Here is a 144179-nt window from a genome sequence, read left to right as displayed (position 1 = left end):
ACCCCTTACACTAGACTACTGCCATAACCCCTTACACTAGACTACTGCAACACCGTTCCCCCTGCCATAACCCCTCACACTAGACTACTGCCATAACCCCTCACTGTAGACAACTGCAACACCGTTCCCCCTGCCATAACCCCTCACACTAGACTACTGCCATAACCCCTTACACTAGACTACTGCCATAACCCCTCACACTAGACTACTGCCATAACCCCTTACACTAGACTACTGCAACACCGTTCCCCCTGCCATAACCCCTTACACTAGACTACTGCCATAACCCCTTACACTAGACTACTGCCATAACCCCTTACACTAGACTACTGCAACACCGTTCCCCCTGCCATAACCCCTCACACTAGACTACTGCCATAACCCCTCACTGTAGACAACTGCAACACCGTTCCCCCTGCCATAACCCCTCACACTAGACTACTGCCATAACCCCTTACACTAGACTACTGCCATAACCCCTTACACTAGACTACTGCCATACCGTTCCCCCTGCCATAACCCCTTACACTAGACTACTGCAATAACCCCTCACTGTAGACTACTGCCATAACCCCTTACACTAGACTACTGCCATAACACCTTACACTAGACTACTGCAACACCGTTCCCCCTGCCATAACCCCTTATACTAGACTACTGCCATAACCCCTTACACTAGACTACTGCCATAACCCCTTACACTAGACTACTGCAACACCGTTCCCCCTGCCATAACCCCTCACACTAGACTACTGCCATAACCCCTCACACTAGACTACTGCCATAACCCCTTACACTAGACTACTGCCATAACCCCTCACTGTATACAACTGCAACACCGTTCCCCCTGCCATAACCCCTTACACTAGACTACTGCCATAACCCCTTACACTAGACTACTGCAATAACACCTTACACTAGACTACTGCAACACCATTTCCCCTGCCATAACCCCTCACTGTAGACTACTGCAACACCGTTCCCCCTGCCATAACCCCTCACACTAGACTACTGCCATAACCCCTTACACTAGACTACTGCCATACCGTTCCCCCTGCCATAACCCCTCACACTAGACTACTGCCATAACCCCTCACACTAGACTACTGCCATAACCCCTCACACTAGACTACTGCAATACCGTTCCCCCTGCCATAACCCCTCACACTAGACTACTGCAACACCGTTCCCCCTGCCATAACCCCTCACACTAGACTACTGCCATAACCCCTCACACTAGACTACTGCCATAACCCCTCACACTAGACTACTGCAATACCGTTCCCCCTGCCAAAACCCCTTACACTAGACTACTGCAACACCATTTCCCCTGCCATAACCCCTCACTGTAGACTACTGCCATAATCCCTCACACTAGACTACTGCAATACCGTTCCCCCTGCCATAACCCCTCACTGTAGACTACTGCCATAATCCCTCACACTAGACTACTGCAACACCATTTCCCCTGCCATAACCCCTCACTGTAGACTACTGCAACACCGTTCCCCCTGCCATAACCCCTCACTGTAGACTACTGCCATAATCCCTCACACTAGACTACTGCAATACCGTTCCCCCTGCCATAACCCCTCACTGTAGACTACTGCCATAATCCCTCACACTAGACTACTGCAACACCGTTCCCCCTGCTATAACCCCTCACTGTAGACTACTGCCATAATCCCTCACACTAGACTACTGCAACACCGTTCCCCCTGCCATAACCCCTCACACTAGACTACTGCCATAATCCCTCACACTAGACTACTGCAACACCGTTCCCCCTGCCATAACCCCTCACACTAGACTACTGCAACACCGTTCCCCCTGCCATAACCCCTTACACTAGACTACTGCCATAACCCCTTACACTAGACTACTGCCATAACCCCTTACACTAGACTACTGCAACACCGTTCCCCCTGCCATAACCCCTCACACTAGACTACTGCCATAACCCCTCACTGTAGACAACTGCAACACCGTTCCCCCTGCCATAACCCCTTACACTAGACTACTGCCATAACCCCTTACACTAGACTACTGCCATAACCCCTTACACTAGACTACTGCCATACCGTTCCCCCTGCCATAACCCCTTACACTAGACTACTGCCATAACCCCTTACACTAGACTACTGCCATAACCCCTCACTGTAGACTACTGCCATAACCCCTTACACTAGACTACTGCCATAACCCCTTACACTAGACTACTGCAATAACCCCTCACTGTAGACTACTGCCATAACCCCTTACACTAGACTACTGCCATAACCCCTTACACTAGACTACTGCAACACCGTTCCCCCTGCCATAACCCCTTATACTAGACTACTGCCATAACCCCTTACACTAGACTACTGCCATAACCCCTTACACTAGACTACTGCAACACCGTTCCCCCTGCCATAACCCCTCACACTAGACTACTGCCATAACCCCTCACACTAGACTACTGCAATACCGTTCCCCCTGCCATAACCCCTCACTGTAGACTACTGCCATAATCCCTCACACTAGACTACTGCAACACCATTTCCCCTGCCATAACCCCTCACTGTAGACTACTGCAACACCGTTCCCCCTGCCATAACCCCTCACTGTAGACTACTGCCATAATCCCTCACACTAGACTACTGCAATACCGTTCCCCCTGCCATAACCCCTCACTGTAGACTACTGCCATAATCCCTCACACTAGACTACTGCAACACCGTTCCCCCTGCTATAACCCCTCACTGTAGACTACTGCCATAATCCCTCACACTAGACTACTGCAACACCGTTCCCCCTGCCATAACCCCTCACACTAGACTACTGCCATAATCCCTCACACTAGACTACTGCAACACCGTTCCCCCTGCCATAACCCCTCACACTAGACTACTGCAACACCGTTCCCCCTGCCATAACCCCTTACACTAGACTACTGCCATAACCCCTTACACTAGACTACTGCCATAACCCCTTACACTAGACTACTGCAACACCGTTCCCCCTGCCATAACCCCTCACACTAGACTACTGCCATAACCCCTCACTGTAGACAACTGCAACACCGTTCCCCCTGCCATAACCCCTCACACTAGACTACTGCCATAACCCCTTACACTAGACTACTGCCATAACCCCTTACACTAGACTACTGCCATACCGTTCCCCCTGCCATAACCCCTTACACTAGACTACTGCCATAACCCCTTACACTAGACTACTGCCATAACCCCTTACACTAGACTACTGCCATAACCCCTCACTGTAGACTACTGCCATAACCCCTTACACTAGACTACTGCCATAACCCCTTACACTAGACTACTGCAATAACCCCTCACTGTAGACTACTGCCATAACCCCTTACACTAGACTACTGCCATAACCCCTTACACTAGACTACTGCAACACCGTTCCCCCTGCCATAACCCCTTATACTAGACTACTGCCATAACCCCTTACACTAGACTACTGCCATAACCCCTTACACTAGACTACTGCAACACCGTTCCCCCTGCCATAACCCCTCACACTAGACTACTGCCATAACCCCTCACACTAGACTACTGCCATAACCCCTTACACTAGACTACTGCCATAACCCCTCACTGTAGACAACTGCAACACCGTTCCCCCTGCCATAACCCCTTACACTAGACTACTGCCATAACCCCTTACACTAGACTACTGCAATAACCCCTTACACTAGACTACTGCAACACCATTTCCCCTGCCATAACCCCTCACTGTAGACTACTGCAACACCGTTCCCCCTGCCATAACCCCTCACACTAGACTACTGCCATAACCCCTTACACTAGACTACTGCCATACCGTTCCCCCTGCCATAACCCCTCACACTAGACTACTACCATAACCCCTCACACTAGACTACTGCCATAACCCCTCACACTAGACTACTGCAATACCGTTCCCCCTGCCATAACCCCTCACACTAGACTACTGCCATAACCCCTCACACTAGACTACTGCCATAACCCCTTACACTAGACTACTGCCATAACCCCTCACTGTAGACAACTGCAACACCGTTCCCCCTGCCATAACCCCTTACACTAGACTACTGCAATAACCCCTTACACTAGACTACTGCAACACCATTTCCCCTGCCATAACCCCTCACTGTAGACTACTGCAACACCGTTCCCCCTGCCATAACCCCTCACACTAGACTACTGCCATAACCCCTTACACTAGACTACTACCATAACCCCTCACACTAGACTACTGCCATAACCCCTTACACTAGACTACTGCCATAACCCCTCACTGTAGACAACTGCAACACCGTTCCCCCTGCCATAACCCCTCACACTAGACTACTGCCATAACCCCTCACACTAGACTACTGCCATAACCCCTTACACTAGACTACTGCCATAACCCCTCACTGTAGACAACTGCAACACCGTTCCCCCTGCCATAACCCCTTACACTAGACTACTGCCATAACCCCTTACACTAGACTACTGCAATAACCCCTTACACTAGACTACTGCAACACCATTTCCCCTGCCATAACCCCTCACTGTAGACTACTGCAACACCGTTCCCCCTGCCATAACCCCTCACACTAGACTACTGCCATAACCCCTTACACTAGACTACTGCCATACCGTTCCCCCTGCCATAACCCCTCACACTAGACTACTGCCATAACCCCTCACACTAGACTACTGCCATAACCCCTCACACTAGACTACTGCAATACCGTTCCCCCTGCCATAACCCCTCACACTAGACTACTGCAACACCGTTCCCCCTGCCATAACCCCTCACACTAGACTACTGCCATAACCCCTCACACTAGACTACTGCCATAACCCCTCACACTAGACTACTGCAATACCGTTCCCCCTGCCAAAACCCCTTACACTAGACTACTGCAACACCATTTCCCCTGCCATAACCCCTCACTGTAGACTACTGCCATAATCCCTCACACTAGACTACTGCAATACCGTTCCCCCTGCCATAACCCCTCACTGTAGACTACTGCCATAATCCCTCACACTAGACTACTGCAACACCATTTCCCCTGCCATAACCCCTCACTGTAGACTACTGCAACACCGTTCCCCCTGCTATAACCCCTCACTGTAGACTACTGCAACACCGTTCCCCCTGCCATAACCCCTTACACTAGACTACTGCCATAACCCCTCACTGTAGACTACTGCAACACCGTTCCCCCTGCCATAACCCCTCACACTAGACTACTGCAACACCGTTCCCGCTGCCATAACCCCTCACACTAGACTACTGCAACACTATTCCCCCTGCCATAACCTCTCACACTATTTTGCCAATTGGCCTGGACCCTTTTACTGCCTTACCGGAGCCCTGCCAATCCAACACGACTGGTCTGCCGACGTAACCATCCGAGGGGGCTACAACAGACTTCTTCCGTAGCGACATCCCCCCTAAGGCCTTTCTGCTAGCCCCGGCCCGCTAGCTGTCTGAATCGCCGTGTCTCCAGCTCGCCTAGCCTCCTACTGGTCCCTATGATCACTCGGCTACGCATGCCTCTCCCTAATGTCAATATGTCTTGTCCATTGCTGTTTGGTTAGTGATTATTGTCTTATTTCACTGTAGAGACTACAGCCCTGCTCAATATGCCTTAGCTAGCCCTTTTGTTTCACCTCCCACACATGAGGTGACCTCATCTGGTCTAAATGATGTCTCTAGAGACAAAACCTCTCTCATCGTCACTCAATGCCTAGGTTTACCTCCACTGTATTCACATCCTACCATACCCTTGTCTGTACATTATGCCTTGAATCTAGTCTTCCGTGCCCAGAAACCTGTTCCTTTTACTCTGTTCTGAACGCACTAGACAACCAGTTCTTATAGCCTTTAGCCGTACCCTTATCATACTCCTCCTCTGTTCCTCTGGAGATGTAGAGGTTAATCCAGACCCTGCAGCGCCTAGCTCCACTCCCATTCCCCAGGCGCTCTCATTTGTTGATTTCTCTAACCATAAAAGCCTTGGTTTCATGCATGTTAACATTAGAAGCCTCCTCCCTAAGTTTGTTTTACTCACTGCTTTAGCACACTCTGCCAACCTGGATGTCCTAGCCGTGTCTGAATTGTGGCTTAGGAAGGCCACCAAAAATCCTGAAATTTCCATCCCTAACTATAACATTTTCCGACAAGATAGAACTGCCAAAGGGGGCGGAGTTGCAATCTACTGCAGAGACAGCCTGCAGAGTTCTGTCATACTATCCAGGTCTGTGCCCAAACAATTCGAGCTTCTACTTCTAAAAATCCACCTTTCCAGAAACAAGTCTCTCACCGTTGCCGCTTGTTATAGACCACCTTCTGCCCCCAGCTGTGCCCTGGACACCATATGTGAATTGATTTCCCCACATCTATCTTGAGAGCTCGTAATGTTAGGTGACCTAAACTGGGACATGCTTAACACCCCGGCCGTCCTACAATCTAAATTAGGTGCTCCCAATCTCACACAAATGATCAATGAACTTACCAGGTACAACCACAAATCTGTAAACCCGGGCACCCTCATAGATATATTCCTGACCAATCTGCCCTCTAAATACACTTCTGCTGTTTTGAACCAGGATCTCAGTGATCACTTCCTCATTGCCTGCGTCCGTAATGGGTCTGCGGTCAAACGACCACCCCTCATCACTGTCAAACGCTCCCTAAAACACTTCAGCGAGCAGGCCTTTCTAATCGACCTGGCCCGGGTATCCTGGAAGGATATTGACCTCATTCCGTAAGTAGAGGATACCTGGTTATTCTTTAAAAAGTGCTTTCCTCACCATCTTAAATAAGCATGCCCCATTCAAAAAATGTAGAACCAGGAACAGATATAGCCCTTGGTTCACTCCAGACCTGACTGCCCTTGACCAGCACAAAAACATCCTGTGGCGTACTGCATTAGCATCAAATAGCCCCTGCGATATGCAACTTTTCAGGGAAGTTAGGAACCAATATACACAGGCAGTTAGGAAAGCAAAGACGAGCTTTTTCAAACATAAATTTGCATCCTGTAGCACAAACTCCCAAATATTCTGCACTGAGCCTAGGAAACACTGTCACCACTGATAAATGCGCGATAATTGATAATTTCAATAAGCATTTTTCTAAGGCTGGCCATGCTTTCCACCTGGCTACCCCTACCCCGGTCAACAGCCCTGCACCCCCCACAGCAACTTGCCCACACCTCCCCCATTTCTCCTTCACCCAAATCCAGATAGCTCATGTTCTGAAAGAGCTGCAAAATCTGGACCCCTACAAATCAGCTGGGCTAGACAATCTGGACCCTCTCTTTCTAAAATTATCCGCCGCAATTGTTGCAACCCCTATTACCAGCCTGTTCAATCTCTCTTTCGTATCGTCTGAGATCCCCAAAGATTGGAAAACTGCCGCGGTCATCGCCCTCTTCAAAGGGGAGACACTCTAGACCCAAATGGCTACAGACATATATCTATTCTACCCTGCCTTTCTAAGGCCTTCGAAAGCCAAGTTAACAAGCAGATCACTGACCATTTCGAATCCCACTGTACCTTCTCCGCTATGCAATCTGGTTTCCGAGCTGGTCACGGGTGCACATGCAAAGAGGACTCGTTCCACAAAATAGGTGAAGGGAACTGGAAAAAGAGTTCAGTCCTCATTCAAAGGCAAGAGCACTGTGAACAGAGTTCTTTAGCTTTTCTTTTTTACCCCAGAGTTCACTTTGAAGAGGACTATATGTGAAAACACCCTTAAACTCCTTAGCTTATGAATTGCTTCATGTATTATTTGAATGGTTTGTACTGTACTATGTACTAGGGCTGCAGTGTATACTTGCCTCTTTCTTTTTTACTCATGTTTCTTCTTTTTTTGCATCGGTTTATTGGATAGAGATGCTTCCCATTGTGTAGCAGCAGCTCCTCTTCCTTGGAAACATCACTTAGCCGCCGGCAATCTCATTAGCTTGACTGTACCGATGGGTGTCTGTGACCGTGTCCTCAGGTGGCTGTTGTTTGGAGGCTGAGCGAGCTAGTTATTAAAAGGATATAATATTGAAATGAACATTGTTTCATCTGCTATTTCCCTCAGTGCTTGAATTGGGACGGTGCACACTGGTACAAAGTGCCGGCAACTCAAATGTTCCATTTTGAATACCAGAACCTATATTGGCACTAAAATATAAAAGCTATGATTCATCCATTCGGTACAGGCCACAGCGGAGAGTTGTTGTTCTTGTCGTTTCACTCGGGAGACACACAAATAGTGTCATAGAGGGATCAGAGCCTCAACAGTTGACTCTGTGATCTAAAGTGATCCGTCTTATCTGAAGGGGATGGGCAACGACAGCCATAGACTTTTATCGGTGTCAACCTCCACCGGTCTACTTTGTGAAGACAGCAGACCGGCCTATTGCCAAAGGCAAGAAATCATTTTATCACCAAAAGCACAGTGAGGAAACGATGGCTACAAGGGTGGCTAAGAGGTTTACAACAAGCTGACACATACCCCGTAGTTTGGTGGCTTTGTTTTCGTATTTCCTGTCTTGTGAATGCAGCGCCTGCTATTGGTGGGAGGGATGGCTAGGTGCCAAAGCCTGTCAGGACCCTGGCAGAGTGATATTATAAATTCTTCACACTTCAAGAGTTTAGCTACTTTATCTGACATGTAATGGCCATTTGGTCACTTGACAGGCGTATAAGAGGGTAGAAGTTCACCCCAGCGCTTGATTTTCATATGCCCCCTATGAAAGTTCACGACAATTGCTTTGTGGCTAAAGGAATGACGTAGAAGCTGTTCAACTGCAAAAAAACGAATTGCTTTTTGTTTTGAGAGTGGGTGGCACCCGCCTGACAGAAGCCGCAATGCCAGAAGGCGCAGATAATTGAAACACTTGTTTGCGTTGGAGGAGTGCGAGGGCCCTTGCAGTTTGTCTGTGTGGCATATGTTTATACAGTTTTGATGTGCTTTCTTGATCATTGCAGGGTACTGAATACAGCATGTGGTAATGAATGCCAGCTAACAACGAAAGCATTTCACATCTTGTCAGGCATTTTCCCTGTATACAGTATGTATATAGTGCTATTTCTATTTTATTTAACTAGTCCTGCATGTTGGCGCTCAAAGCCTAAAATTGTCACTGTACCCTGCAATCACACCTGCAGATAATAATGTACCCTGTACATGTGACTATTAAACAATCCGAATCTGAATCTGTGGTGTAATGTAGCTACAGTTGATGTCGGAAGTTTACATACACTCGTTTTTCAACCACTCCACAAATTTCTTGTTAACAAACTATATAGTTTTGGCAAGTCGGTTAGGACATCTACTTTGTGCATAACACAAGTCATTTTTCCAACAATTGTTTACAGACAGATTATTTCAATTATAATTCAGTGTATCACAATTCCAGTGGGTCAGAAGTTTACATACACTAAGTTGACTGTGCCTTTAAACAGCTTGGAAAATTCCAGAAAATTATGTCATGGTTTAGAAGCTTCTGATAGACTAATTGACATCATTTGAGTCAATTGGAGGTGTACCTGTGGATGTATTTTAAGGCCTACCTTCAAACTCAGTGCCTCTTTGCTTGACATCATGGGAAAATCAAAATAAATCAGCCAAGACCTCAGAAAAAAATTGTAGACCTCCACAAGTCTGGTTCATCCTTGGGAGCAATTTCCAAACGCCTGAAGCTACCACGTTCATCTGTACAAACAACAGTACGCAAGTATGAACACCATTAGACCACGCAGCCGTCATACCGCTCAGGAAGGAGACGCGTTCTGTCTCCTAGAGATGAACGTACTTTGGTGCGAAAAGTGCAAATCAATCCCAGAACAACAGCAAAGGACCTTGAGAAGATGCTGGAGGAAACAGGTACAAAGTATCTATATCCACAGTAAAACGAGTCCTATATCGACATAACCTGAAAGGCCGCTCAGCAAGGAAGAAGCCACTGCTCCAAAACCGCCATAAAAAAGCCAGACTACTGTTTGCAACTGCACATGGGGACGAAGATCGTACTTTTTGGAGAAATGTCCTCTGGTCTGATGAAACACAAAATAACTATTTATCCATAATGACCATCATTATGTTTGGAGGAAAAAGGGGAGGCTTGTAAGCCGAAGAACCACATCCCAACCGTGAAGCACGGGGGTGGCAGCATCATGTTGTGGGGGTGCTTTGCTGCAGGAGGGACTGGTGCACTTCACAAAATAGATGGCATCATGAGGCAGGAAAATTATGTGGATATATTGAAGCAACATCTCAAGACATTAGTCAGGAAGTTAAAGCTTGGTCGCAAATGGGTCTTCCAAATGGACAATGACCCCAAGCATACTTCCAAAGTTGTGGCAAAATGGCTTAAGGACAACAACGTCAAGGTATTGGAGAGGCCATCACAAAGCTCTGACCTCAATCCTATAGAAAATGTGTGGGCAGAACTGATAAAGCGTGTGCGAGCAAGTAGGCCTACAAACCTGACTCAGTTACACCAGCTCTGTCAGGAGGAATGGGCCAAAATTCACCCCTTATTGTGGGAAACTTGTGGAAGGCTATCCGAAACGTTTGACCCATGTTAAACAATTTAAAGGCAATGCTACCAAATACTAATTGAGTGTATGTAAACTTCTGACCCACTGGGAATGTGATGAAAGAAATAAAAGCTGAAATAAATCATTCTCTCTGCTGTTATTCTGACATTTCACATTCTTAAAATAAAGTGGTGATCCTAAGACAGGGAATCTTTTCTGCGATTAAATGTCAGGAATTGTGAAAAACTGAGTTTAAATATATTTGGCTAAGGTGTATGTAAACTTCCGATTTCAACTGTTCAACAACTTTGATTGCAGACTTGGTAATATGCAGCTGTCTGGAACCCAAAGACAAAAATAGACTAGAATTCTTGGGGTAACACTTTATGACGTTTTCCATAAGCCTTTATCTGTTGACCAAATAAGTAAAGTTTGTCTTATACTTTCCCAGATATTTGTACTAGAGCAAGCAGTGTCAAGTAGAATACCCATCTGTCATGACCACGTACCTTTACCACAGCTGCTATTACTTTGACCTTTACCTCAGGGGTTGTCCCAAGTTTTGCTAAGTGTCTAGCTAACATAATTATTAGGCAACACTGCAGGGTCTGCATGAGCTCATTTGATTGCTCTTTTGCTGCTTTCCCCATCACTTCAAAGCTATCTGTAACAGGGGGATTTTAAAAAGTCTATTCTCTCAGACAGAGGAAAAAGGAGTAGCCGAGCAGCTTATGAAGCAGTAATTATGTTCAATGTGCAAGTGCTATTAAACTCATACAGTATAAATGACTAACATGTACTGAGCCATTTCATCCTCTGCCCTGAGCAGGCAAACAGGAAGAGATAAGGATCTAGCTGGATAGGTTGTATGTTAACAGTAAGGTGACCTCTGGAAATTGTGCGGTATGTATCTTTCATTTACATTTACAATGAAACACGCTTCAGTTCATTCATATGGTAAGGGGAAAGGGGGATACCTAGTCAGTTGTACAACTGAATGCATTCAACTGAAATGTGTCTTCCGCATTTAACCCAACCCCTCTGAATCAGAGAGGTGCATCGACATCAATCGACGTCTTCAGCGCCCGGGGAACAGTGGGTTAACTGCCTTGCTCAGGGGCAGAACAACAGATTTTGTCCTTGTCAGCTCGGGGATTCAATCCAGCAACCTTTCCACCCAATGCTCTAACCATCAGGATACCGTAGCTACTGTATATATTTTGTAGAGAGTGAACAAGATTGGTAGCTTCTTAAAACTTCTGGTTTTCCCAGTAAATGATGAAATGGAGATGAAACGTGTCACGAGAGCTTCCTGCCTTGGAAATGTGCTTCACACAGCATTGAGTGGATTGCATGATATTGGAGATCAATTGTAAGTGTTAGCAACCACCCCCCCAACCTCACTCTCTCTCTCTCTTTCTCTCTCTCGCTCTCTCTCTCGCTCTCGCCTTCCCTCCCGCCTGAGAACTCCAGCTGATCTTTAAGTTGCTGTATGTGCTCAAAGAGAAATGACAACCTGCTAATCCGTCAAGTGATTTGCCCTGAATGGCACGCCGCTCTCTGTGGGCTACCGACATTTCCTCCATCTTGTCTCCTGGGCACACCGTGCCTCTGCATGCACCTCTGCCAAATGCTACGTGTGTGTGTGTCTGTGACTCTGCTGATCTTTGCTCAATCACTGCTTTTTATTTGTGTGCCTTGCTGTTTTATTGAAAGATGCGTGTGCCTGCGTACGCATATGCGCATGTATGCATCAGTCAGTGTGCCCGCGTGTTTGCTTGCTTGCATGTATGTGTGCGTGTGTGTTTGTGGATCTGCCCATTGCTATATGGCTCCCTGCCTAAACTCTAATGCTGTTATATTTCTGCTAGAGCGAGGGTGACAGAATGAAGTTATATCGTCTGTCAGTTAGTGTTTTGATGAATAATAGAAGTGTCTTAGTGCTGTGGCGAATGAGAAATGTGTTTGGGTCAGTGTTGCTGTGCTGAGGGTGAGTTGTGTTTCCTGTCAGCAGCTGTTTGTGCCAGTGCTATTCCGGCCCGAGTCGGAAGTTCTGTAGAGGTTGCTTTCAGCACAGACTCTCTGCTTTGAGACACATTGCTGCATATTCAGATGTGTGCGTTTGTGTCTGTGGCTTAGGGTTGTGTGTGTGTGTGTGTGTGTGTGTGTGTGTGTGTGTGTGTGTGTGTGTGTGTGTGTGTGTGTGTGTGTGTGTGTGTGTGTGTGTGTGTGTGTGTGTGTGTGTGTGTGTGTGTGTGTGTGTGTGTGTGTGTGTGTGTGTGTGTGTGTGTGTGTGTGTGTGTGTGTGTTGGGGAAAGAGGTGTGAAATTGAACAGATGTTTCCCCTCCACCACCTGACATCCACTCCCATCCTCCCATCACATCATAATGCTTAGCTACTGCTGTGGTTTCATGGACCAGCAACTGCAGGCAGGAAGTTATGGGAGTCTGTTGGAGTCTTGTGGGGCTCGCTCCTGGTGTTCTGGACTTCATCTATTTGTGTAATTAAACCAGCAAAGCGTTGAGCGTTCCACAGAATCAAAGTTTATCTGCAGTAGAGGTAGGATTTGATATAGATGAAAGAAAAACACATTTTGATCTTGAGTGACACGTTTTTCTGAGAGTGCCGTTGCATTTTTGCTTTCATTAATATCAATCCATTTTTTCATCCCCTGTTTTTCTCTCGCTCTCTTCTCCCAGCTCTTTTTCATCCCACCCAAATGCTTTTCCTCACCAGCATGTCACCTGTGTTCTTTTGTTTATTATTCAGGACGTCATGGGAAACTCTGTATTCAAAGGCGAGGTTTAGACACCTTTGTTTTGTCACTCACTGTCAAGCTGCTAAGTGTAGTTCCCCCAAAGGCATATTCTTCTAGCTCTTATTGGTTCTGTAACTCATATGAAAGGGTGCCTGTGACCACCTGTCAACCTCTCAAGTGTCAATAGAGATTAGAATGGGCAGATGCCAGCCCTTAGAAGCTGGGCTGTATTGATATGGACGAGCTACAGAGGCAAGCGCTTTGTTGCTCGTCCTCTGTGGTTGTCGATGTGATCATGACTAGAGCCCAGTCAATCGAGAGAACAGCCCAAAGAGTTGCCGTACTATACTGTAAACAGAGAGCCATACCAGAACACCACCGAACAACCACGCATTGATTACTATAGTTAATCGTGTTCTACAGGAAAGCCGCTCAGTGTACGTTCCACAGCCGCATCAGCCTTCGGGAGAGGAATTGATGTGCAAACATGTTTTGAATGTGCCTGTCTCTCATTGTGAGGCTGAGCAGCTCTCTGCACAGGGGTGCCTTGTCTGGCCTTACAACGCCCAGTGCACTGGAGCTAATTCAACATTTAACTGACCGCTGTTTCCCCCCTATCACTGGGAGGAGGCCACTCACTGCACGAACGATTATCAAAAGACGTGTTCTTTCTCCATACATTTGGAGACCGGCGGGCTGCTATACCCAAAGCAAAGGATGCTAATGCTAATTGTGAGTCATCTGCAGTTCTGCTTCACACCAGCCCCGAGGACATGTGAGAGATTGGCCCTGAAGAAAGCGTCTCCCCTTGTCATCCTTGCGCAGAGTGATAACACTTGAGCCCTATTTCTCACCAGCCTCTTTTCACTGGCACACATTAAGTTGTTTTACCTGCAGCGTCGTTTTCCTCACGGCAGTGGAAGAGAAATGATACACAGACCTCGAACAAAATGAAAGACATCTCTCACACCCCGTGACTGACAGCAACAAACCCATTTAAATGCATTGGAAATATGCAGGGCGATTGTGGTCACTCGAATCCATTGGTTTCTTTCTCCACGCCGGGGTTACCACCTCAGATGCACAAAGAGGGCCAGTGTTTTGAACAAACAAGATTTCATGCTTGGAGCTGGTCGCCTTCTCTGTTAATGCTTTAATCTGTGCAAAATAACAAAATAAAATACAGCTGTCTTCCTGCATTGTTTGCTTTAAAAGTGGCAGCAAACAACAACCGCTAATGTGATTGAAGTATAGTCTGGCTAGAACGAAGATGGGGGAAGAAAAAGTCAAATTCAGAAAAGGCTTCTGAGTTATTCATGTTGTTGTCTGAGTGGGTGGAATTCTTCCATCTTAACAGTGACTTCCCCTTAAGTCAAATCTTATGGGGATTTTAGATGGCCCGTGGTGAGGGAAGACATCGATAGCGTTGCTGTGTTTTCAGGGTCCAGAGGGTACAGCTATAAGATAATAACAATCTCGAGGAGGGAGAGGAAGGGATTCACTTGAGAAGGATGAGTCAAGAAGACAAAAAGGCTTTATCAAGCCAACAGAGAACATTACACTTTATCGCGAGGCAGCTGGGGCTGTTAAAGAATGTAATATACATACATTAAGTAAATTAACTTCGAGGCCAGTCTGGGCAATGACAAATGTGTTAACAAACCTAATGATAGCAAGTGTTTGGACGGTAGCTTCTCAGTGATAATGAATAGTAGATTTGCTCATCTTCGCCAGTCATGTATTCAGTCAGTCATCCAGCCTGTAATGTAGGTGATTTTACTTCTACTGTGTGATTGGCTCAGAACACTTAACTTGATTAATCAACACTTTAGCCTGAACTCAGTGGCAGTGGTGATGAAAATAACCACTAGAAGGTTCCTACACACCCAGACTCAGTAGCACCTAGCTATCTACAGTGCCTTCGGAAAGTATTCAGACCCCTTGACTTTCTCCATATTTTGTTACGTTACAGCCTTATTCTAAAATTGATGAAATCGTTTTTTTCCCCCATCGTCAATCAACACACAATACCCCGTAATGACAAAGCAAAAATAGTTAAAAAAAAATAATATTACACTTACATAAGTATTCAGAACCTTTACTCAGTACTTTGTTGAAACACGTTTGGCAGCGATTACAGCATTGAGTCTTCTTGGGTATCACGCTACAAGATTGGCACAACCTGTATTTTGTGAGTTTCTCCCATTCTTCTCTGCAGATCCTCTCAAGCTCTGTCAGGTTGGATGGGGGGCGTCGCTGCATCTCTATTTTCAGGTCTCTCCAGAGATGTTCAATCGGGTTCTGGCTCTGGCTGGGCCAAAACAAGGACATTCAGAGACCTGTCCCGAAGCCACTCCTGCCTTTTCTTGGCTGTGTGCTTAGGGTCATTGTCCTGTTGGAAGGTGAACCTTCACCCCAGTCTGAGGTTCTCAGCGCTCTGGAGCAGGTTTTCATCAAGGATCTCTCTGTACTTTGCTCCTCTCATCTTTGCCTCAATCCTGACTCGATCCTGATCCTGAAAAACATCCCCACAGCATGATGCTGCCATCACCATGCTTCACCATAGGGATGCTGCCAGGTTTCCTCCAGACGTGACGCTTGGCATTCAGGCCAAGGAGTTCAATCTTGGTTATCATCAGACCAGAGAATCTTGTTTCTCATGGTTTGAGAGTCTTTAGGTGCCTTTTGGCAAACTCCAAGCAGGCTGTCATGTGCCTTTTACTGAGGAGTGTCTTCTGTCTGGCCACACTATCATAAAGTCCTGAATGGTGGAGTGCTGCAGCGATGGTTGTCCTTCTGGATAGTTCTCCCATCTTCATAGAGGATATCTAGAGCTCTGCCAGAGTGACCATCTGGTTCTTGGTCACATCCCTGACCAAGGCCCTTCCCCCCCAATTGCTCAGTTTGGCCGGGCGGCCAGCTCTAGGAAGAGTCTTGGTGGTTCCAAACTTCTTCCATTTAAGAATGATGGAGGCCACTGTATTCTTGGGGACCTTCAATGCTGCAGAAATGTTTTGGTACCCTTCCCCAGATCTGTACCTCGACTCAGTCCTGTCTCAAAGTTCTATGGACAATTCTTTCGACCTCATGGTTAGGTTTTTGCTCTGACATGCACTGTCAACTGTGGGGCCTTATATAGACAGGTGTGTGTGCCTTTCCAAATCATGTCCAATCAATTTAATTTACCACAATTTACCAATCAAGTTGTAGAAAAATCTCAAGCATGATCAATGGATACAGGATGCACTTGAGCACAATTTCGAGTCTCATAGCAAAGGGTCTGAATACTTATGTTAATGTATTTCTGTTTTAGTTTTTTTATGCATTTGCAAAACATTATAAAAACCTGTTTTTACTTTGTCATTATGGGGGTATTGTGTGTAGATTGATAAGGAAATAATACATTTTAGAATAAGGCTGTAACATAACAAAATGTGGAAAAGGGGAAGGGGTCTGAATACTTTCGAATGCACTGTAGTACTGTTAGTGGCAATGCAGTATATTGCCAGATTGAGACACGCAAACCAGAAAAGACCCGAACATTTGCTATAATGGTCTGTAATTACATTTGGAGTAGCATACATGTAGTATGCGAAGTAGGGAATGAGCTGTATGGTATCTGCTCTATAAACTGTGGTTGCCAGATGTGAATGAGGGAGGTAAGAGGTTTTAGGGAAGTGGGTGGGGATGTGAAGTCCATCAAAAGCCTTACCCAGAATGCAAAGAGAAGAATACTTAAATCTTTCTCAGACTGTAACATAAGCGGCTAAATGTAACACAATCACAGTTAGACATTTTGTTTCCATTTGTTGGAAAAACACAAAATATGCAAGTATAGGGAAACCATCTAATTTTGATGTAAATAATTATCCCTATGTCTGGGTCATGAGATGAGTGACAGACCTATAGACCACACAGCTCTGGGAAGCTTCTAGGAAGTGTCCTTGGGCACATCTGGGGCCCTTTCATTCATTTTGGAGACCTACACCACTTAATTCCCCTCCTACATGCTGAATGACATCAATGTAAACATGCCTGCTTCTCCACCCACATCTTGCAAGGCAAAGGGTTGCCTGTGGAACTCAGAGATGCTGAGATGAGCCTCAACGTGCTAAACACTTTTTTTGTTTGTTAGTTTTTTAGCCATTTGATTTGTGGCCAAGGAATATGATATGCAAATCCTTGTGAATAAAATCATGACACTGATGAAAATTCATAATATAACCTCCAGTGGGAGTTTTCACCACATTATCAGGTAGAATAATTCCTTATCATTATTTTTTTAATTATCTGAATAATCTAAAATAATTATGTTTTTGTAAATGCAATGTGTATTGACAAAGCCACAACTATTTCCTTTCCTGTACACCCACTCATCGCTTGTTGAATTACCATTTTCCAAGCCATTCCCCATCCAAGTCCTGCATGAGGGCGGCAGGTAAGCTAGTAGTTTGTGTTGGCCAGTAACCGAAAGTTTGCTGGTTCGAATACCTGAGCTGACAAGGTGAAAAATCTGTTGATGTGCCCTTGAGCAAGGCATTTAACCCTAATTTGCTCTGGAGGTGCTATACTACCCTGGCTGACCTGTAAAACAACAAATTTCACTGCACCTTTCCGGTGTGTGACAATACAACATATTATTGTATTTATATATTTTTTGTGTATCTCTCTCAGGCCTGGCAAACGCTCTCTGTGATGGCTTTATCAAACATGGCTACGCCGCTGGATGCTTCATTAGCCTGTGGCCTGAATGCTGAAGCCGTCCAGCTGCCACCACGGCGCAGGCTAGTAGGCTGGGTAATCAGCTCTGGATGCCTCGCCTCAGAGGACCCAGCCACTCGCTGGCTGGCGCCTCATACACAACAGTCTCCCATTAATAATGCAGCACGGGAGAGGGGCTGACAGCAGCCTTTGCAGCCTCTCAAACTAGTTCAAACGCAAGCACTGGCAACATGGAGAATAGGTGCCGGTGTCAGACACCTCGAAGAAGGTACGCCAGGATAATAGCAAGCCTCTCCTTCTCTCTCCTGGTAGAAACATTTCTCTTTGTAATTACTTTAGAAACAAGTAAAGTTAAAGGTGTGGGGGGGGGGGGGTGCGCAAGGGAGAGCGAGGCCCCCCTGGAGGATTAGGTGTCGCGTTGATGATAAATCCAATTCCCAGCGTTCTCAGGGGAAGATTAGGCTGATCAGCCTAGTGCCTGAGATCCCTGCTCCTGACTTCAATATGCACCCTGTCACGGTCTCCATTCAAAGCCCCATCACCGAAATGTAAATTGACATCAAAAAGGAACCCTTCATCGATCTAGGCACAGCACCTAGAAAAGAACGGTCGCTTCTCATATCTCTCAGATACTGATCGACGAGTGGCACCTTTGGGCTGTCTTGATGTTGGAAATGGGGCTACATTTATTCATAGTTTTTCTTATCACCTAAAGTGAATGGGGGAACAAGGCAGAGGTACAGAGGTACTAACCAATGGCAGTTTAAGGATGAGACTCTAGGCTCATAGACACGCTGCTTTGAGATGTAGTCAGCAGCAATGAAGAGATCCAATATTCCAGCCAGGACTGAACTGATCCCAGGACTGCTGACTGTAGCTGCCAGAGGAGGAAACAGGCTTGGTTCCAAATGAGATGTGATTTGTCACATTGTTATTCTCCACCCCACCACACAGCCTCCAGGTTCTCAGCTGTATTCTGCACCTGGAATATGAATTGTTATGGCACACTGGTTGTTAACTTTTTTAGAGATCTGTTCAACATGATATTTAAAAGGACTACCTATTTACCACTGAAGTTCGGCATTTTCAATAGGAGATCCAGACTTCTTTTCAAAATAAAATCAAGGTTTTGACTATAAGGGGTTAACATAATATCAGAATTCTTAGACCTGGTATCTCCCGTTAGTTTTGGTAGAGAGATGTGCCCGTTTTACTGTGTGGACAGTGTGCCAGCTATTATTGTACATACTTAATATTTGATTTTGGTCAAACGCTGCTTATTGCCTTCTCACTCTGAAAAAGTAGAGAGAACAAAATAGAAGTCACCGGTTCTAGGAGTTTTACCCTGTGAAGTCCTTGTCTCTCTGCCACAGTTTCCCCTCCTGTTGACACATAAAGCACAGTACTGCCATGGTGATTAACGGCTCTCTTTGCACTGGACTCGGCGGTAGAAGTGCTTTAAATTGCGCTCCCGAATCCATCATAGAGCTGTTTGAGAGTTCTCTGAACCTCAAGTTCACCTTCAAACGACTGTCCCTCACATCACCGTCCCACACTGTCCCTCAGAGGATCAACACACACACCCCCACAAGCTGCTCCTGTACACACTGACACCACCAAATCGCACATTCGCATTGCACACGCACACGTGCTCTCTCACACACACGCACCATCAGAACAGTCACAGCTCCTACACACACAGTCCCTCTCATCACCAACCCATGTCATGACTATTACACAGTAATTTCTCGATCCCACACACACACACACACACACAACTCTTTCATCACTGATTCAATTTTTACTTCTGAAATGCATCTTCACCTTCCCAACATACAATGTCTCGCAAATTACATAGGCTATACAAAGAACTGCCACTTATGTGATTCACCAGACACCTGTAATTCCAGGATTTTTATATTGTATCTGTGCTGAGGTACTGTGTATATATATCACATTGTCTACGGGAAGGGAAAGTATGGATTGGTGCCATTGGTTGCATAATGTGTTCTGTTACAGTACAATTCTAATTCAATTCAATGTATAGAAGCATCCTGTTGCAGCTTCGCATGCTTGAGATATCGGGAGTGCGATACCTTGGGAATATAAGGTTATATATGACTTTTTTTTCTCCAAAAATGAGTTGGTCACATATAATGGATCTTTAGATGGTTCTACATGTCTGTAAAGTTAGATTTTTGAAAAAGTACATTTTAAGTGAAGAAAAAAAAAACTAGAAAGTTCTATCTGTATAAACCCATTTGAACTGGGCGCTATAAGGCTCTATCAGCTATCCAATCACATGCCTGAACAAATACAGACGGAGCAATCAGAACACGTCTTTGCCGTCTCTAAGTATGGTCTAGGTTAGTCTAGCAAGCAATAATGGGATACAAGCAAAAAAAAACAACACTGTCAGAAATCTTAAAAGTAAATAATGGTGTCACATCGTTGTTCGGTGATGACAGTAATTCGTCTCATGATCATAATACATGTCTTAATGTATTTGATTATGTGTTCTGACTCTCTCTTGGTAGAATAGTGTTATTCTGTCATTTATGTATTCAAATAGCTACAGTTTTATTAAAAACTGAACATGTCTAATTCAGAAGTGTCAGATAGAACCTTATGGTTGAACCCAAATTGATTTACAGATGTCTCAGGGTTTTGATACTCTGCACTTTAGATGCCTTTAAGGTGAGGACCTTAATGGGTTATAAAGAAGAATTCACTAAAAAACAGTTCTGAGATCTGTGATGTGAAAACGTTGATGCTCAATTGTTCAGAAGTGTGCTTTGTGCAGATAGAACCTTATAGTCCCAAGGTCACGAGTGTAAACTGGGCCTACTTTTAACATAATAACAGACAATACTTCAACTCTTCAACCCAACATCTATAAACACTGTAATGTCTTGCAGATGTTATTGTCAATTCTTCACATTCACAAACTGCATTTCCTGCTAGCATGATTATTCCCCAACCTCTCCAAGATACATTGGTTTTAAAAGTTGCACTTCTGTAAATAATCTTTCAGATATGGTTTAGACGCATGTCTAACGCAATTCGTTACCATAGAAACAATCTCAACCTTTTCTGGATGTAACAACAGTTACCCAAAGCAATCCAAACACCAGCGGCCTGTCTCAATTGATTACTATGATGGTTCCGGTCCAGGTTCACCTTGTTGTTGATGCATATGGTGTAATGGTGTGTGCCAGAAACCTCCTGGGTTGTGTCTGTAATCTATGGTCCATGGTCACTCCACTCCAGAGCCAGAGCTAGCGAGACAATGCTGGGCGAATCCTCAGTGTCTTCTCCCTCCAAGTGCGTTTAGGTTTAAGGATTTCTCCTGAGTGAACAAGGTTCTTATAAGAGGCGACAGGAGCATGTGGCCAGCGCAAAGCGATTACCAGTTTCCCCCGTCACTTTAAAGTGATATGCTGCATGTTCCACAGTCAATTCCCAGCTACCTGTGACAGCAAGAAATTGGCAATGCTGAGGCCCACAAAATGTTTTTTTTTCACTTGAAGTGAGCGAGTGCTTCAACGCCAGCCATCAACTGAAATAAAAATCAGCAACTTCAGAGTAATTTAACTGGTTGCTCTCTCAGTAATCATCTGGGTGACTGGTAGGTTTGTCTTGAGGCAATCTGTTGTAGTGTGTTGGGTGGCAACTTGGGGCAAATCTGTCCTGAAAAACTCACTTCCTCCTTGTCTAACCTGCAGGAAGACAGATTTCCACCCAGAAAATGTTTACTGCGAGCGTCGACACCTTTGTGATTAATTATTGGCCTGATAAAAAATTGCATTTATTCCATCGTGTGTATTATTTTGTGGCAGCCATGCATTTCACTGCATTATTAATATTCTTGTGCTTTCCACTCTTTCATAGTGAGAGAAAGCATGAATTCAAGCACGGAAAACCACTTTTTCTTGCAGTCACACATCAGGACCGTCTTGGTGTAATCTCATGGAACAGTGCCACACCTACCCCTTCCTCAGACAGAAAGCAATTAATGGAATATCTGTAAGCTCGTATATACCGTGGCTGAAATGGTGGGGGTATATGATGTACAGATGGATGGATCGTTCATTACCAACAACGCTCATTATTCCTCCCAATCTATGCACCTTTCAGATTTGGAGAAGAGGCATTTCGAGGGGTGTCAGATGTGTCCTTTAAACGTCGACTGCAGAACACATTTCTTTCTAGACCACAGCCATGCTTTAGTTTAGTACAAATCTTAGCTCTCGGTTTCTCCACGTTTTCATACAAGCAATCTTTCTTTGTTCATGTCACACTGTCAAGGCTGCGATGAGTGACTTTAATCATATACACTCAAAGGAATGTCGTACTTTACAAATCATCACTTCAACTGACGATGTTTCATTTTTTACGTACCCGAGATAGGGTTTCATGTTTTTCAGTTGAAGATATAGCCTGTAACAAAACTTAAATGCTTTGAATATGGAAAGTGTATAATCATAGCACTTATAATGTAATCAGAAAGTAACCTTAACTCAGGATGTAGAACTCTGCATAAACCATGTAACCATTAGGCTAATGTACGTGTGTTAAGTTAATTCATGCACGCGCACACAATTATGGAGATATTTGGAGCGCTATAACATTTAATGTATTAATAATCCTTTATTTATTAATCAAGGTAGCTCTCTGCCTTGGACCTGAAGACCGTTGCATTAGCAGAACACAAATAAATAACACAACACTGTTGTCGGGCAGAGCAGACTACTTTGTCTTGTTGCTATTCACTAGGTAACAAACAGTCTAACCTTTTACTGCATGTTTTACTGCTGTTGTCATGACTGTGTCCAGTAAAGACATTTATCACAAATTAAACTTAGCAGACCTTCAAACTTGAGAACTGCTGTACACTTCTGTTGGGCTTTGATTGGCAGAGCCAGGACTGGCTGGCTGAGAGCAGAGAGAAACCTTGGCTATTGTTCCAAGTCCAGACTGGGAGGTGAATAGCCTTTTATTTGGAATACACTCGATGGGGGTTTGATGGTGGACAGATGATGGGCAGGATGAAACGACCACTTTTGAATGCTTTTTTTAATTATTTATTTTTACAGCTGACACAGACAGACCACACAGCAACCCCAAGGTTGAAAGTAGAGGGCACTTTAGATATTAAAGGTGCACTATGCTGGAATCGCTCTGCCATTTCCTGGTTGCTAAAATTCTAATAGTTCACCTAATTTCAGTTTGTGACAAAACAACCAAGTATTTTGTAGAGAATCATTGTACCATCTAAACCGCTGTGAAATATATATTCAATAACCATAAATGTTTTATTTTCAGCTGTTTGAAGCTGGTGTACAAAACCAAAAGTACGAAAGTTAAGACTGGGAAGCATAGAAATAACGCACATAATACTGTGTCTTAGATTTGCTTTCAGTGAAAAAGAAGGATCTATAACTAACATGTCTATGCAAATTTGATCGGGTCGCCCAAAAAGTTAGAGTTGAAGTCGGAAGTTTAAATACACCTTAGCCAAATACATTTAAACTCAGTTTTTCACAATTCCTGACACTTAATTGTAGTAAAAATTCCCTGTCTTAGGTCAGTTAGGATCACCACTTTATTTTTAAGAATGTGAAATGTCAGAATAATAGTAGAGAGAATAATTTATTTCAGCTTTTATTTCTTTCATCACATTCCTAGTGGGTCAGAAGTTTACATACACTCAATTAGTATTTGGTAGCATTGCCTTAAACAATTTAAACTTGGGTCAAACATTTTGGGTAGCCTTCCACAAGCTTCCACAAGCTCCCTATAACTGAGTCAGGTTTGTAGGATCCTTGCACACACTTTTTCAGTTCTGCCCACAAATGTTCTATAGGATTGAGTTCAGGGCTCCAATACCTTGACTTTGTTGTCCTTAAGCCATTTTGCCACAACTTTGGAAGTATTGTTGGGGTCATTGTCCATTTGGAAGACCCATTTGTGACCAAGCTTTAACGTCCTGACTGATGTCTTGACATGTTGCTTCAATATATCCACATCATTTTCCTGCCTCATGATGTCATCTATTTTGTGAAGTGCACCAGTCCCTCCTGCAGCAAAGCACCCCCACAACATGATGCTGCCAGCCACGTGCTTCACGGTTGGGATGGTGTTCTTCGGCTTGCAAGCCTCTGGCTTTTTTATGGGGGTTTTGGAGCAGTGTTTTCTTCCTTGCTGAGCGGCCTTTCAGGTTATGTCGATATAGGACTCGTTTTACTGTGGATATAGATACGTTTGTACCTGTTTCCTCCAGCATCTTCACAAGGTCCTTTGCTGTTGTTCTGGGATTGATTTGCACGTTTCACACCAAAGTACGTTAATCTCTAGGAGACAGAACGCGTCTCCTTCCTGAGCAGTATGACGGCTGCGTGGTCCCATGGTGTTTATACTTGCGTACTATTGTTTGTACAATTGAGTTTGTTAACAAGAAATTTTTGGAGTGGTTGAAAAACGAGTTTTAATGACTCCAACCTAAGTGTATGTAAACTTCCGACTTCAACTGTACATATTGCAGCGTTAGGCTTATACAATTTAAAAATAGAGCTTATCAATCAAGCTTGGAGTGTATTCATAGAAACGTCAGATGCAACTCACAACCTCTTCAGAGCCACTCAGAATGTGGAGCGGATGGTCATTGTAGTTATCAACCTCTTAACTTTCCAGACAAGTAATACTGTAAATAAGCAATTTCAACAGTATTACGATTCATACCAAGACTTGAGTGGTCTTCTTATACAAGATGACAGGTGCTTTGTCAAGTCTTGGTAATTAGAGGCCTCTGTGCCAGGGCAATCTAACCTTTAGCACTCCCTCAAGGCCACAAGCAGCAGAGAGAGCGCTATTGCAAAGGCCTCATAGGGTCCACTGAGAGGTCTGTGCTAATAGAGCCACAGCATTACAGCTAGTGATATGTAGAGTGAATACAAATCATTCACAGGAGCATACTCCAGTACCCCTGCTGTCTAGAAGCCATACCTCCTTCTTTGCTTTACATTATCTTCCTCTCAGTACAGTATTAACATGTCCTCAATAGTGTTTTCCCTATGGATCACACAGAGGGCGTTTTACAGCAAATTATTTTCTAATGTATATCATTTATTATTTACTGTGAGGGAAGAGGTTGCTTATCTCAGCTTTATCCTCAGTTATGGAGGCACAATGTGCAGAGAGAGCATCTCAGGAGGTTTAATCGAAGCAGGATGCCATTTCCATACATCCCCCTGACTAGGATTCTCAGAGGTATCATCTATCCCACAGTTGTTATGTTCAAGCAATCTTTTCTCACCTCCACAACTAGTTTAGCAAGACAGATAAACCAACAGTCACTGTGCTATAAGGATGCATCTCAAAATAATCATCTCCTAGTTGACTGATTATTCAGACAGGGATGTATGTGAACCAGGAGAGCAAGAACGGTGCATGATGGGAAATTATTCCAATGTTTTGTGGCTGTTTAGAGGCTTTGCAGTGGAAACCTGCCCAAAGACAAAGGAGAGGGTCTCAATCTTTCCAGATGCATACTGTATATGTCACACGCACACAGCTTCTTCCTCTGCAAGCTGTTCTGAGTGAATCATGTTGAGGAGAAATTACTAAGTGTTCTGGGGAAAAGGAATTCAAAGGAGGTACCAAAAAGTGAAAGGAGCATCCTCAGATAACCAGCAGCCTCCAATCTTTTTTTACTTTCTTCTCTCCGCATTTCTCCCTTTTCGTCATTGTACAACGTGTGTTCTGTTGCCACTGTGGGTTTATTTTCTTGTACAGTTAGTTATATTTGTAGCATCTAGAATAAATAGATTTCCTGCAGGTTTCACCCTGTGGGCTAGATTCGGATCCAGGGGCCATTGGTGTTTTTTTCCGTAATGATATCAATTCCTTTTAAGTCTATGAATAAAAGGATACTTTTTCTCACCCTCATCATTTTTCTTTTAAATGCTTCATTGGCACTCTGTGGATTTCATAAACAACCCTCAAAAACATCACACTTTCCTTTTGAATCAAACCAATTAATGTGTCCCTCACAATAAACGGTGTCAACACAATTTTACAAGAATAACAATGATTTGTGTTTGAACCCACTTTGCTTAATTTCGTCTTTTGCGTCGATTCAACAGTATGTCTGGAGTTCCTTGGGTCTGTAAAATTACCCAAATTTTCTAAATGGCAGACGTGTGAAATTAATTAGTAGGTTGATTATTATGTTCACTATACACCTACTGTAGCTAATTAATCACCTGGTTGTTTATGAACGTGTGAAATCATTAGTCCTCTAAAGACAGGACATTTTTATCTGGCATCCGTTGAGGGCCGTCTGCTCTGTACTGTACCTACCAAGGGCTTTTCTATTCCTCCTAGTTTCTAAACGAATGCACTATTCCCTCTAAGCCATGTCCTTGGAGATTACAGCCACCTTCCCGGAAATACTCTTAACCTGCTACCGAGAACGTATCTGGGGCGAGGAAATGCTGTAAGGGGAAAAGATATGACCTGGCTTTGATTTGCCTGCTGCTTTTTTCCACTGTGTGCTACATGCAAACAGAACGACTTGTAAAAGGAACAGCCCCCCTCACAAACTGAAGGAGAAGGGGAGTTAGCCCATGATCAGCCAACATAATTCTCCATCCTTTTAATCAAAACAGTGTTACAGTGTTTGGTCAAGTTGATCGATCGCTTGAGACAGAGCATCTGTGATTATGTAAGTGAGCTGGTTGTTTTCAGTTTTTTTACGTCCTGCCTGTAGAGCAGCTGTGCCTCCCACCACCCCCTCACACCACCTCAGCATGGTTCAGTCCAGTCCATTCTGCTTGGGGGGGGGGGGGGAGTATGAAGGGAGTACAGGGGGAGTATCTGTCTGCCAGAGCCTGGCACGTCTCCCCTCTCATTAGTCTCCCACTATGCCTCTGCTGCCTGTATTGTGAGCTGTGGGCTTCCCCTACGGTGAACCCTGCAGCATGGCCGTGGCCCAGCTCAGCTCAGCAGCACAGGCACCCGTCAAACCCAACAGACCCCTGTCATCCTGCCTGCCTCACCACCTGCCTGCTGCTCGCCAAAACAGAGGTTGCTTAGAGACAGGGAGAGAGGGAGGCAGGAGCCGCTTGCCTTCTCGGGCAGCCGCTTGTTAGTTTGAACAGGAAAAAGGTTTGGCTGGCGCCCTGCATGCGGTGGCCAGGGAGCGTTGGGGCCTGCGGAGGGTTTGTGAAGCGCGATGAGGAAACTGATGTGCTCTCACTGTAGTTCTGCTCACCTGACGGGGGGTCCAGGGTGTTTCTGATTAGCGAGCGGAGGGTTAGAAAGGGTTCCTATTGGCAGATAAAGGCGTTGGAAAAAGCTTTAATTAAGAGACATGTACAATAGCTCAGATGGCATGGCCATTGGGTACTATTAGGGTTTGCCTGTGGAGGGTGGAGTTTATTTTTTATATATTTTTTATTTCACTATGCAAGTCAGTTAAGAACAAATTCTTTTTTTTACAATGACGGCCTACACCGGCCAAACCCGGACAACACTGGACCAATTGTGCGCCACCCTATGGGACTCCCAATCACAGCCGGTTGTGATACAGCCTGTATTCGAATCAGGGTGTCTGTAGTGACGCCTCAAGCACTGAGATGCAGCATCTTACACCGCTGCGCCACTCGGGAGCCCCAAAACTCTTTTAGCAGAAGATGGTTTCGATCGATCGACCTCTGGGTTATGGGACCAGCACGCTTCCGCTGCACCACTCTGCTTCCCGAATGGGTTGTAGACATCTGTGAATAAGTGAGAGAGAACCTGGGCCCGTATGTATCAAGCGTCTCAGAGTAGCAGTGTTGATCTAGGATCAGGTTTCCTCTGTCCATATAATCTTATTCATGATTGGACAACTCTGATCCTAGATCAGTATTCTTACTCTGAGACGCTTTACAAATACGGGCCCAGTTATTAAGGTGGTAACCCTCCTAGATTTCTGATAAGCCACCTCTCCTTCGATAGGAAAGGCCAGAGTAGTGACACTACTGCATTTAAGAACCCCCTTAGAGTCATCGTGAAACAACTTCTGCTCTCCGACTAAATCACTTTCTGTTTTGAATATACTCGATATACTGTGTCGAGTGGCTGAGTTTTCAATTTGCATTTTCGGCATATGTCTGCCAGGTTATATTATGCATTATATCCATTCTCATTGATTCAGACGTCCCCTTACATTTATTCATTAAGCAGGCGCTCTAACACATAGTCGTAGACGTCATACTTATACACGGCGTAATGCTCTGACAGCATGCAACAAGCCGAGCTAAACAAGAGGATACTGATGTCCTAATTTTAGGAATCTCAAATCTCAAATATATTTTGATTTGTTTAACACTTGTTTGGTTACTACATGATTCCATATGTGTTATTTCATATTTCTGATGTCTTCACTATTATTCTACAATGTAGAAAATAGTACAAATCAAATGAGTGGGTGTGTCCAAACGTTTGACTGGTACTGTACATAGATATTTAATATTCATTTCACGCAGTTCTGGTGCATACTTGTTTTCAAATCAACCTGATTCGTAACGTGGTAAATTTCCTCTCTTTTTTTTTTTGTTCTTCCAGGTGTTACGTGGATGATAAGGTGTCCAAAGTTGCCTGGCTCAACCGATCCAACATCATCTTCGCTGGGGAGGACAAGTGGTCGCTGGACCCACGTGTGGACCTAGTGAACAAGGGCCAGCTGGAGTACAGCCTTCGCATCCAGAAAGTGGATGTGTACGACGAGGGCTCCTACACATGCTCCATCCAGACCAAACAGCAGTCCAAGACCTCTAATGTCCATCTCATTGTCCAAGGTAGGCACTAGCACAATTAACCAATCAATCAACCAATAAATCCATCAATCAATCCAAAAAGAGTGTTTATAATGCCCTTTTTACAGTGTGGACGACTAGAAACAGCTCAAACCAAGTTTTTTCACACTGGGTCATACAGCAGCAAAGTGTGTGTGCGTGTGTGCGTGTGTGCGTGTGCGTGTGTGTGTGAGATAGGTCTATAATCAGATGGTCTTCGGGGTGGGCCCCTGTGGCCCACCTCCCAGCAGTGTTTTCTCTCTTCATCTGTTGACCTTATCTCGAGTTGAGTTCCACATCCCTTATGGTCCTGGTCCCTCAGCAACTGGCCTGCCTTATCAACAACTGACACTAGACTGTTGCCCTTTGCCTCCCTCTTTAGGAACATTCATATTCAACAATAACATATTTGAACATAATATTAACTTTCTGCACTTCCCCTTTTCTCTCTCAGTAACTTTCCACACACCTAGTTCCTCTTGACCCTTCATTGACCCCTAACATATACATTCCTTATACAGTACATGTAAAGTAATAAATAAGGTCTAGTATGGAAACAAGAATACGTTTATTTCTAGCTAGAATCCAACTCCATGTACGTAGCTGCCTGTCTCAAGACTAGTCTCAGTCCACCATCGTCCTCCATCAACCAGCAGCCCACCTATAGGTCTCTGTTATCTCATTGTCTTCCATATTATCTGGACAGCTGACAGGGAGTTCTCTTTAGCTGTCAAGAACTCCTTATCAACTGTCCACACAGTATGAAAGACAAGGAGATGTCTGTCTGCTCGGCAGAATGTAGATCTGAGGCCCTCGCTGTGAGGTCTTGTTTCTTGCCGTTTCACCTGAAGCAATTTCCAGTAGTTCTTTAACTTTATCTTGTTGCTCTTGTGCTGCATATCAAACCTGAAGCTGAAATTCAAGTTAACCCATTAATGTTGATTTGTTTGTGCAATAATAGTTTGTGCAATAATTGTGTCTATATTCTGTCTAACAGCACCATTAATGGCAGCACCACCCGCCTATTGGAAATTCATCTCAGACAAATAGTGATATGATTAGGGGTGGAAGATGGATGATAACCCAAGATAGCATTTTACCACACAAAAGCTACAGGAGAACGATGTCTGTTCACGTAGCGATGAACTTAAGAGCTGATCTATTAATAGCACTGAAAGGTCAATACATGAATTGATGCTTGTGCCATGTTCTAAGTTGATCTGTTCCAGCAAATTCTTCCCTGTTACCAGAATCCCATTGGGTTCAATTAGACACTGCTTGATCATTGGTTTTTCTCATATCGTCTTCCTGTGTTTCCATTTACCTGCACATATTTCATGACTGACATTTAGAGCTAAAAATTGATTCTACATTGTTTTTCACCATTCATTATTTTTTCTCTCCAGTAGTCCTCAGTCCTAATCTTTCCACTGTTATGTGGATATGAGATAACATTAGCCTGGTCACAGATCTGTTTGTGCTGTCTTGCCAACTCCTATAGTCATTATTATAACAATGTGACAAAATGACCATATGAGTTGGCAAGACAGCCCAAACAGATCTGGGACCAGCTTACTTTGTCCTGTGGGAAAAGCATTGTATTAATTTCCTCCCCCCATGCTGAAACTATGGCGTCATATTGAAAGCATATCACATCCCACTGTGTTAGTAATAGTAGAATTCTGGTTGGCTATAGGAGAAAGTCACATCGTCATCACATCATTCAATTATCCAACACACATTTACTGCTGAATACAGAATGTTTGCACATAGCTTAGGGTGGAAATGTCTGCCAGATGAAGTGAAACTGTGTGTGGTTTCCCTTTCAACGACATAAGAGACTCCAAAAGCAGAGTAAAACAAGTTAAATGGCTAGTCACCCTTCATCTTTTATGAAAATGTTTCCAACAGCAGCAGCCAATGCCTCTACCTGCTAGTTAGCTGGCGGAGACCATGTTCATGTAACCGAAGCTGACACACTTTCTGCTAGCAGGGACACCAGTGTAATTGGAAAACAAATGAGTAAATTTGCTGTGAATAATAAAGCCATGAACTTGCAGCATGCTTAAAGGCATTGGCGCTCAAAGACAGGGTCATTGCACATGATACGAATCACAATATGGCGATTTTGCCAGCCCATTCGTTTTTGATTTGAATGAAACCCGAGCTAGACGTTGCCGCCGAGCCATTGAAAATCTGTGTGGCTATGATACTCCGACACCATTGGTTGACTTTAGTGTTTCCTTGGTATATGAGAGAGTGACAGTGTGTCATGAGCAATGTGTGTATGCTGGTCGTGTGACAAATGTTTGAGACCATTGAAATCTGTCAATAAAATGGATCCCATGATGGTCTCCTACTGCAGCAGGCAACAGTAAGCAATTTTTTTGCGCAGCAAACGGCACCGCTTTGTCAGCAGATTTTAATCAGGATTGATTTGGTCGCTTTTAAATTAATGTCAGCGTTATTCATTCTTTATTAAAAAATCTAAATCATTTAAATTAGAGCGCTAAGCAGCAACACAGGGTTCTTAGCATACAAGCACACAGATCCACCATGCAGTGAATAGATACTGCTATAAACGCCTACTTCAGAGTTCCCCAACTGATGGCCCGCAAGCCAGGTTTTCAGATGCAAAACATATATAAAATATATGCATATAGTACCAGTCAAAAGTTTGGACGCACCTACTCATTCAAAGGTTTTTCTATATTTTTACTATTTTCTACATTGTAGAATAATAGTGAAGACATCAACACTTTGAAATGACACATATGGAATCATGTAATAACCAAACAAGTGTTAAACAAATCAAACTATGTTATATTTGAGATTCTTCAAAGTAGCCACTCTTTGCCTTGATGACAGCTTTGCACACTCTTGGCATTCTCTTAACCAGCTTCACCTGAGCACTTGTTGTCTGCTTTTCCTTCACTCTGCCGTCTAACTCATCCTTAACCATCTCAGTTGGGTTGAGGTCGGATGATTGTGGAGGCCAGGTCATCTGATGCAGCACTCCATCACTCTCCTTCTTGATCAAATATCCCTTACACAGCCTGGAGGTGTGTTGGGTCATTGTCCTGTTGAAAAACAATATAGTCCCACTAAGCGCAAACCAGATGGGATAGCTTTTTTTGCCATAATATGGACTTGGTCTTCTACCAAATATGGCTATCTTCTGTATACCTTGCCACAACACTGAAAACTGATTGGCTCAAACGCATTAAGAAGGAAAGAAATTCCACAAATTAACTTTCAACAATTGAAATACATTCCAGGTGACTACCTCATGAAGCTGGTTGAGAGAATGCCAAGAATGTGCATAGGTGTCATTAAAGGAAAAGGGTGGCTACTTTGAAGAATCTCAAATATAAAATATATTTTGATTTAACACTTAACTTATTTTTTAAATATATTATTTTTAACTTTCATTGTTGGACCAAAAAGACTGTTTTAACACCAGGAAATTCGCTCCAAGTGATTTTAATTTTGGAAAACTGTTCCCAATTATTACCCCGCATAATAGAGAGACATATGTGATCGTATACAAATAATAATAAATAATAATTGACTGGATTTATATTGTGCTTAAGTTAAGTAAGTTAAGTACCTTTCTGTTCTGAATCATGGTGATGATTCCCTGTCTGTCTAGTGACCGTTCCAGCCATAGACATGGATCAGATCTGTTTCAACCTGTTTACTCAGCTTTGCATTCAGCTGAAGGGAGGGGCCAACACCGTTTCCTTGGTGCTAATTGGACCTGCCTGCCTACTTCCTGAATTCACCTCAAATAGAAAAGGAAACAGGGTTGTTAAGGAATTAATAGACCCAGCTTGATTGTTTTTCACCCGTGTTGAAGGCAGCACACAGAGATGATAAAAACCTTGCTGTGTACTGTATTCATTTGCAGGGTTTTTGTTCAGCAGAGATGAGTGTTGTGTGGGCTACATGGTTTATAAACAGCTTGACTGATGTCATTCTCCAGTCTGGTGCTTCTTCTGGAGGTTAAAGTCCCCCACCTTGTTTTCCCACCTGACTCAAACAGCAGCTCCAGTTTCCAATACAAACAGTTAGCTCTCCACTAACATTTGGTCCTGGCAGGGCCGGGCTGGCTGGCAGTCTCTGGAAGAGAGGCGGAGAGAAGCTAGAAGAGAGCATATGTCAAGGTCCTTTCAGTGGAAATGGAGTCTCTGTGTGAGGGGAGTGTTCTTCTCACTGTGTTTACAGAGGTCATTTCTAGCAGGGCAGGACAGAGGAAGAGGAGCCCAGGGCTGAGGTCTGGACATGGGCCCACTGGTCTCTGTGTGAGATCGAGGCTAAACGGTGTCAGCAGGTCATATACTCTACTCCAGGGACGGGCAACTGGCAGCCACTGTGGCCCCTCATGATGAGTTCAGATTCTTTGTGGCCCCCACTCCAATCAAAGTTGCCTGTCCCTTCTCCACTCTGTCAGAGAGCTACCCAGGCATCTTCAACGTATTATAATTTTACATAAAATGTACCACCATATGTGGACTGCATTTGGCTTGTTATTCGCAAACTTACTGGTGTGAGGTGCAGAACATGCTATATATATATATATATATATATATATATATATATATATATATATATATATATATTGTGCTTTATTGGCATGCTGGTATTGCAGGTGTATGCGATATCCTTTGTTATTGACGGTCAGCTGCTTACAGTCTTTCTCCTGTATTGACTGTTGAGTGAGAACGTCACGAACGGATTTCAAACTGTATTTGTGATACCTGACTTTCACCTGACTGAACTTCTCTCTCCGTACATTTTGAAACCTGGGCTCCAGTCAAGCTGACATCCAACCCGGTATTGGGTTGTACCACCATACTTGGGTTGTACTGCGTTCATCCACCTCTGGCCTGCTCGCCTCCCTACCACTGAGGAAGTACAGTTCCCGCTCAGCCCAGTCAAAACTGTTCGCTGCTCTGGCCCCCCAATGGTGGAACAAACTCCCTCACGACGCCAGGACAGCGGAGTCAATCACCACCTTCCGGAGACACCTGAAACCCCACCTCTTTAAGGAATACCTAGGATAGGATAAAGTAATCCTTCTCACCCCCCCCCCCCCCCCCCCTTAAAAGATTTAGATGCACTATTGTAAAGTGGCTGTTCCACTGGATGTCATAAGGTGAATGCACCAATTTGTAAGTCGCTCTGGATAAGAGCGTCTGCTAAATGACTTAAATGTAAATGTAAATGTGCTTTTCTACCAAATTAGGTATTCAACGCATTTTACATAGTAGGGGAAAACTCACCTCATCCACCATCAATGTGTAGCACCCACCTCAGTGATGCACGACGACCATTTTTGTGCCAGAACGCTCACCACATATCAGGTGTATTCAGACCCCTTGACTTTTTCCACATTTTGTTACGTTACAGCCTTATTCTAAAATGGATTAAATTGTATTTTTTCCTCATCAATCTACACATGATACCCCATAATTTTTTTTTTTTTGCAATTTTATAAAACAATTTAGACCCTTTACTCAGTACCTTGTTGAAGCACCTTTGGCAGCGATTACAGCCTCAAGTCTTCTTGGGTATGATGCTACAAGCGAGGCACACCTGTATTTGGGGAGTTTATCTCATTCTTCTCTGTAGATCCTCTCAAGTTCTGTCAGATTGGATGGGGAGCGTCACTGCACATCTATTTTCAGGTCTCTCCAGAGATGTTCGATCGGGATCAAGTCCGGGCTCTGGCTGGGCCACTCCAGGACATTCAGAGACTTGTCCCGAGGCCACTCCTGCGTTGTCTTGGCTCTGTGCTTAGGGTTGTTGTCCTGTTGGAAGGTGAACCTTCGCCCCAGTCTGAGGTCCTGAGCGCGTTGGAGCAGGTTTTCATCAAGCATATCTCTGTACTTTGCTCCGTTCATCTTTCCCTTGATCCTAACTAGTCTCCTAGTCCCTGCCGCTGAAAAACATCCCCACAGCATGATGCTGCCACCACCATGCTTTACCGTAGCGATGGTACCAGGTTTCCTCCAGAAGTGACACTTGGCATTCAGGCCAAGGAGTTCAATCTTGGTTTCATCAGACCAGAGAATCTTGTTTGTCATGGTCTGAGAGTCCTTTAGGTGCCTTTTGGCAAACTCCAAGTGGGCTGTCATGTGCCTTTTACTGAGAAGTGGTTTCCATCTGACCACTCTACCAGAAAGTCCAGGATTGGTGGAGTGCTGCAGAGATGGTTGTCATTCTGGAAGGTTCTCCCGTCTCCACCGAGGAACTCTGCAGTTCTGTCAGAGTGACCATCGGGTTCTTGGTCACCTCCCTGACCAAGGCCCTTCTCCCCCTTATTGCTCAATTTCGCTGGGCAGCCAGCTCTAAGAAGAGTCTTGGTGGTTCCAAACTTCTTCCATTTAAAATTATGGAGGCCACTGTGTTCTTGGGGACCTTCAATGCTGCAGACATTTTTGGTACCCTTCCCCAGATTTGTGCCTCGACACAATCCTGTCTCGGAGCTCTACAGACAACTCATTCAACCTCATGTCTTGTTTTGTTTTTTTGTTGCTCTGACGCACTGTCAACTGTGGGTCCTTATATAGACAGGTGTGTGCCTTTCCAAATCATGTCCAATCAATTGAATTTACCACAGGTGGACTCCAATCAAGTTGTAGAAACATCTCAAGGATGATCAATGGAAACAGGATGCACCTGAGCTCATTTTCGAGTTTCATAGCAAAGGGTCTGAAAACGTGTAGATAAGGTATTTCTGTTTTTATTTTTTATACATTAGCAAAAAGTTCTAAAAATCTGTTTTTGCTTTGTCAATATGGGGTATTGTGTGCAGATTGATGAAGGGAAAAAACAATTTAATCCATTTTAGAATAAGGCTGTAACATAACAAAATGTGGAAAAAGTCAAGGGGTCTGAATACTTTCTGAATGCACTCTATATGCCAATTAGGAATGAGGGGGATGATTAAGTGGCCATGATGGAATGTGGCCAGGTTGGGAATTTATCCATGACTGGGGTGAACACCCCTACTTGTACAATAAGTACCATGGGATTTTCAATGACCACAGAGGACACCCATTTTAATGTCCCATCCGAAAGACTGCACCCTACGCAGGGAAATGTCCCCAAATGTAATCAGGGTTTGAAATTATTATGTTTTAGTCAAATATTATATCTGTTTAGGCTTCTTGCGATCAATTTGCTATGTAAAAATATTTGTTTTATATGTTCCGACACCCCGACCATCTGCTCAAGAATAAATAGTCCCGCAGCTGAATCTAGTTGATGATCCCTGCCCTACTTGTTTACAAAATTGGTCAGATCCAAGATTTGAACTCATTTGTGTTTTCTTTACCATCACCATATGAATAACCATTAGCAACCTCCAGCTGGGTTGCCTCAGCTGTCTTTCAATGCATCAGATTGTCGTTATTTGGCTAAGGATTAAGACAAAGTCCACATGACACATTTTGAGTCAATCAGAGTGGCAGTTAATGAAAGGAATTGATTGACATTAAATTGATTTGGTCATAACAACTGCTCTCGCGCTAACATCAATTCCATGTTGATAATGATAGATAAGTGTAGTTTCATCTCAATCATCATCATAAAGGATCTGCATTGTTATTCCTTTATCTCCGATCAATACGGTGGTGATCCACAATGGCTTTGTACACATTTAGCCCCGTATCACAATGGTGTGGTATTTAATGGTGTGAACCCGAGACGCTTACTAAGGAGATTGTGAAGGCAGTGTGTCACTCTAAAGAGCAGCGGAGAGGGAGGGGGGGCGGGGGGGGGGGGGTGTAAGAAGTTCAACTTTAAAGTCTGCATAAGGAGGAGGAACTGACCTTCACCAATTATCATGGGACAATCGAAACCTTTCAGTGGTTCTTCAGGAAGCCATCTCCCCCACCAACCTTCCCCGCTGAAAAAGCTCCTTATTGTCGGGGCCATTGTCAGGCATATTGTGTTACTAGTCTTTCTGGGGGCGGCTTTAACGGTACAGCTGCCAAGTGGATCGGTGGCTGTTCCCGGCCGCCAACCCATCCCCCTGGAAAATGTCTGTCTTCTCCATGCCCATTATTTTAGCGATTGTATGTGAGGAAGAGAATGCCACAACTGCACATATTGTCTGTCACCTTTGAACCCCATAACGAAATGGACTCCTTGATGTTTTAATGAAGGAAACAATTTAGTATTCCGTTTTCTCCGTGGCTCACTTGGCTGAAACCATGGGGGAAAAAGGCATCTCATTTTATCTTTGTTATGCTCCGCAGAAGAGGCTCCTTATGCATTTAAATGGGGGCCATCCCACGGACACACTTGACTTCAGACTCATCAATAGGGCTTCAGGTTTAGGGCTGCCATGTTTCAGAGGATAAGTAGAGGTCCGTCCCATCATTACTGGAGAGCCTCTCCTTTTTCCACTTTTCAAGACTCTGTAATATAGATGGCCAACATCTTTACATGTTATGTATAGAAAATGGAGTGCTGACCTGGCCACATGCTCTCTGTCTCACCTGGCAACTGTTCTGAAAATATCCTCTCCCCAGCTATGCTTTAATAGAGTCCTGTCACCTATGTCAGGCTGTCTTATCCCTACAATATTCCTGAGGTCAGCAGTACGCTCGTTTTGGGCACTCAACACGGGTCGTTCACACTGTTAGGGCCTTGCTCCCACTCTTATTGCCAACTGTGAAAGAGCTGGCCAATGGTCCAATCTCAGGACTGAAAATACTTAGGCCCCAGAACTGTGAATAGCTTGTCCTGTCAATCATTCACTCCTACAACCCAATAGTAGCATTTTGTTGAAGGGATCTGTGCTATTATTGGATTAGTTGACTGATCCTGACAATTGATTCTGTTCATTCAGATATACATCTCCCTTCAGCCCATCACATGCACTTTGAGATAATTTTTGTATCATGAAAAGCGCTTTACAAATGTAACATATTACTATTATTATTATCACTACAGACGAGTAACTTTATTTGAAATTAACAAAATAAGGATTATTCCCCTCCCCACTCAGACCACTCCAAGACAGTCCTAGCTAAATTCTTGCTTGCGAAATTGCTCATTGCTAAGAAGCTATTTTTGTTTCATTTTGACCATTTTAATTTGAAAACAATCACAGTAGGTCTCCCGAGTGGCGCAGCGGTCTAAGGTACTGCATCGCAGTGTTGCATCGTCACTACAGCCTGGGGTTTTGCCAGGGGGGCTTTACTTGTCTCATCGAGCTCTAGCGACTCCTTGTGGCGGGCCGGGCGCCTGCAGGCTGACTTCAGTCATCAGTTGAACGGTGTTTCCTCTGACACATTGGTGCAGCTTGCTTCCGGGTTCAGAAGCGTGGCTTGGCGGGTCATGTTTCGGAGGATGCATGACTCGACCTTCGCCTCTCCCGAGTTGCAGCGATGAGACAAGATCATAATCATGAAATTGGGGAGAAAAAGGGGGTAAAAATGTGGATTTGATATTGAGATAAAAATGGCTGCATTGGACCTTTAACATCCATTGCCTCCTACATGCCAAGCATAATTGTCACTCCAAAATACCTGTTTTGTTGACAGCACAAAATGTTGAAAGGATCACATTGCTTTGAACTTAACATTCACTTTTGCAGTCATAATCACATGCACAAAATGGGGTTAAGTGACGAATACTAATGATCAGTTATGAAAGCTTTTAGTTTTAACATGTTTGTTGCATTAATGCTGAAGGTCAGAAATACAGTATTACCTATAGATGTAGGATCTTAATTTGATCCTTCTTTTGTTACTGAGAATGTTCCTGCACATCAGGAAATGCAAACTTGTACTCTATTTGAGTTTTAAAGTTAGTCATTTTTAACCTAACGAAAAATGTATCAACCCCTAAGAAAATCCATTCATTATAATCCACATAATTATTCACATTTCCTGTTGCTGCAGGGTTATTTTCCTGCTGTAGCAAACTGACTCAAATGAAGATCCTACATCTGTAGAATATTACCGGAAAACAGTCTTGTGACTAGCATCCAAAGCATATCCAAATATAGTAGGCTAGAGAGCATAGACTCAGCAATGGCACCTGTTATTAGTGTTTCATTGGCATGGTAGGCACATCTCCGCATATTTTTTATAAATGTGTTAGTTGAATGCACAAATTCAAATAGTTCTCCGTTCTCCAGCTGTCTAGAGGGCAGTTTTGTTTGGCCATAAAGCTGATATAACATTTCCACATTAAAGTCCTCAAGACGTGTGTTCACTGTACTATCCCTATTATAACTTGGAGACAGCAGTACACTTCTTTGGCTGCTCTGAACACTGAGTCTGACACACTGACACAATATGTCGAGTGCAAATCTACAAACTCCTTCTGGAATTTACACTGAGTGTACAAAACATTAGGAACATGCTCTTTCCATGACACAGACTGGACCAGGTGAAAGCTGTGATCCCTTATTGATGTCACCTGTTAAATCCACTTCAATCAGTGTAGATGAAGGGGAGGAGACGGGTTAAAGAAGGATTTTTAAGCCTTGAGACATGGATTGTGTATGTGTGCCAATTTAGAGGGTGAAGTGCCTTTGAACAGGGTATGGTACTAGGTGCAAGTGGCACCGGTTTGTGTCAAGAACTGCAATGCTACTGGGTTTCTTACGCACGGAAGTGTCGAGTGTGTATCAAGAATGGTCCATCACCCAAAGGACATCCAGCCAACTTCACCCAACTGTGGGAAGCATTGGAGTCAACATGGGCCAGCATCCCTGTGGAACGCTTTTAACACCTTGTAGAGACCATGCCCCGACGAATTGAGGCTTTCCTGAGGGCAAAAGAGGGTGCAACTCAATATTAGAGAGCATGTTAAAGGTTTTCCAGGAGTTGTTGTTCTGCCAATATTGTAAACACTCAAGATAATATGTTGTTCCTTTTGGTGTTCTGAGAAATGTTACTGAGAATTCCATAATGATTATGAGTCATTAGAGGCCTCTGTCTCTCCCCCTCCCTCCCTATCTCCCTCCCTCTCCCTCCCTCTCTCCCCCCTCCCTCCCTCTCTCCCCCCTCCCTCCCTCTCTCCCCCCTCTCTCCTCCCTCCCTCCCTCCCTCCCTCCCTCCCTCCCTCTCTCCCTCTCCCCCTCCTCCCTCTCTCCCTCTCCCCCTCCTCCCTCCCTCCCTCCCTCTCTCCCCCCTCCCTCCCTCTCCCCCTCTCTCCCTCCCTCTCCCCCCTTCCCTCCCTCCCTCTCCCCCCTCCCTCCCTCTCCCTCCCTCCCTCCCTCTCCCTCCCTCCCTCTCCCTCCCTCCCTCTCCCTCCATTTCTCCCCCCTCCCTCTCTCCCCCCTCCCTCCCTCTCTCCCTCTCTCCCCCCCCTCCCTCCCTCTCTCCCCCCTCCCTCCCTCTCCCCCCCCCCTCCCTCCCTCTCTCCCCCCTTTCCCCCCTCCCTCCCTCTCTCCCCCCTCCCTCCCTCCCTTCCCCCCCTCCCTCCCTCCCTTCCCCCCCTCCCTCTCTCCCCCCTCCCTCCCTCTCTCCCCCCTCCCTCCCTCCCTCCCTCTCCCCCTCTCCCTCCCTCTCCCTCCCTCCCTCTCTCTCCCTCCCTCTCTCCCTCCCTCCATTTCTCCCCCCTCCCTCCCTCTCTCTCCCCCTCCCTCCCTCTCTCTCTCTCCCCCTCCCTCCCTCTCCCCCTCCCTCCCTCTCTCTCTCCTCCCTCCCTCTCTCTCCCCTCCCCCCTCCCCCCCCTCTCTCCCCCCTCCCTTCCTCTCTCCCCCTCTCTCCCCCCTCCCTTCCTCTCTCCCCTCTCTCCCCTCCCTTCCTCTCTCCCCCCTCCCTTCCTCTCTCCCCTCCTTCCCTTCCTTTCTCCCCTTCCTCCCTTCCTCTCTCCCCTTCCTCCCTTCCTCTCTCCCCTTCCTCCCTTCCTCTCTCCCCTTCCTCCCTTCCCTTCCTCCCTTCCCTCTCGCCTCCCTCCCTTCCCTCTCGCCTCCCTCCCTTCCCTCTCTCGGCCCTCCCTCCCCTCTCTCGCCCCTCCCTCCCCTCTCTCGCCCCTCCCTCCCTCTCTCTCTCTCTCTCTCTCTGTAGATATAGACCATCACCATTGTACTTGGTTATTCTGCCATTAGGTGCAGTATGTTAGAAAATGATCGCTGCATTTATGATATCACAGTCTTTGATGTACAATTCTTTCATGGAGAGGCTTTCGGTGTGTTGGCTAGTTATTAAGTGTGCTGGTACATATTGTCCGTGCTTGTTATTTCTCCTTTGAGCTGAAGTGCACCACTTGGTAAGTATGTATGCCTAAGGCATTACAGAGAGGAGTAGGCTAGTCCATCAGTTAAGGCAGTCAACCAAAACAGCTTGGATGTGACTTAGTTAGTTCAGATAGATTTGACACTGGGAGGTTTTCAGATATTTCCCTGGTCTCCCCACTACCACAGCTGTTCAGTACTAACAGTCAGAGTATATGAAGCTCAAGCCAGGCTAATAGTCTGGATAGAAACATCAGTCACTCAGTCAATACCATTGGGTCTGGTTGATTCTGGTTCAACTTGATTCTTGCTACATCAAGTTGACATGGAAATAGAAGAGAACTGCATTGTTCTTGTTTGATAATCAAGTGCGACTTGGAGTCTGGTGGTCCAATCAATGCTGCTTAAGCAGTGTTTATGCAGTCTCTCTGTACAGATTGCTGCCCTGGCTTTCTCATGTCTTATTCGGAGAATTGGAAAACATTAGTTTAGCTATTTTATTTGCCCACTGGGTAAAGAAAAGGTATGTTTTTGCTGTTGCGTAAATATTGCAGTGCATGTTTGTTCGCATTAAATTTGAAAAATGCTTACATCGTAACGCAACAGCGGCCCCTTACCTTGCTCAAACACGTAAGCACAAACCAAACACAAAAAGCAAAACAGTTTGATAGGCATGGGATATTCAATTAAACCTAAAGTGAAGGAAAGGAATGCTTCCATCGGTAACATGGGTTCAATACTGTAAGCACAAACCGTTTGATAGAAATGTGATATTGAACGAAACCTACAACAGAGGAAGGGAGGGTAAAAGATGACTTTCAAAGTGGTACCAATAGAATGGGTGTGAAAACGGAGGTCTCCCCTCATTGGATTGATCCCAAGCCTTCTAAGCCATTACCATTATAGTGACAAGACAGTCTATCAATCAGACTCTAAATTGAATAAAAGGACCTTGATCCCATTGCTTGTTTAATCCAAGTGGCTGTAAAGTAAAGGGGTCCAAAGGGCTCATCTCTGGAGAGACAAGTTAATAGTCTTTCCCTCCCATCACAGCCTGCACTTTACCTAATCCAACAGTATTGTACAGAACGGAGAGCAATCAAGGAATATTGATTACCTGCTCTGATTGCTGGTTTGAGTTGCAGCATCCACGTTCTTAGTGCTTTTAGCAGTAGATGAATTAAGCCAAAGGGCCAAGTGAGCATTGTTTCAATCAAGACATGCTAGCCGGCACCTGCAGGTTTGTTTTTTGACGATGTTCTAGGTTGAACTGCGTTCGAGCTCTCAAATCCACAAGCGGCTCCAGGCATTATAGCCTACCTATTGTGGACATTGCGTTGGCTGCACAGAGTTGCGTAGTAAGAAATCCCATGCAGCCGTGTTTACAAATTCAAATACTGGAATGTGTGATGTAATCTACATCTTAATTGGGCTGATATAAATCCTCATTATTTAGTTTAATGTTTTTTTTATTTTATTTGAGTTATTTCTAAATAGCCTACACTTTCTCTTTCTGAACTTCTAACGCGAGTGGGACGGGTGTGGCTTCGTGACAATGAAAACACGAGCATCCGCTCACCGATTTGACAGCTCTAAGGCAGTTACACCTCCAACATATCGGGCGCGATCCACAGAAACACTGTTCATAAGATTAAGTGATAATAACCAAGCATTATGTTTGTTTGGTCTGAAATGCACCCCCCCCCCCCCCCCCCCTATTTACAATATTGTTTGTTTCTCACATCTTCTTTTTGAATATCAAATGTCTTTATGCCATTAAATTAACTTTGCCTCTGTTTTAATGTGCTTGATGGTTAATCTCAATCACAAATGTAATCCTATTTGACCATTAGTTGTTATCCATATATGACCATATTATTGACAATACAGACAAATACTTTTTTGTGTCATCAATTGACAAAATGCTATAACATATGATGTGGTTAGCTGATACTTAAAATACCTATCCAGGCGTTGTAAGATCTGTCAGGCGTCAGACACATCCAAGCAGTGGAACGACTATCTTCTAAAGAAAAACAATGATCTGCTGTGCAGTTGTCAGATGTCGCAGGTTTACGCTGAACTGGTTGAATCTAGAAGATGGTTTGTGATAGGTCTTTTAATTTCTGTCTTATCAACAGTGATAGGAATCTACAGAGTATTGTCTGAACACACTTTTGTCTCTAGTTTCCACTTGAGGGGGGTTGGATGGAGGATTGTTTGTTAGAGTGGCAATTTACGATCATTTCACAGATGTTCACATTGACCAAAAAGATTACATGCCGATTAGCTTATTTAAATATAGATTCACTTGATATTCTGTCAATATTCTCAAGTACAGCTTTCAAAGAGTTATAGCCTCAGTTGAACTTGGATTGTACTTGTGTTTGTAAGGTGCCCTCCTGATGTTATTGACATATTCTCCATAGGTTATTAAGATAATTGATCCTAATGGTCAATGCTAAAGGTAACTGTTTGCTAGTCTAGGGAAGTAGCTGTAATTCTACGAAGTCCTTCTCCAGAAAGAACTTTAAGCCATACAGATAAGGGGTGAACTAAAGCTCTGCTCTATAGAAAGTCCCATGAGGAATTGGCTGGACGACTGAGAGCTCAAGAGAGAAGGAAGGATTGTTAAACCCAAGTTCATATAAAAAGGAAAGGTCACTGCCAAGAGTCTCTCCTCCAGCCAGCTGTTGTCTTCTCCTCTCTTTGTTTTCTTATCATCTCGTTCCGTTTTATAAGGCACTAAATCATGATATGTGTTGAATACAAATTGAATCTAGGGTTTTTGGCACACCATCCTGAACGATGCGGATGATCGCCAAGGTAAAAGTACATATTATCCTGAACTGGCAGTAAATTTATTTGAGTTTACTTGAGATAAGAAGTATAGCTTGAAGAACTTATAAAAAGCAACAATTTTTCACAAGTTGAAGTTCTGCTCATTGGGCGCCAATGCATTTCTCTATGCTGGGGCTTCGGTTGGCTTGTTAGGAATACTGACGCTACCTTTACCCTTCCTATTGTTTCCTCCTTTCAACACAAACACCAAGTATTTGTTTGTATGATTTATGAGTCTCTGCCCTTGTGGAAACCTCTCTGCCCTCCAATGGAACATCTCCAAAGGAAAAAAAGCTACATTTGAATTCATCAGGGATTTGCCCTCAAGTAGAGCTTAATCTGGCCAGCAGGAACTACCTCCAAATGTTTCTTCACATCCACAGAAAGCCTTGCTCCAAAGGGTCTTCAATGAGCATTAGTCTATTTGATATCCTCTCTTTCCTTTGAAAGTTCAGAGAGAGCTTTAGTTTAGATCATGGAGTGCTGCTGGCTACGATTATGTTGGTGGAGCAACAGCTCCAGAATTCCTGCCAGAAGTGCACAATGAAAGGGGTCGAGGCTCCCACTGCTCGGTGGCTCTGTGCACTGCAGTATCCTGTTAAAAGTGTGCCATCTCTTTCAGCTCTGCAGTGGCAGCCTGAGAGACGCCCGCCGCTGCAGAGAAAACCCACCCCGAGGTCTCTGATTAAACGTGTTGGCATCGCTTCTGTGTTTGTTATTATGAGGAAACTGGCAAAATCCAGAGTTTGTTCGTATTAAGTGAAATACAAATGTGTCATAGTGGTAACTCACATTGACACCATGAAGAATTCAAAGGGACTAGGATCAATGAGTCACATAGGTTTAGGGATATTGAAAATAAGCAACAGTAAGTATATGCTTACAGAAGCAGACAAACTAACAATGAGTCAGATCACAAGGATCTACTTCCCTGTAACAATATTTTTCTAATGACGGAATCTGTTAAGAGGATTTTCTAATTAACATGTTGATTAATTGCGTCTTTTCCCATTTCAATGCTGCCTTACTCAAGCAGACTCACAATGACGGTGTTCAAGAGAGTACTCATGTTTGTGTGTGTTATGTCCTTTGGGCTTGTCAAAAAAGAGTGTAGGCTTATGCATAAACACTTTTCTTCCCTATGACCTTAGCGGTCCCAATTCTGAAGACGCCCACTAAATTGATGGTTGCCTATCCTTTAGAGCCCTTGAAAGGACAAGATTGCCGGGCTGTCAATCTCACTGTTTCCGGCGGTAACAGATTGCCTCTTTGGGTCAGGTTTGGGAAGGCGCCCATCAGCCAGTCATGAGCTTGTTTGAGGTGATGTTATTACATTTCAGAGGTGTCACAACTCTCAGGAGATTGTTCTGTCTCCTGTGAGAAGTTCCTAGTACAACAGCCTTGTTGCACACCAAGGAAAGTAATTGGCAGCTAGTGCTACACGCAGAAGTCAATGCTGCAAGCGCTTTCCGGTGATTATGTTTTAATGATTCAAATTACGGAAACGTAATTGCCTCGAAAACAATTAGGCCTGTGACATCAGTGGTCCAAATGTCATATCTGAAAGTGGCAGGGTGGCGTGGGTGAAGAAACAGAAGGAGCGATCCACAGAGGTCAGTTGGTATGGTAGTAGAGTCATTTAAAAAGCTCTGGTGTCACAGGTGTACAATGAAGTATAAACATCTCTGTTTTAACTGGATGTCATTTTATACTGCACTACGATTTGTTATTGATTTGACTATGGAGTACGTAAAAGTGTGGTGCTCTACTTGATAGCAGACTAACCCAAAGACTTCTGTTTCGACTGATCGTATAAGAAAGGGACTTTCAGGAAAGGAAAAATAACCAAAACTAAAGAACAGATATATCTGTATGTATATCATTTTGCAGGAAGGCCAACGTTCCTGGCATGATATACCTGCATTCTTTAATTAATGTTATTAACATTTTACATGAATAGCATGTATACTGAAAAAAATATAAACACAAAATGCAACAATTTCAAAGATTCTACTGAGTTACAGTTCATTTGAGGAAATCAGTCAATTGAAATGAATTCATTAGGCCCTAATCTATGGATTTCACATAACTGGGAATATGGATATGCATCTGTTGGTCACAGATACCTTAAAAAAAGAAATGGGCCTCACAATGTGCCTCAGGATCTCGTCACGGTATTTCTGGGCATTCAAATTGCCATCAATAAAATGCATTTGTGTTTGTTGTCCATAGCTTATGCCTGCCCATACCATAACTCCACCGCCACCATGGGGCACTCTGTTCACAATGGTGATATCAGCAAACGGCTCACCCCCACGACGCCATACACGTGGTCTGCGGTTGTGAGGCCGATTGGAAGTACTGCCAAATTCTCTAAGACGACATTGGTCGAGAAATGTACATTCAATTCTCTGGCAACAGCTCTGGAGGACATTCCTGCAGTCAGCATGCCAATTGCACGCGCCATTAAAACTTGCGACATCTGGGGCATTGTGTTGTGTGACAAAACTGCACATTTTAGAGTGGCCGTTTATTGTCCCCCAGCACAAGGTGCACCTGTGTAATGGACATGCTGTTTAATCAGCTTCTTGATATGCCACATCTGTCAGGTGGATGGATTATTTTAGCAAAGGAGAAATGCTCACTAACAGGGATGTAAATACATTTGTGCACAAATAAGCTTTTTGTGTGTATGGAACATTTCTGGGATCTTTTATTTCAGTTCATGAAACATGGGACCAACACTTTACATGTTCAGTGTATTTTGAGACATTTCACAATGCAGGTATGAGACATTTTGGCTGGGAATACCTGTTGTTGTCGTCCTCCCTCTTTCAACTGGCTAATTTCATGCATGGTACCTTGAAATGGTTGTACGTGCGTGCGTGCATGTGCCAGGCAGAGTGCGATAGTGAGAATCTTAATCGGCTACCAAGCGAATTCTGTTCCATTTTCTGTGTGTGTATCCCTCTCTCTGCGACCATATTCAGCTAAAGATGAGTCATAGCTAGATTAAAAGGCTGTGGCTTGACAGTAAACACATTGATCAGGACATCTATGACACTGGAGGTGCAGCTGGGTTTCTTTATGCCTCTCTGAGGTAAACCATTCTGGGTTCTTTGATCATCGCTACCTCCCTGGTTGGTTTGGCTCGTCAGGAATCCAGGAAAAGCCTGAAGCTAAATGTCAGGTTATATTATCACATGGATACAACAAGCTTCTTCTAATTATGTTGTAGTTTCTCATGCTTCTAAGGCTTTGAAGTTTTATTATCAAAGTTGAAACGAAGGTCAATGTATTTGCGCAATACATTTTCTATCCGTTTTTCACTTTTTTTTAGGATCACCAAGTCTGTGGTATGATAAACTGAGTCGAGATAGGATTATGTTGACGAGCTTGGAGAGAGAAAAATATTGAAAATAATTTGAAGTGTGAAAATGCTCAAATAAAAAATTAAGGAAACAAATGCCTGCTTTCTTCTCTCAGCCCATAGATTAAATCATTGACGTGTTACTTGAAAAGCAAAATAAATATTTCGGTAGTAGATAAAGCTACAGTTGTTCCCACCAACTAACCACGGAACGGCAAATTATTTCTCTATGCTACGTGTGCAAGATCAACCTCACACAATCCTTGTACATCGCTGTAGATTCCTGGGCAGCCAGGGAAATCGTTTTTCAAAGAACTGCCCTTTCAAATACTGTTCCTTGAAGGTTGACCCATGACTAAGATTACAATCCTTGCTGGGAGCTATAGCCACTATGTTGAAATGGTTTAGACTCTTTATTCATTTCACTCATGAACCGCCTAGACAATTTCTGTTTAGAACGCGACAGGGTTATCTGTCTGGGAGCTGTTTCCTCTCAAACTAATCTTTATCTTTGCGACTGGCCTGGCGTGGATTAATGCTCGGGTCCTCATTCAGCCAATCAGAGCATTGATATTTCCAGCCCGCTTCTTAGCGAAAAAGCTATTGAATTCCATGTCACTTCAATCTTTCCCGTATCGAAAACACATCTTCACTTTCTGTGGCCATTTGACTCACGCAATAACTCTGTACGGCTTCATTTAATGTTGTTTGGCAATAAAATATCTATGTTGTCAGATGTCATTAAAGTGACAGGCTGTGCAGGCCAAGGAGAGGGAATCTCGATGAGTGTATACAGCATCAGCTAAGGGACGTTACATGGTCACTATCAGTATAAAAACAGACCTTTTGGGGGGAGGACAAATCCAGAGGAGCACTGACGTATTGATTAATCCTCTGTCATATCTGACAACATATAGAACACGTTTTCCCTGTTGTCAAATATGAAACAGCATGGCAGCTACAAGTTTGAGTCACCTTGACAGCAACGCAGCTTATTTTAGGTGACGTGAGAATGCTATAGAACATATTTATTATACCTGAGAATGGTATATGGACATATGCAGTATATGTGCATTTTAAAGCATTGAGCTACTTGTTCAACTTTTACAATAATATGTATTTCTGTTTCTGTATTACTCTCTGTGTATTTTGCCCCATTCCTCATTTAAAAGTCATTGATCAATAGTTTCTAGCAAAGATGTGCGTATACAACACCTCGCCTCCATCCACCCACAGTTTTGAAATTCACAATGATGTATGTATGCCCACTTTTTCTGCTGACCAATTTGAAAATGGAGTGCGCCTCGCTTTCTTAATTTGTTAGAACAGTTCTATCTGAGTAAAACGTTATTCTGTTTTATTTGTTTAGGTACAGAGTAAATCAGAATTGAGAGGTAGAAGGCCGATTAAACATTACATTCAGATGAAAAACGTTCGGCTTTCTTTTAACATCAATCAAAGTCATGCACCTAGCGTTGCAGTTCATTTCATCTTTTGGTGGGTAATGGATTGGGTTGAGCTACAGAAACTATTTTCCCTTTAAAGTTGCTTCTCAACTTTCCTTTTCACTTGTTGAACTAACATGGCAATACTTTTGCATTCAAACATTTGCATTCAACTATATTGAAAAATAGACATGTAGCCTATGCCACAGCGACAAACGTATTGTAAAGACTTATGTTCATGCCACAGCCGTTTGCGTAATGTCTTATGCGGCAAGACCTTTCCTGTTGTTGATAATTGCTCATGTTGACGTTTGACATTTTGCCTCACATAATAAAGTAGTATTTGCATATTTCATAAACCATGCACTTCATTCACTGTAATACTACATTGTGGTTGCAATTCTTGCCAAAGAAAATCCATTACACAGTTCTTAGGAAGACTCAAACCCTACTATAGAAAATGCTTCTACTACCATTAGAATCATTCATATCTGCCACTTTCTCTTACAGTTCCGGCAAACATTTACAAAGTTTCGGAAGACATCACCGCGAACGAAGGCAGCAACGTGACATTGAGTTGTCTAGCCAATGGAAGGCCAGATCCATCAATCACCTGGCGACTGCTCAATCCATCAGGTAAGAGCCAATAAGCACCCAGCAGCATTTCACTCTTATCAAAGGGCAGCATTTCATCATTGTTGCTTATCACTATATCTGTGGTCTCAGACATGCAGGGGATGAGGTTGGGAGAGGGTTCCTGTGTTTAAAATCAAACATGTGGTATTCATCCTCGTTGCTCCATGTTTTAGGATGATTTTATTTGTAATCCTCCAGTCAATTCTTTAGGTCAGGTTTATTTCAGTTCTAGAGGATGCTTATTATTGCTGAGAGAAAGCGAGAGCGAGAGAGAAAGATGGTAGACCAGAAGAGAGGGCGATGAATGATGTCCCGTTACTTAATGTTGTTGTCTCCCTGTGGATGTGGTCAACACGGTTGGTTTGCCTTGGTCTCCGAAGGCGCTAATCATCTCATTGAGTTGTGCATGCTCGAGGAACACCTGTAAATGACTGAGGCACACCTGCAGCTTCTCACTCTCCCCCTTCATTCAAGCACAGAACTGAATGATTTACCAATGCAATGTATTTCAAGTGAAAGCCCTCTAACGGATTGCGATAATTAAACCAATATGTTGTTGTGATTGCTCTAAATCGAACCATTACAACCAATTATCACAATAATTATATTTTCCAATACTCCATTTTGAAATGTTAATGTTTTGCTATCAAACTGCCACTCAAACCTTTGTGGGAGTCCCTCTTAAAAGGGTAACACGGGATTAGTGCTTCCATTTTTGGACTTTAAGTGTAGTGATGTATTGCCAGTGATTCTTTAACAGTATAACTTATAAATGCCTTAGTATAACTGTTGGAACATTTTAGAACCCTAAATATATTCTTATTTTACTACATTGTTTGTAAACAATGTATTTGTAAGCAAACACTGTATAGCTTAAAAACATGGTTAAAACTATCATTTTGATCTCATCGATGATCTGTCCTTGCATCAATAGCTCTATGATTTTGACAATCCCTCAGCTGTTTACCACAACAAGTGGCGGGGGGATCCTGTGTTGTTTTTTGAATCCCGGATTGCCCCTTTAACGCGAGGCTTAGAAATGCTCAATGAATGTTAACATCTAGCAATTTGAATAATGCATAACGAAGAGCAGTGCATTGTCATGCGACTGCATTTGTATTCCACCATAAAGGTGTGCATTTGATAGGTAATATAATGCTGCCTGGAGGTGTCTACATTGATTAGTGTTCTACTTTGTTCAACAAGGTCGACTGAGGTGGGATATTCAGAGGTTCCTCACTCATTCTTAGCTCTCGTATTGTTGCCTGATCGTTTGTTACCAAGCAGATAATTGGTTTATAATTGGAATGTTTGCTTCTAAGCAGATGCAATGGAAGGGTAGATGGAGAAATGAAAAGAACGCAGGAGATTCCCCCCCCCCCATTTTTCCATCCGAGTCAAGATTGATATTATTCTTTCTGACTTGTCAGAGGAGTGCCTCTTCATTATTCTAGCAGAGTATAACAGAGAGCACAACGTTTCGTAACATGACTTAAAATAATGGATGAAAGAACTGTCATTTTCTATTTCAGCTCTCCCTGCACAGTATGGGATCGCCACTATTCGCTTTCCAGAGTTCCCGACAGAAACCATGACATTAGTCTGTTGTCTCCCTCCCAAATTCTAGCCCTCCACCTATTTTTCCCTCGTGAAAAGATGCAGATGCAGGGAAAATGCAGGCCTAGCCATATTATGTACTGTGTATTCAGATACTTTAGAGATTTCCACGTTTTACACACATTGGGATTAGAAAGAAGGCAGTGTCAGCTATTGCATTTTATGCCAATAGTTGTATTCATTGAGGACGTGGGATGTTGTTGTCCCTGATATTGACTGGGAAGCAGAACATTGCTGGACTGTCTGTCTGTTTGTGGGGATGAGATCAATAGAGCAAGGCGCACAGCGTCTGTTTGTTCTGGGCCTGTGCTCTGTCTCAGTGTGTCTCCTCCCAACCAGTGTTTATTTCTAACCGTGTATCTGTAAAGGTCACAGGCGGGAGCGGAGGGCACCACACTGAGAATGCTACGACAAAAGTTGAATTCTTGGTCAAGCAAGGAATCTTTCAGTGCACGCTTCCCGGACCACCAAAATAGAAGTCAGACAAGTATGAAATATCCATGCCCTTTGGTGCTCTTCATATTACACGCTTTGGGCTATGGGAAGCCACTCACAGACATCGGTGGTAAATGGCTTTTTGAGGGGAAAAGAGACGGGGGGGGGGGGGGTCGTCTATGTTTAAGTATGCAAATAAGAGATCTCATTAAATGTGTGATCACTCACATCATTTGATAATTCAAGAGCCGAGCACGGTTAATTAATGTTAAAATATGCATTTGACGTTCCCACCCCTGACATAATGCCTTTTGGCAGTAATTTAATGCTGCAGGGGTATAGCCTGGATCAACCTATGTTCTACTGATGACAAGTCACACACCTGGACAAGCAGGGATGATGGCTTGCCCCTCCCAACATCCAGACCTTTTCTTGCTCATGCAATTGTGCCAAATTGGCTTGCATCTTGTGGTGTACTTTGCTGAGGGAAAATGTACTTGATACGATTGGAATGTGTTGTTGTCTCACCTAGCTATCTTAAGATGAATGCACCAATTGTAAGTCCCTCTTGATAAGAGTGTCTGCTAAATGACTAAAATGTGAAAATGTTAAATGTACTACACACTTTTAAACATCTGGTCAAACCACTTAACCATATGCTCAGACAGGGGTGATAAAATCAGATTAGATTAAGATTTCTTCTTAAACAACATCCTAGCCATTAAATATGTAACAGTGTCCACCCACCCATACTACTCTGAAACAAGCCATGCTCCAGGATGGACTGGCCATAGGACAATTCTGGAAAATACCATTACATTTTTACATTTTAATTTAATTTTACAAAATTCAAATTATTCAGATAATGATGGGGGACTCAATGGGGAAAAAAGGTCCGGTGTTGGGGCCTCGAGGGGGAAAAAGGGCTGGTGTGGGGGCCTCGAGGGGGAAAAAAGGGCTGGTGTGGGGGCCTCGAGGGGGAAAAAGGCCAGTGTGGGGGCCTCGAGGGGGAAAAAAGGGCTGGTGTGGGGGCCTCGAGGGGGAAAAAAGGCCAGTGTGGTGGCCTCGAGGGGGAAAAAAGGCCAGTGTGGGGGCCTCGAGGGGGGAAAAAGGCCAGTGTGGGGGCCTCGAGGGGGGAAAAAGGCCAGTGTGGGGGCCTCAAGGGGGAAAAAAGGCCAGTGTGGGGGCCTCGAGGGGGAAAAAAGGCCAGTGTGGGGGCCTCGAGGGGAAAAAAGGCCTGTGTGGGGGCCTCGAGGGGGAAAAAAGGGCTGGTGTGGGGGCCTCGAGGGGGAAAAAGGGCTGGTGTGGGGGCCTCGAGGGGGAAAAAAGGGCTGGTGTGTGGGTCTCGAGGGGGAAAAAAGGCCGGTGTGGGGGCCTCGAGGGGTAAAAAGGGCCGGTGTGGGGACCTCGAGGGAGAAAAAAGGGCCGGTGTGGGGGCCTCGAGGGTGAAAAAGGGCCGGTGTGGGGACCTCGAGGGGGAAAAAAGGGCCGGTGTGGGGGCCTTGAGGGGGAAAAAGGGCCGGTGTGGGTACCTCGAGGGGGAAAAAATGGCCGGTGTGTTAGAGATGCCCGGGCATATTTCTGGTCCCAGTCTGTCCCTGCCATTCTCTATACTATGAGTGACTTGGACTAGGTCTCAATAATACACCACTCATCCCTGTCCACCACAGCTCAGCATGCTACACACTCCAGAGTCCCCACCTCTGTCAGCCCTGAGATTGAAGTAGAGCACTTCCCAGAACTAGGCTCACAATCCCAAGGTCCCTGACTTGCATGTTCATGGAGGGCTCACTGCTCCCCACTGCTCCTCAGTGCAGGAAACAGGCAGTGCCTTGCTGACATTCTCCAGGCTGTCCCTGAGAAGGCTGTGACCTGTGAGATGTGACAGGCCCTTGTCAGGGTGGCTCAGGTTCAGCCCTGGCAGCGGGTGTGAAACATGTAGAGGGCTGCTCGTAGAAGGGGATTAAGTGCTCCCCCCAGGGATCACAGAGAGAGAGCTCCGCATCTGGCACTGCAGCTGATCCCAGACCTGTCCACTGTCACTGAAGGTTTATCCCGTCCACACACACACACCACACCATACACACCACCCAGCCACACTGAGTAAGAAGAGCCACACTTGTGTGACTCTCACCCATCATCACTCACAGCTCCCCTCCAGGCATTTGTGACCACAACGTGATGCATCATGGGATGTTTTTTTTTAAATCTTTATTTTAACAGGGAAAACAGACTGAGACCTGGATCTCTTTTACGGCTGTGCCCTGTGTAAACATGTTGACATGTACAGTTTTAGACATACAGACAAGAACATTTCAAAACATACACAATTCAACAGAAACAATCACAGACAACATCATATTGATCCTCCATAAGCAATGGGCAAGGGACTAACTTAAGTTGGATCTGCAGTTTGTTCCATGAATAAGGTGCAAAGGAACTGAAGGCAGTCCTACCCAACTCTGTGGAGACCGCAGGAGTCTCTAATGTAATCCACATCTGTGATCTGGTTTTAAAATTAGTACATCTTGTGGAAATTAATGATGATATATATGGAGGTAGTTTTAAAAGAAGTGCTTTATAAATAAACAAGAGAGCATGTTGCTCTCGCCTCACAGATAGAGAGACCCAACCCACATGTTGATATAGGATACAGTGATGAGTTCTGTAACTATCACCCGTGACAAACCTGAGTGCACAATGGTAAATAGCATCCAGTGGTTTTAATGTGTTTGCCGATGCATGCATATACAGTGGGGAGAACAAGTATTTGATACACTGCCGATTTTGCAGGTTTTCCTACTTACAAAGCATGTAGAGGTCTGTCATTTTTATCATAGGTACACTTCAACTGTGAGAGACGGAATCTAAAACAAAAATCCAGAAAATCACATTGTATGATTTTTAAGTAATTAATTTGCATTTTATTGCATGACATAAGTATTTGATCACCTACCAACCAGTAAGAATTCCGGCTCTTACAGACCTGTTAGTTTCTCTTTAAGAAGCCCTCCTGTTCTCCACTCATTACCTGTATTAACTGCACCTGTTTGAACTCGTTACCTGTATAAAAGACACCTGTCCACACACAATCAAACAGATTCCAACCTCTCCACAATGGCCAAGACCAGAGAGCTGTGTAAGGACATCAGGGATAAAATTGTAGACCTGCACAAGGCTGGGATGGGCTACAGGACAATAGGCAAGCAGCTTGGTGAGAAGGAAACAACTGTTGGCGCAATTATTAGAAAATGGAAGAAGTTCAAGATGACGGTCAATCACCCTCGGTCTGGGGCTCCATGCAAGATTTCACCTCGTGGGGCATCAATGATCATGAGGAAGGTGAGGCATCAGCCCAGAACTACACGGCAGGACCTGGTCAATGACCTGAAGAGAGCTGGGACCACAGTCTCAAAGAAAACCATTAGTAACACACTACGCCGTCATGGATTAAAATCCTGCAGCGCACGCAAGGTCCCCCTGCTTAAGCCAGTGCATGTCCAGGCCTGTCTGAAGTTTGCCAATGACCATCTGGATGATCCAGAGGAGGAATGGGAGAAGGTCATGTGGTCTGATGAGACAAAAATTGAGCTTTTTGGTCTAACTCCACTCGCCGTGTTTGGAGGAAGAAGAAGTATGAGTACAACCCCAAGAACACCATCCCAACCGTGAAGCATGGAGGTGGAAACATCATTCTTTGGGGATGCTTTTCTGCAAAGGGGACAGGACGACTGCACCGTATTGAGGGGAGGATGGATGGGGCCATGTATCGCGAGATCTTGGCCAACAACCTCCTTCCCTCAGTAAGAGCATTGAAGATGGGTCGTGGCTGGGTCTTCCAGCATGACAACGACACGAAGCACACAGCCATGGCAACCAAGGAGTGGCTCCGTAAGAAGCATCTCAAGGTCCTGGAGTGGCCTAGCCAGTCTCCAGACCTGAACCCAATAGAAAATCTTTGGAGGGAGCTGAAAGTCCGTATTGCCCAGCGACAGCCCCGAAACCTGAAGGATCTGGAGAAGATCTGTAGGGAGGAGTGGGCCAAAATCCCTGCTGCAGTGTGTGCAAACCTAGTCAAGAACTACAGGAAACGTATGATCTCTGTAATTGCAAACAAAGGTTTCTGTACCAAATATTAAGTTCTGCTTTTCTGATGTATCAAATACTTATGTCATGCAATAAAATGCAAATTAATTACTTAAAAATCATACAATGTGATTTTCTGGATTTTTGTTTTAGATTCCGTCTCTCATAGTTGAAGTGTACCTATGATAAAAATTACAGACCTCTACATGCTTTGTAAGTAGGAAAACCTGCAAAATCGGCAGTGTATCAAATACTTGTTCTCCCCACTGTAGATAATATCACCATAATCTAAAACGGACATAAAAGTAGCCTGCACAATTTTTTTCCTATTTACAGAGGACAGACAAGCCCTGTTTCTGTAAAGGAATCCTATCTTGAATTTGAGCTTTTTTCCCAATTCAGTAACATGTTTTTTAAAAGAAAGCCTATCATCTAACCATACCCCTAAGTATTTATATGCAGAGACCTTATTGATTTGAGTACCATCCAAGCTAGTGATTACAAACGTGTTTCTAACTGAGAGTTTAGACCTAGAAAAAAACATGACATTTGTTTTCTTAGCGTTTAAAACAAGTTTAAGCTGTAAAAGAGACCCCTGTAGTATCCTAAAATCAGACTCCAACTGCATTAAAGCTTGGTCCGCTGTTGGAGCAATAGAGTACATCACTGTGTCATCTGCATATAAATGGAATTTACAATATCTGACATCATCACCAATGTTGTTTATATAAAGTGAGAACAATAGTGGGCCAATTATTGAACCCTGAGGGACCCCTTTAAGTAACTGTAAGGGGTCAGACTTGACCCCATCGACCATGACGGCTTGAGTTCTATCTTTAAGATAGTCATAAAACCATCGGCAGGCATCAGTGCCCAGTCCTATAGATGACAGCTTACTCAAAAGGATAGCATGGTCTACAGTGTCAAAAGCTTTTGACAAATCTACAAACAACGCAGCACAGTGCTTTCTATTGTCTAAGGCATTTGCAACATCATTTACAACAAGCATAGTGGCCGATGTGGTACTGTGTTTAGATCTAAAACCAGATTGATTGGTACTAAGAATACTGTTAGCAGAAAGAAAAGATTGTAACTGTTTGTTGACTATAGATTCTAGAATCTTTACCAGACAAGGGAGCCTAGAGATGGGTCGATAGTTATCCAAATCACTACCGTCACCTCCCTTATGTAATGGCAGAACAAAAGCTGCTTTCCACACCTTAGGGATATTTCCTGTGCTTAATGTTAGATTAAAAATGTGTGTTACTGAACCAGCAAAAATAGGTGCAGCACACTTAAGTAAGTACGGGTCTAAATTGTCAGCGCCTAAGGATTTCTTAGTATCAATGGCACACAGGGCAATTAGAACCTCTGCTTCAGTTATTTTCTGGAAACTAAAAACAGGGTTACCATTTTTCAGAGTAACGGTTGAAAAGCAAGACGAAAAATCAACTAACTGGCCAGTACCACAAAGTCCACTTTTCCTTTCAAATAAAAAACCAGCAGAGATGAAATGCTTATTAAAACCTCTAACGAGCCTCTACCCCGGGTCCGGGATCACCCCCCATCCCCCCACACACTGATTAGCATAGCTAGCATAGCTTCACAAGTAGATAGTAGCATCTAAATATCATTAAATCACAAGTCCAAGACACCAGATGAAAGATACAGATCTTGTGAATAAAGCCACCATTTCAGATTTTTAAAATGTTTTACAGGGAAGACAAAATATGTAAATCTATTAGCTAAACACGTTAGCAAAATACACCACTTTTCTAACTCCATCAGTTTCTTACTACTTCAGGTGCTATCACCAATTCGGCTAAACTAAGATATTGATAGCCACTAACCAAGAAAAAACCTCTTCAGATGACAGTCTGATAACATATTTATGGTATAGGATAGGTTTTGTTAGAAAAAAGTGCATATTTCAGGTAGAAATCACAGTTTACAATTGCACCGACCATCACAAGACGACTAGAATTACTATAGAGAGCAACGTGTATGACCAATTTACTCTTAATAAAACATTTCATAAGAATAGACAAAGCATAGCAATGGAAAGACCCAGATCTTGTGATTCCAGACAATATTTCAGATTTTCTAAGCGTTTTACAGCGAAAACACAATAAATCGATAAGTTAGCATACCACATGTGAAAACGTTACCAGAGCATCGATTCCAGCCAAAGAGCGCTATAACGTAATCACCGCCAAAATATATAAAATTTTTCACTAACCTTCTCAGAATTCTTCCGATGACACTCCTGTAACATCATTTTACAACATACATATACAGTTTGTTCGAAAATGTGCATATTTAGCCATACAAAACCGTGGTTATACAATGAAAATAGTAGCAACTCAAGCATCAAAATGAGGGACGTCAGCTTTCAGAGTGATCTAGTTTAATCGAAAGCTAATCATATACTTGACTAAAAAATACAGGGTTGACAGGAATCGAAAGACAAATTAGTTCTTAATGCAACCGCTGACTTACATTTTTAAAATTATCCTTACTTTTCAATACAGGGTTCGCCAAGTGACGCGATAACAAACAAAATGGCGAAATATGCGTTTAAAATATTTCGACAGAACAACGATTTATCATATTAAATATTGCTTACTTTGAGCTGTTCTTCCATCAGATTCTTGGGCAATGTATCCTTTCTATGTTGTAATCTTCTTTTGGTCGATAGATGTCCTCTGTCCTTCGAAATATCCACTAACGATCGAACGGGACCCCAAAACGTGTCCAAAGTTTCAGAGTGCACAACAAAGAAATTCCTCAAAATCGCACTAAACGGATATAAATTGCTATAAAACGGTTCAAATTAACTACATTATGATGTTTTTAACAACTATAACGACTAAAAACATGACCGGAGAAATATTACTCTCTAAACAACGATTTGGAAGGAGGCAGGTCTGATGCCCATCTTGCGCACGACGCATGCAGGAAGAGAGCGGTACTTCTACGTTTTCGTGTTTTATAGTGGCTGTGATTGTGCAATAGACTCCATTCAAAACGTGATGACGTACAGACACCCAGAGGAAGACGTAGGCAGTGTCGGTTTCTTCATAGCATTCACTGTCGCCTTAAAAACAGACTCCAGATCAGGGGTAAAAATTTCTGAAATCTGACCCCTGTCATGAAAAGTGCTGTAGATATTGTTCTGTACCACTCAGAGACAAAATTCCAACGGCTATAGAAACTAGAAAGTGTTTTCTATCCAATAATAACAATAATATGCATATTGTACGATCAAGAATTTAGCACGAGGCAGTTTAATTTGGAGACCCAAATATGCTAATGCGGAACAGCACCCCCTATAGTTCCAAGAAGTTAAAAGCATCACAAATATCATTTTTTTCAGTTAGAATACAGAAGTCTGAGGTAATTTGCTTAGGAAGAGAAACAGCAGAATTCCCCCGTTTCAGTGAATTAACGGTTTTCCAGAATTTTGCAGGATCTCCTGCAGAATCTGTCATAGCATTAAGGAAGTAATTTGATTTTGCCTTTTTGACAGCTGCAGTACATTTATTTCTCAATTGCCTAAAAAACAGCCAATCAGCTGGAGTACCTGTTTTCCTCGCCAAGGCCCAGGCCCGATTCTTTTGCAGGAAAAGACCTGACAATTCAGGAGAGAACCAAGAACTGGTTCGGTTTCTTACTCTGTGATTCTTAAGCGGGGCATGTTTATCAGACATAGAGGTAACAATAGAAGAGAAAAAAGCAAGGGCTAAAACCGGGTCCAGAAAGCAGCAAGTGGATAAAAGCTCAGAGTGATATAAGTCAAGGATAAAAGCTTGCTGTGAGAAATGTTTATAATTTCTCTTAGAGATTATACAGGGATCAGAGTGTTTCAGCCTGGTATCTCTAATACAAGCAATAGGGCAGTGGTCACTGATATCATTTGCAAAAACCCCACTGGCTGTGTATTTATGGGGGGTATTTGTTAGAATAATGTCTAGTAGAGTGGATTTTACTGGGTTCTTAAAGTTGGGACGGGTTGGTTTAGTTATCAGCTGAGTTAGATTTAGCTCAGTACAAATGCCTTTTAATTTATCGGATACTGGTGAGAGCCAATCCAGGTTAAAATCTCCCAAAATCAGTAATTCAGAGTTTGCATAATTAGACAGTATATCAGATAATTTGCATAGAGTACAAGGAGGAGCTGAGGGGGGGCGATATACCCCTGCTAGAGTTAAATGAGCATTATTACCAAGTACCACGTTTAAAACTAGACATTCATATTGCTTTGAGACAGAGGTTGATATGGACACAGAAACATTTAAGCAGCATTTAACATAAATCGCAATACCACCACCTCTACCAACTCTATCAGTTCTATAAATATTGTATCCAATCAACTGAACATCTGAATCTGGCACAGAATCACACAGCCACGATTCAGATACAATCAGAACGTCAACATTTGATTGTGAGACCAAAATTTCAATAAAGTCCAACTTTTGGATCAGGCTTCTAAGTTCTAAGGGTGATGTAACCGGAGTGTAACCTGAGTGTCCTTGTCCCAAGGCAACGCTATTTGACCAATCCATAAAGAATCAGGAAATTAGAAGCCATGCTGGAATAACGTGCGGTCTGTGATTCAATAAAATTGATTTGTTTATCTGATGCGCTGATCAGCATGATACGGCAAGCCTGCACAAATGGGAATGATATCTGTAAAATGGTTTTGAGGTTTATCAAAGAGTGGTCTTTCGCTGAGGTGGAAATGTTTCCCTGAAGACCTCCGTATATGTAAGCATGTGGGTGTTTTCATTGTGGTTGGCCCTCTAGCTACTGATATGACCAAAAGAATGAGAAAGGGCCGGTGATTTAGCTCAGTCATTTGTTCATTTGTTCATTATCTTCCCACTAAGAGTCTTAAAGAACAGGCTGAGCTAATTATATATTGACCCCTCATCATCTAAATCAGACAATGGCCCGACAAAAAGATTGGCTCCATGTGTTTGAGAAAGATAAAGCCGAGCCTTTTCCATTTGGAAGCACTTAGAAAGTAGTGTAGACAAAATCAAATAAATGTTGCAGAGCCATTTGTGCCGTTCTCCCCAAGTTCTCCCAAAATCAACTGCTTAACATAAATTAGTATTCACAAAATAAATGTAACATTTCGCACAGTGGTAAATGATGCTCATGAATAATGCATGGCCATGCAAATGAGCATTTAGTTCCCAACTGCAGTTGTGTTGCTACGTGATGCTGAGTCTCTCCTCACTGATGGTTTGTGCTTTGCTCTCTATACTGTCTCAAATCTGCCTTCTAGTTCCCTTACGAAAGGTCTTTCCAAAATACTGGCTTGCCCACAGACGCGTGCACTTGAACTACCCTGTTCAAGGAAACATGCCATCAGAAATAGAAGGGCTCTTTTGGCTAGGTGGGCATTCCGTGCTGCAGTACGAGGCTCAAACGTGAGTGGAATTTCGGTGATTCCATGCTAATGTGACCAGGATTAGAGTTGACCTACCCGGTCCCATCTGATTCATTCTGAGATGAGTTATATGCTACTGCTGCAGGCTTTCAGCTCCCTCCTGGCACAGGGGAGTGTGTGTGTGTGTGTGTGTGTGTGTGTGTGTGTGTGTGTGTGTGTGTGTGTGTGTGTGTGTGTGTGTGTGTGTGTGTGTGTGTGTGTGTGTGTGTGTGTGTGTGTGTGTGTGTGTGTGTGTGTGGTGGGGAGGTGGTAGTGGGTTGGTAGCACAGGAGGTTGGTGGCAACTTAATTGGGGAGGACGAGCTCATAGTAATGGCTGGAATAAATGGGATGGTATCCAACACATGGATGTGGTTGATACTATTCCATTCACACCATTTCAGACATTATTAGTAGCTGTCTCCCCTCAGCAGCCCCCTGTAGTTGGAAGCCCTCTCTGTCACTGTTGTGGTTAGCCTTCACCATAATGTAGTTGCTTTCCCAAGAATTTAAGGAAATACAATTGTTGAGACAAACCCAAAGTAATGCGGTTCAATGCAAATAACTTTTCACCACACATTTATGAGTGTGAGGCTCACAGACCACTGCACTGTTATGTTGCTCCCAAATCCTGGTACTAGATAGCCCTAGGGTCGTACGCCTTTTATTCAGAACTAGAATATGTTGGAAAATAATTATATGCATTGTCTTTCAGTGTTGCTGGCGCACAGTCAACACAATAAATTAAAGCAGGGCACCAGAAAAATTGAGCTTGTCATCAAAGTTGAATTTTAAGTGCCATTTTCATAGTGAAGTTTTTAAATTCCGTTTTCATAATAAACACTGTTCATTATAAATGGGTGAAGAAGAAATAGTTTATTTAATTGTCATAGCTTATCATGCGTTTGCAGCTTAGCAACATAGGCCCTACATCTATCTATCTAAAGTACATCCGGGCTCAAAGCAAGCTGGAGGAGTGTGCTGCCGAATGCCATGACTCGGATCTTAAACTTTCACCTGTAGTCACAATAAGCTGATGTGAAGGGGGGTGTTTGGCAATGCTAGGCATAGCTAGCCACTCAACAGGATGGTTTTGAACAGTTCTCCTAGGGGTCTCTGTCTGCGTCAAGTGAAGATCATTGGCTTTGTTTTCAACTGAATGAGCCCAGGACTTTAGGGGGAGAATGGTAGAGAACACCTATTCATGTCTTACACCCAGTCAGACCAGGATACAGGCATAGACACACTCTCTAACACTCCTGCAGGCACACACGCACACACACACATACACAGACACATCAGTCTTCCATTTTCTACAGTTCACACACAGCCACATACAAAAACACACACACCCACACAAACTATTTATGTCTGTGATTTGGAATTCCTCTCTTTCTTTACTCTCTCTCTCTCTCTCTCTCATTCATCTCTCTTTTCTCACACAACTCAAACTGATTTATTGCTCTGACAATCTATGTGAAATAAGAAGTTATGTGAAGTAAGAAATGTGCACTCCATTCTCTCCCACCTCATTGGGTTTCTCAGTCACTCACTCGATTAGCATAGAGTTGTGTGGCTTTGCCGTCATGTGATTTTTAATGTGCTCCAAATCAATCACTTTTCCATTCCCCATGGGGCCCACGGAAAGCAGTGATTTATACCTGCTGAATCCACACAGAGATTGAGTAGCTATAGAAACAGGTTCTTTCCTGGTGAAGGTAAGCCTATTTTTCATAATTACTTTCTTTCTGAGAGTTAGTACTTGAAGTGTATGTAAAGAGAGAACAGTGTTTATCACGAGGCTGCTCAAGCCTCCCGGGGGACATTCTTTGATTTCATAGAATCATTAATTAAGCAATTAATCTGGTCATATTCATAATACAGTTGTTTCTGGACCCTGCTGAGTTAATGACGTAATATTTCCAGTTCACTTGTATAAAGAAGTTGATTTTATTATTATAATTGATCATTTTGGTCACACTTTATTTGGATAGTCTGTAGATCTGTAGGTGGAGACCTGCTTGCTATGGTTAGGGTTTGAATAAAGTTTAGGGTAAGGGTTAAGGTTAGGGTTAGAGCTTGGGTAAGGGTTACGGTTAGGGTTAAGGTTAGGGTTAGAGCTTGGGTAAGGGTTAAGGTTAGGGTTAGAGCTTGGGTAAGGGTTAAGGTTAGGGTTAGAGCTTGGGTAAGGGTTAAGGTTAGGGTTAGAGCTTGGGTAAGGGTTAAGGTTAGGGTTAGAGCTTGGGTAAAGGTTAAGGTTAGGGTTAGAGCTTGGGTAAGGGTTAAGGTTAGGGTTAGAGCTTGGGTAAGGGTCAGTAGACAGTAGAAATGTTACTGAAAGTCTGTAGAGTGACTACAGATGGACTATCCAACTAAAGTGTTACCTAGATAGCTACTGTAAGTAAGCTACCGTACTGTAGATCGTAGCTAAGTCATCATCTTCTCTCTCTAGCCCCTCAAGAAATATCTATTCAGGTGAAGTCCAACTGCCTTAATGATAAAACGATCAAGCAGCCACAATACATTTCCATGGCAACTGATTTCAATCCTAATTTTCCAATCATGGCATCCTTTGTCCACGATGAGTGTGTTTGATATGGCTGCGGTAGCCATGCTTTGAGTACCCTTTGATCTGAGTGCTCTATTCATAAGCATTGAACTACACCAGACAATCATACCAAGCATAACCATAGAGATCCTATCATATATATTCTATGGGGTTAGGGTTAGGGTTCAGGGTTAGGGTTAATTCTATGGGTGTGGCACAGAAAGAGCTTGATACATTGGGCATGCAGCTGTGAATGCTGTTGCCATGCAGTTTGAGACTTGAAATTGAGGTTGTTCGGTATGTTTACATTTTGGATTTAGCCACAAACAAATGTATAAGAATAACTTCAGTGTCTCTAATAGGAAAGGAACAGTCTTCCGTATCGACATTCCCAGGGTTGTTACTTCATTTCACGGGTAGAAGACCTTGCTCCCTGAGTGTCAGCTCAGTTTCGGCGTGCTCATTGTTTTATTTAGTTGGGTTCGGTGGCATTTGGAGGTTTAGCTGTTTTTTTTTTTTGTTTTTTTTTTACTCAGAAACTGTCTCTGTCTTCCACACATTTACAGGGCTTGGGCAAAACATGTTGGTTATAAGGTTAAACAGATCTCAGGAGTCTTCATGCATTCACTGCAGACTATTGTTCCTATCAATCAATATCCATTTAGGAATGCCAAGAGAAATGTTGATACAGTACACTATTGTTTTGTTTGTGAACAGCTTTAGTCAATGTTACCCCATGGTACCTTCGTCAATGTTACCCCATGGTACCTTCGTCAATGTTACCCCATGGTACCTTCGTCAATGTTACCCCATGGTACCTTCGTCAATGTTACCCCATGGTACCTTCGTCAATGTTACCCCATGGTACCTTCGTCAATGTTACCGTCAATGTACCTTCGTCAATGTTACCGTCAATGTACCTTCGTCAATGTTACCCCATGGTACCTTCGTCAATGTTACCCCATGGTACCTTCGTCAATGTTACCCCATGGTACCTTCGTCAATGTTACCCCATGGTACTTTAGTCAATGTTACCCCATGGTACTTTAGTCAATGTTACCCCATGGTACCTTCGTCAATGTTACCCCATGGTACCTTCGTCAATGTTACCCCATGGTACCTTCGTCAATGTTACCCCATGGTACCTTTGTCAATGTTACCCCATGGTACCTTCGTCAATGTTACCCCATGGTACCTTCGTCAATGTTACCCCATGGTACTTTAGTCAATGTTACCCCATGGTACCTTCGTCAATGTTACCCCATGGTACCTTCGTCAATGTTACCCCATGGTACTTTAGTCAATGTTACCCCATGGTACCTTCGTCAATGTTACCCCATGGTACTTTAGTCAATGTTACCCCATGGTACTTTAGTCAATGTTACCCCATGGTACCTTCGTCAATGTTACCCCATGGTACCTTCGTCAATGTTACCCCATGGTACCTTCGTCAATGTTACCCCATGGTACTTTAGTCAATGTTACCCCATGGTACCTTCGTCAATGTTACCCCATGGTACCTTCGTCAATGTTACCCCATGGTACCTTCGTCAATGTTACCCCATGGTACCTTCGTCAATGTTACCCCATGGTACCTTCGTCAATGTTACCCCATGGTACCTTCGTCAATGTTACCCCATGGTACCTTCGTCAATGTTACCCCATGGTACCTTCGTCAATGTTACCCCATGCTACCTTCGTCAATGTTACCCCATGGTACCTTCGTCAATGTTACCCCATGGTACTTTAGTCAATGTTACCCCATGGTACCTTCGTCAATGTTACCCCATGGTACCTTCGTCAATGTTACCCCATGGTACCTTCGTCAATGTTACCCCATGGTACCTTCGTCAATGTTACCCCATGGTACTGTATGTAGCAATTGTACCGGGTATCTAATCAACCCAAGACAGCACTGCAGAGTCAGTCTTATCCGCATGCTTGGCATTCTCCTCATCCTGATCACTCCTAGATAGGCTAAATGAGAGAAACTCAGGAGACATACGTGACTAATTAAGGGAACTGCTGTTTCAGGTATGTCCATGTGATGCTGCATTCGAACATTTGGTCCGACATTAATTTGCTAATCAGGCTTATTGGAAGTAATGACGGATTCAGAGCCCCATTGAACATCATTGTTCTGCTTTTCCTGGAAGCTCTCCTGTTTTCCCTATGTCCTCCATTCACCCTCTCTCTCTCTCTCTCTCTCTGTGTCTCCCCACAGCCGATTCTCTAGATGGGGAGGAGTACCTGGATATATCAGGGATCATGAGGAACCAGGCAGGCCGCTACGAATGCAAAGCCAGCAATGACGTGGCCACACCGGACGTCAAATACGTCAATGTTGTCGTCAACTGTAAGTCACTTTTTTTGGGGGGGTGACTCCTGTTTTTCCCGGCCAGTTGTTTTTACTACATTGAGATCCACGATGTGTCTTTCCTTAATTGATGAAAGCGATAGAACCAGATGAACTGTTGTGATTGAATCCTTAGATCCTCCCGCCATCAAGAATGCCAAGAGCTCTGAAACCCAGGTGGGCCGTATGGGGGTTCTTCAGTGTGACGCGGCCGCAGTGCCCAAACCAGAGTTTGAGTGGTACAGAGATGACAAGAGGTAAGCGTTTTGTGGTTGTTTGAATCCCAGATTGCCCCTTTAATACATGTCCTTTGGTCATAATGGGGGAAGAGCCTACCCTATTATCAGAGGAGGCTGGTGGGAGGAGCTATAGGAGGCCCGGGCACATTTGTATGGTTAGAATGGAATAAATGGAATGGTATCAAAGATATGGAAACCACGTTTGACTCCGATCCATTGATTCCATTCCAGCCATTACAATGAGCCCGTCCTCCTATAGCTTCTCCCACCAGCCTGCACTGCATGTCATATGAAAATATAAAAGTTGTCCAGGGAACCAATTTCACACCTGTGACAGAGAGGACACTTATAGAGGAGAACCGTAGGTGGAAATTCGTATGTGATCACTAAGCAATGGCAACCATGTTCCTTTCATCTTAACACTTGTCATGTAATAGCCTCTCAGATTGCTTCACTGTAACATATTCAGTGGCTATGCAAAGCCGAAAAGTGAAAGTGTTTATGGTAATGTTCACACTTAACAGTCTTTGTAAGCTCGATGAATGTGATGATAAAAAAAATACAAACTGAGGAGCAACTTTAGTATAAGTATTATCTGCTATTTTATTGCAAAAGTAGTCTAGGTACTCAGTATATAATTGATGATTGTTCAGATATTTAAATTGTTCACTACCATTATTTTATAAAACGGGTTCAGTCAGCACTTTGCCTTTCTGACTCCAATCATTCCACGTCCCTTTTGATTAGCTGAGGTGATTTGGTCAAGTGTGAAACGCTTTATCTAGAAACAATTGATCCTTGATTGCGATACGTATTTGGAAACCTTTAACACTCAACTTAATTATCATCCCAATTTTTTTTTTTTTTTTACAAATGCAAAAGATGCACTGGTGTACCAGACACCCCCGCAGCCCCTGGAAGGCGGGGGCCACGAGCTTTGGGGGCCCTTACGCCTGTCATCGATGTACATTTTTTTAAATGTAATAAATACTTTTTATTTTATTTCCGTATGTACTAGGATACTGTTTGTTTCTTGGGCTTCAGGAATGTGACTGCAAAAGTGCCCCAGGTCTTGAAAAATAACAAACTGATTGAAAGTATTAGGGGGCATCAGCAAACACTTGCTGTGGTCAAGCCTACGACAGCACCAGTGCAATGAGTGGAGCTTACTCAGGTGTCCAAAAGCTCATGTCAGACGAGAGCCTAATGGTTCTTAGGTAGTTCTTTATGAGTTTTAGTTTTAGAAAATGATCTCTCCGCAGAAGCGACAGTTACAGGGATGGTAAAAACAGCTTGATTGCTGTAGAAACATCAGGGAAACTGGACAGAAAGGAATGGTGCTTTCTGGTCACATTTCATTTGTGACATGCACCGATACAACAGTGAAATGCTTACTTACAAGCCCTTAAACAACAATGCGGTTTTAAGAAAATACCAACAAAAAAAAGTAAGAGATAAGAATAACAAATAATTGAAGAGCAGCAGTAAATAACAATAGCGGGGCTATATACAGGGGGTACTGGTACAGAGTCAAAGTGTCAATGTGCGGGGGCACCGGTGTCGAGGTAATTATGTACATGTAGGTAGAGTTATTAACGTGGCTATGCATAGATAATAACAGAGAGTAGCAGCAGCGTGGGGGGGGGGGGGGATGCAAATAGTCCGGGTTGCCATTTGATTAGCTGTTCAGGTGTCTTATGGCTTGGGGGTAGAAGCTGTTTAGAAGCCTATTGGACCTAGACTTGGCGCTCCAATACAGAAAGAACAGTCTATGACTAGGGTGGCTGGGGTCTTTGACAATTTTTAGGGCCTTCCTCTGACACCGCCTGGTATAGAGGTCCTGGATGGCAGGAAGATGTACTGGGCCGTATGCACTACCCTCTGTAGTGCCTTGTGGTTGGAGGCCAAGCAGTTGCCATACAACCCGTCAGGATACTCTCTATGGTGCAGCTGTAGAACCTTTTGAGGATCTGAGGACCCATGACAAATCTTTTCAGTCTCCCGAGGGGGAATAGGTTTTGTCGTGCCCTCTTCACAACTGTCTTGGTGTGCTTGGACCTTGGACGCCAAGGAACTTGAAGCTCTCAACCCGCTCCACTACAGCCCCATCGATAAGAACGGGGGCATGCTCGGTCCTCCTTTTCCTGTAGTCCACAATCATCTCATTTGTCTTGGTCATGTTGAGGGAGAGGTTGTTGTCCTTGCACCACACGGTTAGGTCTCTGACCTCCTCCCTATAGGTTGTCTCATCATTGTCGGTGATCAGGCCTACCACTGTTGTCATCAGCAAACTTAATGATGGTGTTGGAGTTGTGCCTGGCCGTGCAGTCATGAGTGAACAGGGAGTACAGGAGGCGACTGAGCACGGACCCCTGAGGGGCCCCTGTGTTGAGGATCAACGTGGCGGATGTGTTGTTACCTACCCTTACCACCTGGGGGCGGCCCGTCAGGAAGTCCAGGATCCAGTTGCAGAAGGTGTTTAGTCCCAGGGTCCTTAGCTTATTGATGAGCTTTGAGGGCACTATGGTGTTGAACGTTGAGCTGTAGTCAATGAGTAGAATTCTCACATAGGTGTTCCTTTTGTCCAGGTGGGAAAGGGCAGTGTGGAGTGGGATTGAGATGGCATCATCTGTGGATCTGTTGGTGCGGTATGCAAATTAAAGTGGGTCTAGGGTTTCTGGGATAATAGTGTTCATGTGAAACATGACCAGCCTTTCAAAGCATTTCATGGCTACAGACGTGAGTGCTATGGGTCGGTAGTCATTTAGGCAGGTTACCTTAGTTTTCTTGGGCACAAATACAGCAGTTCTGCAACATCTTTAATTGAGCCTCTCATTCTCCTTAATTCCCGGCCTCAACACGTCATGGAAAGAGATTAACTGTATAGGAAGCTCTGGGACAGGTCGTCTGGACACTGGACAGCCAATAAATTAGAAGATGCAGGGCTCGAGGGCCTTGAACAAAAAAAGCTATTTTTGTTCATACTGGTGAACCGTCGTTTGAGTTGTGTGGTTGCAATATCAACAGTCCCTATCTCTGGTATATCTTGGCATGCGTCATTCAAGACTAATTTTAAATTGTGTGCTGCACAATGGACATACACTGAGTGTACAACACAGTATGAACACCTGCTCTTTCCTTGACATAGACTGACCAGGTGAATCGAGGTGAAAGCTATGATCACTTATTGATGTCACTTGTCAAATCCACTTCAATCAGTGTAGACGAAGGGTAGGAGACAGGATAAAGAAGGATTTTTAAGCCTTGAGACAATTGGGACATGGATTGTGTATGTGTGCCATTCAGAGGGTGAATGGGCAAGACTAAAGATTTACTGTAAGTGCCTTTGAATGGGGTATGGTAGTAGGTGGCAGGTGCACCGGTTCATGTCCAGAACTGCAACGCTGCTGGGTCTTTTCACACACTCCCGTGTGTATCAAGAATAGTCCACCACTCAAAGGACATCCAGCCAACTTGACACAACTGTGGGAAGCTTTGGAGTCAACACGGGCCAGCATCCCTGTGGAACGCTTTCGACACCTTGTAGAGTCCATGCCCCAATGAATTGAGGTTGTTCTGAGGGCAAAAGGTGGGGGGGGGTGCAACTCAATATTAGGAAGGTGTTCGTAATGTTTTGTACACTCAGTGTATATTGCACTATGTCTCAGGAAAGACTATTTGGGGTGGCAATACTCAGTATAGAAAACAGTCGGGCCGCAACCTGGACCTACTGGCCCTACTGGCCACACATTTGCACACAAAAAAGGAGGACTTCAGGAGACTAGGTGAATCTCTCAAGTTGGATTGAATTTACTTTGAATATTGCAGCCCATTTGTGTAGGCTATTAGCCAGACAAAACCCACTGAGTTCAACAACAAATAGTGGTTGAATTTATCCTCAAACCGACTACTTTTTTTCTCATTGCAGCTATAGATAGTACACTGCATAATGGAGCAATCCCTAGTAAGCGAGTGTTTTGAGGGTAGACAATGTATTATTTGGCATTAATAGACTTAAACTGGAAGAGAGCGGGATGACGGCTCAGTTTATGCAGGTTCAGGTACCCTATAAAGGCTGTATATTCAAAAAAAATCAATTGGTAGCTGATTAGTGTTCTGTTGTATCTAAAATGTATTTGACAATCTGCAATGTTTGAATTTCCAACTTTAATTACTGAAAAAGTAATTACATTATTTCCACTGGCCAGCAGTCTAAAAATGGCAGCATTGCGACACCGTGTATAGCTTTGTGAAATGTTAGGCTTAACCTTGAGAAAATGATGACCAAAATAGGCCTACCATTAAACATTTATCCATTAGCTAAAGCAAAGGTGTGCCCTGGCTCCATAGAAAGCCTATCATCGATTCGATAGGCATGCAGTCGCGTAGACATGTTGCAATTTCAGCACCATGGACAGCGATCGGTAATCTACTTTGTGAGTGGCTGTCTGGCTGACACATTTGATTATTATAACGCAAACCTTACAGGGGGGCCCAGAGAAACTGTGTTACGCCAGTGACTTACCGTTGGCTGTTTTATCACGTATTTCCACAGAGGTTTTTTTGTGTAACACAGCTTCGAGACAACATTTTTTTTGCGTTCCCTCCTGGGTGTCCATTAGCTCCGGAAGTGTCGTGGTTCAGGTACTGTACATATGCATCGCAAAATACCTCTGTGTAAGTGTATCATTTGTGAAATTGTTTTGGGATGATAATTAAGTTGAGTGTTAAAGATTTCCAAAACCACATCACAAGGGTTATTAATGTTTAGACAGAGCGTCAGGGCTCTTAACATATTTCCCCCGCACGACAGATAGGTTTGTGAATGGACTGTAAGGCACTAGCATTACTGTACATGAATGGGAAATGTTTTGATTAGAAGGGAGAGTATACCTTCTTGTCAAAATGTTATGGCTAGTAAAGAATTGTGTATATTCACTAATGAATCAGCTAGCACACAGGGTCAAACCACAAACCAAAATCCAAATAACCAAGCCTTCCAAACGTTACAGAAGCAGTAGTCCACAGAGGGAAAATGTATTGAAAATCAATACAAAATCCCTTAAACAAGTCTTTGTGAATGTTCTAAGTTGTATGGAGTTGAGAAAACTAGTCTTTTAAACTACAAAGAAGAACATTTCTGACCACAACATTACAGTCAAGATGGCTTCCTTCTGACACACCCACTCAAACCAGGAAGTGACTATGGGTGTGGCCAGGGCGTGACCGGGCGGAGCCCATAGCCTGAAACCTTGCGGGTTACAATCTTACTGTAGTTGTTTTGTTCCCCTGAACTCCTGGCCTGGTTATTTCTTGAGATAAATCCACATCTCAGGCCATCTGTTTTTGTGGATCCAGCTATATGCCACAATCGAAAATGAATGGAAAAGATAAGCACCATATAATTTCCAGATTTGCTCTGCTTATCTTTTCATTTGGGGTTGAGTAATATAGCTGGATCTACACAGCCAATGGCATGGCATGTGGACTCGTCTTCACATTAGACTACCTTTCAGGTCAGAAAACATCTGCCAAACTTTGAATTCAAACTCTAATACCTTTAAGTGCCCTTCCTTTACCTCTGCATGTTATTAATGTATCTCCTTCAACGACTTCCTTGATGTAATACTTTCAAATAATTTCAAATAATGCTCGGCCAGTAGATTTTATGTCTTGTCTTTAACGATTAACTTAGTGTACCTTATCAAGCATATTTACTTCCACTTTGCAAGAGTCCTGTTCCTCAACTTGTTTTCTGTAATTCCCTTTAACCTTACCAGCACTGACCTCGTCATGACTGCTCACCACTGTTGTTACGTTTGAACTACTTTACCACTGAGATGTCCACACCATCTCCCAGTGGCATCTGATGTATAGGAATCCTCTAGTGCTTATTGATACTGCAGCAATTAGCATTTCCCAAGACTGACCCGCTCCTCCTAATCCTCTACTGGGGATTCTGAGGCTCATTACTGTTGCTGCTGCTTGGTCCTTTGATCTGGAACCTCCCGGTCCTCTATTAGTCTCTCTAGTTTCTGATTACATCCCGCGTTCTGGCACCTCCCCTGAACTATGCCGCATGAATGTCTTCAGGGAAGAGGAGGGTGGTACAGTATAGCCTGGTTAACCCAGACTGAACACTGTACTCACTCATTGTGAACTGAAACAAAGGTAGAGTGCTCTTCACAGAACCTGATATTCCCACAATGTTGAATATGGGGAAGCGTTTTTGTTTCTCCCATCAACATGAGTTGCCGTCACAACCACTTGACAGCATTTTCCATTTTCCCTGCCACGTACAATGTCTTGTTGATTTCCTTTATCAACAGCCTGTAGACATCCTACTTCTGTCACTCACCGTTTCCTGTAATAGCCTACTTTAGATGCACCCACATGCCACATCGAGAGGCGGCGAATGAGATGTGTCTGCCTGATTGTTTGACACATTCCCGTTCAAACCAGTTTCTGTACCTTTTGCCCCATTTCAGTACATGAATCAAATCTGTCCTTCAGTTAAAAAATGGTTGTGGCTTCTTAAAGTGAATATGTAATTGAAAAGACATGTGCTGCCATCTACCAGTGGAAGATGATGGTGCAATGAACTAGGTATTATTTGGATCCCTTCCCTGGATGCTTCAGACTTCACACAGTTGCTTTGACCTGACCATAGCTGGAAATGTTGTATTCCATGCTGGTCAACCAGGACTCAGGGGAAGACGTAACATTGTGAACGTAAATCTGTCTCCCTCCATATGTTACAAATTCCAATTTTGTTGTGACTAACGTTAGCTAGGCTAGGGGTTAGGCTTAAGGTTTAAAGTTAGGTCTAAGATTAGGAGTTAGGTTAAAGGGTTCGGGGAAGGGTTAGTTAACATGCTAAGTTGTTGCAAAGTAGCTAAGAAGTAGTAAGTAGTTGCAAACTTTCGGTTTCCCCGACATCAGATTATGCTGTCTCATGATGTGCACTCACTTTCCTTTTTATGCAAATGTTTTATACTACCGTGTGTCAGCACAAACCCACTGCACCCTTAAATCAGTCTCAGCTGTCCTAGCACATTAAAATGTTAAAGACGGGAACAGTTTGAAGCCCTTCATACTTTACCTCAAGTGTGCCTTTACATTGTATTATACACTGAGTATACCAAACATTACGAACACCTTCCTAATATTGAGTTGCACCCCCCCCCCCCCCCCCTATTCCCTGAGAACTACCTCAATTCGTCGGAGCATGGACTCTACAAGGTGTCGAAAGCGTTCCACATGGATGCTGGCCCATGTTGACTCCACAGTTGTGTCAAGTTGGCTGGATGTCCTTTGGGTGGTGGACTATTGCTGATACACACAGGAAACTGTTGAGCGTTAAAAAAACAGCAGCATTGCAGTTCTTGACATAAACTGGTGCGCCTGGCACCTACTACCATACCTCGTTCAAAGGCACTTAAATATTTTGTCTTGCCCATTCACCCTTTGAAAGGCACTCACACACAATCCATGTCTCAATTGTCTCAAGGCTTAGAAATCCTTCTTTAACCCGTCTCCTCCTCTTCATCTACACTGATTGAAGTGGATTTAACAAGTGACATCAACAAGGGATCATAGCTTTCACTTGGATTCACCTGGTCAGTCTATGTCCAGGAAAGAGTGCACTGTTGTGTCTACTCAATGTCAATAGACTCTATGATAAGGCAAACCAATGTGATCATAAATCATTATTTGTATGTCAATATACAAGAGGAACTGTGTGAACCTTTATTTACTATTTGAAACGAGCTGACTACTACTGTATGTATTCTAAGGACAAAAGTGGCAGACAAATCAGATGTCCTGAGTTTTATGCATAGTGTGTTATAATGCCTAACGTGATGTGGCGTCTTGTCCAGGCTATCCAACGCCCAGGGAATCAGCATCCAGATCGTAGGGACCACAACTGTCCTGATGATCTCCAACGTTACAGAAGAGGACTATGGAAACTACACTTGTGTTGCAACCAACAAACTCGGGATCCAAAATGCTAGTCTCTTCCTCTATAGTAAGTGACTTTGGAATAGTATGCAGTCTTCCAAAATCTCTTAGTTAAATGTCTCTGAAATTAGACACTTTAGACAATGTTACAAATTCTAGGCCCTATTCCGTTTAGATGTGGGCCTAGAAAATGATGTGTTACATGGTCTGACCACCAGATGTCACTCACTGCTCACAAATGAATTCCTGTAGTGTCATAGCAACAGTACCGATACTCAGACAGGGACCTGTCAGGCATAACAGTTTATACATTTACACATTATTACATCACATAGAAGTGACATATATTAAATTAAACATCAACAAAACTAATATGTTAGTCTTTAACCTCTCTTTTTCTCTCTCTCCCCCTCCCTCCCTCCCTCCCTCCCTCCCTCCCTCCCTCCCTCCCTCTCTCCCTCTCTCCCTCCCTCCTTCCCTCTCTCTCCAGGACCTGGTACGGGCCGAGACATCAACGGCTCCGCCTGCCTATCCCAGTCACTGTGGCTCCTCCTGGCCTCCATCACCTGCCTTCTCTTCAAGTGTTAATAACACCACCAACCTACCATTGTTATTACCTACCCAGTTATTACATTGAGACTGTTTGCGTAATGTAACAAAAATCCTGATGTGCTCCGATGCACCAAACTAGATAATAAGAAGATAGAATGGGCTTATTAATAAGTTTTAGTAACAAAAAAATATGAAATGGAGACAATGGAACAAACACTGCTTTTTCTAAGAAACATTTATTGCCATTTTAACATGCTGAAGTCTTGCTTTTCCGCTGTCATTACTCTTGTTTCGGTTGGGGTGTGGTTCATTGTATTTCGTCCAAATGAATACGTAAGTCTTAACCTCCAAGTGGCAGGGATTTCAGGTCAAGTACAACAATCATGGATATCTGCGAGAAGCACTGAGACATTCAAGTTACTGTTCCTTTCCTAATGGCATTTTACTGTATTGTTAAACGAAAAGGGCATTGTAACTAGTGCATTATCAGACATTATGAACTGGGTGATTCGATCCCTGAATCCTGATTGGCTGACAGCCGTGGTATATCAGACCACATGTATTTTTACTTCTCTAATTACATTGGTAACCAGTTTATAATAGCAATAAGGCACCTTGGGGGTTTGTGGTATATGGCCAATATACCACGGCTAAGGGCTGTATCCAGGCACTTCGCTTTGCGTCGTGCGTAAGAACAGCCCTTAGCCGTGGTATATTGGTCATATACCACACCCCCTCGTGCCTTATTGCTTAAATAATATGCCAATATCTGTCCAAAAATATAAATTAAAAAAATATAAAACAAAACAATAGATTTTAAACAGTTTACATTATGTCAAAGCCAACACACTCCAATCAACATTACAGAAAAACAGTAGAACATGCAATGTTATACTTGGTATACTTAATTTCAATAGTAAAGTGATCATAACCGGGTGAAAATAGCCTCAGCTACATTAGATACATGGCTAGTTGCCTCTAAATTAACTGCCTCGTTTTTGGATGCATCAAAGGATGAGGATGCTCAATAACTGTGGACTAGCATGAGGTATGCTTTGGTGAACTACTCTTTGCAAACCCTCATAGAAACGCTTGAAATGTGTATTCATTCTTTATGTCGAAAAAGAAGACCTACTTTCAGGACCTTCTTCAAACAAAACATAGGTAATATTGATGCGTTACTGTATATAATTTTAAAAAAGTATTTCTCTATATGTTAAAAATAACTTGTTCCACCACTGTAACAAGAAAAATAGTAATTATTGTTGCAGCGTATGTTGTTTGTATGATTACAAGCCAACTATATGCTGTTCAGTTTCTCTATGGCAAACTGTATTTAGCTTCAGAAATGGCCTGCCATATTAGCTTTTATCTTGTCATCGTTCTCCATTTAATTTTGAGCTACAACAGTTATACTGCTGGAATTTGGATAGACATGAATGATGTGCTTTTCTTTTCTGTATGGGTGTTTTCATATTGACATATGGAAATTCATAATTTATTTTAAATAATTTCCGTTAATGGTGTATATACTTGAATCCAATGTCCTTATATATAAAGACAAATTTAATATGTCCATGTTTCTAAATAGGTCTGTAATTTGTTGATAATTAACTTGTAGTGTTCCATGGCAGCAACCCTTTGCACCATGCAAGTAAAGACCACTAGAGATCAATGTTTTTAAAAGGGTTTAATAAGGTCAAGTTAGTACATTTATTGTACCTTTCCAACTAAATTGTTTATTTTTTTTTGTCTTTGAGTAGAGTACATAGATGTATTTGGTTTCTATAATGAAAGCTCATGGAGAGTGACCGTGAGCGGAATGCCAAAATTACAACAAAGGCCAACAAGTACAACAAAGGCCAACAAAACAGATAGGTCTCTTGATGACATTGTCTACCGCTATTTGTCAAGTCAGTGTGTTCACAAAACCAACCTTTAATGTAAGTAATGCTCTCTGAAATCTCATCATTGTTAAAAACCTCCACTGAATTCATACTGCTTTAGAACCATGACTGTAAGGTAGTTGTCCATCTAAGCAGTCTGAGTTCTTTGTAAAAAAACAAAAAAAAAACAGACTTGCTGTATGTTAGCCTTAGTGCTATACTGAGAATCTATCTGTATGTCATCTCTGTATTTTAAATTTGTCATAAAACAATGAATGCTAGGCCTACTGTACATCCTGCCTCTGGACGATAGTTTATTAACAAAATAATCTGATTAAGAAATGAATAATCTGTCTGTTCACTTCAATAAAGGGGTATGTATTATAATTTGATGGGAAGTGTTTTTACATGTCTGAATGGAAAGGCTTGTGGACTAGAATACGGTACTGTACCTGTCTGCCTGGCAAAGCTAAAGCACTGGGGAAAGCAGTCTTGCACTGATTGACAGTCTTCTCAGCCAGTGAGCCATTAGACGTTTAGCTGAAGTCTTTCCCAGGAGGAGGGGTCTCACCTGACTGCACTGTACCCTGGCTGTATATACAGTCCCTGATCCCTTATGACTAAGACCTTGGGACTGATGTGTCTATCTAGATTCTTACTAATAATGAACATTGCATCCCATCGCTGTATAAAACTGGCTTGTGTGTGTGTGTGTGTGTGCACACCCTGTTGAGTTACTTTGGCTTGTTTTAAGCCATTGAAAGATACATGCGGCATGAATCACCAGTCATGTACGTTGGCCACATGTCTATCCATCCCACCAAGCTATGGTTACATGTGTAACCCACCATCTTATGGTTTATCTCACCTGTATATAAAATGTTTTTAGAATATATTTAAGCTAAGTCTATCCCTAAATTCACTTTGTTGATAATTACCCACTGTAGGACACAGAGGAATGTCACATTTGTACTTCCCTTTGTCACAAGAATGGAATTCCTAGACAATTACACAATCATTACACAGCAATGTCCCGTTGTTCTATTTCCTTTGATTTATGTTAACGTTTTTTTGCGATTGGTTTCTAAAAATGGTATGTAAAGGTATACAAGAAAAACTTTCAACACAAAATACATTTGTTTGAATTCAGTGTTCTGTATTTGAATGTGGATTGAGATGTCGATGAGTAATCTTTTTGGAGAACGCTTGAAACACAGTATCTTCCTGGTACAATTGTGTTTATCACCATGTAACATGCAAATAAAATAATATACGTATTGTTAATTCTCATTGGGAGAGTTGTGTCCTATACTATACATTTTTGGAGTGCTTGAAAAACTATAAATCTGTTTTGGAAAAGGAGATGGGTTTCTATGACACTTTCTAGCCAGTTAACTCTGGACATTGGAAATGACACTGACAAAGCTATCTGAACAGTGAGATCCCAGTCATTTGCATTGTCTCGCGGAAATGATAGCCTTTATAGAAGGAAAGGGACGTTATATGTGGACACTGAGGAATGGATGGAGTCAATTCATTTTCTATGAACCTTGTAGCGTTTTGATCTAACCTTTTAACCTCGAGGCCCCATTTGAGATAAAGACTCAAGGGAAAGACGACTCAGGAGGAGGCGGTGGGGGCGTTACATTGACCCTAAGTGGCAAAGTAGCTTTTAAAGTGTAGTGATAGGGTTGCAGACAAATTTGAAATTCAATTCTTGAATTCACTCATGAAGTGGAGAATTTGCATTGAATTAAATTCTTATTGTAAAAACATTTAATCTTGGGAATTGAATTGGAATCGTATATATATTTACCAGTTAATGGTATGTTTTAAGATTTGTTTTTAATCATTTCAACCTGTATTCCAGTATAGCTAGGCTGTCTGAACAGTGATATAATCAGCCTGAGGGAATGGAATTGGAATTGGAATTTGTGGAATTTTTAGGGATACTATTGAATTGGGAATTGAATTATCGGAATTGACCTAACATTGGAATTCAGAGGAATTGAATTATCTCTGAATTCAAAGGCTGACTGGGAATTTGAATGAAATGAAATGGGAATTGACAGGGAGAGAGAATTGAAATAGAATTGAATTGTGGAATTGAACCCAACCCTGGACAGCACATGCACCAGTCCATCCTTCATGAGAAATCCATCTGGTGATTATGAAACACTAGCTGATCCTCCAACACAGACCTGACCAGCTGGAAGTGTTTGTGTCAAATACTGGGAGGATGGAAGAATGGGTGTATCTATAACCTATCTAGTAAAAAAAAGAATGGAGCTTACCACTAGTATGTTTTTACTATCAAGCCAATTGGGCTTGATTCAACCCATAGTGCTGAAAATCTGTGTTGTAGCTTGATTGACATTTAAAGGCAATGTTCCTGCATTAGCGAGGACTGCATTCCCTGTGAGCGCTCCATATGTCGGCTCAATCGGAAATTGCCTTTAAATTTCAGCTATAGCGCTGAAACTCTGCAATAAGGATATAATCGAGACCCAAAAATATACCATTTGTTACTAATAAGCTAATTGCTGGGTAATGTTTCATACCAGGGATTCGATTCAATATATAGTACTTTAGAGCTGCCATACAGCATAATAGAAATTTAAAGCCAGTGTTCCCGAGTTAGCGGACTGCTTTCACAGTAAACACTGCATTGGTCGACTCAATCGGAAATGACCTAGAAATTTAAATCGCACTATAGTGCTGTACTTCAGCAATACAGATTGAATCGAGACCCAAGCTGCAGGTGCTATTACACTCCACTAGATGTCTCTAGATCTCATTAATAATACTACTATTATACTCTAATTCAGGGGTTATGTGAAAGTGGCTTATCATTAGCCTTCATTAGCAAATGTTTTGTTTGGCAGGTGAAATATATTCCACAACTTATGATGGTAATTGGCACATTGCTTTATTTTGAAAACAGACATTGAAACCATTATTTTATTTTTTATTTTTTTCACAATTGAACTCCTCAGATTCAAACTGGACATTGCACTCACTGGAACATAGGAAAAGTTTTTTAGTTTTGTTTGTTTGATTTTCTTTTTAACATCAGTGCAAGAGTAATTCCAATTTATATCAAACTGTCATAACAACACCAAGGACATCAAAAAGAAGCCACATTTGTTTTGCATTGTGACTGCGAAAAGTTCCTCTTAGTGGAAGAGTTCCCATGCAAGTTGTTAGATGGTTCATGCTAATCATGTAATTTGGAAGGGGGATTTTAGTTGTGGGCCCAACAACATTTATGTCATAGTATTCATCGTTTTCTGTAAAGTCCTCAAAATCGCCTCAGACCTGTTAGTTGTATAAGTGAGGAAGGGGAAGTACCGACTACTCAAAGAACGTAAACCAAGCTTGATCAACAGAATATGAAAATGTCCTGTCCAGCTTTGTAGGGTTTTGAAACTCAGTTCAAAACGTGGATACGTCCAACCATCGATTCAATCATGTAAGATACAGAACATACCCAAATCATAGCACTTATAGCTTGAACCAAAAAACGCATGTTGGAAACTCCCCCAACATAAGAAAATCATCGCCACACAAAAAATGACAAACAAATAAAAATGGACTGTCTTCACATTCAGAAGGAGAAGAGTCACCCTTTAAATTCATTTGTAATCATAGTAATTTTTTTCTCTATGTTAAACTTTCTCTTCGCCCTCCTTGGACTCCTGGTCTGCCTCTGCTGGGGCCTCAGCTGGTTGGGATTCTTCGGCAGCATCTGAAAGAAGGAAGAGGGAGAGGGGGGGAGAGAGTGAGAGTGAGAGAGAGAGAGAAAGATAAAAAAAAATTGAATTTTGTGTGAGAAAATATTATTGATCAGTAGGTAATGTAAGCGGTGAGGTGGAGACCTGTTTATTCTCAGGGCACTGTGTGAAATACAGTAATAAAGAGGCTACAGAGACCCCGCTCTACAGCGACCCATTATAAAGAGCTCTGTATATGCTTGTGGCTGTCACATTGTTATACTTCACTTATTACTTAACATACTTACAAAAATACTTATTTTGCTGTTCCTTCCTCTCAGAACCTGCTAGGTGGGATTCCCAAGTCCAAAACTAAATCTAAAGAAATCCACTCATGTTTTAGTACAGCTGGCCAATATCTATGATTCCCTGTGAGACTTAAGCATAGATCCAAATCAGATTTTTCTTTACCCTTCAGAAATACTTGTAATAGGCATCTGATTATGAAAATAATCTGTTTTTGGAATTTGAAGTTTTTTCGAAATTTTGTGCAACATTGGGCTTCAATGGAAGCAAAAACGTGTTGTAAGAAAACTGAAACTATATGAAAATCACATCAAAATGGATCCAAAACATTTACATGTGATGGAAAATATTGTCTAATGGTATATACATTTGAAATTAAGTCCTATTTTGTTTGAAATAGGAAATTGATCGACTTGACCAATTCAAATTCTTGTATTTAACTATCAAAAACAGGATAAACTATTTTGGGGGTTTTCTATGTAACTGATAACATATTTGGTTGTCCTTTCTGGGTTATTTGAGAGAGATTACTTATCTTACTTCTTTATCATAAAATGAATGGTCATCAATGGCAGTATTCTTTTAATATATATATTCTTTTGATGTGTAGAAGGGACATCAAAGTTACTCCTGAAGTATTTAGTTGTCCGTATTATTTGCAGATAGATCTTGGAAGGGAAACAGTGTTTTGGCAACCCTTCAAGCCTAATGTTGCATTTTTGCTCAGAATGTTTTGTTCTATATATTTTTTTTATACATAATCACTACATCTTAGAGAATACAGGAAATATATTAAGTCATGTACTTGCATGGATGGCTACAACATACTGCTTGTGTAGGTGACCAGTGTGGTCTCAGACGAGTGGACAGTTTATAATGTTTCAGAGGCCACAATAATCATACCAACACACAACAAAAAAACTACTAAGAGATGCACTGTGTTGTGTTTGGCATAATTGTTTTGTTTAGGACCTGTATAAGATGCAATTTAGGAATTTTATTTTGTTGCAACATTGGGTCTCACAGGTTTAAGATTTATTTTCAATATGAGTATTTTCACTATGAGTTGGAATGACCTTTAGAAGTTGTTTCCAATCAAAGCTATTGTCCTCATTTCATGGAGGTAGTGATGTCATCCTGACTGCATTGACTTTAATCATCAGCATGACATCATCTTCGTTGGTCATCCTCTGGGAATCAGAGATGGAGCTGGACTTGTGTATGTGACTCATGATAGATGACTCACACAGCACTTAGTATTCTACGGGCACTCAATGGGCAGGTTTCAGGTAAGGCAGTGGTAACCATGCAATCACTGTGAAAATATAGACATTTCAACCCATCCTAGAAGATGAGCTAATGTATTATTTATCCCAATTTCTCTCTCTAGGGATCAATAAAGTTGATTCAGTCATTCATTAAAGTCTCCATCAATAATATTTCCTTGAAAGGTCTTGTTTCATTGTGTATAGAGCCTGAATATACCGGACAGATAATATAAACACCTTCACTGCTACATATTGAATACTAAAATATTTAGTTTTTCTCATTATTGTTGAGCACCCCTCCTTTCCTTTGTTTTTGCTGAAGCACAAAGGACCACCTGAACTCCACTAAAATATTGAATTTCATTTGCACTATATCCTTTACATTGGTCTTTATGACCTACATTTGTCTAGTGCTTCATATGATGGTTAGCCATTCAGGTCTTGCTTGTTTTCACGGTCTGCTGGTTTCAGTCTTAATTGACCAGTTTAAGTAAATTATCATTCACCAGTTTAAGTAATTTATCATTCGGTAAGTCTAAAAACCATGGCCAGATATTCCAGGTCTACACCAGTACATGTAACTATGACAACCTGCGGACAGTATAGCCTCTATGACCTAGTTTCTCCCAGTCCTGTCTAAGATTGTGTCCCAAATGGCAGCATGTACCCTATAAAGTGCACTACTTTTGACCGGGGCCCATAGGGCTCCGGTCAAAAGCAGTGCACTACGTAGGGAATAGGGTGCCATTCAGGACTCAGACATTGATCCTCCTATAGAGGATTCTGCACATATTCCATTAGGTAGGCTACATCATACAGTCTGGGAGTTCCTGGACTGGAACAAGATAACCTACTGAGCCTTTCCCTTGTTCTGTCATACTGTTTAGTCTAAGCTAATATAACCAATCAAAGATAATGTAAAGAGATTATGAGTAACATCTTGACATGATGTCATTTTGTACATTTGGCTCACGGACAATTGTATTATTAATAATAAATGTATTATTCAAGCTATTGTGTAGACTATTTGGTTTGTGTTGTATTTGTAGCCGATTTCTAAGCTCATCTATGTGGATGGGCATCTCAGAGGCTGGGTTACAATAAGGCCTACCTTTTTTGTCTTGTGTTTGGTGAGGCTCCTCCTTATCAGCCATCTCACTGACAGTAGCAGCAGGCACGTCGGCTTGTTTGGACTCCTCCTGGACAGCACCACCCTCCACGCTCTTTTCAGCACAATCAGTGGAGGGGATTTGGGCAGAAACCGGAGCTTCACTGCTGTCCACCTCTTTGGGCTTCTCCTTGGTGTTGCTGGGCTCTGCCTTGGCTTCCTCTTTGGGAGGCTCTGAAGGCGCCGCCGCTGCAGTGGGAGAGGCTGCTGCTGCCACAGGCGAGGTGGCTGCGGCTACGGGAGAGGTGGCGACAGGGGCAGGAGAGTTTGCTGGCTTTTCTGAGATGGGGCTTTTGGCTTGGCTCGTCTCCTCCTCTTTAACATCAGTGGGGTCTTTTTCCTCGGCAGCCTGCTCAGTCGCAGGGGGGACGTCTTCCTTCTTCTCCTCCTCTCCGTCTGCCGTCTCCTTCGCCGCCTCCTCTGGGACAGCTGGGCTGGCCTCCTCATCCTCCTCTCCATCTTTCATTTTTTTCCGGAGTATGTGTCCACGAAAGCTGGCCTGGATTTTGGTGGCCGCCTTGTGGGCTTTGTCCTCTGGTTTCTTCTCATCCTGCTTGATTTCCTGGTCAGCCTCTTCATTCTTCTCAACCTTGGGAAAGAGACAGGATGTCAAGAAGTGATGAGCATATCACTTCTTGACAACTGACATTTTGTGTCTGCCCTAAAATGAAGCAATATTATTGTTATCTAACTAACAAGAATTTCAATTGCCTCTTCAAAGAACCAAACAGGTACCCTTCCGGTGACCTACTAAACTCTTAGAAATCTGTTGCATCCCATCCTTATGGCTGAATGCGAAAGGTCTCCAATGAAGTGATTTCAGAGGCCCATACTCAATGGGCTTGCCAAATAGTGAGTGACTGTAACTATTGTATAGCCCTTCTCTATCAACGTCCAACCATTAGCTCCTCTTATCGTGGCAGATGAACAAATAGCATTCGACCGTGGTGAACGCCATTGGATGTCATTCACATACAATCCCAATGGTTCTGAATAAGAACACTTCCAAAAGGCATCTCCAACAACACATCCCACCAACATACCCACCACCCACAATAGACACTAGGTTATATGTAGAATTAAGGGAAATGAAGGTAGAATAAAGGTGGATTGTTCAAGGCAGAAGAAGGTAGAGTCCGAGCAGGCGGTGAGAGTGGGATGTAGATCTGAGCGGGGTTGTTCAGGTTTGGGTTGGAAGAAGTTGGTGGTTATGACTGGAGCAGAGTTTAGGAACAGATGAGGAATAGGAGTGGGATAGGTGTTGAAGCCTGTACAGAGCGCCAAGATGTTACCTTTGATACAGTATCTGGATCCATAGCTGGAGTGGTCCATCAAATAGAGGGCTGTGTTATGATTCTTATAAATCTAATGAAAAAGAAATTAAGTGAAAATAAGGAAAAATGAACACTGATGTTGAAATTGACAAAGGAAAAAAATGATCATCACATTCAAAATGAATAAATAAATAAACAGATCGTATTGATTTGAATTATGCATTTATCTCACACAGACAAATTATGTTAATCTGAAAATAATAGAGTGAACTAATGTAACGCAAACATAACAGGCAGTGTGGCCGAAACCAAATCAAAGAGACTGGGATTCTAAATCCATGATGTAGCGTTACATGCTTTGTCTTCCACGATGTTACCTAATGTGATGTTTTCACGAGGAGCTCTTGCTTCTTGTTACAAATACATTTTTGGTCTCGTTGCATAATAAACCAAAAAGTGCTGCATGTGGATCAGTTATGTTTTGATGATTCATCTCATTTCCAATTAGTATTTGTTTTGCCGAAACCTATATGTCACCATCAATTATGTTATTATGACTATGATATTCAAAATGGCGTACATCGTTGTTTAATTACTAGATTCCTGGAGGCTGAGTTGTGGATCCATCTTTGGTTGCTACCTCGTCAAGATGCACCGCCATCCTCCCGTGAACGATCAAACTTTACCTTGACAACCAGAGTGCTACATTTAACTCATCTGCTGTTTTTGGCCAGTGGTTCCGAACCAGGAGTACTAGTACCCGTGAGGGTACTTGGCCTATCCACTGGGGGTACTTGAGAAGACTCATGAGACCATAGGACTACTGGTAAAATGCACATGAGGGGTGATACAGTAACCCGAAAAAGGTTGAAAACTACTGGTTTAAGCTTTGAAAGACTATATGTCACCATGATTGACATTGCACCTGACCCCTTGGGAAAGCAGCCAATAGGAAACCATAAATCAGGTTACTAATCAGGGTAGCAGGGAGGGGCTCGCGGTTCCACCGGTCAGGATGTTTGTTCAGGGTCTCTCTCTCTGTGTCTGTGTCTGTGTCTGTGTGTGTGTGTGTGTGTGTGTGTGTGTGTGTGTGTGTGTGTGTGTGTGTGTGTGTGTGTGTGTGTGTGTGTGTGTGGCACGTTTAGGAGGAGAAGATGTTTTAATCACCTGCTCCCAATAAATATATTACGTTTTTAAAGCCATGAAACTGTATTATTTTTGAATAATTGAATGAACTGAAGTGCTTGTATAGCTAATGGAGTAGTGAGATGTGATAGACTGTTAGTGTCTGGCACACCCTCACAGCCGTAATGGTACGTTTAATATAATGATCTCATAGGTGCTCACAATTGCCAAATTTTGGTCTAAGCACTTACTCAAACAGAATGACTTACTGGAGTTGTGAGTCACCATAAGAATGACTTATGGAGATTGAGAAGGGCAGCAGGTAGCCTAGCGGTTAAGAGCGTTGGGCCAGTAACCAAAAGGTAGCTGGTTTGAATCCCTGAGCTGACTAGGTGAACTATCTGCCGATGTGCCCTTGAGCAAGGCACTTGACCCGAATTGCTTCTGGAAAAGAGCATCTACCAAAAATGTTTTTAGGGTCCCATGTGGCTCAGTTGGCGCTTGCAACCCCAGGGTTGTAGGATCAATTCCCACAGGGAACCAGTGTGAAAAATGTATGCACTCACTACTGTAAGTCACTCTGGATAAGGGCATCTAATAAACTGTAATTGTAAACTGTTTTGGGAATATGAGAGATGACATAATTTTGATATTACTGGGAAGATACTGTATTTCACTGTCCATTTGGGGATTTTAAATGAGTTTATGTTTGTTCAGTTGGGTAAATGTATTGAGACCACCTATACTTTTTTGAATAAGAGCATAGATCTCATTTCATTGATTTTACCACAATCAATTGTAGCCTATTTACAGTATATTGTCCGTTCAACCCACAAATCAGTAGAGTCTACCTGCCATGTTATAATGTTGCTTCCCAAACCCCTGATTCAGACAAGTAATATGAATGGTAGGATGTCCAAGGCGATATATTTGCATGTTTATGTCCGTTGTTAACCAATGTACCTACAGAAATGTAGAACATCCTTTTGAGACATATCAAAATTATATAATCTGACTTCAGGAAATGTCTTCCAACCAGATGTCTGGGGAGACAAGCCTATATCCCTTTTAAACCTCAATCATTGAAGATCTAAAAAGAATTGATGTTAAAAGGCATTGATATGTCAATTGAAACCCAGACTCCTGAGACAGCTTCAGACAACCGTATTTAAACAACAGTCTGATTCCATTATGTCACTCAGTGCGTGATCTTTCCATTCATAAAATGAGCATATCTCAAAACGGTCTCCCAGGAACACTAGTTGCATTTGCCCTTTTAGATAGCTGATTGCCTGTATATGATACACCACCAATACAAGTCAGGCTACAGTATCTGAAAGACAAATGTGTACATCTCGCGCCCCAGCCACTGTCCTTGGGTCGGCAACCCCGTGTGAACCACACCCCACGGTGGGTTTATGGATGGATCTTTCAAATGGTAGCCAGCCACCATCCCCCCACGTCAGACCGCTGTCTCAGTTTGGAAACCATTAGAGACTTTGCCACAGGAGGGGAATGAGACCGCTGCTTGCACAAACGCACAGTCGGTATGTGTCCTCTTTTTGTTCTTATTCACTCAAGCAGATGCTCCCTAGCTCCCTCACATCGAGGAACGCAGAGTGCTGACGCAAGGACAGAAGTATGTTGACATGCAAATGAGGTAGGCTTATATTGCTCTTATCTCAGTAAACCAACACTAACATCTGTATGTGTGTTTCAACTGAGCCAGTCGATGTACTAAAAAGATAGCTTGGCTCTTACACACCAACACTGAAACCAGACAGGGACAGGGTCAAAAAAAAAAGTCTGCCAAGAAATATATTGTCTGTCGCAGTATGTCGAGTAAATGTATATCCTTCAATAAATCCCAGCACGATATATGTCTGGTTTTCTAGTGGATGGGGATGAGAAACACTACAGAGGAGGCAGGCAGGCAGACAGGCAGGGTTGCAGTCTGCAGCTGAATCGCCCCCATTCTCCCTGAGCTGCTACTACCCACTCACACAGCACCACACCCTTTCATCCAGCTGTCTCCTCTCCTCTCACTCCTCCTGCAGGAGAGGGGGGGGGGGGTTCAGGTGGAGGAGAATACATTCACCTATCCGCACAGCCCCATGCCTCTCCGACGCACACCTTATTCCCAGGACGGTGAATTGATGAGTCTTGTACATGTTTTCGATGGCCCCAAGAGTGATGTTTGCAACCAGATAATACTCAATCATAATAGCCACCCTCATTTAATTAAATTAGTCTGCTCTCTCTCCCTTGAACAAAGGCTACACAATCACGGCTGCTCTGACAGTGAGGGCTGGTGGCGCCCGTTGAAAAAGCCGGTTGAGAGCAATCTCTCTTGTTGCACCATTTATATGCTTTCTGTTCATCTGTCTAAATCCCAGAGACTTCATTCATTCATTATCCAGTCCTCAAAAGCAGAAAGCAGAGAATGGGCTGGATGCTGCATGGGAGGCGGTTTTCCCTGTGGCGAGCGTAGTGTACGATTCAGATAGCAGCATTGTGTGGAGATAGGGCTTAATGCAGTATTAAAGCTGTGTGAGAGAGAGCGCGAGAGAGAGCGAAAGAGGGATGCCTCACCCACTTCAGTGCAATGTGCAGCCTGGCTGAGCTAAAATGACTCATACATGCTGACATTTAAGCAGCAATCAGGTGTTGATGGAATCCAGTGCTTTAAGAAGCCGATAAAATCCCGACCACTCTAGATAGCTTCTGCAGATGGATAGCTCTGTGCTAATGAAAAATACCTTCTGAGAGCTACTTACATCAAGGTACTATCTCATACTGTACACCTCCTAGACTCACCCGTAGATTCACAACACCTTCCTTTTCTGAGAAAGGAGCTCTCTCGTATGTATTCATCAGTTTTTTTTTCTCTCACAACTATGCACCCATAAACATTTGTAGACCTAATTGACACTATACACTTTTAACCTCAGAACCGTGCTAATCCCTTTAAGTTCCTCATTTATACCCTGGAGACACCGTGGCCAGAGGAGTTGAGTCTTAGTCAGTGGATCCTTACCCCACCCTTTTTCCTCAGCAAACATGCCTCTCTATCCTCCTGTTTCTTAGAGATAACACCAAAATAGGATTTTTTTAGTGCATCAACTAAAAGCAGCCTTAAGGTAATAAGACAGTATTGTGCTCAATGGAGGTGGTATCCTCAGTCTTCATGTATCCCCTGATTACAGTACAAAGCAGTCAAGGCAATCACAGAAGGCAGCAAACAGGTGCATCAAGTGTCTATCAATACGTGTTTCAGTGTTTAAAGTAGTGGATCGATAATAGTATAAAAGAGCACAGCCTCATGTTACAGGCTCATCTTACTGCTATTACAGTATGAGGTCTGGCAGCATTGTGGCTACACTCATTCAAACATAATTACATTAACAAGGCGTGTCCGTTTTGCATCCGAGACATCACTGAAGTCCCAGTGAGCCAAGAAGACAAAAGAATTAGACAGGCATATCCTCAGATCAGTTACGGAAGTAATTAGTCCAAAAGTTGAACAATTTAGCCACATTTTTGAAAATGACAGCTATGAATGAGAGAATCTGTAAGGAAAGCAGTTACCGGTTTTGTTCTTCTTATGCAGCACAGCATACTTGTAATATCCTTTCTCTTTTCCCTTCTTTCTTTCCTTTTTGCCTTACACTTCTCTCTCACTCCCTCGCTCTCGCGCTCTTGCACACGCTCACTGGCTGTACCAACAGCTGAGTCGCCTAATGCTTTTACTCATCACAATTTGCACACACACTCACTGTCTGCCTGCTCGCGCCTCTCTCTGACTTGCTGGCTAACAATGACTACAAGCTCACCCTTTAAAACCCCTCCTTCCCTTCCCCTCCCTCTGTTCACGCCGACACCCCCTCCTTCTCTCTCTGTGATGAACCTATCCCCCTCTTCTCCCTCCCTCTCCCTCTCTCCTCCACAGGCGACCAGCATGCAGCCTTGCACTGGCGAGAGCTACAACCCCACCCTATACACGTCTCCTAGTGTGAATGACTGAATACATCCAATCTGTCAACAGACAATTCCCATTCTTCTGCTTTTCTCTCTTTTTTTAATTCCCTCCATACACTGGGGCGGTGGCCCTGTTAAATAGCTTTTATATTAAAGAGGGTATTTTCCTGCTAAAATCCCACTCAGTCAGTGCTGTTGGTAAAGATCAATAAATAAGCCAAGCTCCAGCCTAAATGATCTATACCAATTCCATGTTCTGGCAGAGACACCGGCATGTTGCTGCCAATGAGAATGTGTGAAACAGAGTGATAATGCTTACACACGTCAATTTCTCTTCAGTGCTCTGTTCACATGGAAACACTACAAGCTCTCACAGTGCCGTGGCCATGGAGGAGAGGAGGAAGGCCGGGTGTGGCAGCAGCCAGGCTCCATTCCCTCCTCTCTGCCCAAATTTGCGCAGAATCTTCTGTGATGACCAGGCACAACGCATGCTGTGGTGAGAGCCCCCACCCCCTCTTTGACCAAAGAGAGGGGGAGAGAGGGAGGGGGGCAGATTCCAGACACACGAAGACAGGAACCAAGGGGCTCTGCTCTGTCTTCACATGTGCTGCAGGATTATGCCACATCTCCTCCTCACAGAGAAATCGTTACAATATTCTACTGAGACGTCCATCCACCGTGGCCTGCTTGCCAGCCAGCCAGCCAGCCAGCCAGCCAGCCAGCCAGCCACTCAAATCTATTATTATGGACTGTGTCAATCAATCATTCAAACGTATGTATAAAGCTCTTTTTACATCAGCTGATGTCACAAAGTGCTTATACAGAAACCCAGCCTAAAACCCCAAACAGCAAGCAATGCAAATGTAGAAGCACTGTGGCTTTGAAAAACTCCCTAAAAAGCCAGGAACCCAGGAAGAAACCTAGAGAGGAACCCGGCTCTGAGGGGTGGCCAGTCCTCTTCTGGCTGTGCCAGGTGGAGATTATAAGAGTACATGGCCATTAAGGCCAGACTGTTCTTCAAGATGTTCAAACTGTAATACGGTTACGCTCAATAGTATAAACCAGTGGTCCTTCTAGATTTATATGAATCACTGAATAGAACACAAATGTGTTGCCATGGTAGTTCAAACAGGGTAGAAATAACAATTATTTCACCTTATTGTAAATAATTTAGGATGAAACGACAAAATCAATTGGACTGAGGAATGAATCTGACAAGCTATTTATTTTATAATTCAATTTAAATATTCTAAATTAGTCTCATGACTAATTTATTGGACTGCTCTAGGTTTTTATACTGAACAAAAATATAAATGCAACATGCAACAATGTCAATTGAAATAAATTCATCAAGCCCTAATCAATGGATTTCACATGACTGGGAATACAAATATGCATCTGTTGGTCACAGATTCCTTAAAAGAAAATTGACCTCACAATGAGCCTCAGGATCTCATCACGGTACTTTTGTGCATTCAAATCTCCATCGATAAAATGCAATTGTGTTCGTTGACATCAGCAAACCACTCGCCCACACGACCCATTACACGTGGTCTGCGGTTGTGAGGCCGGTTGGACGTACTGCCAAGTTCTCTAAAACGACGTTGAAGGTCGTGGTAGATAAATGAACATTCAATTCTCTGGCAACAGCTCTGGTGGACATTCCTGCAATCAGTATGCCAATTGCACGCTCCCTCAAAACTTGAGACATCTGTAGCATTGTATTGTGGGATAAAACTGCACATTTTAGAGTGGCCTTTTACTGTCCCCAGCACAAGATGCACCTGGGTAATGATCATGCTGTTCAATCAGCTTCTTGATATGCCACACCTGTCAGGTGGATGGATTATCTTGGCAAAGGAGAAATGTTCACTAATAGGGATATAAACAAATTTGTGCACAAAAGTTGTGAGAAATAAGGTTTTTGTGCGTATGGAACATTTCTGGGACTGTTTATTTCAACTCATTAAACATGGGACCAACACTTTACATGTTGCGTTTATATTTTACTTCAGTGTAGTTCACACCAGCAACATGGATGGGGATTTCAAACAGCATGGGTGCCCGTTTAAGTCAGATAAGGTTTAAAGACCGACACTATTGAAAATGTACTGTAGTTCAACTTACATGGTAAATGGACAAACCATTTTACCAACGGACAAGAACATTTATGTATTGTATTAAGCATCATTTTTATATCATTTGCACATACATGCATTCAACAACATTCACTACACTGTACATCCAAATTCCAACATGTAAATCAAATCCTGTAAATTCATTCAACATCTAAATCAGAGGTCATAATTGGTCCACTCCTGAATGTAGTTATACCAACGGGTACAAATGTAACACAAACTCTGAAATATATGTTTAAAATAATATTAATTGGACTCAATGAAGCAGATGTAGCCACAGGCAAAGACTGTCTACAATTCTAGCAATAGATTCCATAAGGACCGATAGTTCAACAAAAACTCTCATAATAGCTGTACAAAAACAATGATTCTAAATTACAAAATTGATAAAGCAGACAATAACTTAGTAATATACGCATCTCCTTCATAATAGGAAAATCTATCCAGAAATGTTTAGAGTATAGTGCAAAACGTATGTGTGTGTCCGTGTGTCAGATCCATGTCTATCCCACCAGTAGAATCAGCTGTTGACAAGCCATGAAAGAAGGGAGGAGTGTGAGTGGGTGTGGATACTGATGTGTGAGACAGAACTAAGTCCAGGAATCTTGGCGTTTTTAACAAACAGTGTAAGCGAGAATTCTGGCCAACCCCTCCCATTGGCAAGGCATGGAGGGGCCTCTGTCCTTACAGAGCACTGCCACCAGGGGTCTCTAGCACTGAGACTCGGCCATGATCTCTCCCTGAGCCAGAGGCCTCTCTTTGTGGATGTAGTAATCCTCATAGTCGGAATCCTAGGGACAGGAAGTGGGGTAACAGATAAATATTTCATGGACGTCTCATATTGTCAGACGTAGACTACATGTAAAATTTAAGAGTATGAAATTGATCGGGCGAGACATGTGCCCCTAAGTAATTCATGAGCAAAAAAAAAAAAAAAGGCCATACCCGCAAATATAGGTCACAGCATGTCATGTTTTTCTCCTTGCGGTTGATCTGCTTGAAGCCAGGCTCATCTCTGTCAAAAAGATGATAGAGTTCAAATTGGTCAAATCACAAAACGGTCAGCATTAGCAATTTGCTATATTGGCAAAAGTCCATTTTTCAATGAATATTTCCTTGATTCCTCGCATCCTCTCTGCTCAGCTCCTTCTCAATCTTATTGAAGAAGGTCCACTGCCCCTCCCCTTGGACCCTCTTCTCCAATGCATTTTGAGATGGAGGAGAGAAGACGCAAGGAATCAAGGAAAGATTCATTGAGAAAAAGCAATAATGTCCATTCAACAAGTCAGGGTTGGGGGCTCCCTTCACCAGAAACCATATCACTTCTTTAAAACCATATGTCTAGGATGTCCTGAAGAACTGGTGCACTGATTGAGGAGTAAATCCACTCACTCGGGTGTGACCTCAATAGGGGAGTGGTAGCCCTGGGCCTGTCTCTTGTCCCTCGGAGGGCAGCACATGCGACCTAGCAGAACCAGCGTGATGATGGCAGAAGGAAGCAGGATGAAGGCTAGAAGCACCGCCACGTCCGAGAAACGAACCGTGGGCACTGTGGAGAGGAGAGGGTTCATCATAACCACATACACACTCAGTGTCAGCGCAAAGTGGAGACGCTAACGATTTTATGATCTCTTTAGGTACGAGATCCGCCTCGTTACCTATGACCGCAGCACAGCCGTGCTAAAAAGGTTGTTTAGCGCGCCCTCTCGCATACAACTGCTTAAATAAACCTGTAAAAGCTTCTTAAAGAGGGATGGTTTAAGCTTTGTGGAAAATATGACTCAATCCATAGCACATACGTACCTAAATCTACTGTAGAAGTCTTTAAAAAGGCACCAATAAATATGCGCCCAACCATACCAGTATTGAACACGAGGTAGTAGGTTTTACTGCCCCCAGTGCCACAATTCCCATAAAGCCATGTTCTACACATCATCATTCCCAAGGTCAATAGTGTGAACCCACAATCACCTTTACTAACAAATCCTAAACTTCTGCCTCTCAATTAAGGGCCAAATCCTGACTTGAGATGCACATTTTCTTACTGGAAAATGTGCTCAAACGTCCCATTGACATCAATGCATTGCCCTAAACATACATTTTTTAAGTAATTGCCTCACCTTTGGGCGTCACGGTGAGGACGGTCTGTGAGGTGGGGGATCCGTGAACGTCAGGGGGGTTCCTGACTGAGCAGGTGTAGGTGCCGTTGTCGCTGAGGGAGGCGTTGAGGAGCTGGATGGAGGCGTCGCCCCGGGCCGGGCTGCCCAGCCACTTCACGCGCCCGTTAAACTGGCCGTCCTGCGGAGGGAACGCCAGAGAGGAGAAGTGGAAGAACTGGGGAACAAAGAGAAGAGGAGAGATTGTGACGGCTCTGGGCAGGACAGTGTTACTTAGTGTTACTTAGACCTTAGCAACTACAGAGCCACTTTACAAGACACAGACAACAGAAACACTGCATCAATCACATAACCATCACCGTGTTTTCGAAAAGTAGGGAGGGGTGTAGAATAAACTTTGAATAAAGTTGAAGCTAAAATAGGGTTTTACTCATCAGACAGTAATCCACAGACAAATAGACAATAAGAAGTGTCAAAGAGACACATTGAAGAAAACAAACTACACATAGGGAATAAACAGCACAGGAAAATATACACAAAGACAAACACACGGCAGGCCTGTTAACAATCAATGGTGCTCAACAGTTATATTGTTTTATAGCTCTATATGGGCTGGGCTCTCCAGGAGGCACTTCAGTTCAGACAGCCATAGAGCTGAGAGGGCTGATACAGACAGCATACTAAATCTAATCACTGCACTCAGTCAACCAGACAGGTTACACCTAGCCACATGGAGATTATACACAGCCAAGTGCCTCTGAAACATTCAGAGCCGGACCCAGATTAAAGGTAGTCGTGGACTAAAACTCACTTTCAATGGAAATTCTCCATTGAGAATGATTTTCAAGCCTGGAATAATCTGGGTCCGGGAAACCGGCACTCAGGGTGCAATGTTAGGGCCTGTGGTTAAAAGCTTTGTGGTTACCGTAACAAATAAAAACCTGATGGATCATGGGCAATTGCATTTAAATGAATATTGAATTGATTTGATCATGTCTTATACAAGACATTGATTGACTGGAGTTGTTCATTCAGAGGAACTGAATCACAAGTCCTCCATCGCTGTCCGTTGCTAGAGCTGCCTTTTCAGTCCTGGAAATGAATTCTCATCAAGATATTGATAATTATGCAGGGAGACTGAAGCACACCACCAATTCATAGTTCTCAAGCCTTGGCTGGTAAATTATATTTCTGATAGAGTTTTTTTCAAATGCTTATTCACAGTGCCTTTTGATATACGATTGTGGCAATAAAAGTGTCCGAATCCACTAATGAAATTGGATGGAAACAAATGTGCCATGAGAGACAAATTCACTCTCTAGCTCTGTTGTGTTGGCTAGCTCTATGGGGAATGCGGCGAAATGTTCTACACATTTCACTCTCCGTCTATAGTTGCACAGAACAAACTTGTTTCAAGTAAATAAAGAAATGAAACCAAGGATGTTGTTGGATTCCCGGTAAGAACCCACTCTATCTGCAAAAACTGACACAGCAGTAGGCCTGACTACTACATCTTAATGACTAAACCAACAGCTTCTATCACCCCATCAAGGGAGCCACAGCACATTAGCCATCACTTAGCGCTGAGAGCTCCTATAGGATATGATATCCCAACAACTACATAGCGTATACGTTATCGGCCCCTCCAAATGGAATTAAAAATGTACGCGGTCAGCCGCTCTGAGTATGGACAAGGAAATTGGATCTAGGGGAACTTTGGTGTCAGAGCTCTGACTCGCAACTTCCAGCTCGAGGCATACATTTAACATACATTTACCACATCACCAAGATGTGGAAGAGTGATCCTGATTCCTGCCCCTAACTGCCTGGGGTTTCTGAGTTATATTCCCAGGGGTTAAGGGTTTCAGAGAAATAGAATTACTAGAACGGATGGCACAATTAAAGTCAACGTATCGGCAGCCATATTGAGTGTACCCATGCCAGGACATAAAAGCACAAGAATTCTTCATTCAATGTGTGCTTTATTAACAAATCAACTCAATATACTGATTCATTTTCTATGGTGCGTACTTACTGCCTGCGGAGGGCCTCCGGTCTGGGGCCTGTAGGACCAGTCCACTGACATACGGCTGGTGGCTCGGCTGGTAGAGGTGAAGGTGCAAGTCAGGGTGACGGCGTCGCCCTTCACAGAATGGACCTCTGCAGGGGAGCTCACTGTCATGGCTGACACAGGGCACAGCACTGAGAGAGACAGCAGGGCAGGGAGGTGGTCAGATGAGGAAGATAGATTAAGGAGGAGGAAGGGCAGACGATTGCACAGAATTTTAAGTGAAATCCAGTTGGGAACAAAATACATTGTAGAAGTCAAAAGATTAATAATTTCGGAGCGAGGTAGTTCACATAAACCAAACACAAATAAACAGAATAAAGCTAAAGTTCTCATTTGACAATTGTGTATAATGTCAAAGGTCAAAGGTAACCCCAAAGGCCCACATTGTTGACCCAGTATTAACCCAGTATCCAGATGGCAACATCAAACCTTCTGTACACTGCCTGACATTAATTGAAAAAACACAATCTAATGCATTTTCCATGGGAAACATTGTTTTCTTGGCACCATCTGACAACAAGACTACTAGAAGACTAGTTGTAGCAGTAATAGTGTCCTAGTAATAGTGATTCTTTACCAATTCCTGGATTGGCAGGCAAACAACAACAGCTGTTGATCTTTCCATCAACTTTCAGCAAACATGGCAATAACGACACAGCCTACAGTAGTAGTCGTATTCCTTGTGATGAGAGTTGCCAATGCAGACATTGTGCAATGCAAAAAAAATACAAAACATTTACATAATGTGTGTTATATTTCAAAACAGGCCCACCCCCATAGATTCAATATTGTATTTTCCATGTGAACTCCAACCCAAACAGGAAAATGCAAACGTATCATTTAACATACAGCATACTGTAGGTCTGTACGTGGTTCAGAGATTCAGATTTCAACAGTACATTATAATTATTCTACCTTGGACAAGTGAAGGAGACATTCAAAGGAATGTTAAAAAAAGGGAAAAAAATAACTCTCTCTCTAAGGACAAAGAGATAGTCCAAGTACTGTGAACTACAAATATTTGAGTGATCTAAAATACACCATACAGAGCAGAATCAGAGGGTTAATAGGGTATGCAGATATCCTGCTCTATTTCAAAACACCTTGGAGTAAAGTGGACCGAGAATGAACAAGCTAATCTCATAACCAAGGTAGCAATCATGTTGAAAAAAGTATTTCAAGCTGAAGAGCAGTAGATGCTTGATAGCGGTTGACATTCTAATTGTTGATGAGAAAGTTGGCAACCCTTTGAGCCAGTTGCATGTATCCCCGTACGTCTCAAACATATAGGAAATGACTCCTCCTACTGTCGAACCAGTAGTTATATAAATCTGTTCAATGTCAGTAGACCTCACCCAAGAGTCATATTCTCAGTTCTAGATAATGGCTGCTTGGAATTGGACGCAGGGTACTTTAAACTCAATAACAAAACGCGAGTGAAGTTGAAAACAAGGGAAAAAGACGAAGCAATTCAAAGCCATGAGTCTTATGAATTTCACATGACAGGATACTGCATTCCTGATGTAAGGAACCTAGCCTCAGGCGCAATTTGGTTTGTTGAGAACATGCAGTATAATTATTTGTGGCTATTCACAAATGGATAAATAGTAGCCTATTGAAAATGTTGTTGGTTGTATAAATACATAGTAATATATCATGTTAACTATGAAGGCAAACATGTGGCTTATTATAATAATTCTAACAATAATTCATAAGGAATTGGTATGTAAGCTTTTTTTAAAAGTAGGCCTAGACAATTATACAAGGTACAAAATCAGGATTCTATAAAAACACCCACAATCCAAATGCTTGTATTTCATATGTAAAGGTAGTCTAGTGTCGCAAATTAGTTGATCTGTGAGATTGAAAACGAGCTTGACAAATGAGAGGGTTGTACTCACCAAAACAAACCATTAAATACAGCAACACGACAATGTTCAAACGTATAATCCTGTGTTGATGCCAAACCATTTTAGTAGAATGATGTAAGGCTTTAGAAAAAGTTAGAATAAATTGTCAAGTCTAGTCAAATTTTGCGTTTCGGATACTCGTCGTCCATTTTTTTGTGTGACTCAGTTTCTCCGCTGTGCCTACCCAGTGTGCACTACCTGACAAACAGGTGTTTCAGGAAGTATTGCTGACACTCCTCGCCCTGACCAAAGAGGGGAAAGGAAGCGAGTCACCCCACACGCAGTTTCTTCCGCCGGTTATTTTCTGGTTAAGTGGAAGTCAATAAACTACGTAGACCAGGCATTACTGTCTATGGGAGACAGGTAGACAAGTAGAACAAAACTGACAATTTTTTTCAATGGTAAACGGCCTGAGTGAAGTATCTTTATTTATTAACCATCGTTGGCCTGGCATCACATATTCCTGGTGCGTATTTTACATTCAATAAAATTAAATCAAATAAAATGTTATTAGTATCATGTGCCGAATACAGCAGGTGTACAGTGAAATGCTTACTTACGAGCCCCTAACCAACAATGCAGTTAATATGGATAAGAATAAGAAATAAAAGTAATTAAAGAGGAGCAGTAAAATAACAGTAGCGAGACCACATACAGGGGGGTACCGGTACAGAGTCAATGTGCGGGAGCACCGGTTAGTTGAGGTAATATGTACATGTAGGTAGCAGCAGTGGTGTAAAAGAGGGGGGCAAATAGTCTGGGTAGCCATTTGATTAGGTGTTCAGGAGTCTTATGGCTTGGGGGTAGAACTGTTTAGAAGCCTCTTGGACCTAGACTTGGCGCTCCGGTACCACTTGCCATGCGGTAGCAGAGAGAACAGTCTATGACAAGGGTGGCTGGAGTCTTTGACAATTTTTAGGGCCTTCCTCTGACACCGCCTGGTATAGAGGTCCTGGATGGCAGGAAGCTTGGCCCCAGTGATGTACTGGGCCGTTCGCACTACCCTCTGTAGTGCCTTGCGGTCGGAGGCTGAGCAGTTGCCATAACAAGCAGTGATGCAACGTCAAGATGCTCTCGATGGTGCAGCTGTAGAACCTTTTGAGGATCTGAGGACCCATGCCAAATCTTTTCAGTCTCCTAAGAGGGAATAGGTTTTGTAGGGCCCTCTTCACAACTGTCTTGGTGTGCTTGGACCATGTTAGTTTGTTGGTGATATGGACACCAAGGAACTTGAAGCTCTCAACCTGCTCCACTGCAGCCCCGTCAATGAGAATGGGGGTGTGCTCGGTGCTCTTTTTCCTGTAGTCCACAATCATCTCCTTTGTCTTGCTCACGTTGAGGGAGAGGTTGTTGTCCTGGCACCACACGGCCAGGTCTCTGACCTCCTCCCTATAACCTGTCTCGTTGTGTGATCAGGCTGTTGTGTTGTCGGCAAACTTAATGATGGTGTTGGAGTTGTGCCTGGCCGTGCAGTCATGAGTGAACAGGGAGTACAGGAGGGGACTGAGCACACACCCCTGAGGGGCCCCTGTGTTGAGGATCAGCGTGGAGGATGTGTTGTTACCTACCCTTAACACCTGGGGGCGGCCAGTCAGGAAGTCCAGGATCCAGTTGCAGAGGGAGGTGTTTAGTCCCAGGGTCCTTAGCTTATTGATGAGCTTTGAGGGCACTATGGTGTTAAACGCTGTGCTGTAGTCAATGAATAGCATTCTCACATAGGTGTTCCTTTTGTCCAGGTGGGAAAGGGCAGTGTGGGGTGCAATAGAGATTGCATCATCTGTGGATCTGTTGGGGCGCTATGGAAATTGGAGTGGGTCTAGGGTTTCTGGGATAATGGTGTTGATGTGAGCCATGACCAGCCTTTCAAAGCACTTCATGGCTACAGACGTGAGTGCTACGGACCAATAGTCATTTAGGCAGGTTACCTTCTAGGGCACAGGCATTATGGTGGTCTGATTAAACATGTTGTATTACAGACTCGGACAGGGAGAGTTTGAAAATGTCAGTGAAGACACTTGCCAGTTGGTCAGAGCATGCTCGCAGTACACGTCCTTGTAATCCGTCTGGCCCTCCGGCCTGGCGAATGTTGACCTGTTTAATGGTCTTACTCACATCGGCTGCGGAGAGCGTGATTACACAGTCTTCATGGAACACCTGGTGCTCTCATGCATGTTTCAGTGTTATTTGCCTCGAAACAAGCATAGAAGTATTTTAGCTCGTCTGGTAGGCTCGTGTCACTGGACAGCTCTCGGCTGTGCTTCCCTTTGTAGTCTGTAATGGTTTGCAAGCCCTGCTACATCCGACGAGCGTCAGAGCCGGTGTAGTACGATTCGATCTTAGTCCTGTATTGATGCTTTGCCTGTTTGATGGTTCGTCGAGTACTGCACTTCTGTAGTACTGCCAAGAATGAGGATGAGCATCTTGAGCTGGCAAAATAATAATCTCATCATCTTTTGCACTTACCTGAGTAGGCCTTCATGATTTTTACATTGGCAATATGCTTGTCGTTATGTCTTTTTAGTAGCAACATCACCCTTTTGAAAGCATTGGATATGACAATTAAATGTTTTCACTCCTAAACCTTTTTCAATGCCACTCATCACCTTATGTGACCTTGTGTGTCTAATCCTCCTCTCTTATCAGCCTTCTCTGTAAACTTCTGGCTACCCTGTGGGAGCGGCCAGCTATTCCTAGAGTACAATACCCCTGTCCCAGAGCCCTAGTCTTTAACTTTGTAATTATCCTTAATGGGTGAGACATTTATTTATTTGTCCAGCACTACCAGTTTACCCCTGTGTACGCCTACGTTAGAGAGCCCTTTGAAGTTATGTCTTCATTTAATTCTGATACCATTACATCTGTAGTGAACAAGTATCAATCCCAGGGGCATGCACTTCCTACACCGACAAGAGAATTACATCCCATAATCAGATTTCTACATGGACAGAATTTCAAGGATGTCCTTTTAGTTGCAAACGTGAAGGATTCTGGGTATTACCTGAGTGTGTTTCCAACAGTGCTGCTTTGTGTTTGTGTAATGTGTATTCTTAGAGAGGCCTCTGTTTGGTACAGTAGTGTGCATTTCAGTTCTACCTTCCCAGTGAGAATGAATGGACCCTCACTTCTCACTGTCTCCATGGGGGCACGGTGAACAGAGGGCTGATTCTTCAGATGTCAACATGTGGGAAACTAATAAAAGGGGTTTAGCTACAAGGTCCAACGAACAGACTGTGCCTCTGATTATCCAGGTGTATGTAGATGTGCAGTGCTGTGATGTAAAGTACCATGGCCCTCCTCTCATCTTTTGGTAAAGGATATTATCTCTTCATGTGTACAGAAATCTGAGAGTTATACATACAAACATGAGTGTAGCTGTCAAAATTGTCAAAGCAATGGATGGCAGACTCAAAAATCATCTGTACAGAAATCATACTGTGGACAATACACCCAGGAACATAACATTAAGAACACCTTCATAATATTGAGTTGCCCTCAGAACAGCCTCAATTCGTCGGAGCATGGACTCTACAAGGTGTCGAAAGCGTTCCACAGGGATGCCTGCCCAAGTTGACTCCAATGCTTCCCACAGTTGTGTCAAATTGGCTGGATGTCCATTGGGTGGTGGACCATTCTTGATACACATTTTTTTAATATATTTTTTTATTTCACCTTTATTTAACCAGGTAGGCTAGTTGAGAACAAGTTCTCATTTGCAACTGCGACCTGGCCAAGATAAAGCATAGCAATTTGACACATACAACAACACAGAGTTACACATGGAATAAACAAAACATACAGTAGAAAAATAAGTCTATATACAATGTGAGCAAATGAGGTGAGATAAGGGAGGTAAAGGCAAAAAAAGGCCATGGTTGCGAGGTAAATAAAATATAGCAAGTAAAACACTGGAATGGTAGATTTGCAGTGGAAGAATGTGCAAAGTAGAAATAGAAATAATGGGGTGCAAATGAGCAAAATAAATAAATAAATACAGTAGGGGAAGCGGTAGTTGTTTGGGCTAAATTATAGATGGGCTATGTACATATGGGAAACTGTTGAGCGTGAAAAACCCAGCAGCGCTGCAGTTTTTGACACAATCAAACCAGTGCGCCTATTACCATACCCCGTTCAAACGCACTTAAATCTTTTGCCTTGCCCATTTACCCTATGAATTGGCAGACATACACAATCCATGTCTCAATTGTCTCAAGGCTTAAAAATCCGTCTTTAACCGGTCTCCTCCCCTTCATCTACACTGATTAAAGTGGATTTAACAAGTGACATCAATAAGGGATCATAGCTTTCACCTGGTCAGTCTATGTCATGTCTAATGTTTTGTGCACTCATTGTATTGTTGCTGTCACGAATATCACCGAAGGGGCTCCCCTTCCTTTCCGGGTGGCTCGGAGGTCGTCGTCACCGGTCTACTAGCTGCCACCGATCCCTTTTTCCCTTTTCGTTTGGTTTTGTCTAATAGTTTTCACCTGTTCCTTGTTGGGGTTTTGGGGTGGTTGTTATTTAAGTTCGATTAGCCCGCTTGTGTTTGTGCGGGCTTGTTTCTGTATTGTGAGAGGTGTTCTTTATTTATGTGGGTTTTCCGCTGTCCGGTTTGATACCAGAGTGTACTTAGGTGGAGTGTATTACGCCTATGTTCGGCGTTACCTTTTGTACCTTTTTTGGTTGGACATTAAGGCGTGTTTTTCCCCGTATCCTCTGCTCTCTGCGCCTGACTCCACACCCATTCACTCTTTGAGCGTTACAGTTGCCTCTCCCCTTGACTATTTTCCTCATTATTACTCATTATTTTACTTCTCAGCATAACGTAGATAGATTGCACAGTCTTGCCAGGGGACGCTGTAAGTCGCCAGTCAAGTCTTCAGCCTTCAAGTCACATTCCCATGGTGAAGCGTGTATTGTTGCTGCTGTTGCTACATGCCCAGACCAGCCCATTTGTGAGGACCTGGGGCTGGGACAAAGTGCACCAATAGGGTGATGTTTTTACGAAATGCTGAGGTTTACCTCCTAGTCACTGTCTGTGCCTGGTACAACCCATCATTGGGTGTGGAATGAGATGATGAGAGGATGACTGTTTGTTTGTCTGTCCAGCTTTCAGCTCCAAGGGAAAGGCTTAGGCCTACCAACATTCCTTTCATTTATTTTAACCAAGCCGTGTTATGCTTGTCATCTCTTGTGTAGTTCAGTAGGTGTGAAGGAGGAATAAAGGATTCAGGACACAGACAGATCTTAATCCCAAATCTAGGTTTACATTCTTATACACTTCAACAGAAATATTGACCAAAATCCCATTAAGTTTAACAGCTACCATAAAGTTAGACTTATCTTGTATTTATGTAATTACATAGTAACTGATATGACAGCCAAAAGCTTATCTCGTTTCTATGTTTATCTGCGCAATAAAATGTTTGACATATCAAAGTAGTTACTCGGTTATTACAAGACAAAGACAAGTAGTGTTGCCCAAACAATGTATTGTTTGACATAATAATAATCGTTGTAACAGAAAATTGCAGTAATCATACCATGACATTGAATCAATCCATCATAATCATTGAATAGTCTTTTGACCCAAGTTCAAACCAAATGTTATTTGTCACTGTCACGCCCTGGCTATAGAGAGGTTGTTTATTCTCTATTTTGGTTAGGCCAGGGTGTGACATGGGTGGGCAGTCTATGTTCTTTTTTCTATGTTGTTGGTTTTCTATGTGTTTGGCCTGGTGTGGTTCCCAATCAGAGGCAGCTGTCTATCGTTGTCTCTGATTGGGAGCCATACTTAGGTAGCCTGTTTTCCCATTTTGTGTTGTGGGTGATTCATTTCTGTTTAGTGTGTGTTGCACCTAACGGAGCTGTTTCGGTTGTCACTTTGTTGTTTTTGCTTTTTAGTGTTCAGTTTCTATTAAACATGACGAACACTTACCACGCTGCGTTTTGGTCTTCACCTTCTTCCGACGACAGTCGTGACAGTCACATGTGCCTAATACAACAGGTGTAGACCTTACTGTGAAATGCTTACTTATACGCCCTTAACCAACAATGCAGTTAAGAAAATAGTTAAGAAAATACTTACTAAATAAACTAAAGTTTAAAAAATTATAATAATATCAATAATGAGGCTATATACTGGGGGTACCGGTACCGAGTCAATGTGTGTGGGTACAGGTTAGTCGAGGTAAGTACATGTAGGTAAGGATAAAGTGACTATGCATAGATAATAAACAGCGAGTAGCAGCAGTGTAAAAACAAATATTCTGGGTGGCCATTTGATTAATTGTTCAGCAGTCTTATGGCTTGGGGAAGCTGTTAATGAACCTTTTGGACCTAGACTTGGCACTCCGGTACCGCTTGCCATGCGGTAGCAGAGAGAACAGTCTATGACTTAGGTGACTGGAGTCTTTGACAATTTTTGGGGCCTTCATCTGACACTGCCTAGTATATAGGTCCTGGATGGCAGGAAGCTTGACCCCAGTGATGTACTGGGCCGTACACACTACCCTCTGTAGCGCCTTAAGGTCAGATGCCGAGCAGTTGCCATACCAGGCGGTGATGCAACCGGTCAGGATGCTCTCGATGGTGCAGCTGTAGAACTTTGAGGATCTGGGGACCCATGCCAAATCTGTTCAGTCTCCTGAGGGTTAAAAGGCATTGTTGTGCCATCTTTACAACTTTCTTGGTGTGTTTGGACCATGATAGTTTGTTGGTGATGTGGACACCAAGGAACTTGAAACTCTCGAGGGAGAGGTTGTTGTCATGGCACCACACTGCCAGGTCTCTGACCTCTTCCCTATAGGCTCATCGTTGTCGGTGATCAGGCCTATCAGGCCTACCACCGTTGTGTCGTCAGCAAACTTAATGATGGTGTTGGAGTCGTGCCTGGCCACGCAGTCGTGGGTGAACAGGGAGTACAGGAGGGGACTAAGCACGCACCCCTGAGGGGTCCCCGTGTTGAGGATCAGCGTGGCAGATGTGTTGTTGCCTACCCTTACCACCTGGGGGAGGCCCGTCAGAAAGTACAGGATCCAGTTGCAGAGGGAGGTGTTTAGTACCAGGGTCCTTAGCTTAGTGATGAGTTTTGAGGGCACTATGGTGTTGAACACTGAGCTGTAGTCACATAGGTGTTCCTTTTGTCCAGGTGGGTAAGGGTATTGTGGAGTGCGATTGAGATTGCGTCATCTGTGGATCTTTTGGGGCGGTATGCGAATTGGAGTGGGTCTAGGGTTTCCGGGATGATGGTGTTGATGTGAGGTCTGCTTGAAACATGTAGGTATTACAGACTCGGTCAGGGAGAGGTTGAAAATGTCAGTGAAGACACTTGCCTGTTGGTTCACGCATGCTCTGAGTACACGTCCTGGTAATCCGTCTGTACCCGCGTCCTTGTGAATGTTGACCTGTTTAAAGGTCTTGCTCACATCGGCTACGGAGAGCGTGATCACACAGATGTCCGGAACAGCTGGTGCTCTCATGCATGCTTCAGTGTTGCTTGCCTCAAAGCGAGCATTAAAGATATTTAGCTCGTCTGGTAGGCTCGCGTCACTGGGCAGCTCGCGGCTGGGTTTCCCTTTGTAGTCCGTAATAGTTTGCAAGCCCTGCCACATCCGACGAGTGTCAGAACCGGTGTAGTAGGATTCAATCTTAGTCCTGTATTGACGCTTTGCCTGTTTGATGGTTTGTCTGAGGGCATAGGTGGATTTCTTATAAGCCTTTATAAGCCTTTATTAGCTCGGTGCAGATGTAATCCATGGCTTCTGGTTGGGGTATGTACGTACGGTCACTGTGGGGACGATGTCGTCGATGCACTTATTGATGAAGCTGGTGACTGAGGTGGTATACTCCTCAATGCCATTGGATGAATCCTAGAACATATTCCAGTCTGTGCTAGCAAAACAGTCCTGTAGCGTTGCATCCGCGTCATCTGACCACTTCCGTATTGAGCGAGTCACTGGTATTCCTGCTTTAGTTTTTGCTTGTAAGCAGGAATCAGGAGGATAGAATTGGAAGGCGAGGGAGAGCTTTGTACGCGTCTGTGTGGAGAAAAGGTGGTCTAAAGTTTTTTCCTCTGGTTGCAAATGTGACATGCTGGTAGAAATTAGGTAAAACAGATTTGAGTTTGCCTGCATTAAAGTCCCCAGCCACTAGGAGCGCCTCTTCTGGATGATAATTTTTTCTTGCTTGCTTATGGCCTTCCACAACTCGTTGAGTGCGGTCTTAGTGCCAGCGTCGGTTTGTGGTGGTAAATAAACATCAATGAAAAATATAGATTAAAACTCTCTTGGTAGATAGTGTGATCTACAACTTATCATGAGGTACTCTACCTCAGGCGAGCAATACCTCGAGACTACCTTAATATTAGACATCGCGTACCTTAATATTAGACATTGCGCACCAGCTGTTATTGACAAATAGACACACACCCCCACCCCTCGTCTTACCGGACGTAACTGTTCTGTCCTGCCGATGCACGGAAAACTCAGCCAACTGTATATTATCTTTGTCCAGTTTGAGGTGAGTAATCACTATTCTGATATCCAGAAGCTCTTGTCGGTCATAAGAGACGGTAGCATCAACATTATGTACAAAATAAGTTACAAAAAATTCGAAAAAACACACTAAATATTGGTTAGGAGGCCATAAAACGGCAGCCATCCACTTCGGTGCCATTCTTCCATCATTTTTTTCTCCAAGACTTTTTGAGGAGATAACCTGTTTATTCCCAACCTCCAGAGAAGATTAAGTGATGAAATTAGGAGTGGACCTAGCTTTGAGTGGATAATCACCTGAAGCCTGGTGATGCTGGAGAGAGCCCAGATTACACCAGTGCAACCTTTCATTCAACAGAGCTGTCATTCTTAACTACAGAATGTAACAGATCCAATTATCTTGGATCGTTAGACTCCCTTCTAGAGTATTATCCCCCAAATCCCTCCCTCCTCTCCCTGCTATGTCAGTCAGTAACCAAAGCCGCACCAGAGTGGATAGACTTTGATCACTGCACACACACACACACACACACACACACACACACACACGATCTCATTCAAGAAAAATGAGCACACACAAACGCAACTTGCAGACGCATGGACAAGCATACTTCATGAATACAGCTCAAACAATGCATTGCAATCAGGCAACAGTTACTGCTAAGGGCACATCCATCAGTTGATAGACCACTAGAGACAACAAATGATAGATAACGATGCATAATAGATGCAATAAAACATGCTATTTGTTTAGCTACTATGTATGTGATGTCAGCAATCATCAGTTTAACAGATATAGTTGCTGAGGCTCAGATTTCAGCAGAGACGCATCATCAAGCTTCAAGAGCAGCAATAATTCAGTAAAAGGAATTTTATTATAAATCAAACAGTAACATTAACTTGGATTTTTTTAAACGACAGGAAAAAATACTTCTTGCGTGCCTAAAATGCAGAGACAAAAAACACATTTCTCAGTTGTACAAAACAACAAAAATTCTGTAAAAAAGTGGTACGGTAAAATGTCAGTAGGATGCATCCTCCATTAATAAAATAAAAAGTCTCAAGGAGATTTTTGGAATCAAAGGGTTTTCAGATCTGACCGCATGCGACTCTTCAACTCCCACGCACCCCGGCGGGCACTGAGGATAGATCATCTTCGTTGTAAAACTGCAATACTTGTTATTTTTCATATAAACGGAACACTATTAAAATCAGTCCAACATTCTTGATGTAATACATTCCCTTTTGTTAAGTGAGATCCCAGTTTTTTCTTTCTGCAGCTCCTCTCAACTCATTCAGGTAGCAGTGTTCTGTCCCTCTCCCTCTGTCCTGCTTTGGGCCATACTAGTCTGCTATGCTGCCTGGTGCTTCCTATTTCACCTCTAAAACTTCATCATCATCTACATCCAATAGGATTCTGATGTATTCTTGTTCTAGACTTTTCAAACTCTTCTTCAAACACTGCTTGAGATACAATACTGTAAAGGCATTCCCCTCATGTTCTCTTCTCCTGATCCCCGCTGTTATGTCGTCCTGGCTGCCATGCTCAGAGGCAGGGCTGGATTAAGTAATCACAGGTCACCTGGATTCACCTGGTCAGTCTGTCATGGAAAGAGCATGTTTTGTACAGTCAGTGTATACAGCTGAAGTCGGAAGTTTACATACACTTATGTTGGTGTCATTACAGTTACACACTAAAATGACATGCACAGCACAATTATTTAAACTGACACACAGAGAGCAAAACCACTTCTCAAGTCTCCAAAAGTCTAAACACATTTTCTGCTTTACACACATTTTGCAATTCAAAATGGCACTTTTTAAATGCACTGCACACGGTTCTCTGCATAAGACACAACAATCTGACATAAAGTCACATGTTTGCCATTTCAAAACACTGCCATTCAAAATGACACTACATGAGCTAATTGGCCAATACATGTGCCACCTGGCCAAACACCTCAATGGTTAATTGTTACCACTTCAATCAGGAAGTAAGCACTATGAAACAATAATGGAAGCCGTTGCAAAGAGAGGAAGAGGAAGAGGGAGGGTGAGAATGAGAGGGGGAGGAAGAGTGAGAGGTAGGGGTAGAGCTGGTAGAGGAGTTCATGGCCAAAGAAGACAACTTTCAAATGAAATCAGAACAACCTTAGTTGATCATGTCATCAACCATGGGCTGACAATGCGAGAGGCTGGACAGAGTGCAGCCCAACTTGAGCCGTTTTACTGTCGCCTGTGTCATCCGGACATTTAGACTGGAGTACAGGTATGTAACCAACATTTCTTTCACACTATGTAGTACACCCCATGTCATAGTGTATCAGTTGGGTGACACCTGTTTACTTCATGAATGGCTGATGTCATACACTAACTGCACACATTTTTTGTAGAATTTACTCTACTGTGGGGGAAATATCTTTAGGCTGCATTGTCCAAGCCCTATATTTTTGTTTTTCTAAAGGACTGAGAGACGCAACCATGGTGGAGGAAGGGCCCAAATGTTCACCGGGGTACAGGAAGCTGCCATTGTAAACTTGGTTTTGGAAAATAATGAAATCAGATTACGAGAAATTCAAAGCCACATCATCCAAGACAACACCATATTCAACAACATTCAACGAGTCAGTCTGTCCACAGTGGCTCGCATTCTCAAGCGAAACCAAATCAGAATGAAACAACTTTATAAGGTGCCGTTTGAGAGAAACTCTCAAAGAAACAAAGAGGTCAGACAAGCATATGTGGATGTAAGTACAATATTGACTGCAGTACACTACACGCAACATTGTTTCCCAGTGTACTGGATAACACCATATTGACTGCTTTTGTTCTTTGTTTTCAGGGAGTACTGGAAATGGATGCTCATGCAATCCCACATGAGTTCATCTTTATAGATGAGGCTGGGTTCAACCTAGCAAAGACCAGAAGAAGGGGGAGAAACGTCATTGGCCACAGAGCCATTATAGATGTTCCTGGCCAACGTGGTGGGAACATCACAATGTGCGCTGCCATCTCCAATATGCTTGGTGTCCTCCACCGTCATGCCAACCTTGGACCATACAACACAGCCCATATTCTCACATTTCTGGACAGACTCCACAACATTCTCATACCACCAGAGCGTATGAATGATGCAGACCATCAAAGAACCCGGTACGTTGTAGTATGGGACAAAGTGAGCTTTCATCGTGCAGCCCCAGTCCAAAACTGGTTTGCTGACCACCCACCATTTCTCGTGCAATACCTCCCACCGTACTCACCATTTCTGAACCCCATAGAAGAGTTCTTTTCGGCATGGCGGTGGAAGGTATACGACCGGCAGCCCTTTGTGCGCATGCCTCTTGTGCAGGCTATGGAAGAGGCATGTGATGAGATTGATGTGGGTGCGATTCAGGGATGGATAAGGCACTCAAGGCACTTCTTCCCTCGATGTCTGGCAATGGAAGATATTGCCTGTGATGTGGACGAGGCGTTGTGGCCAGACCCAGCTGTGCGGCAAGATGCTGCCTAATTTTTTTTCTTGCCTCTTTTTTCTATATATTTTTTCTGCACATTTTTTCAGCAATTTTCTTTTTCAGTTTACTGTTTTTTTGCGAGCATATTTTTGTTCAGTCCAATGTAAATATATCTGCTGTGCATATGTTGCACTGACTTGTTTGGTGAAAAATAAAAATAAAATGTTTCAACAGCATGTGTGTGTATCTGCAAATATTTCTGTGCATCTGAAGAATTTTCTACAATTTGAACTATTTTAGTATTATGGCAAAGCATACTAAAGATGAGAGTGCTTTTCATTATGCCCAACAGTGTGTAGTTGGTTAGACAAAAATCTGGTAATATGAATGAAGTGTGTGCCATTTCATGCAAACGTTTGATATTGATAATGCTATATGTAGTTTTGGTTGCAGTGCTTCATTTTGCAGGATATATGAGGTATTTTTCAGTTTGGGTGTGTGGTTTTGTGAATTGTGTTAAGTATTTTGATAAAACCAGGCTAGTTTGCAAAATTGTGTTTTAGCAATTGGGAAAAACTGTAAAATTAGTTTTTCAACCACTCCACAAATTTCTTGTTAACAAACTATAGTTTTGGCAAGTCGGTTAGGACATCTACTTTGTGCAATTTTTCCAACAATTGTTTACAGATTATTTCACTTACAATTCACTTTATCACAATTCCAGTGGGTCAGAAGTTAACATACACTAAGTTGACTGTGCCATTAAACAGCTTGGAAAATTCAAGAAAATGATGTCATGGCTTTAGAAGCTTCTGACCATTTCAGTCAATTGGAGGTGTACCTATGGATGTATTTCAAGGCCTACCTTCAAATTCAGTGCCTCTTTGCTTGACATCATGGGAAAATCAAAAGAAATCAGCCAAGACCTCAGAAAAAAAATTGTAGACCTCCACAAGTCTGGTTCACCCTTGGGATCAATTTCCAAATGCCTGAAGGTACCACGTTCATCTGTACAAACAATAGTACGCAAGTATAAACACCATGGGACCACACAGCCGTCATACCGCTCAAGAAGGAGACGCGTTCTGTCTCCGAGAGATGAACGTACTTTGGTGCGAAAAGTGCAAATCAATCCCAGAACAACAGCAAAGGACCTTGGGGAGATGCTGGAGGAAACCGGTACAAAAGTATCTATATCCACAGTAAAACAAGTCCTATATTGACATAACCTGAACGGCCGCTCAGCAAGGAAGAAACCACTGCTCCAAAACCGCCATAAAAAAGACAGACTATGGTTTGCAACTGCACATGGGAACAAAGATCGTACTTTTTGGAGAAATGTCCTCTGGTCTGATGAAACAAAAATAGAACTGTTTGGCCATAATGACCATCATTATGTTTGGAGGAAAAAGGGGGAGGCTTGCAAGCCGAAGAACACCATCCCAACCGTGAAGCATGGGGGTGGCAGCATCATGTTGTGGGGGTACTTTGCTGCAGGAGGGACTGGTGCACTTCACAAAATAGATGGCATCATGAGGCAGGAAAATTATGTGGATATACTGTATATATATATATATTTTTTTATATACAGTAATCCCTCGTTTATCGCGGGGGTTACGTTCCGAAAATGACCCGCGATAAGTGAAATCCGCGAAATAGAAAACTTCTTTTTTTTTTACAATTAGCAACTATTACATGTATACAAATACAGTGACTCACGTGTAGGCCGTTTCACTGCTCTTCAGACTGGGCCGCTGCATCCTGACTGCGCTCTGCAGTGTTCTCTTCTTCTGAAGCCCGCGGTGCAGGTGTGTTTGTTCGGGAGAAGAGCATAGTGATAGGCAGCTGTTGTCGCTCTTTTTTCTTCTTTGCAAAAAGATCCTTGTACACCGACATGCCACCATCGATTACGTTGGAGAACTGTAATGAACGGCTCATCAAAGGGTCCCATTCCTCAGCTACTCGCTTAAGTTCAGTGGCCATTCGCACCATGGTTGCTAAGCGACCAAGCGTTAGTCCTTCCTTCCTTCCTGGCCAACTTAATGTAAATTTGCCAAGCTGTTTTATGTACGTACACATAACTGCACGAGACGACAAAATGATAGCACAATTCGTAGCATGTTTTGATACAAGAAGCGGGAGTGAGTTTTTAGCGAATCAGAATGCAGAGCACAATGCACCAAAAAAAAATAAAAAATGCATTATGAAAATCCGCGAAATAGCGAATCCGCGATAAGTGAACCGCGAAGTGGCGAGGGATCACTGTATATATTTTTTACCCCCTTTTTCTCCCCAATTTCGTGGTATCCAATTATTAGTAGTTACTGTCTTGTCTCATCGCTACAACTCCCGTACGGGCTCGGGAGAGACGAAGGTCGAGAGCCGTGCGTCCTCCGAAACACAACCCAACCAAGCCGCACTGCTTCTTAACACAGCGCGCATCCAACCCGGAAGCCAGCCGCACCAATGTGTTGGAGGAAACACCGTACACCTAGCGACCTGGTCATCGTGCACTGCGCCCGGCCCGCCACAGGAGTCGCTAGTGCGCAATGAGACAAGGATATCCCTACCGGCCAAACCCTCCCTAACCCAGACGACGCTAGGCCAATTGTGCCTTGGAGGAACACACAACACTAAGGCACAGCACATCAACATCAAAACCTCAAAGGTAAAGTATGGTGGAGGGAGCATCATGGTTTGGGGCTGCTTTGCTGCCTCAGGGCCTGGACAGCTTGCTATCATCGCCAGAAAAATAAATTCACAAGTTTATCAAGACATTTTGCAGGAGAATGTAAGGCTATCTGTCCACCAATTGAAGCTCAACAGAAGTTGGGTGATGCAACAGGACAACAACCCAAAACACAGAAGTAAATCACCAACAGAATGGCTTCGACAGAAGAAAATATGCCTTCTGGAGTCCTGACCTCAACCCGATTGAGATGCTGTGGCATGACATCAAGAGAGCGGTCCACACCAAACATCCCAAGAATATTGCTAAACTGAAACAGTTTTGTAAAGAGGAAAGGTCCACAATTCCTCCTGACCGTTGTGCAGGTCTGATCCGTAACTACAGAAAACGTTTGGTTGAGGTTATGGCTGCCAAAGGAGGGACAACCAGTTATTAAATCCAAGGGTTCACATACTTTTCCCACCCTGCACTGTGAATGTTTACACGGTGTGTTCAATAAAGACATGAAAACGTATAATTGTTTGTGTCTTATTAGTTTAAGCAGACTGTGTTTGTCTATTGTTGTGACTTAGATGAAGATCAGATCAAATTTTATGACCAATTTATGCAGAAATCCAGTTCATTCCAAAGGGTTCACATACTTTTTCTTGCCACTGTATAATATAAAATCCATAGATGGCAGTTCCCATTCAAATCAGGACTGGCAGCCATTGCTATCGTACCCATGAGTCTAACAGTCAAATTGCCAGGGTAAGAGTTTACAATACCTTTCTATGGATTGTATGTCTATGGCCACAATGCGACAAGCTGTATATTTGGCGCACTTGCTGCCCAAATTGCAACCTTCCCGACTGTAAACATACGAGTAACTGCCAAAATAAAGCAAATACTTGAGTAATGAAAGACAAAGTATATGTTATGGTGTGGGGTGCATTTTCCTGGCATGGTTTAGGTCCACTTGTAGAATTGATGCCTTTTAAGACACTTTATGTTAACTTTATTTTAGGAGTTACCTGTATGGGCTTGTGATAAAACTTTATCCACAGTTCTTTTTTTGAAACTATTGATCGAGCCCGTCCTCCCCAATTAAGGTGCCACCAACCTCCTGTGATATATATATATATATATATATATATACTGTATATACATATGTTTTTGTCTCTTGGGCCCTCTACGGGCTTGGGCCAAGGTGCTTCAGTCCCTGTAAGCCCCTGCATTAAACCGGCCCTGCTCAGCGGTGTCACTCACAGCAGGCTGCTGAGGGGAGGACGGCTCATAATGATGACTGGAACGGAGCAAATGGAATGGCATCATGGAAACCATGTGTTTGATACCATTCCACCTATTCTGCTCCAGCCATTACCACGAGCCCGTCCTCCCCAATTAAGGTGCCACCAGCCTCCTGTGGTGCCACTGTCCCTATCTCAGTCAGAGTCATCACCTCCGTCGTAGTCAGAGCTCCTGTCGTCTTCCTCAGAGGAACTGGGGCCCTTAGTGCTGGCCTCAGAGATCATACCGTCCGAGCTGTCAACCTCTAGCACGTCATCGTCCATATACAGATGGATGGCCCTTGCAGGGTGGCTAAGACACATACACACAGAGGACAAGGCCAGGAACAGGGACATACACACAAACACGAACATACGCACACGCAGAGGTCAAAATCAGGAAAGATTGAGCATGAATTTGCCTTTTAGGTGAGAGGCAGCCACCTCTTCAATGAATAGGAAAAGAACAACTCTTCAAGCGATGCCATCTTGGAACACCATGTTTGATTGGGATCAATCAATTGGTCTGGATTTTGTTGTTGTAAAAGAAAAATACTTCCATCGCCAAGTAGTAGAGTTGGCTTTTGTTGTTGAGGCATATGTGGTTACACATGACGTTGTTTGAATTGAAACCTAAAGAAGCACCCAATGCAGAGGGATCTGAAAACCCAACAGAATGAGAGGCAAAGTAGTCCCTTCATCCATAGACCATAGATAAAGAACACTACTGATATAGAATTTGATGTGTTCAACTGACCATAATTGCACTGTCTAAAACAGACACATGGGGTTTCAACCGTCTAAAGGTGAAAAAACTACAATACAGTGACAGTCATAGTGAAATAGTCAATTCTTTGAAATGTTTAATAATTAGAAAATAATGATTTAACAATGTTGATATAATCAACTGTATGTTGATTATAATATTTGAGAAATGTCTGCTTTAAGCAAGTGCCTTAGGTCTTGCAGTGAATATTGACAGCATTTTGAGTATTTCTGCAGTAGTTGAACATTTTCACTGATAAAAAACACAACATCTGTTTAGAAATACAAAATCACTTCAGGGCAAAATCAAATAATATCATTGGTCAGCAGTAAACTAAGACAGAAATGTAAAGACAGCTTGTCGTGGACTTGTGGTTGAAATGCATTGAACCAGATGAGAGAGAGACTGCCTGTACCTATACAACCATGGGCATTGGCTTACTAAGTCCTATGCGATTGGAAAATGATTGGGCAGATGTTAGAGTTTGAAACTGATAGTAGGAAATCACAATAGAAATACTGTACATTATTTTCCACAGCTATCTCATAAAACATCTACACTTAAACAGGAAATGTGTTAAGAAGCCCATTTGATATACAGGAAAATATTAATGCAGGCCTACTGTCTTTCCAGAAAGGTGCATGGTGGTAAGATACAGGATCCAGCAGATGGATAATCTACAGTAGTATTCTAAGGCACTTTTAGTCTGCTCTTTGTAAAAACATCTGCCCAACGATAGGTCCAGGTTTTGGTTCCAAAGCTAGGTTCAGAGGAGAGTGTCCACGCAGACAGAGCAATTGACTGAACCCAGTCCCAGAGGTGAGCACCACAGAGCCCAGCCAGAGGGAAGACAGGTTGGAGAGATCCCACTCTCTCTCGCTCCTTCTCGCTCTCTCTGTCTTACCACACTGTAGGGTCCTTTCTCTCTCTGCGAGGCAGTTCCTCCACCCACTCCTCCTGTCTCTTCTTGAGACATTGCCTTATTGACATGATGATGACGAGGAGGATGACCATCAGCATGATGGCGCCCCCGATGGCTGCAGCCAGAATGACAATCTCAGAGAAGGAGGCTGGAAAGAAAAGAGGGGGAAATAAGTAAAGTAAGAGGAAACTCTCTATTCGAAAAAGACTAGATGGCTGGTTCCCAGGGGAGGTACATGATGATGACCTTATGGGATGTTTTAGGATTTTTTTTAATGTATCAACAGCAAACATATTATCCCATTACAGTAGCAATGTCAGCTAGTACCTGCTGTGAGAAAGGAGCTGCTGGATTGAATAAATGACAAATGGGCCAGATTGGTTTTGTAAAGATTGCTGGGAGGTTTTCACAGCCTGAGGCCAAAGATTGGACAGCAGACACGTCTACAGTATATTTTAACCCAGCACCCTTGTACACTTCACAGTGGACAGACACTAACCTGTGGTGACCACGGTTAGTTTCACCTCCCCCGCGTTGCCGTGGACGTCCGGAGGGTTCTTCACCTGGCAGCTGAACGTCCCGTTGTAGGTGAACTTGACCTCACGCACCACGATGGAGGCGTCCCGCCCCATGATATCACCCGCCCATGTCGCCCGCTTATGGAAACGCCCTTCTGGGGGAGGGTAAGGCCTCTCATGGTAGTAGAACACCTGGCATGTATTGGCACAATGCTTAATGAGATCAAATTGCATCTCATTAGAGGGTAGTTAATTGTATCTAATTTACTAGATTGTCGCCTCTAATAGAGCTTCTCCAACAATAGCGTTTCCAAAACAAGGTCATTTTTCTAAACGGTTCAGCCAGATTCCTAAATGACACTGACAAGGAGGTTGATGGCTGACTCAGAGGTCCTTGACAAACAACAGAATGCAGATTATAAACACACACACACACACAGTCTCTGAACTACATCTCGAGGATGCCCAGAGGGTTCTACAATCAGCCAGGGTGACTCACTGACTCCTCACGGCCAGGTTCGAGGGGGCGGAAGCTCCATGAGACCGTGAGCGTTGCTGGGGTGATGGGCGAGCTGCTCTGGAAGTTACATTTCAGCCGCACATCTGTGCCGTTCACCGCCTCCACCTCCCCCGACGTGTACACCCTCATCCCACTGACCGGTAACATGCCTGAAGCCACAGGAACACAGCACAGCATAGTAGTTATGCCACAGAAACACTAGTAAACATACATACATACATACTGTACATACAGTACATACATACAACATCAATACTGTATGTTATGGATGTTGGTGTACCAACAGACGCTCACACCCACACATTACAGAGAAAGTGCTGGAAATTAAAGAGAGACAAAACTTGGCAGCATTTTCCCTGCTCCAGATAATGGATTGAGTGACATGCACAGAATGGAGTCTGCAGTGTGGTCTACACACAAAAACACACACACAAACACAGTCCCAGGAAGGGACATTATAAAAAATATACATTTTCTCCCCAATTTCTTGGTATCCAATTGGTAGTTACAGTCTTGTCTCATCGCTGCAACTCCCGTACGGACTCGGGAGAGGTGAAGGTTGAGAGCCGTGCGTCCTCCGAAACGCAACCCAACCAAGCCGCACTGCTTCTTAACACAATGCCCACTTAACCTAGAAGCCAGCCACACCAATGTGTTGGAGGAAACACTGTACAGCTGGTGACCGTGTCAGTGTGCACTGTGCCCAGCCCGCTACAGGAGTCGCTAGTGCGCGATGGGACAAGGACATCCCTGCCGGCCAATCCCTCCCCTAACCCGGACAACGCTGGGCCAATTGTGCGCCGCCCCATGGGTCTCCCGGTCGCGGCCGGCTGCGACAGAGCCTGGACTCGAACCCAGAATCAGGAAGAGACATTCTTAAATTGCTCAACAGTTCCTGTTTCACTACAAAACAAAATTACATCAGTGCTCGGCTGATCATGTCTGTTTTCCTCTGATATTACATTGTTTTCAATCGCTTTAGTGCAATTTTCATAAGTATGTGATTCACAACTCTTAGTACAAAACTAAAAACAGATCATTGAAAAGACAGCTGCTTCAAAACTATAAGCACATTTTCAATTTACTAACTACCACACCACAAAATCAAATCATACAGTCACTTTTCACCTTAATGAGTGTTTCATCTAGAAATAAATGGCTCACATTACTTTTGATATGATTGTCTTCTCATTTGTTAAAATAGATTTTACTATAACTTAATCCAATCTAATTTTATTTGTCACATGCTTCATAGACAATATGTGTAGACTAACAGTGAAACTTACGGGTCCTTTTCCATCAATGCAGAGTTAAAGATTTTAAAAAAGAAATAAATAAATACAGTGAATAACTAATAAAAAGAACAAGTAAAAATAACATGGCTATATATTTTAGTGAGTAGAAAATAACATGGCTATATACAGGGAGTACCAGTACCGAGTCGATGTGCAGGGGTACGAGGTAGTTGAGGTAGCTATTTACTGTACATATAGGTAGGTGTAAACTGACTAGGCAACAGGATAGATAGACAGTAGCAGCAGTGTATGTGGTGAGTGTGAAAATGTGTATGTGTCAGTGTGAGTACTGTATGTGTGAGTGTGTGTGTGTGGCATCAGTATGCATATGTGTGCATAGAGTAAGTGCAAGAGAGTTAGTCCAAAAAAGGATCAATGCAGGTAGTCCGGGTAGCCATTTGATTAGCTGTTCAGGGTCCTGTTGGTTCCAGACTTGGTGCATGGGTACCGCTTGCTGTGCAGTAGAAGAGAGAACAGTCTATGGCTTGGGTTGGTGGAGTCTTTGACAATTTTTAGGGCCTTCCTCTAACACCGCCCGGTATAGAGGTCCTGGATGGCAGGAAGCTCGGCCCCAGTGATGTACTGGGCCATACGCTCTACCCTCTGTAGTGCCTTGTGGTCGGATGCCAAGCAGTTGCCATACTAAGCGGTGATGCAGCCAGTCAAGATGCTCTCGATGGTGCAGCTGTAGAACTTTTTGAGGAGCTGAGGGACCATGCCAAATCTTTTCGGCCTCCTGAGAGGGAAGAGCCATTGTCGTGCCTGTGTTGGTGTGTATGGACCATGATAGATTCTTAGTGATGTGGACACAGAGGAACTTGAAGCTCTCAAACCCGCTCCACTACAGCCCAGTCCATGTGAATGGGGGTGTGCTCGGCCCTCCGTATCCTGTAGTCCACGATCAGCTCCTTTGTCATACTGACATTGAGGGGGAGGCCAATAATGATCCTTTTACTGCAGTGGGCTAAATCAGGGTCACACAGAGTGTTTATTGGTCGTCTTAAACAAATCTACTTTGAAACAAATGTATACACCTCACACACATAGTTATGGGCTTAAAAAAGAAGACCCCTGTACCATGTCAGATATACTGTAGAGTTGAAATGTATTCCATTTGGAGTTTGCATCCCAGTACTACACTTTATTGTAACGGCTTTCGTTGGTGGAAGGAGAACCAAAAGGCAGCGTGGTACGTATCCATAATATCATTTAATCGAGAATGAATACAAAATACAAAAGAACAAGAGAATAAATGAAAACCGAAACAGTACCGTATGGTACTAACACAGGAAACAATCACCCACAAAACACAATAGAAAACAGGCTACCTAAATATGGCTCCCAATCAGAGACAACGACTGACACCTGCCTCTGATTGAGAACCATACTAGGCCAAACACATAGAAATATAACATACAGAACAAAACATAGAAAAATAACATAGAATGCCCACCCCAACTCACGCCCTGACCAAACTAAAATAAAGACATAAAAAAGGAACTAAGGTCAGAACGTGACATTTATAAACATCACCGAAGACTTAGAGAATTATAACAATGTAACTGTATGATACAAAGGTATGTGACAACTGGCATTACAGTAATAAGTATACAAAATTAAGTTGCTGGGGTCTTCTTGATGGAGGGGTTTCACACTGCTTTACTAAAATTGCATTGGAAAACACCATTTATATGCCATTTACGCAGTGAGTGAGTCCACACATTTCTGTATGTGATCTCAGTGTGAATCGAACCCACAACTCTGGTGAACTGAGTCACATAAGACATAAGCATGCCACCCTCCTTCAGGCCATGGATGAGGCATGCAATGACATCAATCCAGACCTACAGTGGGGAGAACAAGTATTTGATACACTGCCGATTTTGCAGGTTTTCCTACTTACAAAGCATGTAGAGGTCTGTAATTTTTATCATAGGTACACTTCAACTGTGAGAGACGGAATCTAAAACAAAAATCCAGAAAATCACATTGTATGATTTTTAAGTAATTAATTAGCATTTTATTGCATGACATAAGTATTTGATCACCTACCAACCAGTAAGAATTCCGGCTCTCACAGACCTGTTAGTTTTTCTTTAAGAAGCCCTCCTGCTCTCCACTCATTACCTGTATTAACTGCACCTGTTTGAACTCGTTACCTGTATAAAAGACACCTGTCCACACACTCAATCAAACATACTCCAACCTCTCCATGGCCAAGACCAGAGAGCTGTGTAAGGACATCAGGGATAAAATTGTAGACCTGCACAAGGCTGGGATGGGCTACAGGACAATAGGCAAGCAGCTTGGTAAGAAGGCAACAACTGTTGGCGCAATTATTAGAAAATGGAAGAAGTTCAAGATGACGGTCAATCACCCTCGGTCTGGGGCTCCATGCAAGATCTCACCTCGTGGGGCATCAATGATCATGAGGAATGTGAGGGATCAGCCCAGAACTACACGGCAGGACCTGGTCAATGACCTGAAGAGAGCTGGGACCACAGTCTCAAAGAAAACCATTAGTAACACACTACGCCATCATGGATTAAAATCCTGCAGCGCACGCAAGGTCCCCCTGCTCAAGCCAGCGCATGTCCAGGCCCGTCTGAAGTTTGCCAATGACCATCTGGATGATCCAGAGGAGGAATGGGAGAAGGTCATGTGGTCTGATGAGACAAAAATAGAGCTTTTTGGTCTAAACTCCACTCGCCGTGTTTGGAGGAAGAAGAAGGATGAGTACAACCCCAAGAACACCATCCCAACCGTGAAGCATGGAGGTGGAAACATCATTCTTTGGGGATGCCTTTCTGCAATGGGGACAGGATGACTGCACCGTATTGAGGGGAGGATGGAGGGGGCCATGTATTGCGAGATCTTGGCCAACAACCTCCTTCCCTCAGTAAGAGCATTGAAGATGGGTCGTGGCTGGGTCTTCCAGCATGACAACGACCCAAAACACACAGCCAGGGCAACTAAGTAGTGGCTCCGTAAGAAGCATCTCAAGGTCCTGGAGGGGCCTAGCCAGTCTCCAGACCTGAACCCAATAGAAAATCTTTGGAGGGAGCTGAAAGTCCGTATTGCCCAGCGACAGCCCCGAAACCTGAAGGATCTGGAGAAGTTCTGTATGGAGGAGTGGGCCAAAATCCCTGCTGCAGTGTGTGCAAACCTGGTCAAGAACTACAGGAAACGTATGATCTCTGTAATTGCAAACAAAGGTTTCTGTACCAAATATTAAGTTCTGCTTTTCTGATGTATCAAATACTTATGTCATGCAATAAAATGCTAATTAATTACTTAAAAATCATACAATGTGATTTTCTGGATTTTTGTTTTAGATTCCGTCTCTCACAGTTGAAGTGTACCTATGATAAAAATTACAGACCTCTACATGCTTTGTAAGTAGGAAAACCTGCATAATCGGCAGTGTATCAAATACTTGTTCTCCCCACTGTATGTCATGCTTGGATTCGCCATGTTCAAAGGTTTTTCCCCAGGTGCATGAACAATGAGGACATTTACAGGGCATTTTAGGGGGGGGGGGGGGGCCCTGGAGGTCGGGGGCCACGGGGCACATGCCCTGGGTGTCCGTGCTCTGGGTGCCCTGGGTGCCCGTTTGGCCCTGGTCATTTACTGCAATGTAGCTGAGAACCAATGGTCAGGCTTGATGCAAACTAGTACCTTCCAATCGTTATGTTTTTTCATTAATTTAACTAGTTTAATTTTATTGTTGTAATTATATCGGTATATTTATATTTTGGATCAATGGTTGTGTGGTGAGACATGTCTACAAACAAAATGAATGCACAATATAAGGTTTAGAATAAGACTTGCTGCATTACAAGTGTTACCAGTGTGGCGTTTTGTACTAAGTGTTTTGAAATTTCACATTCTTGTTAAATAGCAACAAAGCGAATGAAAAAAACTGTAATAAATGATCTTGGCCCCAGTTAAATCAGAAGCCCGGCTTATTCTGTTCAGGTGTCGTCCGAGTTAAGATTGCCCTGTTTGCTTTGTGTTCTTTCTTTGTGTGTGTGTGTGTGTGTGTGTGTGTGTGTGTGTGTGTGTGTGTGTGTGTGTGTGTGTGTGTGTGTGTGTGTGTGTGTGTGTGTGTGTGTGTGTGTGTGTGTGTGTGTGTGTGTGTGTGTGTGTGTGTGTGTGTGTGTGTTTGTGTTTGTGTGTGTGTGTGTGTGCGTGCGTGTGTGAGTGCGTGTGTGCGCGTTCATGTGTGTATTCTGCACACTTATAATAGTCCAGACAACGCTACACTCTTAGAAAAAAAGGGTTCCAAAAGAGTGAAACAATTTCAAAGATTTTCCTTAGTTACAGTTCATATAAGGAAATCAGTGAATTGAAATAAATTCATCAAGCCCTAATCAATGGATTTCACATGACTGGGAATACAAATATGCATCTGTTGGTCACAAATACCTTTAAAAAAAAATGTGCCTCACAATGAGCCTCAGGATCTTATCACAGTACAATTGTGCATTCAAATTGCCATTGATAAAATCTAATTGTGTTCGTTGACATTAGCAAACCACTCGCGCACACGACGCCATACACATGGTCTGCGGTCGTGAGGCCAGTTGGATGTGAGGCCGGTTGGATGTACTGCCAAACTCTCTAAAACAACGTTGGAGGTGGCTTATGATAGAGAAAAGAACATTAAATTATCTGGCAACAGCTCTGGTGATCATTCCTGCAGTCAGCATGCGAATTGCAAGCTCCCTCAAAACATGAGACATCCGTGGCATGTTTTGTGACAAAACTGCAGATTTTAGAGTGGCCTTTTATTGTCCCGAGCACAAGGTGCACATGTGTAATGATAATGCTGTTTAATCAGCTTCTTGATATGCCACACCTGTCAGGTGGATGGATTATCTTGGCAAAGGAGAAATGCTCACTAACAGTGATGTGAACAAATTTGTGCGTATGGAACATTTCTGTGATATTTTATTTCAGCCCATGAAACATGGGACCAACACTTTACATGTTGCATTTATATTTTTGTTCAGTGTAATTAGAAGAAGTGTTCTGTCCCGTTAAAATGGATGGCCAAACCACATTTTGTAGAGAGTGCAATACCCCTTTTCTATGGGTAGGCACCAGGGGTGCTGTTCAACCCAATGACCAAGCAGAACATGACCTAGTACTCTAAAACCTCTGGGAAGATATGAGCGGTAGTACAGGGTTGTATACATTAGGGCACACCATACCAAAACGTTTTGCAACATAAAACAAAAATATGCATATAAGGGAAATACCTAGTCAGTTCAAATCAAATCAAATTGTCACATACACATGGTTAGCAGATGTTAATGCGAGTGTAGCGAAATGCTTGTGCTTCTAGTTCCGACAATGCAGTAATAACCAACAAGTAATCTAACCTAACAATTCCACAACTACTACCTTATACACACAAGTGTAAAGGGATAAAGAATATGTACATAAAGATATATGAATGAGTGATGGTACAGAACGGCATAGGCAAGATGCAGTAGATGGTATAGAGTACAGTATATACATATGAGATGAGTAATGTAGGGTATGTAAACATAAAGTGGCATAGTTTAAAGTGACTAGTGATACATGTATTACATAAAGATGGCAAGATGCAGTAGATGATATAGAGTACAGTATATACATATACATATGAGATGAGTAATGTAGGGTATGTAAACAGTATATTAAGTGGCATTGTTTAAAGTGGCTAGTGGTACATTTTTACATAATTTCCATCAATTCCCATTATTAAAGTGGCTGGAGTTGAGTCAGTATGTTGGCAGCGGCCACTAAATGTTAGTGGTGGCTGTTTAACAGTCTGATGGCCTTGAGATAGAAGCTGTTTTTCAGTCTCTCGGTCCCTGCTTTGATGCACCTGTACTGACCTCGCCTTCTGGATGATAGCGGGGTGAACAGGCAGTGGCTTGGGTGGTTGTTGTCCTTGATGATCTTTATGGCCTTCCTGTGACATCGGGTGGTGTAGGTGTCCTGGAAGGTAGGTAGTTTGCCCCCGGTGATGCGTTGTGCAGACCTCACTACCCTCTGGAGAGCCTTACGGTTGTGGGCGGAGCAGTTGCCGTGCCAGGCGGTGATACAGCACGACAGGATGCTCTCGATTGTGCATCTGTAGAAGTTTGTGAGTGCTTTTGGTGACAAGCCGAATTTCTTCAGCCTCCTGAGGTTGAAGAGGTGCTGCTGCGCCTTCTTCACAACGCTGTCTGTGTGGGTGGACCAATTCAGTTTGTCCGTGATGTGTACACCGAGGAACTTAAAACTTTCCACCTTCTCCACTACTGTCCCGTCGATGTGGATAGGGGGGTGCTCCCTCTGCTGTTTCCTGAAGTCCACAATCATCTCCTTTGTTTTGTTGACGTTGAGTGTGAGGTTATTTTCCTGACACCACACTCCGAGGGCCCTCACCTCCTCCCTGTAGGCCGTCTCGTCGTTGTTGGTAATCAAGCCTACCACTGTAGTGTCGTCCGCAAACTTGATGATTGAGTTGGAGGCGTGCATGGCCATGCAGTCGTGGGTGAACAGGGAGTACAGGAGAGGGCTCAGAACGCACCCTTGTGGGGCCCCAGTGTTGAGGATCAGCGGGGTGGAGATGTTGTTACCTACCCTCACCACCTGGGGGCGGCCCGTCAGGAAGTCCAGGACCCAGTTGCACAGGGCGGGGTCGAGACCCAGGGTCTCGAGCTTGATGACGAGTTTGGAGGGAACTATGGTGTTAAATGCTGAGCTGTAGTCGATGAACAGCATTCTCACATAGGTATTCCTCTTGTCCAGATGGGTTAGGGCAGTGTGCAGTGTGGTTGCGATTGCGTCGTCTGTGGACCTATTGGGTCGGTAAGCAAATTGGAGTGGGTCTAGGGTGTCAGGTAGGGTGGAGGTGATATGGTCCTTGACTAGTCTCTCAAAGCACTTCATGATGACGGAAGTGAGTGCTACGGGGCGGTAGTCGTTTAGCTCAGTTACCTTAGCTTTCTTGGGAACAGGAACAATGGTGGCCCTCTTGAAGCATGTGGGAACAGCAGACTGGGATAAGGATTGATTGAATATGTCCTTAAACACACCAGCCAGCTGGTCTGCGCATGCTCTGAGGACGCGGCTGGGAATGCCGTCTGGGCCTGCAGCCTTGCGAGGGTTAACACGTTTAAATGTTTTACTCACCTCGGCTGCAGTGAAGGAGAGCCCGCAGGTTTTGGTAGCGGGCCGTGTCAGTGGCACTGTATTGTCCTCAAAGCGAGCAAAAAAGTTATTTAGTCTGTCTGGGAGCAAGACATCCTGGTCCGCGACGGGGCTGGTTTTCTTTTTGTAATCCGTGATTGACTGTAGACCCTGCCACATACCTCTTGTGTCTGAGCTGTTGAATTGCGACTCTACTTTGTCTCTATACTGGGACTTAGCTTGTTTGATTGCCTTGCGGAGTGAATAGCTACACTGTTTGTATTCGGTCATGTTTCCGGTTACCTTGCCCTGGTTAAAAGCAGTGGTTCGCGCTTTCAGTTTCACGCGAATGCTGCCATCAATCCACGGTTTCTGGTTTGGGAATGTTTTAATCGTTGCTGTGGGTACGACATCGTCAATGCACTTTCTAATGTTGTTGTTGGACGCAATGCGGAACATATCCCAATCCACGTGATCGAAGCAGTCTTGAAGCGTGGAATCAGATTGGTCGGACCAGCGTTGAACAGACCTGAGCGAGGGAGCTTGCTGTTTTAGTTTCTGTTTGTAGGCTGGAAGCAACAAAATGGAGTCGTGGTCAGCTTTTCCGAAAGGAGGGCGGGGGAGGGCCTTATATGCGTCGCGGAAGTTAGTATAACAATGATCCAAGGTTTTACCAGCCCTGGTAGCACAATCGATATGCTGATAGAATTTAGGGAGTTTTGTTTTCAGATTAGCCTTGTTAAAGTCCCCAGCTACGATGAATGCAGCCTCAGGGTGTGTGGTTTCCAGTTTACAAAGAGTCAGATAAAGTTCGTTCAGGGCCATCGATGTGTCTGCTTGGGGGGGAATATATACAGCTGTGATTATAATCGAAGAGAATTCCCTTGGTAGATAATGGGGTCGACATTTGATTGTGAGGAATTCTAGATCAGGTGAACAGAATGACTTGAGTTCCTGTATGTTGTTATGATCACACCACGTCTCGTTAATCATAAGGCATACACCCCCGCCCCTCTTCTTACCAGAAAGATGTTTGTTTCTGTCGGCGCGATGCGTGAAGAAACCAGCTGGCTGCACCGACTCCGTTAGCGTCTCTCGAGTGAGCCATGTTTCCGTGAAGCAAAGAACGTTACAATCTCTGATGTCTCTCTGGAATGTTACCCTTGCTCGGATTTCATCAACCTTATTGTCAAGAGACTGGACATTGGCGAGTAGTATGCTATGGAGTGGTGCGCGATGTGCCCATCTCCGAAGCCTGACCAGGAGACCGCTTCGTTTGCCCCTTTTACGGCGTCGCTTAGGGTCGCCGGCTGGGATCAGATCCATTGTATTGGGTAGAAGGCAAAACACTGGATCCGCTTCAGGAAAGTCATATTCCTGGTTGTAACGATGGTGAGTTGACGTTGCTCTTATATTCAGTAGTTCCTCCCGACTGTATGTAATGAAACCTAAGATTACCTGGGGTACCAATGTAAGGAATAACACATAAAAAAACAAAATACTGCATATTTTCCTAGGAACGCGAAGCGAGGCGGCCATCTCGGTCGGCGCCGGAAGTCGGCCATCTCGGTCGGCGCCGGAAGTCCACAAGGGGCGCCGGAAGTCCACAAGGACTCCACAAGGTACAACTGAATGCATTCAACTGAAATGTGTCTTCCGCATTTAACCCAACCCCTCTTAAACAGAGAGGTGCATAGGGCTGCCTTAATTGATATCCACATCTTCGGCACCCAGGGAACAGTGGGTTAACTGCCTTGCTCAGGAGCAGAATGGCAGCTTTTTACCTTGTCAGCTCTGGGATTTGATCCAGCAACCTTTCGGTTACTGGCCCAACGCTCCTACCCGCCAGGCTTACTGGTAATCCCTTCTTATTTCAGTTAGTTTTCTTCTGTTTGGTGCCTAATGAATATGACCCAGGGTCTATAAGGTCCTTTAGGGGCAAACACTTGAACTAGCTACATGTGATCTTCACTTATACTGGATAACTACCGTATATGGCACGCAACCAAATACAGTCATAATATTAATCGCTCCGATCTCTCCTCCCTCCTGTGCTGAGAGAGTTTTTGATATGGCTATAAGCCTCCCTCAATGTGAGCAAGACAAAGGAGTTGATCGTGGACTATAGGAAAAGGAGGGCCGAACAGGCCCCCATTATCATCGACGGGGCTGAAGTGGAGCGGGTCATGAGTTTCAAGTTCCTTGGTGTCCACATCACCAACAAACTATCATGGTACAAACACACCAAAACAGTTGTGAAAGAGGTCACGACAACACCTTTTCCCCCTCAGGAGACTGAAAAGATTTTGGCATGGGTCCCCAGATCCTTAAAAAGTTCTACAGCTGCACCATCGAGAGCATCCAGACCGTTTGCATAACCGCCTGGTATGGCAACTGCTCGGCATCTGACCGTAAGGCGTTACAGAGGGTTATTGCCCAGTACATCACTGGGGCCAAGCTTCCTGACATCCAGGACCTATAGTGCCTTGCAAAAGAATGCATCACCATTTTTCCTATTTTGTTGCATTACAACCTGTAATTTAAATAGATTTTTATTTGGATTTCATGTAATGGATATACACAAAATAGTTCCAAATTGGTGAAGTGAAATGAAAAAAATAACTTGTTGAAAAAAATTCGAACAAATAAAAATGGAAAAGGGGTGTGCGCATATGTTTTTAACCAGGCAAGTCAGTGAAAAATACATTCTTATTTACAATGACGATGTAGGAACAGTGGGTTAACTGCCTTGTTTGGGGGCAGAACGACAGATTTTTACCTTGTCAGCTCGAGGATTCGATCTAACAACTTTTCGGTTACTGGCCCAACGCTCTAACAACTAGGCTACCTGCCACCCCTTAAAGGATTCACCCCGTTTGCTATGAAGCCCCTAAATAAGAGCTGGTGCAACCAATTACCTTCAGAAGTCACATAATTAGTTAAATAAAGTTCACCTGTGTGCAATCTATGTGTCACATGATCTCAGTATATATACACCTGTTCTGAAAGGCCCCAGAGTCTGCAACACCACTAAGCAAGTGGCACCACCAAGCAAGCGGCACCATGAAGACCAAGGAGCTCTCCAAACAGGTCAAAGTTGTGGCGAAGCACAGATCAGGGTTGAGTTATAAAAAATATTTGAAACTTTGAACATCCCACAGAGCACCATTAAATCCATTATTAAAAAATTGAAAGAATATGGCATCACAACAAACCTGCCAAGAGAGGGCCGTCCACCAAAACTCACGGACCTGGCAAGGAGGGCATTAATCAGAGACGCAACAAAGAGACCAAAGATAACCCTGAAGGAGCTTTGTGTAGCTTCACAGCGGAGATTGGAGTATCCGTCCATAGGACCACTTTACACTCCACAGAGCTGGGCTTTACGGTAGAGAGGACAGAAAAAAGCCATTGCTTAAATAAAAAAATAAGCAAACATGTTTGGTGTTCGCCAAAAGGCATGTGGGAGACTCCCCAAACATATGGAAGAAGGTACTCTGGTCAGATGAGACTAATATTTAGCTTTTTGGCCATCAAGGAAAAAGCTATGTCTGGCGCAAACCCAACACCTCTCATCACCCTGAGAACACCATCCCCACAGTGAAGCATGGTGGTGGGAAACTGGTCAGAATTGAAGGAATGATGGACGGCGCTAAATACAGGGAAATTCTTGAGGGAAACCTGTTTCAGTCTTCAATAGATTTGAGACTGGGAAGGAGGTTCACCTTCCAGCAGGACAATGACCCTAAGCATACTGCGAAAGCAACACTCAACTGGTTTAAGGGGAAACATTTAAATGTCTTGCAATGGCCTAGTCAAACCCCAGACCTCAATCCAATTGAGAATCTGTGGTATGATTTAAAGATTGCTGTACACCAGCGGAACCCATCCAACATGAAGGAGCTGGAGCAGTTTTGCCTTAAAGAATGGACAAAAATCCCAGTAGCTAGATGTACCAAGCTTATAGAGACATTCCCCAAGAGATGGTAATTGCTGCAAAAGGTGGCTCTACAAAGTATTGACTTTGGAGGGGTGAATAGTCATGCACGCTCAAGTTTTCTTTTTTAAAATCTTATTTCTTGTTTGTTTCACATAAAAAATATTTAGTATCTTCAAAGTGGTATGCATGTTGTGTAAATCAAATGATACAAACCCCCCAAAAATCTATTTTAATTCCAGGTTGTAAGGCAACAAAATGGCCAAGGAGGTGAATACTTTCGCAAACCACTGTATATAGTAGGTGGTGCAAGAGGAAGGCCCACAAAATTGTCAAAGACTCCAGTCACCCAAGTCATAGACTGTTCTCTCTGCTACTGCACGGCAAGCGGTACTGGAGCTCCAAGTCTAGGACCAAAAGGCTCCTTAACAGCTTCTACCCCCAAGCCATAAGACTGCTGAACAATTAATCAAATGTCCACCCGGACTGTTTACATTGACAACCCCCCCCCCTTTCTTTTTACACTGCTGCTACTCCCTGTTTATTATCTATACATAGTCACTTTACAAATGTCCTCAACTAACATTGACTCGGTACCGGTGCCCCCTGTATATAGCCTCGTTATTGTTATGTTATTTTCTTGTGTTACTTTTTTATTTTATAATTTTTTTTACTTTAGTTTATTTAGTAAATATATTCTTAACTCTATTTATTGAACTGCATTGTTGGTTAAGGGCTTGTAAGTAAGCAATTCACGGTAAGGTACCTGTTGTATTCTGCGCATTAAATTGGATTCGATTTGATTGGACAATGCATGCATCCCTCCCGTGCTGAGAGGGTTTTTGATATGGCTATAAGCCTATGGGTCCATAAAGACTGGATGCTTGTTCATCTAATGAGTTCACGCATGTAGCTGGGAAAACAGCTGCTGGGCTTGGCTCCCCAGGAACCTGTATTGTCCTTATCAGCAGTGCAGAGGGCTTCCTGTAGGCCACATTACCAGTAACCAGCCCCACTGTACATTAGACAGAGAGGGCCCTCCTTCATCACCAACACCAGAGGAGCGCACCCAGTTCCCCCTGGCCTTAATGTGTTTTAAATTGCCCAAAATCATTGAGGGGATCTTTTGGGTGGCGGTGGGGGCGGGGGGGGGGGGGGGGGGTTGGTGGCGGCAGACTGATTGGGCCTGCCTCAGGAAATGGCAAAATTCTCAGGGACGAGAAAAAGGCCTCTATTTACGTGCTCTGAGCTAGCTAGCTTGGCCTATATCAGTCCCAGTTAATGACCGTTGCTGGCAGAAAGAGGACGAGGAGGAGGAGGCTCAGACCTGTCTGTCCACAGCAGACTCCACACTGGCTTTTGTTGTGAGGGGAATGGGGCTACCGCACATAGGCCAGCATCACCCTCCTTCCCCAACACATTTATCTTCCACCAGGAAACTGGAGCACGGAGGATGGAGGGGGAGTTGGAGAGCGGAAAGGGAAGGGAAGGTAGACTAAATTGGTTCTCACACAGTACCTATTTACAGTAGGTTCATCCAAACTCAAGTATGTTAGGTAATCATCTTAAAGATCACACTATGAGATGCAGACCATTTGAATGTGTGTTACATTTTTTTAATCATATTTCCTTTAATTTATTAGGAGCATAAATAGCACTTATTTCTGTGGCACTAAATAATTGGCCCTGATTTCATTCGGAGATGCAGCAGCTTTCTTTCTGATGCCAGTGTTACTGATTAACTGATTAACAATGACTTCTCATAAGGGTTTCTGAATCTAATGTGGGTTTTAAGAGAGATAAAAAAAAGCTTGTAAAGTGTGTACCAATTACTTTAATAGCATGTCCTATACGTTATGCCTTTCACATTTAGAGCATAAATGCTATTTAATGAGGAATTAGTGACAGTTACAATTGCAAAATGGCACATTACTCAAGTGAAAGCAATTGTTGACATTATAAGCTGCCTAGCTAGCATATTTGGTTCCTTGGAAGTTGTGGGAATGTATGTTTTTGGTTTGCCATTGGATCTGGGAATGAAGCCATACAGTACGTTTGGTAAAACGGAATGTTTTTTACACGTTCTGAGAACAGAAGTGAAAATTTCACCTGTTCTGGGAACTTACATTTTTAGGTTGAAGCGAGGTTCTGACAGCGTTTTATTATGGTTCCCTGAACATTTTACTTTTGAGGTTTTAATAATTTATAGGTTAGTTGAAGGTAATTAAATACCGCTCTGAGAACACACCGCTTGCTTTGTTTGTGTTAAATGTTTTTAACTCCAAGCACAGATAGGTCACAAGAAAATGTATTTGATTAAGCATTAATCATGCAAACATGTTTCTTTTTATGGTGTCACGACATCAATGGGATTCAAACCTATTATCTTCTGTTCTGTCGCCATGAAAACAGTCCACTACGCCACCAGGATGGAGCTCGCATGCCATGTATTTCATTTTAGTCTATTCAAACAGACCCCATTTCAAAGGAAACAAGCACTCACCATGTACCAACAAACGAGTGTGATCCTACTACAGTGGTCCCTGCAGCTTAACCTCAAACCGGTGTGATTAGAACACTTATTTAGAACGTCCAGTTTTGACTGACGCAACAGTCAGTGTTTCAGCTGGCCACACTGTTTTTTTCACAGAAACATTTTGCACAAACACAGTCCTTACAAAGTTATGTCCTGAATGTGACCAGTTTATTTTTGGACATTCACAGAAGTCGTGACAGCATAACACAATCATCCAAACCAGAAAATGTAGGATACATTAGTCCTAGCGCTAACTGAGGAAAGATTGACATAACACAAGCGGTCAGAAACTACAATATGAATTAGCTAACAGAAATTCCTATTTACAATTCATCACATCACGGGTGAGTTCACCATTGATCATTTCGAAGAGAGAAGTTTGTCCGGTTCAGTAAAGCCTCAAACATAAATTGTCTGCAACAGTGAAATGGAGTTAATGAAGAGGCGGAACACACCTCAATTCCAACTGTTGTTAGAAAATAAAACTTGAAATTGACAAGTTGAAACATAGCCTATAGATCATTTGCATTCAGCCCAGGTTAACTGTCCTGTTGCGTAACAATCACATTTCGGAACAGTGAGTGCATTCTGACATCACGTGCATAAAACAACTCACGCTGGGGCAACCGTTAGAGATATTTGGAACTCGTGTGTGAAAAGGTTAAGATCAGGTGTGGCCAATGAGTGGGAGGGGCCAACACACCTAAACATACTTAACAAGATAGAGGATAGAGTTTTATTGACGCTGAGAACAGAATGTATATGTTTTTAAATAACATTCTTATAACGTTCTTTGAACATTACTAATGTTTTCTTGTTTTTTAAAAAGTTTTCTTAATGTTCTGAAAACATGACTTTAAATAGAATCATGAGAAAACCTGCAGAAAACATGCTGAAGTACTGAAATTCTCACAGAAGAACGTTGTTTCTTAACGTTCTCGGAATAATTTGAGAACATTACTTTAAATAGAACCATGAGGAAACATGTAAGAAACGCGATGCTGAAGTAGTGAAATTCCCACCTAAGAAACATATGGTTCTCAGAACATTATGCCCTAGCTGGGTATCCTGCACCATTCCCAGAACCTTGTGGGATGTCCTGAGAACCATATGTTTCTTAGACCCTGGTGAGAGCATGGTTGTCCTCTAATTATTTGTCCTATAATAATTTTTTTATACAACCTTCCCAAAAGATTCTGGGAAATGTGCAGGATACCCAGCTAGTGAATAATGTTCTGAGAACCATATGTTTCTTAGGTGGGAAATTCAATACTTCTGCATAACCTTTCTTTATGGGAATGGTGCAGGATAGTTGCTTGGCTTTGGAACATTCTCAGCACATTTAAGGAACTTCACCAAAAAAAATGTAATGGTATTTCATTACTTTATCAGAACGTTTCTTAAAAGTTCAAACATTATTACATTTAATCTCAATTTTAGTAACGTTCTACGAATGTTCTCCAACTGGTTTGACATTGGGAATGTTCTCAAATAGTTCAGAGGACATTAAGAAACAATGTTCTTCTGTTGGAATTTCAGTACTTCAGCATAATGTTTCCTACAGGTTTTCAGATGGCTATATTTAAAATAATGTTCACACCTTGTTCCGAGAACATTAAAAAACAACGTTATTCTGTGGGATTTTCAGTACTTCAGCCAAATGTTTCCTACAGGTTTCCTCATGGTTCTATTTAAAGTAATGTTCTCAAATTGTTCCGAGACGTGAAGAAAACTTTCCATTAAAAAAATATATATATAATTGGTGTTCACAGAACGTTAATAAAACCACCCAGGAAAACTTTTAGGAAACCATAGTAAAACTTTGTCAGACCACAATTCGGAGTATTTCTTGATGTGGTCATTCCTATTCTCGACACAGATGATTTGTTTACATAGCAGGTTAGGATAATTAACGTGGCAAGTTAGGTGAGTTAGTGTGGCAGGTTAAGAGAATGAGGTTAAAGTTAGGAAAATAGTTAGGGTTAGGCTTAGCTACAATGCTACAGTTGTCAACAACTTTTGTCCCGACGTGAGAAAAATGGCTATGTAACAATGGTGAGCATCACTGGATGTAACTTGATATCAAGGAGCGGTCTGTAATTAAACCCTCCTCGTTTTTACTGGTCAGGAAACGTATGGCTTCGTTCCCAGAACCAATGGGACACCAAAAACGTACGTTCCCACAACTTCCAAGGAACCAAAGGTGCTAGCTGGGACACTGTAGGGGAATTCAGTGGGAACAGCCAGAGAGATTGGAGATGATGATATTAAGGGGATGTTTATTTGTTTGTCCGTCTTTCTGTCCGTTGGGCTCGTTTGCTTGTTTACGTTTCGAATTGGGACTTTGACTTCTAGCGTCTACTGACCACACCCATTGTCCAGTGATTTTTTTCATGGCTTATTAATAGCTAGCTATGTAGGGAAAGGGACATATCGTGAGGATGCCAGTGCAGTAGACTTGCAGTATGGGCTTGCAGTATGTCGCAGACAAGATAGACAGAAAAAGTAGGAATACCCATGTCAAGAAAGTATGAATATTCCACATTCTGTGAGTCATTTTCATACTTTTGTAGATATAATTTATTATAGCAGTGACATACTTTGGGATGAACATGTTCCTTCAATTGCTCTAAATCTGTTGCTTGAACCTGTCAGTATTATCTTCTCCCTGCATATCTTTTAGCCCGAGATCAGTTTATCTTATCTCTCTCTCTCTCTCTCTCTCTCGTTCTCTCGCTCTCTCTCTCTCTCTCTAGTCTATAAGGTCTCCGTGAATAACTGCATACAGTAGCTATTAAATCGGTGTTATGGCTCTATATGTGTTTTTAATCATCAAATAACATCAATCAATCAATCTGCTGCATTATAGTCATTGATTGATTAATGTGTCAGTCTCCAGTAGAGAGTGTATGTGGATGTTATCAACACAGTACAGAGTACCTTCCTTACCAAAAAGACTGTTGAAATGTACCGTAGGTGCAAATCTAACGAGTTGTTGTTACTTAATGTGAATAGAAGGTGGGTTTACATTGGATCTGGAAGAACAATGTAAGGCAACTCAACCAATCGGCACGGCTCTCCTCTCGGACTTGGGAAATTGTGTTCATTACAATATTTCCTAGATCGTGTCTATGTTGGTTTTTCTTCCCCTTTTAGGACCAGACTCCTAGTTCGCCGGACGAAACCTGACTCTCTTACAGGGGTGGAGAAAGAAACACTTGGGCCGGGTCTCCTACACACAACAACACAAAGCCTAAGAAGACTACAAAGACTCTCCTCGCTCCTTTGTGGGCAGAGATTTCACAAGCACAGGTTACGTTTACAAGAGCTCTTTCATAGTGGGAGGGAGAAGCTGAGTTCAGGTAACAACCTGCGTTCACAGGCCAAGCTACATACTCTCACTATCACTCTCACTCGCTGTCTGTCACACACACACACGGTGCATGGGTAAAATCACCGGGGAAGCCAATCCAGAAAAAGAAGCCATATTACAACCTATGTGTTGTCATAATTGAGTTGTTTACTCTATAACCTGTTAGTTCATATGCCTTGACACAGTGATATATAGGCCTAAGGCCGAGACAATAAGAAGACACAGTGGCAGAATAAATTCAACCACACATTTGTTTGATTACAAAACCGGAGAAGCAACATCTGTTCATTGAATTCCACAAAACATATTGCAAGTAACAAACAGTTACATGACCTACAGCATGGTCAATCAAGTTAATTTTTCAGAGATTTTTGGACTACTAAACAACTATTGATTTAAAACCAAGGAGAGTTAGCGCAAGTTGCAAAGAAAACAGGAGCAGCCTCCACTATTCCAGCACCATTTCAACTTCTCTGTCACACAGTACACACTTTTAGTTTGTGTTATCCTAGGCTACCTGGCTAAAATAGTTGCTTGCTAGCCTAACTTCCTTCCTTTCATAAGCCAGGCCAGCTAGTTAACATTAGCCTACTACATCTAGCTACATGTTGAACTTCCATCCTCTCAGGCCAGGGGCACAATGTATGAATTTAAGGTTGGAGCAGAATCACCGTTATAATAAATTTACTAAATTCTCCAGTGTGGAGAATCAAGTAAAACCATAAGTCCAAATCCCTATCTCTATCCATGGCTTATTTAGGAAAGGGACGATTGTAGCTAGCTATCTAGCCACCGGAGGACAACAACACAATGAAATGCAACAACAACAACAAAAAATCTGTCAATAATGACGTTTAGCTTGTGATGTGATTGGTCTGAAGCCAAATCCAAACTGGCTTCCCTAGACACTTTTCTTTTGGTGGCCCGGACCATTTACATCTGAGCTCACTCAGTTTAGGTCAACGCTGATTGGCTATTTTTTTTTTTTATTATCAAGGGAGGCCAAATGCTTGCTGGCTTCCCTTGCATTCAATGCTACAGGCGGCAACAATGCCATGCTCTTTATGACCAGACAGCATCAGATACGCTACACATACTGTCAGAGACAGAGGGGCACTGTTTCACCCGCTCGGATGCTTTCTCCGGTGAGATACATTCAGCCTCTTGCGAATTGAAGGAAATGTATGAAACACAGAAAGACGAAAGATACATGATTTAGTAAAAAAGAATCTTAGTAAATTTTTTTGGGGGGGAAGAATGGCTTCCATTGGCATCCATGAATACATGCCACTGCACACACACCACACACAAACTCTTGCTCTCTCCCTCTCTCCCTCTCGCTCTTTCTCCACCCCCTTCTCTCTCTCTCTACCTCCTGCCCTCTCTCCCCCTTTTTTCCGAATTCAGGGGTGAACTGACAGACTACAATTCATCTTGTAGTATTGGCCAGGAAAAGTGTTTTTACGATAAGAAAGGATAAAAGTTGAATCCATCAAACCTCCTCTCCCACCTCGGCCTCAACACTGACTCAAGTAGTTCTCCACAGATTGTTGTTTTGGAGTAAAGTGCATTTTTTAAAGTCTTTTAAGTGGGCCTAGGTCCAACGCAACAAATGTACTACCACCCACACCAATAACAATCTAATGCTTTGGAGAAAACTTTTCCACACACCATATTTACAGGTAGCCATAGAGCCTTCGGGGTGGGGATAACTCTGGAGCATATATTTGAGTGGATCAATGAATTTTAAAATGTAATTTTGCCTCAGGGACTCCATAAAACATATTGGTAACACTTTACTTGACACCCAGTGACATGGTCATAACATGTCATAAGATGTCCTAACAGCTGACATAACTTGTCATAACTTGTCATAATATGGCCATAACACTGTCATGACCCATATATTTACACCTGTTGTGACATATATTGCGTTATTTTATGGCTGGTTATGACACCTACATAAGAGTGTCAAACTCCACATTTATTCAATTTAGGTTTTCGCCCTGCCAAGAAGTCTCCTTTCGTTTAAAAGTTTGTTTCTTAAATCCTTTGTTGTTGTTGTAATGAATTCTTTACAGTCCTGTTTTTTTAGATCATATTTTAAACAACTTGTAGAATATACACTTTATGACACTGTCAAGAAGCATCCTGATCATCATAATCATCATATAAGCCAGATAGGCCTATCACGTACATGCCCTTATGTCAGTCATCAATCAAAAAGAGGGTGTCTTGTCCTGCTCCTGAAATCTGCTCCTGCATTCATCCCAGTCATCAGCAACGGAGCATTGGGGTAGGTGCATGTCTTACATCAATGTGTGCGCAATTACAATGATAATTTAATATGGTCAGTTTAAAAATGTTATATAACATAAACATACTGTTGACATGTAGACTATGGTGTAACGGAATGTTTTGCCTTGTGTGGTAGTTTTGTAGGTGTCGCTTATGTAGGTGTCATAGCCAGCCATAAAATAACACAATATATGTCACAGCAGGTCTAAATATGTGGCGTGACAGTGTTATGACCGTATTATAACAGGTTATGACAAGTTGTGTAAGCTGTCAAGTACAGTGTTACCAACATGGTACATTACTTAGCTGTTTCCAGATGAATGAATTAACAACATCAGTTGAGTCAGATGAGCTATCTGAAATGGCTGCAACTGGTTTGTTTTTCCTGAGGAAAACCACTAGTTAACTGTAACTCCTTTCGTTTACATTATTGACAAATAGTTTGGAGAAAAACAGAACTGTCCCCCACAACAACTTTGTCATGCACAGGGAAGTAGATATGCCATCAAATCATTGTTTCAGCTTAGGGCCAAACCCATTCTCATGAAAGAAATAATCAGGAGTTTTAAGAGTGGCTTTGCAAGGCCCAGAAAGCAGTTTCACCCTTTGACTTTATGAGGTTAGCTTATAGGGTGGAACTTGAGATAGACCAAGTGGCTATCAACTGTGCCCCTGGGCTGCCCATTCACTTTATGCATAAAAAGTGTGTTGACTGTTTAGCATGTCAAAACACTTTCCTTGGTGATATTGACCCTGAACTAATAACAGTGGTGCAAAAGAAGTGGCCCTTCTCTATTATGGCAAATTACATGTGATCAACTATGCTAAAATGGCCAACCAAATATCTGGAGGTTATGTAACCAGCACAGGCAGGCAATTCATTATTGCTCTGAACACGTGCGTGTGTGTGTGTGCGTGTGTGCGTGTGTGTGTGTGTCAAGATGGTAAACAAGGATTGTCAGGACAAGCTGACACATGCATGATTGTGTGTCCATGAGCTCTCAAGCTCATGGAATAGGCTGGTTGAGATGTAGGAAAGCAAAGAAAGGAAACGTAGGTATACATTATGAAAGGAAACCCAGTCATGGCAAGAATTAACATTTATCACCAATGGCAGAATATCACGTAATGGTTAAGAGAGTATTGTGATAGCTTCCTGTTGATATTTTAGCTAAACAGGGGAAACAGGGATATTTACAATATCTAAACAACTTCTCTCTTTGGCCTAGAGTTGTCCTAAACAACCTAGAGTGAATTAATGAACTCCTCTTTAACAAGATTGTTCCTCAACAGTTGTGCATAGTGCTGACACCAGCGTAGTCTTCTGTAGTGCCGAGGGCAGGCATGAGACTGATTCTTAACCTAAATGCAAGATATTTGAAAAATTCCAAATGATTCCCATGGGGGGAGGGGTATCATGTCTGCTATGGTCAAAAGTGTCAACAGTTTGTTGCTCAATATTGCCAGTAAATTGCTCAAGATTGTCTATCTTTATTTGCACAATTAGTCAGGCACTCTGTTAATATGAATGAATTATTGCTTGGCACATGATGTCAATGTAAACCTAAGCAGCTTGCACCTATGCATATAATCCCCTTATAGCACACAGTTGGACACTTCCAGAGATTATGTCAAGGTTAAATAGGCCTACTTTTCTCAATACGCCTAATGTTCTCTACTGTTCTCCAGAGGAATATCAGTGACGCTAACTGCAATTAGTCTAGCTTGCTTAGTTGTATACATGATAACTAAATAGCCTACAGTTTGACCTATTTTCATTGTAATCTGTTTATTACATATCCACTGAGGTTATTTGTGCATCTGCCAAGATAGTAGCTCATATGAGCCACTAGTGACATCCTTTGACTTGTTCACGGGAAACAGGTGGACCTTCCTACAGGGCAGTCAAAATCTCGGATCCATTTGCTGGCACGCAAGCGCGGATACACATTATCAAAAGCAGGAAACGAATTATGTTGCATGAAGCCTCAAGACAATGTGTCTTTGCCTCAATACCGACAAATACGGTAAAGTCATTAAGGGGATAGGCAAGTTGCATTGTATAATCACGTCGGAATGCTCAGACGACCAACCCTATGCCAGCGCGTGGACCCAAGTTCCCACTTCACTTAACGCACCAGTATGAGTAAATGTTTTCACCACTTTACTGGTCTAATGCATAGAACAGCTACTCCCAAATATCACCATACCTTCGTAATGATGTGTCGAGTGAGGGATGGAGGAGAATAATTACTGATCAAACATAATCTAACCATGTGATCTAAACTGCTATAACCAGATATTACTAATAACCACAATTACTGTTCTGTTGGACTAGTTTCCATTGTTTGGATTCATTCAAAGTTAGTAGAGTAGGCCTATAAATCGAAATAACTTCAGCACACTCACCTGAAGTTGCTAGTCCGGAAAAGAGGACGAGTAGATAAAACCGTTTTACGCACATTGGAAAAGGTGTCCGGAGTCGACCCAATTGACCAGACCCTTGTGGAGTCCCCACCAACCCCCCGAATAACATCTGAAGGGACTGGACACTTCGATTTTATAAACTCGGTGAATTATTCTGGACCTGTAGTTTAGACTGTCTGTAAACTCCAATCCAACACGCACTGACTAGCAGTCTCAACCGATATGGGACAAGTCTCAACTCGCCACTGCCTTCATCGTTTCGAAGCCCTCCCACCGGGGACCTTTTCCAGGCAGAGTCATAACATTTACTCCATTCTTATGAAGTTGAGGTTGACAAATCTTCTTGTCCATCCTGTTAAGACACTACATTATTCGGATTCCACCCACTAGGCACACACTAGTTGAATCAACTGTAACGTTGTTTGAACCAAAGTGGAATTAACATCTCTGTCCAGTGGGCATTTTTACTGTCATTCCATTCCAAGACTGCATTTCTGGTGCTATTCATGGATTTTGTTCACTGTTGAGTTAATCCTATAGCACTTCTCCTCATATCTCCTCTCATCAATGATAGGTTACTTGTAAATGCATTGAGACCAGACCATAGTAAAAAAAAATAAGGTTTTTGTTCCCCATACAGTGCATTTGGAAAGTAGTCAGATCTCTTGACCATTTACACATTTTGTTACATTACAGCCTAATTCTAAAATGTATTGAATAGTTTCCCCCCCTCATCAATCTAAACACAATACCCCATAATGACAAAGCAAAAACAGGTTTTTATAATTTTTTGCATATGTATTAAAAATCCCAAACTGAAATATCAGATTTACATACAGTAGAAGTCGGAAGTTTACATACAATTAGGTTGGAGTCATAAAAACAATTTTTTCAACCATTCCACAAATTTCTTGTTAACAAACTATAGTTTTGGCAAGTCGGTTAGGACATCTACTTTGTGCATGACACAAGTCATTTTTCCAACAATTGTTTACAGACAGATTATTTCATTTATTATTCACTGTATCACAATTCCACTGGGTCAGAAGTTTACATACACTAAGTTGACTGTGCCTTTAAACGATGCAAGTTTCTGTTTGAAAAAGCTAGCCTTTACTTTCCTAACTGCCTGTGTATAATGGTTCCTAACTTCCCTGAAAAGTTGCATATCGCGGGGGCTGTTCGATGCTAATGGAGAACGCCACAGGATGTTTTTGTGCTGGTCAAGTGCAGTCAGGTCTGGAGTGAACCAAGGGCTATATCTGATCCTGGTTATACATTTTTTGAATGGGGCATGATTATTTAAGATGATGAGGGAAGCACTTTTAAAGAATAACCAGGCATCCTCTACTCCTTCCAGGATACACGGGCCAGGTCGATTAGAAAGACCTGCTCGCTGAAGTGTTTTAGGGAGAGTTTAAATGATGAGGGGTGGTCATTTGACCGCAGACCCATTACGGACGCAGGCAATGAGGCAGTGATCGTTGAGATCCTGGTTGAAGACAGCAGAGGTGTATTTGGAGGGCAGGTTGGTTAGGATTATATGTTTAGAGGAAAAAGGGGAAGGCCTGCAAGCCGAAGAACACAATCCCAACCGTGAAGCACGGGGGTGGCAGCATCATGTTGTGGGGGTGCTTTGCTGCAGGAGGGACTGGTGCACTTCACAAAATAGATGGCATCATGAGGCAGGAAAATTATGTGGATATATTGAAGCAACATCTCAAGACATCAGTCAGGAAGTTAAAGCTTGGTCGCAAATGGGTCTTCCAATTGGACAATGACCCCAAGCATACTTACAAAGTTGTGGCAAAATGGCTCAAGGACAACAAAGTCAAGGTATTGGAGTTGCCATCACAAAGACCTGACCTCAATCCTATAGAAAATCTGTGGGCAGAACTGAAAAAGCGTGTGCAAGGAGGCCTACAAACCTGACTCAGTCACACCAACTCTGTCAGGAGGAATGGGCCAGAATTCACCCAACTTATTGTGGGAAGCTTGTGGAAAGCTACCCGAAACATTTGACTCAAGTTAAATAATTTAAAGGCAATGCTACCAAATACTAATTGAGTGTACAGTGGGGAGAACAAGTATTTGATACACTGCCGATTTTGCAGGTTTTCCTACTTAACAAAGCATGTAGAATTTTTATCATAGGTACACTTCAACTGTGAGAGACGGAATCTAACACAAAAATCCAGAAAATCACATTGTATGATTTGTAAGTAATTAATTTGCATTTTATTGCATGACATAAGTATTTGATACATCAGAAAAGCATAACTTAATATTTGGTACAGAAACCTTTGTTTGCAATTACAGAGATCATACGTTTCCTGTAGTTCTTGACCAGGTTTGCACACACTGCAGCAGGGATTTTGGCCCACTCCTCCATACAGACCTTCTCCAGATCCTTCAGGTTTCAGGGCTGTCGCTGGGCAATACGGACTTTCAGCTCCCTCCAAAGATTTTCTAATGGGTTCAGGTCTGGAGACTGGCTAGGCCACTCCAGGACCTTGAGATGCTTCTTACCAGTTGCCCTGGCTGTGTGTTTCGGGTCGTTGTCATGCTGGAAGACCCAGCCACGACCCATCTTCAATGCTCTTACTGAGGGAAGGAGGTTGTTGGCCAAGATCTCGCGATACATGGCCCCATCCATCCTCCCCTCAATACGGTGCAGTCGTCCTGTCCCCTTTGCAGAAAAGCATCCCCAAAGAATGATGTTTCCACCTCCATGCTTCACGGTTGGGATGGTGTTCTTGGGGTTGTACTCATCCTTCTTCTTCCTCCAAACACGGCAAGTGGAGTTTAGACCAAAAAGCTCTATTTTTGTCTCATCAGACCACATGACCTTCTCCCATTCCTCCTCTGGATCATCCAGATGGTCATTAGCAAACTTCAGACGGGCCTGGACATGTGCTGGCTTGAGCAGGGGGACCTTGCGTGCGCTGCAGGATTTTAATCCATGACGGCGTAGTGTGTTACTAATGGTTTTCTTTGAGAGCAGGGGCTCTCTTCAGGTCATTGACCAGGTCCTGCCATGTAGTTCTGTGCTGATCCCTCACCTGCCTCATGATCATTGATGCCCCACGAGGTGAGATCTTGCATGGAGCCCCAGACCGAGGGTGATTGACCGTCATCTTGAACTTCTTCCATTTTATAATAATTGCGCCAACAGTTGTTTCCTTCTCACCAAGCTGCTTGCCTATTGTCCTGTAGCCTATACCAGCCTTGTGCAGGTCTAGAATTTTATCCCTGATGTCCTTACACAGCTCTCTGGTCTTGGCCATTGTGGAGAGGTTGGAGTCTGTTTGATTGAATGTGTGGACAGGTGTCTTTTATACAGGTAACGAGTTCAAACAGGTGCAGTTAATACAGGTAATGAGTGGAGAACAGGAGGGCTTCTTAAAGAAAGGTCTGTGGGAGACGGAATTCTTACTGGTTGGTAGGTGATCAAATACTTATGTCATGCAATAAAATGCAAATTAATTACTTAAAAATCATACAATGTGATTTTCTGGATTTTTGTTTTAGATTCCGTCTCTCACAGTTGAAGTGTACCTATGATAAAAAATGACAGACCTCTACATGCTTTGTAAGTAGGAAAACCTGCAATATCGGCAGTGTATCAAATACTTGTTCTCCCCACTGTATGTAAACTTCTGACCCACTGGGAATGTGATGAAAGAAATGAAAGCTGAAATAAATCAATCTCTCTACTATTATTCTGACATTTCACATTCTCAAAATAAAGTGGTGATCCTAACTGACCTAAGACAGGGAATTTTTACTAGGATTACATTTCAGGAATTGTGAAAAACTGAGTTTAAATGTCTTTGGCTAAGGTGTATGTAAACTTCCGATTTCAACTGTAAGTATTCAGACCATTTACTCAGTACATTGTTGAAGTACCTTTGGCAGTGATTACAGCCTTCGAGTCTTCTTGGGTTTCACCTGTATTTGGGGAGTTTCTCCCATTCTTCACTGCAGATCCTCTCAAGCTCTTTCAGGTTGGTTGGGGATCATTGCTGCACAGGTATTTTCAGGTCTCTCCAGAGATGTTCAATCGGGTTCAAGTCCTGGCTCTGGCTGGGCCACTCAAGGACATACAAAGACTTGTCACGAAGCCACTCCTGCGTTGTTTTGGCTGTGGGTTGTTGTCCTGTTGGAAGGTGAACCTTTGCCCCAGCCTGAGGTCCTGGGTGCTCTGGAACAGGTTTTCATCAAGGATCTCTCTGTACTTTTCTCCATTCATCTTTCCCTCGATCCTGACTAGTCTTCCAGTCCCTGCCGCTGAAAACATCCCCACAGCATGATGCTGCCACCACCATGCTTCACTGTAGGGATGGTGCCAGGTTTTCTCCAGATGTGACACTTGGCATTCAGGCCAAAGAGTTCAGTCTTGGTTTCATCAGACTAATGATCTGAGAGTCCTTAGGTGCCTTTTGGCAAACTCCAAGTGGGCTGTCATGTGCCTCTTACTGTGGAGTGGCTTCCGTCTGGCCACTCTACCATAAAGGCCTGATTGGTGGAGTGCTGCAGAGATGGTTGTCCTTCTGAAAGGTTCTCCCACAGAGAAACTCTGGAGCTCTGTCAGAGTGACCATCAGGTTCTTGGTCACCTCCCTGACCAAGGCCCTTCTCACCCCGATTGCTCAGTTTGGCTGGGCAGCCATCTCTAGGAATAGTTTTGGTGGTTCCAAACTTCTTCCATTTAAGAATGATGGAGGCCACTGTGTTCTTGGGGACCTTCAATGCTGCAGAATGTTTTTGGTACCCTTCCCCAGATCTGTGCCTCGACACAATCCTGTCTCTTTGACCTCAGGGCTTGGTTTTTGCTCTGACATGCACTGTCAACTGTCAATTTACCACAGGTGGACTCCAAACAAGTTGTAGAAACATCTCAAGGATGACCAATGGAGACAGGATGCACCTGAGCTCAATTTCATGTCTCATAGCAAAGGGTCCAAGGTAG

The 144179-nt window shown here is 43.1% G+C and overlaps 3 protein-coding genes across 7 annotated transcripts in view; 1 reads left to right on the top strand and 2 right to left on the bottom strand.

The window, feature by feature from the left end:
* Nucleotides 1-75198, top strand: part of LOC139549749 (limbic system-associated membrane protein-like) — a 1088465-nt gene extending 1013267 nt beyond the window's left edge. For all 4 annotated transcript variants that reach the window (XM_071360485.1, XM_071360486.1, XM_071360484.1 and 1 more), the window contains 6 exons: nt 28628-28860; nt 49232-49357; nt 65704-65835; nt 65972-66092; nt 73955-74103; nt 74527-75198. In XM_071360485.1, the coding sequence (XP_071216586.1) occupies nt 28628-28860; nt 49232-49357; nt 65704-65835; nt 65972-66092; nt 73955-74103; nt 74527-74624 (859 nt within the window). In that variant the 3' untranslated portion in view covers nt 74625-75198. The remainder of the gene's footprint in view (nt 1-28627; nt 28861-49231; nt 49358-65703; nt 65836-65971; nt 66093-73954; nt 74104-74526) is intronic.
* A 4180-nt stretch (nt 75199-79378) lies between these two features.
* On the bottom strand, nt 79379-89147 carry LOC139549750 (neuromodulin-like). Of its 2 annotated transcripts, XM_071360488.1 has the most exons (4): nt 88917-89126; nt 84222-84294; nt 82873-83518; nt 79379-80222 (listed from the first exon to the last, which is right to left on the bottom strand). In XM_071360488.1, exons 2-4 carry the CDS (start codon nt 84243-84245, stop codon nt 80143-80145), a joined length of 750 nt encoding a protein of 249 aa, XP_071216589.1. In that variant the 5' UTR covers nt 84246-84294; nt 88917-89126; the 3' UTR covers nt 79379-80142. The 2 variants fall into 2 exon arrangements, with proteins under 2 accessions (XP_071216589.1, XP_071216588.1); XM_071360487.1 differs by lacking the exon at nt 84222-84294 and having other exon boundaries at nt 88917-89147.
* A 2094-nt stretch (nt 89148-91241) lies between these two features.
* LOC139549748 (uncharacterized) lies at nt 91242-139446 on the bottom strand. The gene is made up of 10 exons (XM_071360482.1): nt 139191-139446; nt 116152-116321; nt 115634-115844; nt 115117-115282; nt 113620-113759; nt 95597-95763; nt 93565-93778; nt 92837-92993; nt 92390-92459; nt 91242-92235 (listed from the first exon to the last, which is right to left on the bottom strand). Exons 1-10 carry the CDS (start codon nt 139315-139317, stop codon nt 92155-92157), a joined length of 1503 nt encoding a protein of 500 aa, XP_071216583.1. The 5' UTR covers nt 139318-139446; the 3' UTR covers nt 91242-92154.
* Between the last annotated feature and the right edge of the window lie 4733 nt (nt 139447-144179).

This window comes from Salvelinus alpinus, chromosome 22 (genome assembly GCF_045679555.1).
Source record: "Salvelinus alpinus chromosome 22, SLU_Salpinus.1, whole genome shotgun sequence".
Classification (NCBI taxonomy): domain Eukaryota; kingdom Metazoa; phylum Chordata; class Actinopteri; order Salmoniformes; family Salmonidae; genus Salvelinus; species Salvelinus alpinus.
The sequence above is the reverse complement of the archived record's forward strand: the minus strand, read 5'-3'. Positions and strand labels throughout refer to the sequence as shown.

Coding starts and splice junctions, on each gene's coding strand:
- LOC139549750 (XM_071360487.1), bottom strand. CDS start 88,946: ATGCTGTGCTGCATAAGAAGAACAAAACCG. Junction 83,519..88,916: donor GCATAAGAAGAACAAAACCG/GTAACTGCTTTC, acceptor CTCTTTCCCAAG/GTTGAGAAGAATGAAGAGGC. Junction 80,223..82,872: donor CCAAACACAAGACAAAAAAG/GTAGGCCTTATT, acceptor TCCTTCTTTCAG/ATGCTGCCGAAGAATCCCAA.
- LOC139549748 (XM_071360482.1), bottom strand. CDS start 139,317: ATGTTATTCGGGGGGTTGGTGGGGACTCCACAAGGGTCTGGTCAATTG. Junction 113,760..115,116: donor AGAAAGGACCCTACAGTGTG/GTAAGACAGAGA, acceptor TATGTGTCTTAG/CCACCCTGCAAGGGCCATCC. Junction 92,994..93,564: donor CCTCACCGTGACGCCCAAAG/GTGAGGCAATTA, acceptor TCCTCTCCACAG/TGCCCACGGTTCGTTTCTCG.